The 106,328-nt window shown below is 56.9% G+C and overlaps 8 protein-coding genes and 1 long non-coding RNA gene across 42 annotated transcripts; 4 read left to right on the forward strand and 5 right to left on the reverse strand.

Moving 5' to 3' along the window:
* Positions 1–4,213: 4,213 nt before the first annotated feature.
* LOC125331094 lies at positions 4,214–7,814 on the reverse strand. Of its 2 annotated transcripts, XR_007205858.1 has the most exons (5): positions 7,690–7,814; positions 6,473–6,535; positions 5,776–5,854; positions 5,558–5,692; positions 4,214–5,321 (listed from the first exon to the last, which is right to left on the reverse strand). It is a non-coding gene; the product is annotated as an uncharacterized LOC125331094 (long non-coding RNA). The 2 variants fall into 2 exon arrangements; XR_007205857.1 differs by having other exon boundaries at positions 5,776–6,535.
* MAB21L4 (mab-21 like 4) lies at positions 7,187–12,845 on the forward strand. The gene is made up of 5 exons (XM_048314978.1): positions 7,187–8,211; positions 9,294–9,516; positions 10,350–10,503; positions 11,301–11,657; positions 11,852–12,845. The coding sequence occupies exons 1-5, from the start codon at positions 7,728–7,730 to the stop codon at positions 11,942–11,944; spliced, it is 1,311 nt and encodes a 436-aa protein (XP_048170935.1). The 5' UTR covers positions 7,187–7,727; the 3' UTR covers positions 11,945–12,845.
* AGXT (alanine--glyoxylate and serine--pyruvate aminotransferase) lies at positions 12,013–16,157 on the reverse strand. Its single transcript, XM_048314979.1, has 11 exons — positions 15,863–16,157; positions 15,546–15,738; positions 15,143–15,207; positions 14,970–15,070; positions 14,663–14,733; positions 14,252–14,336; positions 13,877–13,972; positions 13,560–13,629; positions 13,346–13,441; positions 13,018–13,146; positions 12,013–12,678 (listed from the first exon to the last, which is right to left on the reverse strand). The coding sequence occupies exons 1-11, from the start codon at positions 16,100–16,102 to the stop codon at positions 12,571–12,573; spliced, it is 1,254 nt and encodes a 417-aa protein (XP_048170936.1). The 5' UTR covers positions 16,103–16,157; the 3' UTR covers positions 12,013–12,570.
* Positions 16,158–17,764: 1,607 nt separating this feature from the next.
* KIF1A (kinesin family member 1A) lies at positions 17,765–59,055 on the forward strand. 27 transcript variants are annotated; one of them, XM_048313977.1, is made up of 51 exons: positions 17,765–17,924; positions 23,371–23,522; positions 27,571–27,647; positions 27,747–27,926; positions 28,416–28,481; positions 28,618–28,796; positions 29,134–29,245; positions 29,618–29,695; positions 30,011–30,076; positions 30,349–30,366; positions 30,735–30,810; positions 30,921–30,999; positions 31,207–31,349; positions 31,756–31,782; positions 33,118–33,326; positions 33,834–33,913; positions 34,241–34,316; positions 36,359–36,438; positions 36,702–36,808; positions 37,420–37,503; positions 37,612–37,792; positions 37,874–37,946; positions 38,195–38,288; positions 38,400–38,548; positions 38,705–38,883; positions 38,971–39,108; positions 39,933–40,193; positions 43,610–43,728; positions 43,815–43,900; positions 44,198–44,336; positions 44,859–45,027; positions 45,363–45,453; positions 45,832–45,950; positions 46,129–46,184; positions 46,517–46,625; positions 46,771–46,837; positions 46,929–47,013; positions 47,356–47,461; positions 49,422–49,448; positions 50,885–50,908; positions 52,325–52,439; positions 52,676–52,809; positions 52,953–53,014; positions 53,125–53,270; positions 53,523–53,735; positions 53,884–53,961; positions 54,261–54,385; positions 54,519–54,665; positions 54,782–54,974; positions 55,051–55,169; positions 56,259–59,055. In XM_048313977.1, the coding sequence occupies exons 2-51, from the start codon at positions 23,417–23,419 to the stop codon at positions 56,299–56,301; spliced, it is 5,490 nt and encodes a 1,829-aa protein (XP_048169934.1). In that variant the 5' UTR covers positions 17,765–17,924; positions 23,371–23,416; the 3' UTR covers positions 56,302–59,055. The 27 variants fall into 27 exon arrangements, with proteins under 27 accessions (XP_048169934.1, XP_048169936.1, XP_048169942.1 ...); XM_048313979.1 differs by having other exon boundaries at positions 39,957–40,193; XM_048313985.1 differs by having other exon boundaries at positions 33,193–33,326.
* A 281-nt stretch (positions 59,056–59,336) lies between these two features.
* Positions 59,337–71,010, forward strand: LOC125330785 (ILK associated serine/threonine phosphatase). The gene is made up of 12 exons (XM_048314400.1): positions 59,337–59,441; positions 59,998–60,063; positions 60,464–60,520; positions 61,551–61,676; positions 62,552–62,678; positions 63,485–63,591; positions 64,063–64,156; positions 65,887–65,974; positions 67,225–67,346; positions 69,096–69,215; positions 70,488–70,569; positions 70,750–71,010. Exons 1-12 carry the CDS (start codon positions 59,399–59,401, stop codon positions 70,888–70,890), a joined length of 1,173 nt encoding a protein of 390 aa, XP_048170357.1. The 5' UTR covers positions 59,337–59,398; the 3' UTR covers positions 70,891–71,010.
* A 3,039-nt stretch (positions 71,011–74,049) lies between these two features.
* ERFE (erythroferrone) lies at positions 74,050–75,876 on the reverse strand. 2 transcript variants are annotated; one of them, XM_048314401.1, is made up of 6 exons: positions 75,537–75,876; positions 75,231–75,406; positions 75,029–75,137; positions 74,867–74,957; positions 74,678–74,756; positions 74,050–74,297 (listed from the first exon to the last, which is right to left on the reverse strand). In XM_048314401.1, the coding sequence occupies exons 1-6, from the start codon at positions 75,862–75,864 to the stop codon at positions 74,178–74,180; spliced, it is 903 nt and encodes a 300-aa protein (XP_048170358.1). In that variant the 5' UTR covers positions 75,865–75,876; the 3' UTR covers positions 74,050–74,177. The 2 variants fall into 2 exon arrangements, with proteins under 2 accessions (XP_048170358.1, XP_048170359.1); XM_048314402.1 differs by having other exon boundaries at positions 74,050–74,352.
* Positions 75,877–76,258: 382 nt separating this feature from the next.
* KLHL30 (kelch like family member 30) lies at positions 76,259–80,589 on the reverse strand. 6 transcript variants are annotated; one of them, XM_048314396.1, is made up of 8 exons: positions 78,963–79,835; positions 78,712–78,880; positions 78,435–78,521; positions 78,064–78,219; positions 77,781–77,969; positions 77,106–77,251; positions 76,566–76,813; positions 76,259–76,350 (listed from the first exon to the last, which is right to left on the reverse strand). In XM_048314396.1, coding segments are annotated over exons 1-8 (1,770 nt in total). In that variant the 5' UTR covers positions 79,737–79,835; the 3' UTR covers positions 76,259–76,349. The 6 variants fall into 6 exon arrangements, with proteins under 6 accessions (XP_048170353.1, XP_048170354.1, XP_048170352.1 ...); XM_048314395.1 differs by lacking the exon at positions 76,259–76,350 and adding an exon at positions 80,043–80,589 and having other exon boundaries at positions 76,383–76,813; positions 78,963–79,806; XM_048314394.1 differs by lacking the exon at positions 76,259–76,350 and adding an exon at positions 79,947–80,589 and having other exon boundaries at positions 76,383–76,813; positions 78,963–79,803.
* A 24-nt stretch (positions 80,590–80,613) lies between these two features.
* Positions 80,614–84,572, reverse strand: ESPNL (espin like). The gene is made up of 5 exons (XM_048314646.1): positions 84,356–84,572; positions 82,699–82,751; positions 82,215–82,352; positions 81,921–82,128; positions 80,614–81,880 (listed from the first exon to the last, which is right to left on the reverse strand). The coding sequence occupies exons 1-5, from the start codon at positions 84,570–84,572 to the stop codon at positions 80,619–80,621; spliced, it is 1,878 nt and encodes a 625-aa protein (XP_048170603.1). The 3' UTR covers positions 80,614–80,618.
* Positions 84,573–94,508: 9,936 nt separating this feature from the next.
* FBXL12 (F-box and leucine rich repeat protein 12) lies at positions 94,509–97,113 on the forward strand. The gene is made up of 3 exons (XM_048315028.1): positions 94,509–94,672; positions 94,745–94,817; positions 95,051–97,113. The coding sequence occupies exons 1-3, from the start codon at positions 94,587–94,589 to the stop codon at positions 95,822–95,824; spliced, it is 933 nt and encodes a 310-aa protein (XP_048170985.1). The 5' UTR covers positions 94,509–94,586; the 3' UTR covers positions 95,825–97,113.
* Positions 97,114–106,328: the final 9,215 nt, after the last annotated feature.

Raw genomic sequence — 106,328 nt, forward strand, 5'->3', positions numbered from 1 at the left:
ATCACTGATTTTCTGGAAGGCATTAGGCTGCACGCCCTGGTCCCGGCCCCGGCCTCGGGGGACGCCGTGGTGGGATGCAGCGGGGGCACTGCCATCCTCCCCACACAGCCAACCTGTGGCTCTGGGATGCCAGCTGAGACCCATCTCTTTCGGGGAGTGACTGCAGGGCCATCTTCTGGCCGTTGCCCTCTACCACTTTACACCCGCCAGAGTGAGCCCAGCGCTCCCAAAAGTCCCATCCCCTGGCCCTGCCATGCCAAGCTCAGCTTCCAAGGAACACAGGGATATTGTGGCACTAACCTGCCCCTCTGCCAGGACCAACCCCACAGGGCCATCCTGGGCTTCTCCTGGTAGGTTTTACCTTGAGAAAGGGGAAGGGCAGCCATCCCAAGCATGAGGGGAGGATTTTCTTCCAGGCAGGCTTTGCACAGGAAAGCATCACCATATTCCCCCCATGTTGTCCAGCCCAGCTCCCTGGGATGTTAAATTGGAAGCAGTAAATGGAGCAAGGAGAACAGCTGTGGGCCCCAGCTGCAGACATTTCCTCTGGGCCTGGAGCTGGAGCCAGTGCAAAGCTGGGCTCTGTGCTGAGAATGCTGGGGGGAGTGTGGGGGAAAGCAGCCCTTTCTCCACACCATCTGGCCAAGCTCTGTCCTCTGCCACCCACTCCATCTCCAGGAACAGATGCCCCTTTCTGCCACCCCTTTATGGTGTCCAGCTCTTTGATGGCCACCAAAATGGGGCCAGGACCTGCCACAGCCATCCAAGTGGGCAGTTCTGGTGAGGCTGTCGGGCTGTGGAGGGGATGGTGCAGGTCCCAGGGGTGTCCTGGACTCTCATCCCAGCTTCCCTGGCACTCACAGCTGGAGATGCTCCCCAGCAAAGAACCACATCATAGGTCCCAGAGTGCTAAGCCCTGGTGCTTCCTCCTGCACTCCACAGACACCCAGTAAGGGGGTTGTGAAGGCCAGTGGGCACTAGGTGTGCTACGGGACCAGCTCTCCACTGCAAAGCTGTGCCAGAGGGAGTGGTAGATGCCACCTCCAGGAGCGAGAGATGGAGGCAGAGATCCTTCCGCTCACCCCAAGCCTGTATAAACATCCCTGTATAAATGACCCCTTCCACTGAGCCCCAAACCTGGCATCACAGTTTCAGGGCCACCCCAAATCCACAGGCAGTCACCCCCTGGTTCCTCCAGGCTTCCACTCACAGCCCCGTGCTGGAGCCCCCTGCCTCCCACAAAAGGCAGCCCTAGAAAACCATTGGGAAAGAGCACAAAGCCCTACCCACCCCCCACCCCAGTCAGACCCCGTGCTCGGGGAACGGGACATGTGGAAGGGGCCTGGGGAGCTATTAATGATCCAGAGCGCATTCAGCACGGATGCTTTCAGGCAGAGGGGACTGCAGGTCAGCACATGGTTTGGATTTGGCTCTCTCCTCCCTTCCAGCTAATTGGGCCAAGCCCAGAGAGCGTTCCCTGCGGGTGCCAAACACGTGTGTGGCACAAGCATCACCTCCTGTGGGGGAGAGCTAGTCCTGGAAGCTCCCTCCCCAGGGTGGGAGAGGCAGCCAGGTAGCCCAGGGAGGTGTGCGGGTGTTTGAGGGGACCTGAGGTTTGAACTCGTTATCTGGCCCAGGCTCAAAGAATGCAGCAACAGAGATCATGCGCATAGATGTGGGTGGTGGGAAGGGGCTGGAGAGCAGCCAGGAGGATGGAGGTTACTGCAACACCCAGCTCCCGCTCCCCCAAACCCCCAGCAATGCCTGCCTCCACTCTACAGGGCCAGGGGAACAGGGGGGACCTCTTCCCCTCTCCCATCCTTTCACCTCCTCCTGCCGCCCTGAGACCCTTCTGAATCACATGGCCTGGGTATCTGGTGGCCACGTGTCATCTGAGCTGTGGTGGCAGGGACGTTGCTGGGTTGCAGTTGTGTCCCCTCCCCCCTGCCAGGGGAGTCCCAAATGAGCAGAAGGACATGGGCCTGTGGGGTTCCAGGTGCTGTTGCCCTGGGAAGCTCAGGGTTGTTTGGTGATGCTGGGTGAACACGGTGCCGCTGGGACACAGAAGAGGAGCTGTGGCTCTGCCAGTGACTGCTGACACCAGCACAAATGGGGATGTGCAACCACTGAGGTGGACACAAATCCTCTTCCTTGGGGGAAGCCCTGGCCCAAGGCTCTTGCCCACCACTGCAAAGCCAAGGTTTTGAAATGCTGAGGGTGCTGCTGGCTCTGGAGGGATGGGGATGCTTTCAGGGAGTGCCCCAGCAACCCTGTAGCACCAGGGGTCAGTCACCCTGCCAGCTCAGCTGCCACCCTGTCACTCCCCACACATCTCAGGGGAGGACAGGGACACAGCACTTCACCCAAGGATATCCCTGGCTTCTGGGGCACTCCCAGTGCTGGGAACTGTGCCAAAACCAGGATGTGAGGCTGAAACCAGAGCCTGGTGAGATCCTATCCCCAGTTGAGGCTCCTGCAGCAGGCAGCTGGGTTAACGCAAGTGAAAGCCAACCCGCCACCAGTTTTAATGAAGACTTCAAACCTGCTGTGAAGCCACATCGGCAAGTCAGGCATCACACATGGCTGGGGCTGGCCATGAGCACCTCCAGCATTGCAGCGGAGCATCAGAAAGCAACACCGGCTTTCCCAATCCAGCTGAAAGCTCCTCGGATGTTCTGCTGCTTTGATTATTTGACAGACCATGTTTTTTAAATTATTCTTGTATAAATATTTACGCATTTTTACAAGAACCATGCTTTGAGCAACAGGCCATGGCAGATGAAGGGCCAGAGGGGAGGGGGCTGGATGCTGGGTTGCTCCATCCCGGTTCCGCAGGTCAGCTGGGGGTTGAGCAGGACCGGCAGGGATGCAGGGCAGTGCTCCTGCCGGGGGCCCCGGGGCAGTGCGTGCTGGGTGCTGACAGCACACACCCCCCCACTCCCGCCTCCCCCCAGCCAAAGGTGGCTGTGATGCTGCCTTCTCCCCTCACTCCCCCAGCAGTCCCCTCCCCAGGGAACAGAACCCAGCCAAACAGGGGACGGGCCAGAGGCCAAGCCGCCTGCTACGGGAATACATCACCGGCTGCTGCTGGGAGCCCCATGCAGCCCCACATGCCTTCCTGGCCTCATTCCTGATCAGGTCCGAAAACCACTTCCCGCAGACACCCTGAGCAAGGAAAGCCCCACTGGGCAGCAAGGGCTGTTGGCAGGGTGGAGATCACTTCTCCATTCCCTGCTCCCACCTCAGCACTGCACCCCAGCCCAGCCCTTGCACCTTGGACCAGGCCGAGGAGAAGGCAGTGGGTGCTGGGAACCCCTTAGGGTGTTCTGGAAGAGAAGGGGAAGGGGTGGGAGGGCTCTGGGGCTCCCATATCTGCCCCCAAAGCCCCCAGTCTGTAGGGATAGTGCCTGCAGCAAAGTCTGCTGCTGGATTTCCTGGTGGGGACCCTCTCTGCCAGCCCCATCCTGCTCCCCAGGATTGTTGCTGTGGATTTTGGGAAGGATAAGGGTGAGCTCCCCCCCTCCCCCATCCACAGATGGGATCCACAACCCAGCCTCGAGTTTTCCACCGAGCTCAGCAGAAATTCACCCAGAAGGTCAGTGACCAGAGAAAGGGATGATCCATCATTAAATAAATTGTTTTCATTTCCCAGGATAAAGGGGAGGAAAAAGGGGAGGAGGGGAGGTGTTGTTGGATCAGGACTGGAAAATAAAAGAGCACAAGGCAGGAAAACTGCCCCCTGTACTCCCTGCAGAGAGCAGCCCCAGCTCCTTCCCTGCGCCCTCACAAGGGTTTTACAGCCAAAGCTCTTAATGTGATTATAATAATTATTTCTTTCCTAGCAATTTCACCCCCCCTTTGGTTTTTTTGTTTTTTGTTTTTTTTTAATAAACAGCCTATTTTGAAATGTCACTAGGGGAAGCCAAGACTCCAGCTGAGCCCTGGCCTGGAGGAAGGAGCAGGGGCAAGGGGAGCGTGCGAATGTGTGCGGATTCATGTAGGCAAGCATGTGTGTGCAGGAGTGTGGGCACCCATGGGGACACCCCGCTGCAGCGTGCAAGCACACCCAGGGCTTTGAAAACCTGGCCATGCCCCAGGGATGAACAGACAGGGGATTCTTCTCCCTCCCTCTCAGTCTGGGTGCCCCATTGAACCCCCCCTGTCTCGCACCCCTCATCTCCCACCCCTCTGTGTGGTCCCCCCAAGCCCCAGGGCCGAGCTTTGAAATCTGTTGAAAAGAAACCCTTTTTGCCAAAATAAACAGCCTGTCATGTTAAATTACTCTCTCTTCCTCTCTACCTTCCCTGCTTTTGTCCCCCCTCCCCATCCCAGCTGTTTTGTTGGGGGCCATGCCACTCAGGGGGCTTGTGGGGTGCAGAAGTGTGGGACTTGCAGTGCTGGGGCAGAGCATAACCTACCCCCTGCATCCCAGTGCCCCTGTGCCCCTTTATCTCCTCAACCCACCAGCTCAGCACCCCAGTACCTTTCTGCTGGGTGATGACGGCATCTTGCAGGGCCTGGGGTGCAGCAGTCACACTGCACAACCCTACAGAGAGGCAAGCTGGGTGAGGGACACTGGGGGCTCATTGCAGCTCCTCGCCCACCTCTGCTGTGCCAAGTGCTCCCATGCCGCCAGGATTTTTCCTCTCTCTTGCTTGTACTTGCCCTTTATTTTTGGGGTTGTTTTCTCTCTCCTGTTTCTAACAGAGCAAAAATTCATGGAACCATAAAATGCTGAGATGGAAACAGTGATTAGCTCATTCAGGCCAGACCGTCTGCCAGTACCAGGGCACTTGCCACCAGCCTCCAGTGACTTGTCCAGACAGGACACTGTGCACTCCAGCCATGTCTTCCACAGTCTAACTATGGACCTTCTCGCTAGGAATTTTTTCCCGCTGTCTTTGGGCCAGTAGAAGTGTGCTCAGCTTGGGCTGGTTGTGGGGTTGAGTGTCCAGGTGCTGCCCCAAATGTCCAGCCATGCAGTGTGCCTGCCCTACGGCTCATCCCATGTAGCACAGCCCCAGCCAGGGCTCAGCCACCCACCCATGTGGGATGGAGCTTCTGTCCCCCACTACCTGATCTACAGCATTCCCTCCCCTCGCCAGCTGTGCTCCCTCCTGCTCAGAGCATTGCTCAGCATCTGGCAGCATCTCCAGCTGCTCCCACCTCTTCTGGCTGGCCAGCTTTGTCACCAAACATGCCACTACCCAGCATCACTCTTCCTTCTCACACTGTGCCTGCAGCAGGGTCACTCTCTGTGCTGCCTGTGCCTGGCAGCAGCCAGGAAGATGCTCCTCCAGGGTCTGCGCCTGGCCCCTTGCCTATGGGGGAGAGGAGAGAATGAGGAGGGGAGAGAAAGTGGTAGAGGAAGGGGGAAGGGGAATAGGAAAGGAGAAAAACAGGGTGAAGAACAGGAGGGAGGAAAAGGAAGAAAGAAGCAGGAAGGGAAAGGCAGAAGGGGGAAGGAGGAAAGAGGAAAAGGGGAAAAGGGGAAAAGGGGAAAAGGGGAGGTCCCAGCCTGCAGGAAGGGGCAGAAGGCAGCATTTGCAGCACCAACCTCTTGATTGTGGCACCCAGAGGTCCAAAAAGTGCAGATGTCAAAGGCAGAGATGAGCCGAGGTCACACTCGCTCCTCCTGGCATCAGCACTCTGGCAGCAGGATGTCAGGGCCACGCTGTGGGCTCAGCCAGCACTGTGACAAGAGGGCACGGTTACCCCACTAGCACCAAGACATCTGGGGGGACAGCCATGCTTCCCTGCCCTGCCCAGCCTTACCTTCCCATAGTACCACTCCTGGCTCTCAGTTCAGCTTCTGCATGATGCCCACAGCCCCCTCCAGCATTCCTGCCAGGCACTGACAGAAGGAATGCCCTGGCTGCTGCTGCAGCAGCAGGGACTCCATCCATGACAAAGTGATGCTCCATGGGGACACAGCAACCCTGCCAGCAGTGAGCCATGCCCCACCACCCCCAGAAAAGTGGTGGGCTGCATCTCTCTGCCCTCTTTTTCCCTCATCAAGGCATGAAGCAGTAATCTGTCTTGCCTGGCTTGGGTTCAGCATTCTTCAGGATGAGCCCAAGCCACTCTGATGGGGGTCTGTTGCTTTTGGTCCCTCACTGGGACTCCAGCCAGTTTGTCTTCACATGATGGAGGAGGGTAAGACCTGCACCCTCAGCCCTGGTTGAGACAGCCATTGGTGTGGGGGCCCCCTGCTCAGATGGGGTGAAACCCGAAGCACAGGGCTCAGGTAAGGAGAGCCCATCACCCACTGTCAGGGGTTTAAAAGCTGGCTGAGACTCCCCAGCCCAGAGCACCCACAGCCTCCTGGTAGTAAGAAGCCCGGTGCAGGCTTAATGACTCGAACTGCAGGCGCTCAAGGATGCTCTGTAGGCGGAATCTCTGACCCTTGGAAAGCAGAGCTCCTCCAGTCGGCTGGCAGAAGGGCAGACGACCGTGAGGGACAGACTCCTACCTGCAGGGCAGCTCTTCAGCCACGGGGAACTGAAGGAGGCACAAGGACGAACTGGAAATAACCCTGGGGAGATGCAGAATCTGGGCTGTTTAAAAGGGTAAGCCTGAGCCGAAGGAGGTCTCCCTCCCTTCCTCTGAAGCAGTCCCCACGCTCCTCTCGGGCCCCCTTGCCACACGGACCCCTGCTGCGACAGAGCCTCCCCATTCCCTTGCCTGCTATGACCAAGGGCAGAATCAGGTCGCAGGAAAGCCTGGGAGGGCTGAACCACGCTGTCCTGCTGGGAGAGCCCAGCTTTCCGGCCATAACCACTGAGCTCCGGCTCCAGGCCTGCGAAGCTCGGGAACTGTACCTCTGGAAGGTGACGGCATTCAAAAAGATAACGTGCCCGGAAACCCCCATGCCGGGATTTGTGGGAGACGGGGAGAAGCGAGGGCAGGTCTGAGGGTACGGCCGCAGGCAGCTCGGGATGCCCCGGACCCCGAACCGCGGCCGGGGGCCGGCAGCTCCTGCGCCCCCTGGCAGCTGAGGGACCGCACGGACCGGCCCCGCCGCTCCCAGACCCCTTCCCCCGGCGGGTTTGGGGTAGAAAGCCCCGCTTTGTGCATCCTCCCGGGTCGATCCTCCCGCAGCCCGGCAGGAAACCGCGCCCCGGGCGGGGCCCATCTGCGCAGCGGGGCGGGCTCGCTCGTACAGAGAGGCGCCGGGGGCTGCCGCACCTGGAACGCTGGAGCCTGATGTTCTCCGGGCCAGACAGAGTTGCGCTGGGCCTGCAGGGCTGCTCTGGGCACCGGCAAGGCAGGCTCAGGGTCGTGCAGCCCTTCCACAGCCCCGCAATACGGCCCAGCTCCCGTGGGTGCCGCACGGGTTGGGAGCAGCCGGGCAGGAAGAGCTGAGCTGGGCCGGGGCGGGAGGACAGTGGGTCGCCTTCACGTGGCACTGGCTCTCAGAGGGTGCTGCCGGCACCCTCTGCAGTCCCTGTGCCGAGAGAGGTGTGGGAGAGCACAGCGTGACCCTGGCGTGACCCACCAACTGAGCACTCGCTGTCACCCTTCTGGAGTGCCGGAAGAGGGGCCACGGTGTGACTCAAGCCCCCGCCCTGGGTTCGCCCTGGACTTCTCCCTGAGAGTCACCCAGCACTGGTGCTTGTCACCGCCTGGCTGTGCTTCCCTCCGCCCGCCCCACGCCGGCACCCAGCCCTGCCCTCCCTGCCCACGCACCTTTTTACTCCTGCTCGTAAGATAGCAGCAGAGCTGCCATGGAAGCCAACACTTCCCTCTGGCACAGCTACCTTGGGGTGATCGTGTCCCGCGAGAGGCAGCGGATGGAGCATTTCCAGCGGGCTGAGGACATCCTGCTCACCCTGTTGGAGAGCGTCCATGCCAAGGAACCCCGCTTCCTTGTGGACTACGCCAGGAACCTGGAAGCCTTCGAGTTCGCTCTCTGTGCCTCTGAGGATGCTGTCACTCTCGAGATGCCCCTGCGTATTGACGGCGACACCCTGCACGTGCTGGCGTGCCAGACCTGGGACACCCCAGCCAGGCATCCTTCAGAGCCGAACACCTGCTATCTGGAAGTGTGCTCTCCAGGGACTGGTTTGGAGGACTGGACTGACGTTGTGGATGTGATGGAGCACGGAGGTGGTGTGGGGTGCCTGGTTCCAGGCAAAATCCTGCAGCACCTGAAAGAGCTCCTTGTTTCAGCCATCGTGCACTGCCAACGCCTCTTCCTGCTTCAGCCAGGTGCGTACGCTGGCAGGGCGCTTCCCAGCCAGGCGCTGCCTCCAGTACTGCCGGGAAGCCCAGCTTCCCAGCTTGGCAGTGATCCCCGTGCAAACATGCTGGGACGTATGTTCCTGGGCGTGTGGCCCACCCAAAACCTGCAGGAGCAGGTGAGCGAGCACCTTGCTGTGTGCTGGGATAGGCTTTGCCCTCAGCTGAGGAAGGGGAGATGCAAACTATTCCCTGCCATCCCATGGCATCAGAGTCATCCTCAGGCATCTTCACCTGGGGCAGGTGGCACCCTTCTTGGTGGGTGCAGGGTTCTGCTGTTAGTCCCCAGCTAGGGTTTGCTCAAGGACTTGGTGTGCTTGGTTTACCCTAACCACATTCTCCCCTTCCTCTCTTGGCCTCCAAGTGCCCACTGCTCCCTGGAGGAGGCTGTTTGGAGAGTGAGCTGGGAGTGCATCATAGCTGGACCAGGACCCCGGAGCATGGGTCTGACTCTGTGAGCACATGGGCCCCAGCTGGCAGCAGTGTCTTCGGAAAAGACATGGTGGGAAGGGACCTTGGGAAATGCCCATAGCAATTCCATAAGCTTCTTCCTGCATTTTCATCTCCCAGTGTGCTTCTTGATGTAAAGCTCAACCAGGGTGAAAGGGTGATGTGAGAGGACCCTCAGTGGGTCTGAAGGTCTCTTAACCCAGTCCCAGCAGGTCCACCATTCCCTCTTTCCTCCGTGGCCAAGCCAGTGACCTTCATCTTCCTCCACCCCCACAAAGCAGTGGACCTTTCCTGATCCATTTTTCTTGGACTGCACTGCTTTTCTTGGCACTGTTCAGCCACCCAGAAGCACAGCTCAGTTTGATTGCTTGAGACTTCCTGCTGTGCCTGACCTTGAGCCCCGCGATGCTTCTTGCTTTAAAACCACCCCGGCATAGTTGGGAGAGGGGTTTTAGCCGGGGAACTGCAACCAAACAGCAGCACTGGAAAGGGATGAGTCGAGTGGGGTGGGACGTGGCCACGGCGCTGCAGCGCATACCTGGTTCAGCCTGCGGGACCGGCTGTGCTAACCTCCTCACTGCTGCCAAACCCTCTCCATCTAGGTGACATCAGTGCTGAAAACCTGCGGGAAGAGGCCATGGAGCTCTCCCTGCTGATCCGTGGCAGCTGGAAGACCATTCGCTTTGACATTGTTCCCGTGGTGAGGAGACAGCAAGAGCCGCTCCGGCTCCAGGGGCGGCAGAGCGACAGGGGCTTCCCTGAAGGCAGCCTCAGGAAGGCCACAGAAGAGGCCCACTTTGTCCCTGCCTCTCCCCACTGCTGGAGGTGAGAGGCTTGGCTGCACAGCAGGGTGGTCCTGCGCCAGTGATCCCCCCCTGGCTGGCAGCACTGCTGGGTGTAAGCAAAAAGAGGTTGGGAAAGGGCGGGGACGTGTCAGCACGGGTTGAAGTCACCCCCTCATGATGCCCAAACCCTCTTTCCTATGTTGGAGAAAAAAACCTCAGCCAAGTTTCAGACAGCTCAGGTAAAGAGGGGGAAGGCAACTGAAGAAGCCCCCTGAAATTATTCACAGGAGCTGAACCCTGACTGTGCAGAGGGTGGCAGCTCTCAGATCCCTGCTTGGGCTTCAGAGACAAGCCTGGGCACCTGGCAGCAGCAGGGTGATGAGGTGCCTCCCAGGGTGGGCTGCAGGGTGGAATGGGGCTGCACTGACATGTATCTTGCCTGCCAGCACAACTGCCCGGCCCCATCGAGGGGTTGAATAGCTAGCTGGACCAGTCCATATTTATTTTGGGAACAAGGTGGTCCAGCTGGATGCTCGGCCCCTCGTTGGGAACCAACCCAGCCTCCCCTCTGGGGCAGCCTGCAGCCCTCTCCACTACACCTAGGGGAGCACAACCTCACTTCGCCCCACTCTTGCTCCTCCTGGGAAGGCAGGAGCTGCTCAGCAGTGTTCCCATCTCACTCCACACCTCTCAAGTTCTGCTCTGCCAGAGGCAAGTGCAGGGGGTAAATCCAAGATGCTGCACGACTGGAACCATGTGTGTGGCATGGGGAGATCCCCCTCACCACATGAAGTCACTGCAGGCGTCCTCTCCCCATCCTGGGAGGATGCAGGTCTTCATCTCCCTTCCCACCAGACTCCTCTCTTCCTCCAGATCCTCCACTCACCTTCCCATCCTGAAGCTGCTCCGAGCAGTGGACACCCTGAAGGGACCCCGTCTGGACAGCCTTCGCCTGCTCGACCAGCTCCGTGACCAGGACTGGGGAGGGGAGGCTGGGAAGGGCAGTCTCACTTTCAACCACCTGAAGGTAGGTTAGTTCTGCTGCCTGGGGCCGTGGCTCTCTGGGGAAGCAGAGCCAAGACTGCTCCCCTGCAGAAGAGCTCCAGCAACAAGGGCTGGTGCCTGCAGTGCTTTGGGGTGTACCAGCTCGTGGCTGTGTCTGGAAGGGATGCGTGCTGCTGCTGGCCATGGTTAGAGGGCTTTGGTCCTTATTCCTTGGATTGAACCAGCAACCCCCAGCCAGAGACACTTTGTGCATTCAGAGGTGGGGCTCTGCACTGATGTGCAGGGCATCATCCCCTGGCCCAGGCTGCCTGTGTCTGCTGGGGATGGCATCCCTGTGCTGCCATGGACGTGCCTGTACAGGCTGAGGGTGGCATTGCTGCTGACAAAAAGCCTCCTCTCCCCACCCAACCTGTTTTCAACATTCTGGAGCCATGCCAACTGGCCAGGCTGGGGACAGCTCGTGGTGACACAATCCAGGTGTGCCCTGCCTTTTGATGGCTCTCCAAGCCATCAAGGGTCAAGAAGGGTGCAAGGATGTTTTCTGCTTACAGAATGGCTCCAGCTCCAAGTAACCCAAATCCTGCGTACTTTGCTTTGTGTTGCACTCTTTGATGTTTTGGGGGTGGTGGTTGTGGGTTTTTTTTTTTGAAGAAAAAGGGCACATGTATGCACCTGACCTTCAGAAAAGTATCATCTGCTCTGGCCCTCATGGATTCAGCCCCACAGGTCATTACATGGTGACCTGCAGGGTGTGAAGGGTGGGCCTTCCTGGGATCAGGCCTTGTGCCTGATCCTGTGCTCTTTTCTCCCTCCTCACAGATGGTGTTGCTGTGGAGCACAGAGCTCTTCCCCTCCCCGGAGGACTGGCAGGACATAGAAGGCTCTGTCTACCGGCTCTTGGTGATCCTTCTCCGCTGCCTGGCCACCCAGCACTTGCCCCACTTCCTGAACCCAGAGGAAAACCTCTTCCAAGGAGCAGCCCCAGACCTTGCCTCCCTCTACCATATGGTCGAGAGCTTTGCCTGGGACCCCCAACGCTTCCTTCACTTCCATTTTGGCCTCCATGCGTGCAGTGGCAGCTGGCAGGCAGACCCTGACACCCGAGCCCTCCTGCAGCTCCCCGCAGAGGATGGGTCCTACTGGGACACAGCCTACTTTGACATGCTGCTCAGCCAGGTAACCCCAGCCCTTCAGCTGATCTCGTGAGGCAGCACCAGAAGCCACCTGGGCTAGGAAGTTTGGGATGCGCTGGAATTGGCCCCACCGAGCCCTCTGGCATGCTGTGGAGGCTGTGGGAGGCTGGCAGTGCTGGAGCATGGAGCTCAAGCAGAGTGGGAAGCCCTCTCCCCTCACTTCCCACCTGCCTTTAGTTTCAGGTGTACCGGATCCAGGACAGTGCACGCCGCTCAGCAGTGTCCCAGCTCCTCTCCAAGATCCGTCAAGAAATCCCTCAGCAGAGATGAGTGGGACCCTGCTGCTGCCCCGTTGGGGTGTCTCGAAATTCGGGGGGGTGCAAGGAGAGCTACAGGGCCAGGGAGCAGCATGCTGCTGTGTCACTTTATTGGGGAAAGGTGGTGTGGGGGAGTGAGCACATCTGCTGCAGCTGGGGGGCATACACAGCCTCTTGACTGCCCTGGTGGACCTGGGCACTGGGTGCTTCGTCCCATGGTACAGAATCTGGAGGGGGATGGCTGGCATTCTGCACTGCAGGGTAGGGAAGGCTGAGGTTGTTGGTGATGGGAGGGGAAGGGACCTATGGTCAGATCCTGCATCCAGCCCTCTGTCAGCTTGCTGAGGGTCAGCATGCCCTGGGGTCAGAGGAAGGGAAAGAACTGAGGGGCCAGGCTGTTGGGGTGATGAGAGAAGGGGTTTTGAGCCATGTTTCACATCTGCTGAGCACAGCCCTCTCCTCCATGCCCCGTGCTATCCCAGCTTCTTTCACTGTGGCCTGGCTTGCTGGGTGTTGCCGTGTCTCCTGCCAGCATCCCAGGGAGGCAGTGGAGTCCCTCTGCTGCCAGCTGTCTGCAGCCAGGCGTGCGGGGCAGTGCCAGGCCGCCTCCCCCAGCCTCCCCCTCCCCGGCAGGGGTGCTCACAGCCTGCTGCGGTGGCAGCGGTTCAGGGCATCTTGCAGGGCTCGAAGCACTCGGTCCACGTTCGCACCGGTTGAGTTGCAGCCCATGAGGCCGATGCGCAGGACCTGGGAGGAGAAGGGTGAGCGTCTCCCTGCAGGACCCACCTTTGTGACTGTGCCTCGGCAGTCCCGTGCGGAGCGGGGGACACGCAGCCGGGCATGAGCGGTTGTGCACCGCTCCTTTGCTCGTGTTTAACTCACACCGTTCCTATAAAGAGGTGTCACCCCGCTAATTACGTGCGTGGTTATTCAATGAGGTGGTGATTGTGTGTGGTTGTGCTGCTATGCGTTGCTCCGGGCAATGGGACACAGCCAGCCGCACTCGCTGTCGGCAGCCAGACAGGGGCAGGGCATGTGGGGTTCGGTGCCCAGCCATGGGCAGCAGGAGGGGAGGACTCTGCCCACCTTGTCCACCGTGGGGCCCAGGCCCCCGGCGATCTCCACGCCGTGGCTGTCCATCAGAAAGGCTGTGATGTCCTTCCAGTTGTAGCCCTCAGGCACCCTGACAGTGGTGATGGTGGGAAGTCTGGCCTTCTGAGGAAGAGAGAAACTGGGTTCAATCCCACGGCCCCTGGTGACCCCAGCACGCTGCCAGGGGAGAGCATCTCTGAGCGGGGAGCTTTTTCTCTGGCATCAAAAGCTGCCCAGACAGGCACATCTCCAGCTGCACAGGGCTGAGTCCTCATGCTGCCCCTACTCTGTGGTGGTGGTGGTGGGCTTGCCCTGCACCCACCTCCTCCTTCACAAACAGCTCAAGTCCCAGGTCAATCAGACCCTGGCACAGCTGGGTGCAGTTGGCCCGGTGTTGCTCCCAAGAGCTCTCCAGACCCTGTGGGCAGAGAGCAGAGAGAAGGTCTCTGCTGCTGACAGGCATCTTCTGGCACCCTCTGCTCCTCCAAGCCCCATGGGCACTGCTGGTGCTCCCCTGCCTGTCTGGTGCCACTAACCAGTTCTGCCAGAATGGCCAGGCCTTCCCGCAGGCTGAAGAAGCTGTTGATGGGTGCCGTGTGGTGGTACCTGCAAAACTCAAGGGGCACCCAGAGGAGTTCAGCTTGGCTGCAGCACAGCAGCCCCTTGCTCGTGGTCGGGGAAACCGAGGTACAGCATCCTTCCTCCTCATCACCCAGTGCTGAGAGCTGTGACCAGCAGCCAGGGTGATGGGGAGGCAGGGCCTGAGCCCTGAAGGGCAGGCAGCCCCCGGGACAGGACAAAGGCTGGGTGGGGAGTGGTTGCAGCCGTCTGTAACAAGAGAGCCTGCCCTCACCTCCGCGGCTCCCCGTCACAGCCCCAGTAGTTTGCCAACCAGCCCATGTCCAGATAGAAGGACAGGGGCTTCATTTTCCTCTTCAGCAGCTTCTCCCTGGCAAAACAGAGTACTGGGGAGAGGTCGGACCTTGACCCCACCAGCTCCAAGGTGGGATCGGTCCTGTGGGAGGGAGGACTCCCCTAAAGCAAGTGCAGATTATGGCTCCAGCTCGCCGTCACTGCCCAGGGATGGGATGGGCTCTACCCCCACAGCACTGCTGCTGGGCATACTCGCCACAGAGCGGGACTGAAGCAGGTGGCTGGCAAAGGAGAGAGGCAACAGCCTCCCCCAGCCCCATCGCCTTCCACCCTGGTGAGGCTGGGCTGCTCTTACCTGGCTCGCTCACTGAATGAGATGGGGGCAGTGCCGGGGGGTGCATTGAGGACTTTCTGGGAGCCCGAGTACAGGACATCGATCTCTGCCCGAGAGGGAAGACAACTCCTTAGGAATCAGAGGCTCCCAGCAGGGAAACACTGAGCCCTCCAAGCTAGCTGCAGGTGGTAGGTGGGAAGCACAAGGATGGCACACACTGCAGGTCTTACTTGTGTTCAGGCTGCTTTGGGAGGCCCCCTGTACTGCTGATGGTCCCCCAGGGGGAACAGGCTCTCTGGCTGCAGCTGGACCAGTTTCTAGTGCTGCTAGCCAAAATGCAGGCAGAGGGGCTGATCCCACTGCTCTCTCTCCCTGTCCCAGGCACGAGCCCCTTTGTCCCCTGGTTGCCCATGATGGCACTGTGGCTCTTACCCTGCTGGTCCATGAAGATGGGGGCTCCCCCAAGCGATGCCACTGCGTCCACAAGCAGCAGGCAGCCATGCCTGTGGGAAGACAGAGCTCAGCCTGGTGCTCCTGCCACCTCTTCTTGCCACGCCTCTGCCTACAGCCCTGGCACCCTGGTCCCCACAGGGGCTGTGTGTCTCACTGGCACCAACCACTTCCAGCACAGCACAGCAGAGCCAGAGAAAAGCCCAGCACATATAAATCCCCGGGCCCAAATCCCCAGTGGTGACCTTGGGGTGCCCTCAGTTGCTGCGGGTGCCCACCAAGCACTGACCGGTGGCACAGCTCGCCCAGCCCCTCCAGTGGCTGCAGCACCCCTGTGGAGGACTCGCCGTGGGTGATGAAGAGCACCAACGGTTTGTGTTGCACCAGGCCCTGCACGACACAAAGGAAAGGTGACCACACTGGAGGTCACCTTGTGCCCTCGGCATAGTGGCCAGCACTCACCTGCTCAATGTCTTGTGGAGTGAAGTACTTGCCTGGGGGCTTCAGCAGCTCATAGACATTGGCTCCTGGGGGGAATTTGGGCAGAGGAGAGTGAGGTTTGGGCATGCTTCCCAGTGGGCAGGCACCTGCTCCATGGGGCAATTGGTCATGCATGAACCAGGAGCAGAGCTGCCTGCCAGAGTCTGGCCTCCTGCAGATTTGCCCAGTGGAAAAGCCATAAAGCACCATACACAGAGGGACATGACTCTTGGAAAAATCCTGGAGTGCTCTCTAGGAGAGTGCTCTCTGGCTTTGTAAGCCATGTCACTGAGCATTGCCAGGATTGCGACAGCAAACTGGGGCATCCTGCCTTCAAGCCCAGTCCCCTCAGCCCGGCCATGCCATCTGGCTGTTCCCAGCATACCCAGCCTCCTGGCAATATCGGCGGCACGTTGTCCCCAGATGCCGTTGATGGCCACCAGCACAGTGTCACCAGGCTCAAGCAGGTTGAAGAGGGCGGCCTCCATGGCACAGTGGCCGCTGCCGCTGATGGCCAGGGTCAGCCGGTTCTGCGTCTGGAAGGCGTACTGGATGCCTGCCTTGATCTCATCCATCACCTGCGGCAGCGGAACACTGGCCAGCACTGCTATTGCTCCTCTTGCCCCAGCAGAACTGTTCCAGTTCCTTCTGGGGGTGAGGAAGAGGAGGGCAGGGAAGGAAAGCTGGGCTGGGGCAGCTCACCTGCAGCACTTCAGGGTGCATGTGGCCCAGGAGCTGCCGACCACCCGCAGCCTGGATGCGGGGGGGCACATTGCTGGGCCCTGGCCCGAGCAGCAGCCTCTCTGGCACGGCCAGGGGCCGGAGCAGTCCCTGGGGTGGGGGAACGTGGAGCAGGCTGGTGGCCATGCCACGACGTGCTGTCCCTAGGAGCTGAGCCCAGAGAAGAGGAGCAGTGGAGGCTGCCTGAGCAGCAGCCAGCATTGCAGCAATGTATCCTATGTCGGCAGTGTCCAGTGTCCCCACGGACCTTGACCCGGAATTCAGTGCTCCCCGCTACCAGTCTGGACTCTACCCCTGGTTGCCTCCTCTGTCTGGTTAATGTGTCACCAGTGCTATCCCTGCTGTTTTGGGCCCCCTATTTTGGGGGTGCCCCCTTGCTAGTGCTCAGGGCATTGCTCCCCAAGTATGCCAGCCTCGGGGACTCCCAAGCACCCAGGCAGTCCCTGTTCCCATGGCCCCCACAACACCAGGGCTAATGATTCCCAACAGTGTCCCAGCAGGTGGGATCCCTGCTCTGAGCACCCAGATCCTGTGCCAGGATGGTTGTGCTGGTCTGACACAGCTGCCAATGGTCATAGCTCCTCCTGCAGCACGAAGATCCTGTTGACCAGGGCTCCCTGTCCAGGGACCTGCCTTGCAGAGGGACATCTGGCTGGGTGACAGCCTGAAGGAGGCTGGCCAGTGGGCTGATGTGCTCCAGGGCAGAGCTATGGACTGGGACACGGACACAGTCCCTGCCACAGCGAGCTGTGCTCTGCAGGCTCAGCCTGGATCATGAGCATCCCAGTGTATCCTGATGATGCCACAGGCCCTTGTGGCAGTTGGATACGCTGTTACCTGCTATGGGTACCCACAGCACATTGCATCGTGCCCATCCTCTGGCACATTCTCTGCCATCCATGCCCTGAAATGAAAACAAGCTGCCCGCTGCGAGCTTCAGCAGATCCATGAGTGGGTCCTGTCCAGAGGAGCCCCTCAGTGAGCAAAGCTTTGGCTAGGGATGACAGAATAAGTGTGAGAATTCCCACCCAGCAGAGCTGGCACCAGTGGCCGCTGCTGAAGACAGATGGGACAGAGGCATGGGGCCGGCAACAGTGCCAGGTGAGAGCACATCTGCCCAGCAGCTGGATGGCTGTCACTGAGAGGAGCTGGGGGCAGATGTGTTTGCTCCCGCATGGATGATGGAAGCCACAGTCAGCCTGGGGACTGCTGCCCAGCCATCATCCCACCAAAGCGATGGCGCCATATCGGGTGAAGATCTCCCCGCTGCCTGTCCTCTAGGGAGAGATTTGGGGCATGGCTGGGGCGGGGACCCGACGCGTGGCCTCGGGGCTGCCGTGGGGCGAGGGTGGCCGTGCTGCTGGAAACAGCTGGCAGCGAAGGAATAATCCGCTTTCTGCGCTGGCTCTGAATCCCGGGCGCAGATGGGAAGGAGCGGCCGTGCCCCGGACGGCGGGCGGGGGCTCGGCGGACGGAGGAGCGAATTGACGGCGCCGGGGCCGGGGGCACAGGAAAGCCCTGGCGGGGGCCGCACCTCGGAATATTGCGCCGGGGAACAGGGGTAGCGGTGTACGGTCCGGGGTACTGGGGTATCGGGGTACCGGGTACCGGGTACCGGGTACCGGGCCGGTGCCGGTTGCCAGGCGACGGCAGCAGAGAGCGGCCCCGCCCCGCCCCGCCCCGCCCCGCCCCGCCCCGCCCCGCCCCTGCGGCGGTTCCGCAGCGCTCCCGGGGCCGGGGGATGCGCTGACGTCACCGCTCCATCCCCGAGCGCGCCCTCCCGGTCCCCGCGTCCCCCTCCGGACGGCGGCGGCGGCGGCGGCCGCCAACCAGCGCGTGGGGCGGGGACCGCAGGGGCGGGGCCGCCGCTGCCACCCGCACCGGCACCGGCACCGACACCAGCACCGCATCGCATCGCATCTCACCGCGACGCTCGGCCTCATGCCGGCGCACCCCGCCCACGGCTGAGCGCTGCGCCCCTCCGAACCGGGCGCGGCCACGGGCACGGCCAGGGGCATCACAGGTAGGGGCGGGCGGCATCGCGCAGGACGGGGCAGCCCCGCCGCGCCCCCCGGGCGCTGGCCGAGGGGGGAACCGGGGCTTCTCCGGGGTGGCGGTGCCGCCCCTCGTGGCCCCGGCGGGGGCGAGGCGTGGCGGGGGGGAGCGGGATGCGCATCCCCGAGGGTCCGGCGGGGCGGAGGGGCTGCGGCCGGTGGCCATTTTGCGGGGCCCCCCATGCTCAAAGTTGAGGGGGGGGAGAACTGTCCTCGGGTCCCCAGCGCGGTGACCGCCGGGTGCCGCCCCGTCTTCCAGAAGGATCCAGCTGGGGAGGGGGGGCCCTGCCCGCGGATGAGGAGACGCCTCTGTCGCCCCGGCCCCAGCCAGGGTGCGAAGGGGGAGGATGCCATCCCCGCAGCCCATGGCGGGGGGCATAGTAACCCCTTGTTACCCCAGAGCCAACCCTGCTCTTCCCTCCGGGGCGGATGGCTCTGGTTATGCAGCTGAGCCATCTTGCGTCATCATCATAATGCTTCAGAGTTAGCGGCAGCAGCGCTGGAGGGAGTGGTGGATGCCCCACCTGGGGCTCTCGCCGCGGGTAGCTGGCAAAGGTACGGCGATGCTGGGACTCTTCTTGGCCCCCAAGGACGAGCAGCTGCCGGTGACCTTGCGCTGTGGAGTGGCTGGACAAGGGCCGCCATGTCACTGCGGGCCAGTGCAGTGGCTGCTGGCTGTTGAAGGGGCAGGTCCCGGGGTGCAGGGCTAGTGCAGAGCTCCACGCTTGGTCATCCAGGTTCCCAGGGAGCAGCCCTGCACCTGCCCTATTGTCTCACTCCTCTGCTTCTTTCTCCTCCTCTTCCTCCTCCTCCTCCCCCTCTTCCCTCATGGGGCAGTGACCCCTCCCCTAGATCCTGCAGACCCCGTGTGAGCTGGTCCGCTGCCTGCTCAGGTCCCATGCGACAGCATCAGGGCTCGGGGAGGACAAGGAACGAGCCGAGCATCTCCCCTACCACCCCACAGCCAGGCATCCTTCCATGCCCCAGCACCCAGAGCAGCCCCATGCAGGTGGCCTCTGTGGCACTGGGGGGGCAGGGAGGCAGCAGACCCTCCTCCTCCCCTGGGTATGGCCAGGGGTGTGGTGGCTCTGCCATCTCGGCATGCTGCTGCTGACCTCCATTTTGTCTGGGAGGTGGCAGCTGGCGCTGGCAAAGATGCTGCCACCACCCTCCGCCTCCCTGCGTGTGGCAAGAGCTGCAGCCCCTCAAGCCCTGGGTTGTATGGGAATCTGTTGTCCACCCCCTTCCTGGCTACCCTTCTCTGTGCCCAGCAATGCTGGGCACCCACTGGCGCTCACAGCCTTTTCTATGCAGCTTTTCCCTGCTTGGGGTTTGAGTGTCTGGAAGAGAGGATGGAGGGAGCAAGGATGGCAGGTGGGGTTACTTTGCAGCAGAGACGGGGAGCAGAACCCCTCATCCACATCCTTACATTTGCTGCCTGCAAACTGAATCTGCATGGGAATTCTCAGGCAGCTGCAAACTCTGCCCTGAAGCTGTGTCCCGCACTGGGGTGGGCAGGAGGTGAGGAGGGACAGGGCAGCATGCCTGTGGCAGCACTGGGGAAGCAGGGGCTGGATTTCATCTGAGCATGGGGAGCACTTGCCCTTGTCCTGGGCTGTCCTCTGAGCTGCTTCCCTGCCTGCAGGTGCTGCTCTGGAGAAAACTGCACTGTCATGGTCCCTTGTCCTGTGTGGGGCGGGAGGTGGGTGAGGAGCTTGGCTGGCAGGCGTTGATGGTGCCATGTCATCCGGCAGCATGTTCCCTGCTGCCCTAGAGGCAGGACAGAGTCCCGTGGTCCCAGTCAGAGCTGGGGGGCCCCAACAAAGGGTGCAGGGGAAGGACTCACCACAACAAAGCCTGGCAGCTGCTGAGAATACACTGGTGCAGCTAGACAGGGCATCCACCCTCGCCACTGAGGTGTCATGGGGTTGGATGCGTGCAGACAAAGGGAAACTCACCTTGGATTTCCCTGCGTGCAGGCAGCTCATCATCTGCTGTAGCTGGGGGACTGGCAGCATAGCACACTCCTTAGCATCCTTTGGGGAAGAGCTTGCTTGTTGGTGGCACCTGGGGACAATGCTCCCTGTCCCATTGGTCACCTCTCAGCAAGGGATGCTGCCAGCTGGTAGCCCTCGGACTTAAGAGAGGTTTCATTAGCTAATCTCTGCCCAATTAATCTTAGCTGATCCAGTTAATCATGGCTCTCTAGGCCTTTTGCTCCTCACTAGGGGTGACCGGTGTGTCACAGGGATGGGCAGAGCGAGCAGGGTGCATGAGAAGTGGGGGAAGAGATGCCCTGCAGAATTGGGAGACAGGTCCAGATGTTCACCCTGGCTCCCTGGCCCCAGGGACCCCCTTGGCCATTCCTCTCTGCAACCTCCCTTGTGTGTGGGGTAGCCCTGGGAGGCAGCAGGGAGGGAACAGGGAGCGGGGTTCCAGTGCTGGCCCGCTCCCAGCACAAGGCTGGTCACGGCTTATTGAATTTCTCTCGATGGCAGCGGATTAAGTAGGCGGTGGCTGCTCTCACTGTCCCCAGGCAGGGCGAGCTGGCTGGGCTCGAGCCACCCACAGGCTGGGGGGGCTGCCTGGCCCTGCCCCTGGCCCTGCTCCTGCAGCCTGGCCCCTCTCTTTATGGGATGCTGAGTGCCCATGACCAGTGATGCCGTGGCTCACGATGCTCCTGTGTTAAGTGGGTGCAGGCTGAATTCCTCCCTGCAGCTGAGCCAGGGAAGTGAGTCAGAGGAAGGGAAGGAGGGTGAGAAGCAGCTGGGTCAGTGTCTGCTGGTGGTCCCCAAGGGCACACAATGTTGCCTGGGGTCCTTGTGCTGCCATGGCAGGGATGGAACTGGAGAGCTGCAGAGGAGCAGAGGGAAGCAGTGCATTGCCAACCAAGGAAGCTGGAGGAAATGGATGGAGCAGAAAATGGAGCTGGGGCTCTGCAGCAGGGAATACTGGCTGGGAGAGGAGCTCACACTGCTGGGCAAGGAGAGCCGGATGGGAATACACTGGGAAATGGCCTGTGGATTGCAGGGAGAGAGAAAAGGTCCTGCTGGTGAGGAGGGGGTTTCTCATGGCCAGCAACAGTGGGGGTACGGGGTGTGGGGCTGACCAGGCAGAAGAAGGTGAAGAAAGGAAAGCAGCATCAATGGAAGGTACACAGCAGGATGAGGCACATGGAAAAGTGGTTCAAAGGAGAAACCAGAGTTTCTTCATGGGAAAGGATAGAGCTGGAGTGACTGGGAATGGCACAGGGCTGGGAGGGAATAAGGGCAGGGGCTGAGGTGGCCCGTGGCAGGCAGCAGGCGGTCCTGGGGTTGGTGGGCTCACTGATGGGGGTGCTGTTCTGGTGGCTGTGCAGGAGGCAGGAGCCTAGGGACCTGACCCACCTCTTCAGAGCCCTGGTACCTGGAGAGGCTGCAGAGCTGGGGGAAGGAAGCTGTCTTGCCTTGGGAGGAGAGGGAAATGTTTGACATCGGCAGTCAGGTGTGGATGGGATTTAGCCTGCGGATGAATCCATTGTCCTTGAGTGGTGCCACAGGGTGAAGCAGCTCGAGCTGATGGCCTCGTGAAGATGCAGCCCTTCCATATGGGAATATATCCAATGGTTTCATGGGAAAAACAGCTTTTTCATTCCCCCCTGGCAAACACTTCTGTTTAATTTTTCCTTTCCCCCATGTGAGTGGGGAGGCAGAAGCCACTGGCAGGCAGCAGCCCACTCGCTGGCTTAGGGACTCAAGGGTGGTGTTAAACACCTGCTTAAAATAATCCAAGCTCAAGAAAGCCTGAGACCAAATGCTTGAACTCTGGAATTTATGGGTGTGATCACTGGCTGAGCACAGTGGGAGCTCCGGAGCCGTCGCAGCGGGAAGATAAGAGGAGGGTTTGGGAACTCCAACAGAAGAAGCTTTGTCCTCTGTGTGCTGTTGGACATGCCAGCACACTTTTAAAATAGGCAAAAGGTTTCTGAAAGGCAGTGCCAAGCTTGTAACACTTTCTTGCTGCAAATTTTTCCACTGTGCCTATGGTTTCCTCTCACCCCCTTGGAAATCAAACCACAGCTGTCAAACCTCAGGTAGTTTTAAAGCCATCCCCTTCTCTTGGGATACTTTCTATTCTGTGGATTTGCTTTTTCTTCCCTATCCCCCCCTTTTTTCCACCAATTCTCCTGAATTTTTCATTTCCACTATGGGAAAACACATCTCATGTTCGAGATCCATCCTTACTGCTCCACTTCCTTCTGGTCATGGCCCATGTAACCAGAGCTGTGCCGGTGCTCACTAACGATCTCATTCCTCCCTGATCTCCTTCCTCCCAGAGCAAGTATCCTGCTGGCAAAACCCAGGCTTGAAAAACACTCGGGAATTCACAGACACCCCCGCAGGTGGGATGCCAGAGGAGCAGCTCCTGCCCATTTTCTGAGGGGCCTTGTGCTCCATTTTCACCAGCAGGCTCAGCATGGGGGAGCCAGGGAGCAGGGAAAGGCAGGAAAAGGGATAGGCGTTAGAAGGCAGGAATGGATTTTGTCAGGTTCAAAAGCATCCCGAAAGGTGCAGAGGAAGGATCCCAGTCTAATTTTCTGGCCAATACTCATGAGGCTCAACTGCAGCTCAGGGAAGGTGAGAATGGGCTGCAGAGCACCTGGGCACCAGTGCTGGGATGGGCAACTACTCTGGGAGATGTTGGTGAGCAGTTTGTTTCGTCTTGTGAGGTTTGTGATCAATAATTTTTTAGCAAAAGGACTGGAAAAATGATGGTAAACTGGGAGCTTCAGCTGAGTGCAATGGCCACTGGCTTCCCAGGAAGGGCTGCTGGTGCTGATACTGCACGTCTGCTTTGTGGGAGCTGAATGGGAGGGAGGCACATGCCAGCGACTGTGTTCAACAGCCGCCTCCTTTCTCAATGGAATGCCAGCGCTTTCCTCCCCGCTCTGCTCTATCCTGCTGCCCAGTCCCTGCTTTGCTGGGCTTGGAGTGGAGGCAGGAGGCCTGGGTAATGGGCAGGGGCCTGTGGGCTTGCTTGCAGATTAGGGGGTACCTGCTCAGTGCCGCCCTGGGATGGAAAAGCTGCTCCTTGGGGCTTATGCTGATGCTGACAGCGCCTACAAGGCTCTGTCCACTGCTGTGGGTGGCCACCAAGTGATGCTGCAGGGTGATGGAGGCTCCAGTGCTGCCCTGGGGTAAGGGCAGGGATGGTCCCTGGGACTGAGCTGGGGGTCCTGACCTGAGATACGACACGGAGAAGGGAGAGGTAAAATGAGGGCAGATCAAGGTATGAAACAAGATGTCATCTTTCAGGCAGAGGCAAAGCAGTGTTCCCAGGAGGTTTCCTTGCACAGGCTTTCCATTCACCCTGCACAGCTGCAAGACATGGATTGGAATGCAAGCTTTCCTAACCCCCTTTTCTTCCCTTTTGCAGGACAGCCACTGCTCCTTGCTAGCAGGACCCACCTCTGGCCAGCGCGATGGCGGGAGCGTCAGTGAAGGTGGCAGTGCGCGTCCGGCCCTTCAACTCCCGGGAGATGAGCCGGGAATCAAAATGCATTATCCAGATGTCGGGAAGCACCACTAGTGAGTGCCTCAGGGGCAGGGGGGCTTTGGGGGCTGCCTGGGAAGGAGCACGTGCAGTGTGGCCACAGCAGCAAGCACTGGCCTGTGGGTATCCTTGGTGAGGATGCCTGTAGCACCCTGAGTCATTTGGAGGAAATGTGGGAAGGATGTCAGCTTTCTCACAGAGAAATGCAGTCCTGCTGTTGAAATGGCAGGGGTGGGATCCACATGGCACTGAGCCCTTGGATTTTGGTGACAGTGAAAGGGGCAGTATTCCCCAGTAGGCAGTGAGGGAGGAATCATAGAATCAAGGGATGGTTTGGTTTGGAAGGGACGTTAGAGATGATCTTGTTCCAACCTTCCGCTATAGATCAGGCTCTTCCACATCCAACCTGGCCTTGAAGCTGTGCATGGGCCAGCAAGTGGGTTTTGATGGCACTGCCTGGCCAGGTACTACTCACTGTAGCGTGCCAGGACCCGTCCCTGCTTCTTGGGGGCTCTTGGAGATGCAACAGCAGCAGGATGCAGGGCTGGGAGGAGGATTTGCCAAGGGAATGGTGTGCTCGGGGTGGGGGATGTAGCATGGGGGCTTGGGGCTGTCCTGTCAGGAGCGTGTCTGGCCTTTGCCCCTCTTTAAATAACAGCTGCTGGCAGTACAGTGTGGGAATGGCAGTCAAACCCCTCCTCTTTGGCTCTGGAAGCGTCCAGATGGGACAGTGTCTAAAATAACTCCCTGCCTGCCCGCCCGCCCGCCTGGGGCTGCCTGCGTCACTGGTGGTGGGTGAGACACCGGTGCCAGCCACCCCCACCCTGCAGGCTGCTATGACAACCCTGGCGGTGGGGAGAGGAGGGCACCCAAGGGTGCAGGGTGACTCTGGGACCCCACCAGGCCCCCTGGTCACCCCAGGCCTAGGGAGCAGGAATGGGAGGTCTGTGGGGCAGCATCTGCTGGTCTCTGACATCCAGTGGGGGCTCTCCCTTCGTGGTTGGACAGGGATTCTCCGTCTGCCTGGGGTGCAGAGCTTCTGCCCTCATGCTGAGGAAGCCTCCTGGCCATTCAGGAGCTCCCCACCTACCCAGGGCCAGGGAATAGGCAGGGTAGATGTTCCCCATTCTGGTTCAGAAGGGTGGGGGGCACACCTGCCATGCCCCAGTCCCAGTCAAGAGCATCAGGCATCCCCCACCTCCACCGTGGCCATGTTTGTTCAGAGACGTCTGCCCCTGCTCATCCTGCACACCCTGGCTGTGCCCCTGCCTCCAGCCTGTGCCTCTGCCTGCACCAGGGACGGCAGCAGGGCTGCGGGCAGGAGCCCTTTGCTGACAGTGAGGATTTTCTCCATGAATGGACAAACTACTGGCTAATCCTCTTGGCCAGGGGGCTGGGGAGCAAGTGTGGGGGCTCAGAAGCCTGCTTCTGCTATGGCTGGTGGAGGCAGGAGGATGCCAGTAGTGCCAGCAGAGCAGGACTGTCTCAATCCCCCTGGCTCCTTGCAGAGAAGCCAAAGATGAACATGTCTGAGGGGAGTGAGAGCAAGCTTTCCCCTTCCCAGGGTTATTTGTGGAGACCTTTGCATGTGCTGGGGCGGGGGCAGGTTGTTCTTCTGCCTAAAGCATTGTGTCCCGTGGGAGGCAGTGGGGCCCAGGGGGGGAAGGGATCAGCCTTTCTCTGCTGTCCTTTTGCCTGCACACTTCCAGCTGCCACAACCACCCACCTGCTCACCAACACTGCTGCTCTGTTGCTGTGCTGTCCCGTGCTCTCTGGGCACCAACACCCCCGACCCCTCTCCTGATGGCTCCCACCAGGATGGTGTGGAGGAGACCCCTGGCTTTGATCCCACAAGGCCATTCATGTTCTCCATCTGGAGCTGTGCCTCTGCTGGCTTTAAAATCTGGTGATTATTTACTCTGATGTGGGTTCTGGGCTTTCTCCTGCTTTGTGCCTGCCCACTCACTGGACTCTGCCATGCTGCTGGCTCTTCAGGGCAAGGCGAGGGGCATCTCCAGAAGTTTTCCTCCTTCCTGCTCCCTTGTCTCTATGCTTGTCTTTGCCTCCACACCCCTCCTTGCCTTTTGAATCCCATGGGCTCAGAGCATGAATCTTTTGCAGCAGCTTTGCAAAAGCCCTATATGCCTGGTCACAGGAAAGGAAGAATTCCACCAGCAGCATCCATCTGCCTGCAGGCAAATAAATGGGAATGACAGGGCCATGGGAAGAGTGTTTCAGCTCAGGACAGGAGATGCCTGCTCTTGGGATGCTCCCTTCTCCCCTGTGTCCCAGTCTCTGGTTTCCCATGCCAGCTGGGCAGCTGCAGCTGGGATGCCTGGAGCCGCTTGGTGCCAGCCCCGGCTGCTTCTCTGCCCTGTGCCCAGCATGGGCTGGCACTGGGATGCAGAACAGGCGCCTTGTGCAGCTCCATCCCGCCTGCTCCACCACTCATTTGAGCTCCTGTTCGCTGTGGTCAGTGTCACCTCCACAGGGCGGAGACAGGGTGGAGCCGAGCATAGGTGACCGGATGGCACGGTGGACCTGCCAGGCTGAACATCAGGAGCCATCAGAGATGCTCCATCCTACTTCTTGCGTGACCTCTACGCCTGCTTCTCTTCACAATGCCCTCAGCACAAGAGCCAGGCGTTGGCAGGGATCAGGAATGGGCAGCCACCATGGCTGCCCATGCTGCCCATGAAGACCTGCTTTTCCAGGGACCTCCACATCCCTGTTTGCTGCTGCAGGATTGCCAGTTGTTACTTCCCAGCCCTTTCTCCTGGTAGTTAGTCTGCCTGGAATGCAGCAGGTGTCCAGAGCATTGGAGTCAGGCTGCCTGCAGTGGGTAGGCAGGCAAGGAAGTCGTGCCAGCCCCTCTTTGATGCCAGAGCTGGACTTCTGTCCATGGTAAGGAGCATCTCAGCAGCACCATGCTGCGGTTTTATGGTCAGGGCTGGATCCTGACCCCACTTCCCACCCTTCCCCAGCCTGCCTCGCTGCTGTTGCCGGCAGGGCTGGGTTGTTCTCAGGTCAGAAGTGGTGGACCCTTTCCAGGGGAGCAGAAGGCATATCCATTGTGGCAATGGAGGAGGAATTCAGAGCAGAAAGCATCTATATGCATAACACTACACATCTGGGCATCAGACGCCACAGTAGCGAGCTGCACCATGGCTGGGGCTGCTCGGGAAGGCCCAGCTGGAATCTGGAGTGGGTTCGAGCCCTGGCTGACTGCTGGGCAGAGGAGGCTGGGATGGAGAGAGCTCAGGGCTTATGGCTTCCTCATCCTTGGTGGTGGCAGGGAGCAGCTGGGACAGTGGGCATAGGAACTGTGCTGCACAGGCCTCAATGTCACCTCAATGTCACCCAACATGGCTGGTGGCTGAATCTCGTGATTACCCGCTGGTTTGGGTTTCTCCTGATGCATCTGTCGTTTCAGAAAAAAAAGCATCGTAAATGCTCTGCAGGAGGAAAAAAACATCGCATGAGGAAGAGCAGTGATGCAGTCTCCAATTTCCATAGCAACGTCCTTTTCATCAGGGGATGACAAAAGCAGACTCTTGTTTCCGCTGGTGGTGTGACACGAGGCATTAATCACCCTGCTGGGGCTGGGGACCTGCCGAGGCAGGAGCCAGAGGGGCTCTAGGGCAGCCCTGACAGGGTTGCAGCTGCTCCCACCCCACAGGTGCCAGCATGGGAGCTTTGGACATGCTTCCCCAGCTGTGGGGAGAGGAAGGCTGTGACCTTCCTGTGCTGGTGCTGGGCTCCCATGGGCAGGTGTCACAGCAGGAAGGAACCTGAGGGAAGGAGTTGTGTCCCCCTCACAGTGTCCAGCAAGATGTTTGGGCAAGGCTCTGCCCTGTTCCCTGGGCTATGCTAGCCGTGGCACCCACCTCCTGTGCTTTCACTTTTGGGGTCTGGGGATTCTGGACCCATCTGCAGAGCTGGAAGAGTCCCAGTCCACCTTCCCGGACCATTTTTGGACTGAACCCCATCACACTTCACCCCTCCCACATGGCGAGGGGAAGAGGTGGGGCAGGGGTACCATGGGTGGCTGGTGGCCTCATGTTCCCATCTCTTTGTCCCTAGCTATCCTGAACCCAAAACAGCCCAAAGAGACACCAAAAAGCTTCAGCTTTGACTATTCCTACTGGTCCCACACTACGGTAAGCATTGGGATGCCTGAGCTCACCTAGAGGGCTTGGCTGGGGAGAGGCAGGAGGGTCTCCTTGCCAAATTTCTCCATGTCCCCCTCCTCTGTGCAGCCTGCAGACATCAACTATGCATCCCAGAAGCAAGTGTACCGGGACATTGGCGAGGAGATGCTGCAGCACGCCTTCGAAGGCTACAACGTGTGCATCTTTGCCTACGGGCAGACGGGAGCTGGGAAATCCTACACCATGATGGGCAAGCAGGAGAAGGACCAGCAAGGCATCATCCCACAGGTATGCCTGGGGAGAGCTACCTGTCCCCTCATCCCAGAGGGATGCCCAAAGGAAAAGCAGAGCTGGGAGGAAAGAGGGCAGCAGGGTAGGAGTGAGGGTGGGTTTTGCCAAGGTCTAATATAGCACTACCATGACAGTGAGCTGGCATGGCTCCACTGTGGAGTGGGGGGCCAAGGAGGGTCATCCAGACTGTCCAAGACTGGATGGACTGTGATCTGGCCACACAAGGCCTGTGTACATGAGCAACAGTTGTCCAAGTGCTGAGCTGCTTACCGAGAGCTGCCGCATGCTGGCCCAGCAGGACACGGAGGGGCTCTGGGGGTGCTGATTCTCCATATCAGCATGGGAGGCTCTGCCAGCTCCCCAGGAGCCATCCCAGCACTCATTGGCTGGTTTTTGGGGTGAAAAGGTAGAAATCCCTGTGGCCTGGGCACCCCAGGCAGGAGCATCGTGCTTGCAGGGGGCTGAGCCTCACTCTTCTGTCCGCAGCTGTGCGAGGACCTCTTCTCCCGCATCAACGACACCACGAATGACAACATGTCCTATTCTGTGGAGGTAGGCACCCCTCTGCCTGCCCAGCCCACTTCCAGACACCCACCTGGCTCCACAGGTTGCGCCAGTGTGCAGACCCCTCTTTGGGGGGTGCCTGGGTGGCTCATTCTGCTAGCTCTGCCCGTGCCCTCTACTCTAGGTGAGCTACATGGAGATCTACTGCGAACGTGTGAGGGACCTCCTGAACCCCAAGAACAAGGGGAACCTGCGGGTGAGGGAGCATCCCCTTATGGGTCCATATGTTGAGGACCTTTCCAAGCTGGCTGTGACCTCCTACAATGACATCCAGGACCTTATGGACTCTGGAAACAAAGCCCGGTGAGTTGGAGAAGAAGGAGATGGACAGGGTTTGGAAAGCTTGCAGACACTTCTAGAAGGTCCCGCTTCACTTCCTTACTTTGCCAGTCCAGCTGCTCTGGAGGTGGCAGTCCGCTTCTCTCTTGCTCTCACCTTACCTTCTTCCTGCTTTCCAAGTGCACTGGAGACAGCAGGAAAAGGCCTGAACTTGTGCACATCTTCTCCCAGAGTCCTCCCTTGTCCTCCAGACTTGCCTTCCCACCATGTACCCTGTCCTGGCATGAGCCCTGGCCCCGTCCCCACCCACTCCAGTGTCCCTTGCAGAGTGTCACACCTCCCTGTCCTACTCTCCCTGCAGCACAGTGGCTGCTACCAACATGAATGAGACCAGCAGCCGCTCCCACGCCGTGTTCAACATCATCTTCACGCAGAAGCGGCATGACGCCGAGACAGACATCACCACTGAGAAGGTGAGAGCAGGGCCTGAAGGACTCGGGGAAACCCGCATGGATCCAGAAAGGGCTTTCGTGTTCTTTCATCAGCACTTGGGACGAGGTGGTGCAGCCTGATGGAGGGTTGGAGCAGGAGGGAGATAAGTCCCAGGCACATTCTAGGCTCATGGTCCCTCCAGGGACTGGGCCCTGGACAGGATATTTAGCAGCTGGTGCCCTTCAGCCCCGCCTGCAAGGATATTCTCCCAGCTCCTGACCAAATCCTTCAAGGATGACCCTGCAGAGCCCACTGCTGCCCTCAGAGCAGTGTCATCCTGCAAGAGGTTTTGGCTTCATGCTGGGCAAGGTTTGCTGTGCCCACAGGGCTGACAGCCTCTCCTCTGCCCACAGGTCAGCAAAATCAGCTTAGTGGACCTGGCTGGGAGTGAACGAGCTGATTCCACAGGAGCCAAGGGCACGAGGCTAAAGGTGAGAGCTGACCTGAGGTCCCCTTCTGCTGGTGGGGGCACCATGTCCTCCTCCCTCATCCCCAGCCAAAACATCTCCTTTCCTTGCCTGGTTCCTTGCCCATTGCACTGCCAAAATCCTTGATAGGATTGTGTTTGGAAGCTGCCTAGTGCCAGTTTCACCAGGGTCCATGAGTCCCAGCTGGGAGGTGCTGGTTACCCAGCAAGACCAGCTGCTCTTTGCCCACACCATGCTGGATATTCCTTTTTTTGTTCTGGGCTTTAATGTGGCTCTAAAATGGGGCCTGAGCATCTGGGCTTTTCCTCTTCTAACCAGGAAGGAGCAAACATCAACAAGTCCTTGACCACTCTGGGAAAAGTCATCTCTGCCCTGGCTGAAATGGTAGGTAGCCAAAATACAGACAAACAGTGGCACGGGGGGGAAATGGGCTTGGGCCAGCAGGGATGGGCTGGGCTCTGAGGGATGGAGCATCCCAGCTCCAAGGGATGGGCAGACACATCCCAAGCTGTCTCTGTGGCTGGGACGAGCTGGGGTGGTGAAGGTGCCATCTGCATGGGGACCCATGCCACTCTCTACTTGAGGGCCAGGGATCTGTGGTGGGTGCCAAGGAAAGAAGCAGCTCCCTTAAACAAGTCTCTCCTTTTCCTTTGCAGGATTCAGGGCCAAACAAGGTAGGTGCCCAGGCCAGGTGGGGAAGGGGGTGTTGGTTTTTAGCACAGTGAGAGTGGGTGGGAGTGGGTTGCACGGTGGTTTGGGAGTGAGGCTGTGCCTGGACTCAAGCCTTTCTTCTCCTGGGGGGCTGGCAGAATCTTCAGCTTCCTCCTCACTCTGGGGCTTTCAGTACCCAGCCTTAAACAACCCTTCCACATCAGGGTATTTCACAGGCAGGACCTGTGGACCCTGGCAAAGGTGCCCAAGGTTGCAGTGGCTGGGCAGAGCCATCCTCCTCCAGGTCCCCTTGGCTGGGGACCAGCTGTCACCTTCCCTTTGAGGAGAGCAGGCAGCTTGACAGCCCTTCCCTTTGCTCTCCATTCCCCAGAACAAAAAGAAGAAAAAGACGGATTTCATCCCATACCGAGACTCGGTGCTGACCTGGCTGCTGCGGGAGAACCTGGGTGAGGACAGGGTGGGGGCTGTGGTCTGGTGATGGGCATGGCTGCCAAGCAGAGTGTGACAGGGGGCACAAGGACCAGCATCTCTCTCATGGGTGTGTCTTACCGGGTAGGAGGCAACTCCAGAACTGCCATGGTCGCTGCTCTCAGTCCTGCTGACATCAACTACGATGAGACCCTCAGCACCCTCAGGTAGGAAGAAGTGTCCTTGTTCTCCCTGCACTGAGCAAGAACAGGGGAGGCTGTCTGGGGCGCAGGCACTGCCACAGGCAGATTGTCTCGGCACTGGGATCCTCGAAAGGATCACTTGCTGGAGGGGCCCTGCAACACTCTTGCTTGCCCAGCAGCTGGGGTTTTGCCCCTGTTCTCACTGCTGTTCAAGACCCTGCCCTTCCCTAGGTACGCTGACCGTGCCAAGCAGATCCGCTGCAATGCTGTCATCAATGAGGACCCCAACAACAAGCTCATCCGGGAGCTGAAGGACGAGGTGGCACGTCTACGTGACCTTCTCTATGCCCAGGGCCTTGGGGACATCATTGACAGTAGGTACCACGGTTGCTCTCTGCCAGTGGCTCCAGGCAGTGATGGGCTGAGGTTCCACCAGTCTGCAGGGCTGATGTCCCCACAGCCACCCTGCATCCTGCTCCACCGGCCCCATGGCAGCATCATGCTGCCTCTGGTGAGCCCCTGCACGCATGTTCACAGCCCTCAATCCCTTCCTGTCTCAGGGGGAGCTGCTTTCTGCCCAGGAAACTTTCCCTTCTTCCCTTCCACCCACCATCTTCAGCATCCAGCACCCAGCAGAGGTGCCAGGAAGGTGTTACTGGGACTGCACATGCCCATGGGCTCCTCCCCTCCCTGTGCTGTCGGATATCCTATTGAGATGAACCCCCTCTTGTTCTGTTCTCTCTGTCTTACCCCCCTCCCTGCCCTCTCTTTCTCTCTTAGCCCATCCTGCTGCAGGAGGATCCAAATGTGTGTATTCCCCATCACTGGTACTCTCTATTGCTTCCCGGCTTTTTGGAGATACAGGCTGTGCCCAGGGGCACCCGAGCAGCATGGGGAAGGGCTCCCGCAGCCAGCCCCTGCTGATGGAGCCTGCAGGCTGCCCATCCTCAGGGAGCTGGCACAGGGGATGGTGGCAGAGTCGTAGTTAGCACCTGCGCTTGGGATAGTGCTGAAGGCACCAGTGTCCTCCCACTTGGCCGTGCCAAGGGCCCAGTCTGAACGGGGACCTCCTCCTTCATGCTGTCGTGATGTTTCCTGTCGCTGCTGCCGCTGCTGCTGCTGCTGCTGCTGCTGCTTCTGCTGGTGCTGTGTCTCACTGGGACTGGAGCCTGGCACGGCACTCGGGGGGGCTGGAATGGTGCTCTACTGATGAGGTGGTGGGTAGTGGCGGCCAGGAGGCTTTTGCCCGTGGATAAGCACCATGGCCCTGTCCCATCCCAGGTCAGGTAGTGCAGCCAGGCTATGGTGAGCCTGCTGAGGAGACAGGGGCCTGGTTGTCATCTCCTGGCTCAGCTTCCCTGGGTGTGGGCTAATGGAGATGGGTGACTAATCCTACACCTGCTAACCTGTGCCCTGCCTGCCTCTGGCACAGTGCTCTGAGACCCAGTGACTCCTCAGGGCTGGAGGAGCCTCTCTGATACCTGAGTCCTAAGCCACCACAGCTGATGCTTGGGTGCCAGCTGGCAAGCACCACTGCCTGTAGTCCTGGGTTCACTCTCTGGCTGCCTGGCCAAGGTGCTGCTCCAGCAGGCCATGGGCTTCCTTTGAGCAGATCCTGTGAGGAAATCCTGCCACTTCTCCTGCCCTGTCTACCTGACCCCTTTGTAGGGCAGAGAGCCACCCCCTCCCATCCTCTTCCCTTATCATTCTCTGCTCCCAGATCTGGCTAATCTGGGGCATCTGGACAGGGAAAACCACCCAGGCTGTATGAGATGGAGAGGGTGACAGATGCAGTTGCACATACTTGGGGAGGACATTTGGTCCCAGACCTGATGGATGCAGGACCCCGTGTTGAAAAAGAGTGTCCCTGGGAGCCCAGGAAGGCTGCTTCCAGCATCTGCTTCACCAAACAGCCCTGTTCTCTGAGGGGCTGCCCAGGCTGGGGAAGAGAGTGCCTGCCCTTGCCCTGTTGCTTTCTGTGCCGCTGTGCTGTTGCCTGTGCCTTTTCCTGTAACTCCTGGCTTTTTTCTCGATGCACCGGCCACTCTTTGTTTTTTCCCAACAGCTTTTCTTGTCTCTATCTTTCTCTGTCATCCTGTCTGTGTGTCTTTCCCCGGCCCATCCCTCTTTCCCCGCCCATAGATGTGTCCGACTTTGAGAACAATAATGATGCTAGAGGGGCAGAGCTGAGTCACCGCCATGACAATCTCTCCACAGTGACCAACGCCATTGCTGGGATCAGCCCCTCTTCCTCCCTCTCTGCCCTGTCCAGCCGCGCTGCCTCGGTTGCCAGCCTCCACGAGCGCATCATGTTTGCTCCAGGCAGCGAAGAGGCAATCGAAAGACTCAAGGTTAGAGGCTGGTGCCCTGCAGAGTGAAGGGCTCAGCTCAGTGTCCTGTGGCTTCCAGAGGGGCCTCGGTGTTTTCTGGACACCCATGAAGGGTGATCCTCAAGGGAAGCAATACTTGGATGTGCTCTTGCAGAGTGGACAGACTTAGAGCTTGCCCAGACTGAGGGGTTGGGTGTTGTAGGGTCTTCCTGCTGCTTTGTTGTGGAAGATGGCTGCCTTTGACCTGTGGGACAGGTGCTCTGGGCTTGGGATGGGATGAGTGCTCCTGGTCCAGCATGGTGCAGGAGTGGGCCGGCAGCAAGGCAATGGAGAGGCTGGTCTTCGTGCCTCAGTCTTTGAAGATGGGACTGAGGGAAAGATGTGGGTGAAATGCTGCTGCAGCATGTATAAACAAGCCTGAAACTGGGACCAGTATCCCACTGAAGCACGCTGGGCAGAACTGGGCGGAGTGGTCAGGTGTGCTGCCCACGGGATACACTAACCCCCTGCTTAACCCACACTTGCCAGGAAACAGAGAAGATCATTGCAGAGCTCAATGAGACGTGGGAGGAGAAGCTGCGTAGGACAGAAGCAATACGGATGGAGAGGTGGGTGGGCTGGGGGGGAATGGGACAGGATGGGATGTGACAAGATGGTGTTCCTTGGGCATTTCCCACCCTCTGCACTTTGCTACAGCAGCTGAGTTCCTGGGGCAGCCAAACATTTTGAATGTCCAGCCCAACCCTGGGTTGTCCCCTGGGCACCCCAGTACCTACCTAGAGGTGGGCTGCTCTGAAAAACCCACCTGAATTATGACGAGAGCTGTAGCAAGCCCTGCATTGCAATCCATGGGACAAACCATGGGCTTCCATCCTAGTGCTGGCCCCAGGGGTGCATGGAGTTTTGACAGGCTCTTCTTTCCCTTGCTCCTTCAGGGAAGCGTTGCTGGCTGAAATGGGGGTGGCCATGAGGGAGGATGGAGGCACCTTGGGTGTTTTTTCGCCTAAAAAGGTAGGATCATCCTATTCTCTTGTTCCTGGGGACTGCTTTTTACCCCCACAGCTCCCTTCTGATCCACTCTGTCACAGCTTGCCAGCCCCACACGCTTCACTAGCCTTTTCTTGGCTCTGAACACTATGGGGGAAATCCCAGCATTGAGCGTGCTGGGTACAAACATGGGTAGAAACATATGGCTGAAAGTCCAGCCCCCATTGCTGGGGTGCTGTCCCCTTTCATGAGGGTATTTGCTGATGATCACTCTCTTGGACTTCAGTGTTAACTTATAAAAATTCATACTTTCAGATACTTAAAATTGCTGCCCCTGAAACCAGCAAGTGCTTGCTAAGAAATGTGGGTGGGCAAATATTCCATCTCTTTATTGCTTGTAGCATTTGGCTTGGCCAAACCTCTTAAGTGTGTGTGTCCCCAGCTCAGGTGGTGCTAAAGACTTCTCAACCTTCCCCTTGTGTGGCCCAGTTGACTTTTAGGATAAACGTGTACACTGTTGTCTTTGTTTCTTGTCCCAGCTGCTGCCTGTTAGGACTCCAGACCTTTGGGTAGGAAGCGTGGGGGTTTATTCCCCAAAGCAGGTTGGTCTTGGAGGTGGGGCATTGCTGTGGTGGTCTTGGTGCCTCCTTGCTCTTCAGCTATCTGGCAGGTGGAAACTCTTCTGACTTCTCCAGTGGCTGATGAGGAAAGTTAGTGTTGATAGTGTGCAAACTCCATTTCGTTATGGGCATTGCACTTTACTGTCCTGCTGTGTGCCATGGCTGGGGTGGTGGTTATGGCTCCAGGAGCTTAGTGGAAGTTCACCACCAGCTTTACAAATCTGGACAAAAAACTGCAAGTGGAGGAGTCTCAGCCCCCAGGGCCATAAGTCTGTCCAGAGGGGCAAAGGTTAAATGTTACAGCCAACTTCTGCCAGCCACCATGGAGAAGAGCCCACCTTTCCCTTGACCTCCAGCTCTGCTGCCCTGTTTGGAGTGAGTCTCTGCTGTCAGCCAAGGCTTGTGGCACCATGATGAGGGGACCCCTCTGCATGCTGGGTCTCAGCAGGCTGATATGGTGTTCCTTACAGCCACTGTGATTCTGTCTGGGAAACTCAGAACTTCTCCCACTGATACTCCTGGGACTGCCCCTGTTCCCTGAAGGTGTGATCCCAGCAGCTCAGCTGGCTGTGGCTAGAGAGGCCTGTGGCTGGGGGAGAAATTTTCCTCTCATCAAGAACAAAGTGGTTTGTGACCTAGGGGAAGAAAGGGATGTGAGGGACCTGTTAAGAAGAAGACCAGAAAGTGAAATTCCTCCTGCAGATAGGGCTCCAGGTCTGCGCCGCTTTCGGATGAGCCTCTGGGACGTGCTCTTTTGGATGCATCATCTGATGCACAATCAGTGGAGGAAAATGGGCACTTTTACTCCCTTTTTGACCTGGCAGAGGGCAGGGTTCCATTAGGTATTGGGAAGAAATTCTTCCCTGTGATGGTGATGAGGCCCTGGCACAGGTTGCCCAGAGAGGCTGTGGCTGCCCCATTCCTGGAATTGTTCGAGGCCAGGTTAGATGAGGTTTGGAGCAACCTGGTCTGATGGAAGATGTCCCTACCCATGGCAGGAGGGTGAAACACGATGCATTTTTATGTCCCTTCCAACCCAAACCGTTCCATGATTCTATAATACACAGCACAGGTGAGAAGGATCCTGCCCCGGGAGACTCTGAGCCTTATCAGGGATTCCCCATGGGAAGGCTTCAGCTCTGTGTTGGGCCTGTTTGGAACATGAATTTTGAAAGGTGGCCAGAGGAAGGGTAACTAGGACTCAGCCTGGGAGGAGGAAAGCAAGGAAGCTTGTGGAAGCAGGGCATCCTCATGCCAGCCTCTCATTTCTCTGCAGTCCCCTGGAAAAGGACCCATCTGGACATGTCGCCTTGAAGATACAGAGGGCAGGAGAGCCTGTGCAGAGGCAGTCTGCAGTGCTGCTGAGCTCCCACCCTCCTCCAGAGCATCCCTCAGTGCCTGGGCAGGCAGGGCACACAGGGACGACTCCTTTTTGGTTTCTTCCAGACACCGCACTTGGTCAACCTGAATGAGGACCCGCTCATGTCCGAGTGTCTTCTCTACTACATCAAGGACGGGATAACAAGGTGAGGGCCAGGTCCCATGGAGCGGTGGGAGCATTGTCCATATCTCAGTGCCTGACTTCCCAGGTGGGCAGTGGGGTGACAGCTGTCCCCAGGCTGGGCACTGTTCCCAGGGCATCCCCAAAGTGCATCCCCAAAGTGCAAATCCCCAAGGTTTTGGTCTTGCAGTGCACCAAGGGTTGCTCCTGTCAGCTCCAAGGATGGGGCTGGGGGGAGACTCAGGAGGAGCTGCTTTGAGGAAGGATTGAGCTAGGTTTCCCCTGCAGGGTTGGCCGGGAAGATGCTGAGAAGAGGCAGGACATCGTTCTCAGTGGGCACTTCATTAAAGAAGAGCACTGCCTGTTCCGCAGTGACACCAAAACCAGTGGTGAAGGTATTTCTTGTCTGGAGGGGCTTCAGTGCCCTGGGGACCCACCCCTCTGCATGTCCTCAGCACCTGCCCCCAGCTGAATATCCTGCCCTCCTCAAACTAGTGGGGCTTTACTGCATGGCTATGGCCTCTCCATGCTTCCAGATGAGCTATATCCTTCATGGCTGGGAGGGAAGCTCATGCAAGGCATGTGGGAACAAAGCAAGGTGAGGAGATCAGGGCAGGATGGCTGAGCAGACTGTAGATGATTGCCCTGCTCAAGATGTGGAGCAGAGTCCACCCCCCAAAATGGCAGGAACCTGGGTGTGAGGTGGCTGTGGGCGATGAGCCTGGGGAGGATGGAGATGCCTTCTGGAGGCTCTGGTCTCCTCTCACATGCAGTCTCCAGCTGCCCTTAGTCCTTGGGACTGCTCTGATTAATGTCAGGTTGGCTGAGTCCTGTTAGCTGCCCACGGTGTGGGTGCTGCTGGTGGGTACCACTCACACCTGGGGTGCTGGCTGGGGCAGCTCTCCCTTTCTGAGGCTGCTGGAGCGGCGGAGCAGGAGATGCAGGATTTATCCCTCTGCTTCCACCTTACCTTCACTCCCCTCTCCCCTTCCCACCATCTCCACAGTGATAGTGACCCTGGAGCCCTGTGAAGGTGCTGACACCTACGTGAATGGCAAAAAGGTGACGGAGCCCAGCATCCTGCGCTCAGGTGGGTCCCTGGGGCTGCTCCAGCCCACCTTCCTCCCTCCCATGGGGGCCCTGCACTTGTCCCACGTTAAACCCACACCTTTCCCCCACCCCGTGCACATCACTGCAGGAAACCGCATCATCATGGGAAAGAGCCACGTCTTCCGCTTCAACCACCCCGAGCAGGCTCGGCAGGAGCGGGAGCGGACCCCGTGCGCCGAGACCCCTGCAGAGCCTGTGGACTGGGCATTTGCCCAGAGAGAGCTGCTGGAGAAGCAAGGCATCGACATGAAACAGGAGATGGAGCAGCGGTGAGAGCATGGGCTGGGGTGCTGGGGAGTTGCGCGTTCACTTCCAGGTTGGTCATCCTCTCCTTCTCCCTTTCCACCTAGGCTCCAGGAACTGGAGGACCAGTACCGGAGGGAGCGGGAAGAGGCGAATTACCTTCTGGAGCAGCAGAGGCTGGTAGGTGGCCGGGACATGGCTCCTTCTCAGGCTGTCCAGGCGTGACTGAAGTCCTGGCAGATGTTTGTGTGGGGTGGATCTGTGTTCTAAAAACAAGGGCAAATCTGTTGTTCCTGGAGCTGTCAGCACAAACACTGATCCAGAGGAGGGAGGGGGCTGTGCTCCTGCAGGGAAGAGGAGTGCAATGTGGCAGCATCAAGGAAGGTCACACCAGTGGGATGCATCACCTCTCTTCCTCTTTCCCCCAGGACTATGAGAGCAAACTGGAGGCTTTGCAGAAGCAGATGGATTCTAGGTATTATCCTGAGGCAAATGAGGAGGAGGAAGAACCTGAGGATGAAGGTGAGGGCTGGGAGCCACCACAAGGTTTTGATACTCTCTGTGGGGGCATGAAGAGTGAACTGTGGGTTGATGTCCTGGTAGTGTGGTGACTCTCCCTCCATGTCCCCACAGTGCAATGGACAGAGAGGGAATTCGAGCTCGCCCTCTGGGCCTTTAGGAAGTGGAAGTGGTACCAGTTCACCTCCCTCCGTGACCTGCTCTGGGGCAATGCTATCTTCCTCAAGGAAGCCAATGCCATCAGCGTGGAGCTGAAAAAGAAGGTGGGTTGGCTGGGCTTCTTTCTGGCTCACTGCAGCACCCACAGCAGAGGCCACGAGAACAGGCAGCCAGGAAATGCTGAGGAGGGGTCGCCAGAGGCAACACATGAAGCCCTCCACCCTCCCAGGTGTCTCACCACCCCCTCTGCCCCTCTCCAGGTCCAGTTCCAGTTTGTGCTCCTCACGGACACGCTGTACTCGCCTCTCCCTCCTGACCTGCTGCCTCCCGATGCTGCCAAGGACCGGGAGAAGAGGCCATTCCCCCGGACCATTGTGGCTGTAGAGGTGCAGGACCAGAAGAATGGGGCAACACATTACTGGACCCTGGAGAAGCTGAGGTGGGTGAGACATGGCTGTGCCAGGAGGGTTTGGGTGCCCACAGCCCTGTGTCTCACTGCCACCATTGGCGTCCCCTCTCCCTGCAGGCAGCGCCTGGACCTGATGCGTGAGATGTATGACCGAGCAGCAGAAGTGCCTTCCAGTGTCATTGAGGACTGTGACAATGTGGTGACTGGCGGAGATCCTTTCTACGACCGCTTTCCCTGGTTCAGGCTGGTCGGCAGGTGAGCGCTTTGGCTCCTTCGAAGCGTGGCTGGGACCCATAGATAGTCCTGCAGGAGGGTACGCTGCCAGCGCTGCCCGCCACGTGCGGGGCGTTCATCCCCCTGTGGGACTGCGGTGTGATGCCTCTCCTCCGTGTTGGCTGCCAGCACCCCGAGGGACCCACGAGCTGCTGGCAGTGCTGCCGCTGCCTGCCATAACCCAGTGCTGAGAGCCACGGGCTCCAGGCTCGGGGGATGCGGGGGCTGTGGCTGTGCAGCAGGCAGAGAGCCTGTGCCGTTGTGACCTCCACCGCGGTGGGCATGTGTCCCTGTGCACGCGCTGGTGTCTGAGCATCTGTCTGTACAGTATGTGCCGCGTGTTTCCGTGCGCTTCCTGCACACTGGTTGGAAGGGTGCAGTGCCAGCAATGAAGATGGGCCACCCTGGAGAAGGCTGGGGCAGGGGCAGGGCAGGGGGAGCAGGGGGCTGAGCTGCGTGGCCTGGAGGCATTCCCCCGTGCTGTAGCACGTGGAGGGATTCTCTCCAGCAGCAGGGGTAGTGGCGAGCCTTGTGCCACCTGCTCTGTCCCTGCATTCCCTGCAAAGCCAGGAAAGGGAGTCCCCAGCATTCACACTGGTTTCTTGGGTTGCTCTTTTGTCTGGCTGTTGGTAGCTTTAGAGATGCACCAGATGGGCAGGTCTTTGTTCCCAATGTCCCTTGATTTAAGCAGACAAAAAACCCATCCCAAAACCTAACCAAGAAAAAACAAAAAAGCAAAATTCCTGTTCTTTCTGTTTGGAACAGCTGGTGTTAACATGTCTTCTATCTTGTTGTACTAACCTTAGTTCAGATATCTCTGGCTGCAACAGCTCTCCTCTTTTCAACACATGCATGAGCGAGCGCATGGCTGATCTCACCCCCTCCCCTACCTTCTCGAACCCCGACTCCGACATCACCGAGCCTGCTGACGAGCAGCACCAGGGGCAGGAGGAGGAGGAGGAGGAGGAGGAGGAGGACCTGGAGGAAGACATCTTTCCGGAGTGCCCGCTGTGTGATGGCCGGGATCCATTTTACGACCGCTTCCCCCTGTTCAGTTTAGTAGGAAGGTTGGTGAGGTTTTAGGAGAGCATGCCGGGAAGGACCTAGCTCTTTCGCATGAGGGAACTGCTTTTGGACACGACTCCCACCTCCGGGGCATCCCGGAGGTGCAGGGGGTGGCCGGCTGGGATTGCCGCCAAGCCCGGGTGCCTGGCAGGGTGATGAGGTAGGGCTGTGAGAAGCATAGTGGTGGCAAGGGATGGCAGGGGAAGGCAGATGGTGCCTTCCTTTATATGGGTACCTTTTTGGGGGGAGCCCCTGAGAAGGGGAGCTCTGGTGTGTCTCCATCACTGAAGGAATTGGGGGAGCCACCTGGGGGTCTTGGTCCTGGGCATTTCTGTCCCAGGAAGGACCACCTGCCACCTGGCTTGGGATGACCCTATGGTGCCGCTGGCTGGGGGCACACAGGCACTTCAAAACCCTGTGTGCCTCTGGCATTGGCTTGGCTATCCTGGCTGCGTTGGTCAGTGTGAGCCCCCCTGAATTTGGAGGCTTAGATGTCCCCAGGTGGTTGGGGGGATGAAGCTGAGGGGAGTGAATGGAGAGGCAGGTGCAGGACAGAGTGCCAAAAGCAGTGTTTGCTCTTCCCAGCCCTAGCCAGTGCTTGGCTTGGGGCCATACCTGCCAGCTTGGCATAGGAGATGTCCAGGGAGGTTGTGGGGACCTGGGTGTAGGCTCCAGCTCCTCTGTAGCTGGAGCCAAGGACAAGAATTTTGATTACTCATACCTGTTGACTGGAGACCCCCTTGGGCTCCATCAGTCTTGGCCTGGAGTAGCCCACCAGCTGCCCCAAACCTGGCTGTGCCACCAAACCTGGCTGTGCCACCAAACCTGGAGCCATCTGCCCATCCCTAGAACAGTATGCAGAGCTGCCAGCTTCCTCTGGGCTTTTCCCAAGGGGGTGTGCACCAGGAGATGTTCTGAGAGCCTTTGCCTCAGGCAGGACCTCCCTGGCTGGGGTGAGCTGGGGCTCCTCTTTCTTGGTGTGCCAGAGCCAGGCAGCGTGGTGGGAAGGAGGGACCAGAGCAGGCAGAGAGGGTGGAGGTGGGGTAAGAGTCCTGCAGCCTCAGACCGAAAGAGCTGGGTTCTTCCCCTTTTATTTTCTTTTTTCCTTTTTCCTTATTTAAAAGAAAAAAAATATCAAAACAACCCCAAAACTCTCAAGGGCACCTCAAAAAACCAAATAAGGCCCTGTGGCAGCGGCCCCACTCCATGCCGGGGGCATGTTCCCCAGAGCTCGGTGCCTCCTGACTTCTTTTGAGTCTGCCCTGGGTTTGGCTCCCCGCGCAGCAGCTCCGCCGGCCACATTTCTTGTGAAGTGTGCTTGGATTGGTTTATGATTGGATCCTTGTCTTTGATTTTTTTTCTTTTTCTTTCTTTCGTTCTTTCTTTCTTTCTTTTCTTTCTTTCTTTTTCTCTCTTTCTCTCTTTCTCTCTTCTTTCCTTCTTTCCTTCTTTCTCTTTCTTTCTCTCTCTCTCTCTTTCTCCCTCTCTCTCTTTCTCTCCCTCTCTCTCCCTCTCTCTCTCTCTTTCTTTCACTCTCTCTTTCTCTCGCTTTCTCTTTTTCTTTCTCTCTTTCTTTCTTTCTTCAATTTTTTTTTTAATTTTGGTTATTTTAGGTTTTTTTTTTTTTTTTTTTTTAGCTGCTGGCTCTATCTCTTCAAAGCTTAAGCAAAAATTGGGGTTATTTCACTTTTGTCTTCCTTTGGAAAGGCTTTTCTTTGATCTGAGCATGCCATCTTTGCACCTCACCAATCTTGTGGTTAGTGTCCCTGCCCTCCTTCCTCTAGTGACACACTCGTCCCCCTCCTCCCTGCCTGCCCCACCTCCTTCCCACTCTTCCCTGCCCTCTCCAGTCCTCCGCTTCCACACCAGCTGCCCTGTGATTTTGGGTGGGTGGGCGAACACCCTGTGCTTCTGAGGGTTCCCTGTGGTCACAGGGCTCTGCCCCAAGCGTGAGGTCCTGCTGGGAAGCCCTGGCATGCTCCGACCATTTGTTCCCAGTGGCATCTGAGAAGAGATGGGTTGAGACGGGCCCATCAGGAGATAATGATTTGGCATCACCTGCTTCCACAACTTGAGTCCTTTGAGATGCTTTGAGTGGAAAAAGCCTCCAGGAGCAGTTGAAGGTCAATAGGAGTCACCAGAGCAGGGGGAATCTCCAGACTTGGGGCTTGGGGTGCAAGTGCAGGGCTGCAAGAGCCCCCTGGGCACTTTGGGGTGCCGTTGAATATGAAGATTTCTGTGAGGCTGGGATGCCCTGAGCAGCACAGCGGCCACCTGGACATGCAACCCTCATGGGAGCCTCCTGAAGTAGAGGTGTCCTGGCCAGCCCCCAGCACCATCCCACCCCACAACAGCCAATGACACGGCACGTCAGGATGCTGATGGGTGCCACAGGGAGAGGTGCCGGGCACCCCGCCGCTGCCAGCTTGCACCTCTTGGCAGGGAGCTCAGCGCCAAAGGTGATTTGTCACTGCGGAGGGTACAGCATGCCACCATGGCCAGAGCTGGATGACCATTGGAAGCTGGCAGTGAGGTGGAGGGAGGCAGCAAGAGGACCCAAAACACTTGAGAAACAGAGAGCAGTGACCTGACAAGAAGTGCTGACAGAGACATGGTGCAGCCATCGTGTTGGACTCTGGCCATGGTAGCGTCGGTGACCCAGATGCTGCAGAGGAGAGCAGGGAGGCTCAGACTTGCCTGGCGTGCCGTCCATCCCTGTGATGTGCTGGCAGGTGGCCCGGCACCCCGAAGCCATATGTGTGAAGGGATGGGGAGGGGGGATGCACAACCTGATGCCGCCAGCCACACCATGCAGCCGCCCTCCCAGCGGCCTGCAACACTGCGGGCAGAGACAGGGCCAGGAACCCCAAGCAGGTTCACCTCTGGAGGTCCAGGACCTTGTCCTCTCACCTCCTTCACTCCTGACAGCCTCCATCTCCCTTGTCACCCTTCCTTCCCCCTGTCTTGCCCCTGTCCTCCCTGTGGTGACTCCGCAGCTGGCCCCTAGTCATGTTGCAGTACCTTCTGCCCAAGTTCTCCAGCTCTCTACCACAGAGAAGGTCCTCTTGCCCTACGGCTTCACGGTGGCACCAGCGCAGCCCTCTCCCCTCCTGCCTGCCATGGAGGTGACAGTCGGAGAGGTCTGCAAGTCTGGTGTGTTCTGTGGTGTTTTCCATGGCGTGTGCCACCCTCCTGCCCACCCTCCTGCCCGCGGCACGCTGCCTGCCCGCTGCCCCCAGCCCCTTCGCCTGGCCCTGGCTGCCTTCTCTTTAGTTTTGCTTTGCAGCGCTGCGGTCGCGCCCTGAGCAGTGACCTGGGATCCCGGCCGCTGCCGGCCACGCCAGCCGTGCCTGGGGACTCATGGGTGGGAGCAGTGACCGCTCTCCCCCCTGTTGTGTGTCCCCCCCTTCTCTGGCAGGGCCTTTGTCTACCTGAGCAACCTCCTCTACCCCGTGCCCCTGGTCCACCGCGTGGCCATCGTCAGCGAGAAGGGCGAGGTGAAGGGCTTCCTGCGTGTGGCTGTCCAGGCCATCTCAGGTAGGAGGGAAACCCCCCCCCCCAACAAAATGTGCCCTTGCATCCCCTGCACCCTTTGCGCTGGCTCACCCCCATTCCTCCTTCAGCGGATGAAGAAGCCCCTGACTATGGCTCTGGTGTGCGGCAATCAGGGACAGCCAAGATCTCCTTTGATGACCAACACTTTGAGAAGGTAAGGTGGGGCTGGCTCTTGGTGGATGCCCATGGACCCCCGACCCCTGCCTGCCACCTCAGTGCTTCCCCACGGAGACCCCCAGGCTCCTAGAGGTGGAGGGAAGGGAATGTGCTCTTGGTCCCCCAGGCAGACCAAGGCCTCAGGCACCCACTGGTGCATCCTGCTCTCGCCCATGTCCCAACGGGGCTGCCATGGGGTGAGAGAGAAGTGCCTGGGTGTTTAGGATGCTGGCGGTGGCACAAGCGGGACCCCCTTGGGGACCACCAGCATCCCTGAACCCTGCTCCCGGCACAGTTCCAGTCAGAGTCGTGCCCAGCTGTGGGGATGTCTCGCTCGGGGACCTCTCAGGAGGAGCTGCGCATAGTCGAAGGTCAGGGGCAGGTCAGCGACGTGGGTCCGTCCGCCGATGAAGTCAACAACAACACGTGCGCAGGTGAGGAGGGGTGACAGGCAGTTTGGGAGTGGCCCCTGAACCCAAGTCTCTTGCACCCTCATTGACAGCCCACTGCTCCAGTGGCAGACAGAATCACAGAGTCAACTAGGCTGGAAAAAGCCTTTGAGTTCATTGGGTTCAACCTATGACCTGAAAGCACCTTGTCAACTACCATGGCACTGAGTGCCACATCCAGGCTTTTCTTGAACACTTGCAGGGACGGTGACTCCACCACCTCCCTGGACAGCCCATTCCAGTGCTCAATCAGACCAACTTCCCCCTGTCCACACCTTCCTTTCAGGGAGTTGCAGAGAGTGATCAGGTGTCCCCTCAGCCTCCTCTTCTCCAGGCTAAACAATCCCAGCTCCCTCAGCTGCTCCTCACAGGACTTGTGCTCCAGGCCCTTCACCAGCCTTGTTGCCCTTTTCTGGACACGCTCCAGCATCTCAACATTATTCCTAAATGTTCCTAACACTGAGGGGATGACACCCTACCTTGCTAAGGGTCTCCCTCTCCCTGCAGTGACCCCAGAGGACCTTCTTCTGGACAGCCCAGAGAAGCCTGCACCGGATGGGCCACTGGAGGTGGCTTTGGATCACCTGAAGTTGGGCAGCATCTTCACTTTCCGTGTGACAGTCCTGCAAGCCTCCAGCATCTCCGCAGAATATGCAGACATCTTCTGCCAGTTCAAGTGAGCCCCCAGTGCCCCCCAGCCCTGCTTGTTCCACCATGCTCCAGCCATCACCTGGGGGCTCGTGGTGAATTTGGGAACTTTCCTTCACCTCTGAGCCCTTTGTGGATGGGGAGGCAAAACCAAGGGCTGTGGAATCTGCCCAAGCACTTGTTTAGTCACTGGCAAAAGGCAGGGAGAGACTGCCATTAGCTTCAGGGAGTCCTGTGCCAGCCAAAGGTACAGGCAGCAGCCCCAGGGGGAATAGGCTCTTGTGGTCCCTCGCTTTCACTCCCCTCCCTGCTCCAGCACGTCCCCATCCCACAGCCCCTGAACAACCTTCCTTCCCCCCACAGCTTCATCCATCGCCATGACGAGGCCTTTTCAACAGAACCCTTGAAGAACACAGGACGAGGGCCACCCCTGGGCTTCTATCATGTCCAAAATGTGCGTACCCCTCTTCCAACACCCATTTGCCCCTGCAGCTTCTGGGGTCTCTGCAGGACCATTGGCCGGATCCTCTCCCAGGGAAGCAGCTTCCTCCTGGCTTTCCCAGCCCCTCACAGCTACCCGGCTTAGCCAGCCTTAGCCATGGTGGACGTGCAGGGGAAACACCAAAAGCCACTGTCGTCCACCTGGAAAGGCTGGGATTTCACAGCAGTGGTCTTGGTGGGAAGAGCATCCCTGAATAGGGGGAGGAGTGGGTGAGGGATGCAGGGGACTGGCAGTCTTACACCCTTCCACATGCCAGGTGCTGTTGCTGGCTCTATCCCCTTTCCCAGCTAAACTGCACTGTCAGTGGCTCAGCAGCTCTTTCGCTTCTAGATTGCTGTGGAGGTGACAAAATCTTTCATCGAATACATCAAGAGCCAGCCAATTGTGTTTGAGGTGTTTGGCCATTACCAGCAGCACCCCTTCCCGCCTCTCTGCAAGGACGTCCTGAGGTGGGCACATCTGGGCCACCCCCAGCTCCTGGCTGTGCCAGGGGCTTCTGGTGCGGTGGGCTGCCTGGGGACTCAGAGAAAGGGCGCAGGTGGTGGGGGGTGGCCCCAAGGCATCGGTGGGCCTGGCTGGGTTTGGGGGTCCCTGGGGATGCTGTAACCAAGCTGGTTCTGTCTGCAGCCCTCTGAGGCCATCCCGACGCCACTTCCCCCGTGTGATGCCACTCTCCAAACCAGGTAGGGAACCCGGCCTCCTATTCCTGTGCCCACCTGTAGTTCCCATGTTGGGTGGGTGTCCCCTTCTCCAGAGGGACCAGTTAGGACCCCAGGGGGACCACAAAATGTACTATGGGCCAGAGCACTTGAAAGCTCTAGACACCCATTTCCACAATACTCAACAGACAGGAAGCCCCCATCTCACCTCCTGCAGAACAGCAGGGAGGAGGTTCCTTGCTCTGTGTGTGCTCTGAGGTCCTCGCCTGCTCTGCCCTTTCCCTGCCAGCATATGCCTCACTCCAAGTGCCAGCAGCAGACTCAACCTCTTACCTGTCTTTTCTGACCCACTGCAGTGCCTGCAACAAAGCTGAGCACCATGACTCGGCCCAGTGCTGGCCCCTGCCAGTGCAAGTACGACCTGATGGTCTTCTTTGAGATCTGTGAGCTGGAGGCCAATGGCGAGTAAGCCCTGCTGGGAAAGGGAGAGGGAGAGGGAGAGGGAGCGGGAGAGGGAGAGGGGAGGAAGGCAGCGGAGGATTTGCCCAGTGCTCAGCACCTCTGGGCAGGCTGGCAGGATTCTGTGTCATGCTGCAATCCTCTCTTCCAGCTACATCCCTGCTGTTGTGGACCACCGTGGAGGCATGCCATGCCATGGGACCTTCCTCCTTCATCAGGTACTCTCTGCCCAAGATGCTGTCCTAGCTCTGACTCCTCCTGGGACCTGTGTTAACTACTGTCCCTTCTCTCTGGCCTCGTGGGTCTCAGGGCATCCAGAGGAGAATCAGTGTCACCTTGGTGCATGAAACAGGCAGCCTCATCCGCTGGAAGGAAGTACGGGAGCTGGTTGTGGGTAAGCCAAGCCAGCCTCCTCCTCTCAGGCTGTTTCTTGCCCACATTCCCATGTTCCCACATGGAGCTTTAAGCCTTGTCTCCCCTCCTGCCCTGCAATAGTAAAGCAGCAGCTGCCTGGCAGGTGACACTGGGACACTGTGTGGGCAGCCCCTGCCACCATATCCAGGAGCTGGACCAGGATCTCTGGTGCTGAATGGCCAGCAGTGGGCTGAATGGCCAGCGCTGGGCAACTGCTGCCTGTCGGGGGGGCTGCAGGCAGGCAGTCTGCCCCTGCCTTCATGGAGACCCTCACAGGGCCACTGCCTGTCACCTCAGAGGCAACTCTGTGCTGCTTTTGCAGGTCGAATCCGGAATACCCCAGAAGCAGACGAGTCACTCATTGACCCCAACATTCTGTCCCTGAACATCCTCTCCTCCGGGTACATCCACCCCTCCCAGGATGACCGGTGCGTGATGCTTTTTTTCTTGCCCTTCCCCTGCTGCGGTGTGGGATGGAGGGGGCGAATAGCAGCCCCTTTCTCCCTTGGAAGGCTCTCGGCCCTTCTGCTGCCTTGAGGCAGGGTTTTTCTGAAGCTGCACAGGGTCTTGGGGTACAGGGCTGCCAACCCCCTTCCTCCTCCTCCCCAAGGCCTTGCTGTGCTGGGGAGGGTACTACGGGGAATTTATGTGTGGGTCCTGCTCTCTGGTGCTGGCTGTGACAGGCTGGCACAGGGAGGCAGTTGGTGCCGGTGCCTGGAGGATGTCCCAACTCCATGGCTAGAGGGGAGGGGCTAGTTGCCCTGTGTCTCAGCAAAATTGCTGGAAAGGCCACTTGGCACCCATGGCAGATCCCTATCTGTGTGTGAGTAATGCAGGAAAGCCATTCCCACCCCGTGTGGGTGACTTCAGGGATGCTCATCCCTTCCTGCCTATCCCAGAGGGCTGTCATAGAACCACAGAATGGTTTGGGCTGAAAGGGAGATTAAAGATAATCTCATTCCAAACCCCCTGCTACGGGCAGGGACACCTTCCACTAGACCAGGTTGCTTAAAGGTGTCCCCACTGTAGGTTTGGCAGGGTGTGAAAGAAGTGGGACCAGAAGATTTTTATCTCCAAGATCTCCCTGTGTGAGTCCTGCAGTGGCACGGGGAGTCGTGGGCATGGAGGGCAGGGCTCTCCTCTGCACCAGGGCTACTGGTGGAACTTGGGGGACTGATGGGGGTCTCTGGCCAGAATGTGTGCATGCAGGCAGCTGCAACAAGACAGGGATGGTCGATGCCAGCACTGGGAGCAGCAGGACTGGTCCTTGGCTGGGTGCATTGTGGTCATTGGTGTAGGAACATGGTGGTGAGGACTGGGGACCACTTTTTCCTTCATTTGCTTTGTGGTCACCACTGCCCCAAGGAGGCCTGTCCCAAGGTAGGGTGTTTCTGCGGGAATGATTGGGGTCTGGATAGGATTTGCTACCCTGAGCACTCTCAGGGCAGCAGCTCCTGGACATGGCAGAGCAACCCGCTCAGAGTATCTGGGCAGCAGAGGCGAGTCCTGGGGTCAGCACGCGTGCAAGTGTCAGACCAGGAGACTTTTGTTACAGCCTTGGGGACAGAGAAAGAGTCCAGGTGGGGATGGTCAGACAAGGAGGGCCCAGTCCACTGGAGTGGTGGTGGTCTTTTTGCTGGGAGCTGGGTGTCTGTGGCACCTGCAGACTCTTGGGGCTGCTCAGCTGTTTGTCAGCTCCTGATCTGGTTGATTTCTGGTTGGTCCCAGATGCAGCCATATGGGATCTTCGGCATGCCTAAGGTAGTGTGGCAGGAGGGATGCGCTCTGCCTTCTGCCCTGTGGGTCCTGCAGGACAAGGGGACACAGCTCAGGCTGGAGGGATACCTGGGGTGTGGAGAGAAGCGTGGAGACCAGGGGCCTATCTGGGGGCACTGACTGGTGCACGTGTCATATCTGTCCCATATCTATTCCATGGAGCCTGCCCATGGTGAGGCAGGGGAGGAGAGGGTGGCCAGCTGCCCGCAGGGCACTAGCCGCAATGCCCCCCACTTCCACTCCACATGCAGATGTGCATGCTTCACCCTGCAGCTGTGAGGATAGGCAGAAGGAAGGCAGAGAGCAGAACCAGTGCCCACTTCACCCTCCTCCCAGCCGCTTGCGCTCCCCGCTTTGCTGCCTTGTGCCATGCAGCCTCCATTGCCTGGAGCAGCCCTGGCTTCCCCTCTGCAGCCTCCCCAGCGCCCCGGAGCCACTCAGGAGGAGGCTGGGAGAGTGGTTCAGCTCTCTCTTCAGCACGTGTCCATCCCTGCATCAAGCGCCCAGGGCGGAGGCACAGGGGGCAGTGCCTGGTGTCCCCCCTCGCTTCCCTCAGCTGCTACTGCCCATCTAAGCCCACACTAACCATGTGATTGTTTTGTGTTTTCGCAGGCAGTTTCTTGATTCGGATATGCCTAGGTATTATTTGTTTCCATTGGTTTTTTTTCCACCCCTCCTTCTCTCCTTTCTTTCTTTCTACCCCCTTGCCTCGGCACGCTCACTCCCGCCAGAGGCAGCACTTGGACATCCGGCCCCTCATCCCTTCACATGCCCCATCCCTCCTCCCTCCTGCGCTGGCACCTCTTGCTCACTCGACCCCTTTTGCTGTTCGTTTGGGCCACGCTCTGGCTGGCTGCCGCTCCCCCTCGCACGCCTGCGTCTCCATTGCCTGATTTGGGTTTTATTCTTGCTTTTTGACTTTGCTACTCTCCCATCTTTTCTGGCATCTGGCACCGAGTGTGCCAGACCCTCCATTGTCTCCCGCTCCAGTCCCAGCTCAGCCCCTGGTGCTGCTTGGAGTAGCTGCAGGGCTGGTGAGGACAGTGGAAGTTTTGCCCTCTCCTGGGCACCTGGTAACGATGGCAGGACTGCAGTTGGTGTGGCAGCGGCTGTCCACCCCGTGCACGGTTGTCCCGTGGGTGTAGGTGCGGCATATGGGCAGCGTGTGTCTGTATGCAGGTGTGACAGTGGGTGCACACATGCATACGTGGCACACATGCAGACTGTTGTACCCCTCTGTAAACGGGCAGTGGCTGTCTGGGGACTGCAGGCTTCAGCTGGAACCACTGGGTGAGCCTGGCATATGCGTGACAGGTGCCAGATCTGTGGATGTGCCACCAGCCTCTGGATGGGAGCATTGTCGAGGCCCCAGGGAAGGGGCCCACCACTGTGCCCCATGGCAGAAGAAGAGGGGCATGTGTCTGGGAGACAAGGGATGGAGTGCCCTGAGTCCTGGCACATAACTTTGTGCCTGAAGGTTGTCTTCCCTACAGCAACTCAAAGCTGGTCCTGCTCAGAGATGTCTGAGGGCAGAGCTGTCCCTGCAGCAGTATTCTGTCCCCTCCCAGGGTGCAGGAAAGTGGATACAGCACTGATCCAGCCCCCCCACTGCAAGAGAGATGGGTTCACACTGGTGCTGCCCATGGTCTCGCAGCACAGTGATGCTTTCCTTGTGGACCAGGGGATGGGCCAAGAAGTCACCTGCTGTGTGAGTGGTGGTGGGACATCTCATCCCCCCAGCTGGCACTGTCCCAGGGGACTGCGCTGGGTGGGAGCTCCTTGCCCTGGGATGGCACAAGGGCAGAGTTAAGGGGATAAGAGAGCACATGTGCTTCCTTCCCAGCTGCTGGACCATGAGGAAGATGGGAGGCAGAGGGTTTTCACCCAGGCTGGTAAGCCTTTGTCTGCCCTCGCTGAGCTCCTTTTGGTTCCCAGTTTGGGTTCAGCTAGGCTGGAGCTCCCTTGGCCAGTGGTGCTAATATGTGCGAGTCCCTTCAAGAGGGGCTCTTCTGACCTGTCATTTTTCTGTGTGTGTACATGTGTGTGTTTGTCCTTGGGTCACCTTCCACTTATAGCATTTCGCTGGGAAATGACACTAGGTATTTCACGCGCACCTGCTCGGTCTGGTCCCTCCTGCTTTTCTCTTTTTCCCCTTTGCCTCCTCCCTTTGCTTTTTGCTCTTTCTCCCCTCCCTTGAGGCTTCTCTTCTCCTCCTTCTCCTTGGGGAGTGCTCTTTTCTTAGGCAACCTGTGTCTGCAAAGCAATCCTTTGCCTTGGCTGTGTCTCACGCCGGGGGGTTTATGTATTTTATACACCTTTTGAAAGCGTCACTCTCCCTCTTCTTCCAACATGTGGGAAATTGCAGTTGAGAACCTCTCCCTACTCCCGCTGGCTGCCCTGGCTCTTGTTAAAATTGCTCCTCAACCACCTGGATGCTGCTTCAGGGATGTGCTGAGGTGTTCTCACTGAGATATGGCTGAACCACAGCTTCCTGAGGATGCTCAGGCAGGAGCCGGGGCCGCAGCAGCTCTGGGCGGTTTTGGGGAGTGGGTGTGCTGTAAAGCCAAGGCTGACCCGGGAGGGAGCCCAGGAGTGGTGCAGGGGGTGAAACGGGGATCCCCCATGCTCTCTCACCGGAGCCGCCTCCTGCTTCCTCACCCTCGGTTGCTCAACCCAAGGAGAGCAGCTGCCACTCTTGATCTGGGTGAGCTGTGCTGTCCTCTCTGGGATCCTGTAGGCCTGGGTGAGTGGGACCAGGTGTCCCCTGCTCCTTCTCCCAGCCTGGGAGCCGTGGAAAACACAGCAAAGGGGCCTGAGGCAGCAGAGTGGGAATGGGGCTGGCAATGAGGGTAGCGCAAGAGCCAGGGGAGACAGCCTGACAGGGGCCAGCCACCAAATCATGGTCCCCAGCTTCTCACTGGGGCCCAGGGCTGGCAGACAGGGGCAGCCCTGGGGAAGGGGACCTGGCTGGTGGGGGGGCTGTGCTCCCAGAGGTGGGCTGGCAGCACACCCCCAGTGCTGAACATCATCCTTCCTTTCCCTTCTGGCCATCATCACCCAAATGGCAACAGCCGCTCCTGGCAGGGACTGGGAGGTGCTGTGCCCCAGGCTGGATGGTGGGGACTGGCCCCGGTGCACTGGGGGTGGCAACCCCCGCTCTGAACACAGGGGTGGGGCATGAACCCTCCTTCGCCCTCCTTTGCCTTCCTAGCCTGCTCTGCCTTGCCTGCACCCCATCTGAGCCCCCCACTCCTCCCGCGGACCCTCCTCCCCAAAACCCTGGTCCATTGGCCATTTCAAGGGTGCCGTGTCCTCCTCCCACCATGCCTTGTGCCCTTTGCCTTGAGCCTGTGTCCTCTGGAGTGGCTGTCCCCATCTGTCCCCACTGCGCATGCATGTCTGTGTGTCCTTGCAGGCCTGCTGCAGCGCTGTGGGGGGGACAATGGCACCTCCTTGCTCGCCTGCCAGGGGTTCCAGGGAGGTTGTTTTACTGGCCCTGCTGGTTTTTTTGGCAGGACTTTCTACCAGTTTGAGGCGGCGTGGGATAGCTCCATGCACAACTCACTGCTGCTCAACCGTGTTACCCCTTACCGGGAGAAGATCTACATCACCCTGTCAGCTTACATCGAGGCAAGGACCTTGGCTGGGGTCACTATACATCAACAAAGTCGGGTATTTCCCCAGCTGTTGGGGTGCAGCCAGCGTGAGCCCTTCCTTAGCTAGTGCTTATGGGGTGCAGGGTTCAACTTTGTGCTTGGGGGCCATGTGGGACCCTGGAACTGAAACCTGCTGGGCACGGGGGTGGGAGAGATCTGCTGGGCTGCCACTGTGCAGCACCCCTGATGCCTCCCTCTGCCCGACTGCAGATGGAGAACTGCACTCAGCCTGCCGTCATCACCAAAGACTTCTGCATGGTTTTCTACTCCCGGGATGCCAAGCTTCCTGCCTCACGCTCCATCCGCAATCTTTTTGGCAGCGGCAGCCTGCGGGCTTCTGAGAGGTACCAGGATGCCCCTGTTGGGGAGAGGAGAGCCATCACCTAGGGAGTGGGGCTTTTCCAGGGCATCCCAGCAGCCTGGGTGAAAAAACTGGGGTGTGGGGATGGGGCAAAGCCAATAATGCCTCATCTCTCTTTGCTCACAGCAACCGTGTGACAGGAGTCTATGAGCTCAGCCTCTGCCGTGTGGCTGATGCCGGCAGCCCAGGTGGGTGCCATGCCTCTGCCCGGGTATTCAGCTGGGGCAGGGAGGCACAGCCGGGCCTTTGGGTTAGGGGCCGTGCGTCTGTCCCCCCAGCTGTGTGTCTGTGCCCACAGGCATGCAGAGAAGGCGCCGGCGTGTGCTGGACACCTCTGTAGCCTACGTCCGGGGAGAGGAGAACCTGGCTGGCTGGCGGCCCCGCAGTGACAGCCTCATCCTTGACCATCAGTGGGAGCTGGAGAAACTGAGCCTCCTGCAAGAAGTGAGAGTCTGGGCTAGAAACGGGCTGAAATAGTGCAATTCACAGCTCTGCTGGTGCTGGGGAGATTCCCCACCCTGCACGTCACAGCTGTCTTGGTTGTGGGAGGAGGCAGGAATGGGGCTGTACTGCCAATACTCCTGTGCATCGCTGCTAGCCAGGTCCCAGCAGATCCAAAGCTAATGAGTAAATAGAGTTAAGGGGGCCAGGGGATGGGGGAAAGGGCCACCCCTGAGCCTGGGTGCCTGTGCCCAGGTGGAGAAGACAAGACACTACCTGTTACTGCGAGAGAAGCTGGAGACGACCCAGCGTCTGGGCATGGAGACCCTGTCGCCTTGCTCCAGTGAGGATTCTGAGTCCCGAAGCACCTCCTGCATCTCCTCCCCACTCTCTGCCGACGGGGCACCTGAAGGCCGCACCTCTCCCCCTGAGACCCCCAGCGAGAGGCAGAAGGAGCTGGCTGTGAAGGTAGCATCCTGCAGCATCCCCAGCTTGCGGGGATGAAGCCAGGAAGTGGCTTCCACAGGGTGGCTAGGGGTTGTGGCACGAGAAAGCCCAAGAAGAGTGGGAGGTGGAATGTGCCCCATGCCCCACTGTCCTCCTCCTCTCTCTGCAGTGCTTGCGCCTGCTCACGCACACCTTCAACAGGGAGTACAGCCACAGCCACGTCTGCATTAGCGCCAGCGAGAGCAAGGTACTACTGCTGCCCCAGGCTCTGCTGGGCTGGTGGGGCCAAGGAGGGATGTGTGGCTGGCAAGGGAATGGCTGGGTGGAGGCCAGATGGGCACTATGGCATAAGTCATGCCTCCTCTGGGGTGTCTGCTCCCTCTGCTTGCTCAGGTTTTTCCCAGAACTGGTGGCTCTCAGGACTGTGACAGGAGAGGACCCTGCCAGCCCAGGGTCTTGCCTCTCCCTGTATGAGCAGGAGCCTGGTCCTTTGCATGTGCCTGGCTTTGTGCAGAAACTCTAGTCCACACCTCCATTCCTCCACAGCTGTCTGAAATGTCCGTGACCTTGATGAGAGACCCCTCCATGCCAGCTCTTGGGGTCACCACTCTCACCCCCTCCTCAACCTGCCCATCACTGGTGGAAGGATGTTACAATGCCATGGAGGTCAGGTAAAGAAGCTGGTTGGGAGGTTCTGGTGACATATCCCAAGCAGAGCAGCTGTATCACTGGTACATGGTCCTTGTCTGTGGATGTTCCCTAGCCATCACTCTTCCTACATTCCATCCTCTCCTCCTTCCCCAGACCTCCCCAGGTCTCCTCCAGGGCAGAGAGCCCTGACCTGGAGCCTGTGGTAGAAGGAGAGCAGAAGAAGTCCCCAGCCCGCCGGCCTGAGGAGGAGAAGGAGCCCCAGCGTTTGCTGGTGCCCGACATCCAGGAGATTCGAGTCAGGTAGGAGCAACTGGGGCAGCCAGCGAGGGGAGCACCTACGGGCAGGGCGTCCATCCCCTACCATTGCCACCTCCTCATGGTCTGTATCCCACCCCTTACCTTGGTCCCTTCTGCAGTCCCATCGTCTCCAAAAAGGGCTACCTGCACTTCCTGGAGCCTCACACCAACGGATGGGTGAAACGCTTCGTGGTGGTCCGGCGTCCATATGTCTACATCTACAACTCAGACAAGGATGCGGTCGAGAGGGCCATACTCAACCTCTCCAAGGCCCAAGTGGAGTACAGTGAGGACCAGCAGGCCATGCTCAAGGTAGGGTACTGGGAGCCAGCCCCACTCCACACACCCCCACTGAGTGAAGGACTAAGCTCTGGCTCTCCCCTAGCAGACCCCGAACACATTTGCGGTGTGCACAGAGCACCGGGGCATCCTGCTGCAGGCAAGCAGTGACAAAGACATGCACGACTGGCTCTACGCTTTCAACCCTCTCCTGGCTGGATCCATAAGGTACCAGGGGCAGCTGGGGGAAGGGGGATGCAGAGAAGCCATTGCTGGGGGGGCTGCAGGATCCCAGTGCTTTCCCTGCTGCAGCCCCCAGCCAGGTGTGGGGAGCATCTCCTGTGCAGAGCTGTGCCTGGACAGGCTCTCAGCTGGCAAAACTTGGACCACACTAATTTTGAAATCAGCTCATCCACATTTAAATGCTTCAGTCTACGGCCAGATTCCAAGTGGTACAGAGGTGTTGTTGTGCTGAGCTCAAAGCAACATCCATGCCTGGTGGCAGGGACACTGGCCTGTCACTGTTCTTGAGACCATCTCACAGAGTTTTTGAGAATGTTAAGGAAACGTTCCTGTCTGACCATCCGGGAGCCACTCTGGAAGTCACACATGCCCCACCTGAGCTGGGACTGAGGCCCCTTCACAGCAGGTGGTTCCAGTGAGCCGACAGGGGCCTTGCTTGATTTCCTACACTCACCACACTCACAGAGTCAGACGAGGTTTCCTAACTGGCTCAGTCACGGGTTTCCCACAGCAGAGTCTCAGATGTCTCTATCCTTAAAAAAATTCAGTCGCGGTGCAGTAACAAAATAACAGCTGCAGCTGGGTGCCTCGGAGAAGGGGCCCCGAACAAAGGAAGCCCTGGGCTTTTATACCCTCGTAGTCTAAGGGCACCAAGGTCTGGGTTCCTCTGGATTCCTCGGCTCCTGCTGTGTCTCCTGCTGTTCCTCACCTGGCTGTCCCGCAGGTCCCTGTGTCTTTTGTTATGCAAACGATCGGCAGTTCACGGACTCTTGCCTCAGGCTCCCGCCCCTGCAGCTCAAATTGCAGCTGCACACCAAGCTACCTGCACTGAACGTATTAATTCCTCAACAAGACCATCTCATGGAGTTCTTGAGATCATCTCAAGTGGCAGGACTAGGGGAATAGGAGTAAATGCACAGAAATGTGTGTGCTCTGGCTAAAGAGACTTTAATTCTGTCCTTCCAGCTGTCTGGATTCAAGTGTCAGCGTGGAGGTAGGACATTGAACCTGGGAGTTCAAACCTCTCATTGTCCACATCTCTTAACACTTTTTGTCCCTTGTTTTCCAAACCAGATCCAAGCTGTCCAGAAGGAGAACAGCCCAGATGAGAATCTAACCTGAAAAACACCCTCCACCTCATCCGTCTGCCAACAGGATCAAGATAGCTGATTCTGTCTGAAGACTCCCCATGTTAATATCTGATCTTTCACACCATCTGCTGCCCCAGCTCTCTGCTCCATGGAAGGATCTGTCTTGATTCACAGCTTCACAGGGGAAACTCACTTCTCTTTGTAGCTGCAAAAGCCTGGACCCGCCTGGGCAGGATTCCTTGTACACGTGCCATCTTCTGCCTGTCCCCCCATGGGTGACCTTCATATCACACCATCTAATGCTCAAAAAAAGGTCCCTATCAGAGGGGAGGGAGTGAGAAGGGTGGTTTTGGCTAAAAGCTGGTCTTTGATCTAGAGAGATGGGAATGCAGCAAAGCTCAGAGCTGGGAGAGCAGGAGGAATTGCCCTCAGGCGAAGGGAAAGTGGTGATTTAGATGTGGGGTTTCCCTAATTTACTGATGTTTCTGCAAGAGACAGCAGAGTAAGATCAGGTGTCAGTACTTTAAGATTATATTTATAAAGTATTTATTTCTATTTACATCACAAAAATCCCCTAAGTTGAGTCCTGGCCCCCAGCCAATGCCTCCCCCAGGCAGGGGAGAGCCTTGGTGTTGGGCTGGGGTTCCAGAGATGCCTTCCCTGGGACATCACTGGCTTGTGCCTGGCAGCAGCACAGCTCTCACCCTCACTCTCTGCCCTTCCCCAAACATTTGCTTTGCCTTCCCCTACAGCTTACACTACTTTTCCCCTGAGCGGTGGCCAGACAGCCCACCATGTCTTCCCAAAGAAGGCAATTCCTACCTGTCCCATCTACCTCTGGAAGGGAAGAGCCCACAGTCTCAGCTGGCCAGGGCACTCATGTCCCTGCAGATGGGTGACTGCACTTTGGAGCTTGGTCCTACTGGAGGGAAAAGGAAAGCTCTGGGGATGGCTCTGTCTGTCACCCCGTGCTGGGCTACCCTTTCCAACCAAAAGCGCGTGGGCCACCTCTAGTATCCCGGCCTGAGGCCCCCAGGTGTCTCATCCAAAGGGATTTCCCACTCTTAGGGCAGGATGCCAAGGATTCCAACCCTGCAGGGAGTGTGGAGGTTCAGGTGGAATGGGAAAATTCCCTAGAGGCCACGACTAGGAGTGACCATCCCACCCTACAGGATTCTTCTTGCCCTCTTCCAAAAGGGCTTGCACATCCCTTCTCCCAGCAGGATGACAGACTCAAAGCAGATCAAAGGGTGTCAGGGTGGGGATGGGGCTTCTTTTTTCTGTTATAGCTGGTGTTCTCTCACTCTTCCTCTGCTGCAGAAGCAAGCACCCACCTCCCCCCACCCTGCCTCCATCAGCATGTTAATCTGGGGGCTTCCCACATCGGAGGTGTTTTTGCTGAAAAGACCTTCTCCTCCAGCCATCACTGCTTCCCACCTCCTCCAGCAGCAGCTCTCTCTCTTCTCCCATCTCTCACCCATGGTTAGATGTTTTTGTTCAGGGCTTCCCAAGTGGCCAGCAGCGTCTGGCACAGCTCTGCGTTAGAAGCTGAGCATCTTCCTCTGTGCATCTCCCAGGCACCCCCCAGCTCTGCTGTCTCTTGTCCAGCACGGCTGCGCCTTGGCTCTGCCGCACCTCCCTGCACTGTCTGTGGGGTGTGTGTGTGTGTGTGTGTGTGTGTGTGGGACGTGGTGCTGTCTTCTCGTTATACTCGTATTGTGGGGGGCACGGATAGGTAGGGACATGGCAGATGAGTAGAGGCTTGCACTGGCCCCCTTGCTGCATATCAGGCACCCTTTAGCTTGGGTTTCAGGTCACAGAAAGAGTTTGGGGATTCTTCTTGAGCACATGCCGGTTCTGCCTGGCCTCACCACAGCTCCTTGGGCATCTTACTCCATTACTACAGCCCAAAGGTGCAGTGGGGCTGCTCCTCTCAGCCCAGCTCCCCTGCCCAGGACAAGCTCCCCAACAAACTGGGCTATTTTCCTCTCTGTGATCCTTTTTAGACCTGGAGGCAGACTTGTGCCCTTTCTGGATGAAGAGTGCCAGCCTGGAGGCAGAGAGAGGCTGAGCTGGGGCAATGCAGGGGCCCAGGCTGCAACATCCTGGCTCCCATGGTCTTGGCAAGGACTAGTTGGTACCATCCTAAATTTCAATGTAAGAGGCTAAGGGTGGAGAAACAGGGGGTACCTGAGGGGACGCTCTTCCAGAATGGAGGCAGCTTCTGGCAGAGACGGGACCAGTGTCTGTCAGGGACCAGACACAGGTTCACTGGCCAGGGCTGTGTGGTGCTACCTGTGCCACAGACAAGACGCAGCCCGCTGAACGGCATCCTCCAGCCAAAGCCGAGCCATGCCTGAGGCCAGCAAACCTGCAGTGCAGACGGCTCGGCTGGAGGTCGGGGCCGAGGGAGACAGAGCTGCCCACTGGATGTGGCACACGGGCCATCCTTGCCATCTTACCAGCAGCGCTCTGGCCGGCACCGCGCTCCTCGTCATGGCCCTGGCACCCATTCCCTCGGCAAGGAATGCAAATCGGAGGTTTAAGCACGACTATAAGCCCAACCGGAAGGGAAATTCCACAGGGCAGCGGGTGGCACGGAAGGCAGGCGGGCATCGGCGGGCAGGCTGGGGCCAGAGGAGGAGGGAGGCCGCACTCCCCGCTCTCCGGTTCCCGCCGGCGCTCCCTGCCGTGTGCCAGGGGGCAGTACTGCGGGTCCTGGCCGTCCGTGCGTACGTGAGGCTTGTTCGGTTCTGAAATAAATGTCGCATTTAACGCAACTCCCGTGCGCTGAGCGTCCTCTCCGGGGCCGGTGGGGTGGCAGCAGCGAGGCCGGCGGGAGGAGAGCTGAGGGCGGGCAGCGCCCACCCCCACTGAGGGTGCGCCCCCTCGCGGGCCTGCTCACGCCGGCGGGGCAAGGGGCGGGGCGGCGGCGCTGATTGGCAGCGCAGCCCCGCTTGCGATTGGCGGAGGGGGCGTTGCCGCGCCCCTGGGGGCGGGGCCAGCGCGGTCCTTCCGCTGCCGCCGCCGAGCTGCGGGCCCGTTTCCGGCCCTCCGCGGGTGCGGGTTGGCCCGGGCTGGCGTTGGCGGCCCGGCGCCGGGGCGGGAGTGGCGGCGGCGGCGATGGATCTGTTCGGGGATCTGCCCGAGCCCGGCGCCGCCGCGGGTGAGGCTGCGACCCGTTCGGGCCTGTCCTTCGGGCCTGCCCGGCCTCGGCCCGTCGCCTCACCTGGGCTCGGCCTGGCAGGCTGCGGGCCCCGCTGGGCCTGCTGCAGCTCGGCCTGGGCAGCGTGGCTCCGCGCACAGCCAGGCCGCCGCTACAGGGAGCCTGAGGGGCAAGGGGGAGGGTGAGGGGACGGGTTAAAAATCTTTTGGGAAATTGCCGGGCTTGGTGGGGTTCGTGGTTTTCTTTTCCTCCGGGACTCCGTCCGCTGCGGTTTAGACTGTGTTGGAGCCTTTCCCCTCGCTGTGCTGCTGAGGGGTGTTAATGCGAGCTTAGTGGATTGCTAGCAGAAAGCCCCAAAAACCTGTCCTCAAGATAAAAGTTCACCTCAGCCCCAGGCAGGTGGTTATTTTGCTTGTGTAGTAGCTGCTAAAATTAGAGATGGAAGTAAGGCTCTCCTGGTTTACCACACCTGTGCTGGCTTGGGGACAGTCCTTTCAGACCAGCTCTCTCCAGGAGTGCCTGTACTGGTTCCTTACTCTGCCCTGGTGCCTTGCAGGGAAAGATGCCCAGAAAGGGCCTCTGCTGTTTGATGATCTCCCACCATCCAGCAGTGCTGACTCAGGTATGGGTGCTCTGTTCCTGCCATTAGTTTGGTTTTCCATGTTTTCTGCATCAGCATCTCTTTCAGATGAAGTTTGTGTAAATCCTGTTCTTTGTTAGACAGAATAAAGACAGTGGGGTTATCGGTACTGGTGTGCAGACCAGCTGCATGCATCCTGTTTGGTTTTTTATAACCAGGGTGTTACAGATGTTGCACATATATTCTATAAAATGTTCTGTAAAAATGTTCCCTGGAACAAAGTGCAAAGCCTAGATTTGGCCGACGAGTAACAGAAGTAGAAATTTGGCTCTCTTTGATAAACTTTCATAATTTCTTCACCTCAGGAGAGACCTAGGCAAAGCATTATTCCCTGAAAGGAACAAAGGTATTTAGTTATTTTTGTCTTTTTCTTGTGCTCCAGGAAAAGAAGGCTCTTTGCTCTTCGATGGTCTCCCACCAGCCAGCAGCAGTGACCCAGGTAAGGAGCTGTGCCACTCATTAGCCTCTTCTGAGCCACCTCTCTTAGGAAAGCCCAGGATGCAGCCTGTTGTGCTGGACATGTAGCAAGTTAACCTGGTGCTTATCTTTGCAGTCCACATTGGCTGACGCTTCTTGTGGCAATTTGTGCCCCAATTGTTTAAATCAGGATTCTGAATCTTAAAAAGTAAAATTAGGCCTGTTCCCAGAAGTACATTCCTGTCTTTTGGGGAGCCCTGTTCTCTGTCTGAAAGCTTCCTGCTTTGGGAGGGAGAGTATGCATGTGCCCTGGTGCAGCCACTGCCCTGGCTGCTTTTCTGCTGTAGGCAGAGGCTGCCTCCTTGTCCTTGCTGAAAATGGCTTCAAACCCAGACTGCTGCTCTGGCAAGGCTTTCTGCATGCAGCCATGTGTTTGCTGTCACCTGGCAGGAGGTGAGATAATTCACTATACCCACATGAGACTAAATCTCCAGAAGGAAAAAGCCAGAGTTCTGATGTCAGGTTTTGCTTGCTAACTGTAATTTGTAGTCTTCTTCTGAACCCTCTAAAAAAAATGCACATTCAGAGTAATAAAATAAGTTTCTTTGCATTGTTGTAGGCAGAGATCATAGAAGAAAATAATAATAATAATCTAGAAATGTTCCATCCTGTAACATTCAATTCCTGAGCAATTAAACTGGGAGGAAAAAAAAAAAAGCCTGGTAGCTAAGAAATAAAACCTGTGGGTTGTTGGGGAGAATCAGCAGCCTGCCAGCCAAACATAGCTGTCCTGTGCCTGAGGTGGAGTCACACAGCATGAAGTGGTGAAATCAGCACTCGCTGGTTGGGCAGTGATGTGTGCCAGGGGTTGTATGTGCTGAGGGAAGCTGTGTGTGTGCATTTGTGGTTGGTTAGGGTGTCTTTTGCAGTAATAACTCTGGGCACTTAATGCTGTGTAAGTGTGCTTTGCTATAAAAGGACCTGCTGCTGAATTTATGCAAGTAAAACAGTGCTGGAACACTTGAGCCACCTGCATTTTTGCTTTCTTTCAGCCTCCAGTGCTACTAAGCAAATCTCATCAGCAGGAAGCCAAGAGAAAGGGCAGAAGAGAAAATCCTTGGAGGAGGAGGAAGAGAAGAATGGCAGGGAAGAACTTGTGGAAAAGAAAGTTTGTAAAGGTTTTCAGACAGTTTGAAAACAAATGTACTCAATTTGTACTTTTGGCGTTGGGCTGAGTAAGTCCAGAACAAAGCTAAGCTTTGGTTCTTCAGTCTGCTTGCCTTTTCAGCCTCTTGTAGGAAACAAACTGCTGCAGGGGTCTGTGGAAGCCCCTCGAGCTTCCTGCCTCTATCCATCTCCTGGGCCTTCTTACTGTCCCTGCTGAAGTAGCAGAAGCTGAGCAGCAGGCACCTCAGCACTGGCAGGATAAGTGCTTGTGCTGCTGAGAGGGGGATTGGGTGTGGAACCTCTCTAAGGCTAGGTCCACACCACTTTCTTTTGCCACATCCACAGATCTCTCTGCTGGCTGCTGAGGAAGCCAGAGAGGGGGAGAGACGGGCTTGTTACAGGGCCTTTGACTTCAGTGCCTGTGTGCTGTGTTACAGCTTTGGGAGCAAGATGTGTTCAGGGGTACAAAGGAAAGGACATGTCCTGGGAACATCAGACCTGGATTTCCTGTCCTTAGTGCACTCTTTAAAGCTGTGCTTTACTTAATCTGCAGTTTCAGTGCCACATGCTTCCCCTGCCCACCCTGTTCCCCACCCCTGTTCAGAAAGAGTCCTGTCCAATGCCCAGCAGTCCTGCTTGGCTACAGCTGCCTGCAAAAATGAGGCCAGGCTGCTTTTAGAGCTGCTGACCTTGGGGACACATAAAAGCCCATGTTACAAAATAAATATATCCTGTTCACCAGCAGATGCTAGATGTTGTGTTGCAGGATGAGGGCTGCATTGCCAGGACAGGGCTCTGAAAGCTGAGAACTTACTGGTTTTTAGCTTGAGCTGAAGAGATGGAGGAGTTTGATTTGCATGCATGTGTCTGCTTTGTTCTCCTTTAGGATCAGTGGGCGTTCTTGGACTGAAGGGTTATGTGGCAGAGAGAAAAGGTGAGAGGGAAGACATGCAGGATGCACATGTCATCTTAAACGATATCACCGAGGAATGCCGGCCTCTGCCCTCCCAAATGTAAGTGGGCCCCAGCTGCCAGAACAGCCATCATGGGGGTGAGGGAGCTCCAGCTGGCTTCAGCTAAGCCCAGGAGATGACCCTTTTTGCTTTGAACAGCTGATGCTCTTGTCTGCCTGTATTGTGGTGTATGGTTTGGGCTTGTTATTAGGAGACCTGGGGTGAATCATCAGCTAGCTGTGTTTCCAGGCAATTCACAGGGCTTGTGTGTACAAAACCCTCCCTTTGAGGGGTGCTTAGTGGATTCAGTCACTGACTGTACAAGGACCATGAAGGCCCAGTAACTCTGGATGTTGATCCTTTGTTATCCAAATGTAAGTGGGTATGTAAAATTAAAAGAATGTTCTCAAGCATCACCCTGATACTGGATTTAGCTTTAGTACTGTCCCAAGAGGTTTGTGTGCTGAGAGATCCAAGTTTTTTTGCATAGTTGGGACAAGTTTAGGCATGGAAGGTACTGTAGGATTGGCTAGACTGATGCCTGTAATGCTGGAGAGTTGCAGTGTTCTTGAGGTGAAATGATTACCTGCTTTTATCCTAAATTGGGGTCTGTAAACCCTTTAGCCCTTCATTTTCTTGAGGAGGGGAAAATTACAAGAAAGTTCTCAGCTCAGTGCTGGAACATGTAAACTATGTAAATGCTGAATGGATGTGCTCAGAGAGCTGCTACCTTCTGTACCTAGGAGTGCAGGATTTTCAGTCTGGCTGACACTGGGCAGGGTATTAAGGAGAAGAATGTACTCAATCCCATTCCCTGGCTGATGGCCTTTCTTAGCCTCTTTCTGCTACTTTTTGTTCCCTCACAGCACACGTGTCTCATACTTCGCTGTTTTTGATGGCCACGGGGGAGTCCGAGCCTCAAAATTTGCAGCACAGAATCTACACCAAAACCTGATTAAGAAATTTCCTAAAGGTGAGAGGAGTGGAGCAAGGGCTGTAGGACAACCACCACCTTTTCTGTGTTGGCAGTGGATAGGGAAACTGATCTGTTTGGGTGTAGTCCTACAGTACTCATTCCTTATTCCCAGAGGCCTTGCAAGACTGCTCTGTCTTCTGGGGAAGAGGGCTGGAAGCCTTTTTGGCACAAGGGGGCAAGGAGCCAATTGTGACTTGCTAAGCAAGTGTGAGATGTGCTGTTGCCAGTTTTGGCAGTGCCACTTCAAGTGTGAAAATACTCCTGTGGCAGAGAGGTTCATGTCACAAACTCTCCACATACACTGCTGCCCAGGTTTCTGGTAGGGTAAGGCCAGGACGTGCCCCAGCTGCTCTGCAGAGTCCCAAGAGATGCACTGCCTGACTGAATGTTGGATGAGCAAAGGGACAGACGAGGATAGATCGGATATGTTTTACTTGGAGCTTAGTTGCTGTTTTTTCTGTCTGACAGGTGAGGTAGCCAGTGTGGAGAAAACTGTGAAGAGATGCCTTTTGGACACCTTCAAACACACAGATGAAGAGTTTCTAAAGCAGGCATCCAGCCAGTAAGTGCTAATGCTTTCTGTTCATGTATATTTCTTAGCGTGCATCTCTGAGGTCTGAGCAGAGGAAACCTCCCTTGTGTCATGCCTGTGCTTTGGCAAAACTCCACACAGCTCCACTGTGTCAGGCTGTGACTCTGCCAGCTGAGTGCTTGCTAGAACTAGGTCGTGCCATGTTCTGGTGTTACTCTATGGTAAGTGGTCTGTAGGATCCCTTAGACTAAAATTAGTGTTCCTCATGAGGGAAGGAAGCAAAACAGGTCCAAGGGCCACCTGTGTCCTCATCAGGGCCTCTTGTTTGCCTTCCTTTTAAAGACTTGCCATGTTGCTGAAGGGACTTTTCCCATACTGCCTAAGGTGGGATCTCTCTGTTGATGGCATCAGAGTGTGGCAGGAGGGGATCTGTAGGGGCCACTAAGCTTTCTTTAGAGCTGTGCTTGCCAGGCTGGAACACATCCCTGAGGTAGCTTTTAATGCCCTGTGTTGAAAGACCTAACTCTCCCAATGTAAGTTTAAATCTTGCTTTCTTCAACTCTTTAGAAAACAGAGATGTTGATGAAGAGTGTCCCTCTGTGGGGTAAATGCCAGCCTGCCTTGCAGCTGGGTGTGGAGTGCCGAGCACCCTGACCTTGTCTGTCTCTGCTGAGCTGACACACCGACTGTGTGGACTAGGGAAGATGTAGATTGCATTTCAAATACAGTCACTTTGTTACCAATCCTTTACACGTGTTTGACTTGGTTTTTTACTGTTATTATTTCACAGTGACACCTCTATCACAGATGGAGAGACTTTTGATGCATTTGATTCTGCAATTTCCTGAAAATGTTCAATTTTAAGCAAATTGCAAACTGGCTTAGTCTCTTAAGCCTAATCAGAGCAACAAGTTTGACCAGGCAAAAGGAAGATGCTTTCTTGAGTCTGTCACAATAGTGTCTTTCTCAAACCAGCCTCTGGTCAGAAACACGACTTATGACAAAGTCACTACAAAGGATTGCTAGCAATAGCTGTATTGATGCTGAAATGAATCATGTTCATTCAGCCACACCTTCAAAATAAGGAAAAACCGGATGAAATGTGTCTAGAAATTAGTTTCTCGACGCTAGTTTCAGTGAAGAATGGCATCATAGCCAGGCTTTTTTGTGGAGAGGATTAGTCTGGCAGCTGTAATCTAAGAAATGCTTCTCATCTTACATAGGGCTCTAGAGATAAAAGCTTAGCTACAGGAAGTGAAATAGGAGGAGAGTGACTGAGTGAGTGGTGGTGCTGCTGAGGTGGGGAGGGGGCAGGGATACTGTGAAAAAAGGAAGGAAAATGCAGCAGAAATGCCTTCCTTTTGCTGAAAAGAAGAAGCAGGAGTGTGGGGTGCTTGTTTGCCTTGTGATGCTATAGCTGTTGGGCAGCCATTAGGACTGAGCCTGTTCTGCTCACATATGAGGTTTCCGGGGAGCTGAGTGTGAGGAAGAGTTGGTGTGGGAGCTGTGGTTGGCAGTACTTACACCGGCTGGGCATTGGCTGTGCATTCAGAAGTCCGTAGTCTGTAGTTCCTCTGTCCTTGTCCAGTTTGCTGTTTATCACCAACCTGAGCTGCTTGCAGGCAGCTGCTGTGGCCATGTGCTACCTGATTGCTGTGTGTTGGCACATGACTCTTCTTTGAGTCCCCAAGAACACTCTGTAATTAAACTTCTTAAGCGTTGTGTTTCCCCTTTAGTAATGTCATTTTTGTTCCCTTCAGGAAGCCAGCATGGAAGGATGGCTCCACAGCTACTTGTGTATTAGCTGTCGACAATATTCTCTACATAGCCAACCTTGGGGACAGCCGGGTAAGCAGAATGGAGACCACTGATGGCATCTTTATTCTGCCCAGAGCTGTGTGGTTTCTTTGGTTTGTTTGTTTGGGATGTCTGAGTTGTCAGGAGCTACTCAACTGTTCCTACAAAGCATCTTGTTTTGGGTGGGTACAGAGTACTTCTGTGTTGTCTCTCATAGTGTAAAACAGTGGGGTGTGAAAGCTCTCACTTTTGGTGCTAAATATTTCACAGTATCTGGAACAGATATTTCAGTTGGAAGGGACCTCCGACAACCATCTGGTCCAACTGCCTGACCAGTGCAGGGCTGCCCTAAAGTGACACCATTGCCCAAATGACTCTTAGACACTGACAGTCTGGGGCATCAACCACCTCTCCAGGAAAGCCTGGTGCAGTATTTGATTATACAGAAAGAAAGAGTTTCTCTTTAAAGAAACACTTCCTGATGTCTGGCCTGAACTTCCTCTGGCCCTGCTTTGAGATCAGCATTCCCGTGAGATCGGCACTTCCCTCTCCATGCCCCCTCCTCAGGAAGCTGCAGAGGGGGATAAGGCTGTCCCTCAACCTCCTCTCCAAACCAGACAAACCCAGAGCCCTCAGCCTCCTCCCAGGACACGCCTTCCAGCCCCAGCACCAGCGTGGTTCTCCTCTCCTGGACACACTCAAGCACCTTCCCATCATCTTTAACGCTGGAGCGCTGTGGGTGAGGCCGTGCCAGTGCTGGGCACAGCCGGACCATCCCCTCTCCTGACCCGCTGGCCACGCTGTGTCCGGTGCCCCCAGGATGCCATTTGCCCTCCTGGCGATGGTTCCTACTGAGCTGCTGCCAGCCAGCACCCCCAGATCCTTTCAGCAGGGCTGCTCCCAGCCGCTCCTCTCCCAGCTTACACTTGTGCTCGGCATTGCTCCACCCTGGGCGCAGAATCCAGCACTTGGATTTAGTAATTCTGTGCCACTGGCAATTGCCTGATGGGGCATCTGTCCAGGTCCCTCTGCAAGGCCTCTTGTCCCTCCAGAGAGTCCACAGCACTCCCAGTTTGGTATCGTCAGCAAACTTGGTAATGGTGCATTCAACTCTTGCATCCAGATCACTGATAGAAGTACTGAACAGCACCTCCTGCCTAGGGATGAGCCCTGAGAAACACCACTGGCCACCAGTCACTGGCCTGATGTAGGAAGGACCATTCACTACAATTTGGAGCTCTCTCTCAAGAAATGGTTGCTGTGGTGTGGTGTTGTTTGATGATGGTCTTTTGTCAGCACAGGCGATTCTGTGTCGTTACAATGAAGAGAGTCAGAAGCACACAGCCTTAAGCCTCAGTAAGGAGCATAACCCCACCCAGTATGAGGAGCGTATGCGGATACAGAAAGCTGGGGGAAACGTCAGGTAAGTGCCTGAGGGTGTGAATGAGCTAATCTAAACCCTAGCCTAATTTTGGGCCTGAGCACTGAGGTTTTGAAGTTTCCTGAACCCAGTATGCATCCTAGTTGAGAGCTTGGAGAGAATCTGTCGCTGCCTGTGGGAAGCACAGTGGTGCCTGAGGCATGGAAGGGTTCAGTTACTGGAGTTGGTTGATGTGGGCTGGTTTCACAGAGCCTTACAATGGCCAAGGCAGGACCCATGTGAAAGGCTGGCCATGGGACGCCAGCATAGGCATGCTTAAGCTTGACCTACAGATTTTGACCTACAGAGCTGGACTGGATTGTTGAAGAAGTAACTGCCTTCTACACATTGTGATGCTGAACAGAACTCATTTCCTTGCAGCATGACTCCCCTCTCTGTCATGTGAGAGGGAGCATGGTTTGAGGGAGCACAAAAGGCCCTCCAGCTGGTGTTGTTCCCCTGGGGTTAGCTGATGCACTGAGGCTGTCTGCAATAGGAGGGAGTTTTCTGGAGCCAAAATGTGATTATCATAATGTTCCTGTGCAAAAAGGAGTTCATGGTTGTTTGGAGAGCTGGTGCCAAACACAACAGCTGAGTCTTATTTCCCTGGCTATGTTCTCTCTTTTATGAAGGCTGTTTCTTGATCTAGTGGCATCTTCACAAAGAGAGGATTCAGTGCAGGTGAAGTATCTTCATGCCTGTGGAGGCAAAATGCAGCCAGGGTGGAGAGGGGTGGGCTCAGTTCTGTTATGCTGCCGTGTCTGGAGTGCTTTGTTCCCCTTATCTCTGGAGAGCACATGCTGCACTTACGCATAGCACCGATCTCTCTTTGCACATGGCAAAGAGACGGCCCAGTGTCTGTTAGCTCATTTCAGAACTGGTCCCTGACTTCCTGGGAGCCTCTCCCACTGCTTGTAGTTCAATATTTTGGGCCCAAGAGATAAGCCACAAAGTGTGTGAGCATCAGATCTCTTCTCTGTGACATGCCTTGCTTCTTGCTTTTATCTCAAGCGGGGCTGCTTGGACTACAATGAATGAGCTTTGTGTATTCCCAGAGGGCACAGAAGAGCCTTTTTGGGAAGATGATTGTTGGAAAGGTGAAGTGTGGGAAGCTGTTTCTCTAGGGAGCTTGGTTAATTAGAAAAGCTTAACAAACCAGAGCTGTTTCCTAAGGGGTATTGTAACTTAGGTTTCACAGAACTGCTTGCTGCAATCAGTGGTTACAAAAGGCCAAGTGATCAGGAGCTGAACATGCCGTGTTTCTCACTCCAGGGAACTGCCCACAGCTGAGCCACTCTGTAGGGGTTGATGTCCTGATAGACAGGACACAGGAGGGGCTGCTGGCTCAGACCTCTTGCCTCTGCCACTCTGTGCTTCTAGTGAAGAGCAGTTTGCTGGATATCTTGCCAAAACATAATCTCTGTATTCAAACTATGCCACTGGGAGTTCAGCTCACATATAGCTCTTACTTCCCCAGTTTGCTAGGCTAAGCCAGACTTGAGTTAGGGCAAGGTGACAGAAAACAGCCTTGAAGTCTCCTGACTTCTTTTCCTCCTCCCCCTCACCACTTGTTTCCCAGTGCTTCACACAAACGTATAGAAAGGGAAGGAGCCTTTGAAGGGAAGATTTGAACTTGCTGGGGAAGTGGGTCATTATCTGTAGGCAGATGGATGCACGAAGTGTCCCCATCAGGCAGTGCAGTGAGATACACAGGTGTGGGGAGGGCTCTCAGTGCTTTCTTTCCTTGTGCAGGGATGGAAGAGTCCTGGGAGTGCTGGAGGTTTCCCGCTCCATTGGGGATGGCCAGTACAAACGCTGTGGTGTTATCTCTGTGCCAGATATCAAACGCTGCCAACTCACACACAATGACAGGTAAAGTGTGCCCTTGCATGGGGGGTTGTCTGTTCCACCTCTGCTCAGCAGAAACCACACAACCCTGTTTGATCCGCTGCAAGAGCCAAGGCACTTCAGATTGATCTCCCCAGAATCAGAGGATGCTCCTACTACTGATGTCTCTCTGTTTCTGTTCCTTATCAGAACAGTGGGATAATGCTGCTGCTCTGCCAGGATACTGTGAAGGCTCCTCTTGGAAGAACCAGCCTCATAGCAATAGCATACACAAGCCTTAGATGTCCTTTGTGCTCTGATTAAGTTCACACACCAGTGTTCAAGCAGTTAGTTAAGGCTTGAGTTCTTGGGTCTCCATCCTGTCCAAGAGTTGTTTCTAGCAGCTGTAGTGCCCATAAATACTTTTGCATTCGGCTCTGATATTTGAAGATTTGAGGTACTTTTCCATGATATGATTGGCAACGACAAATTGCAGTGAGCCTGCTGACTCTCAGAGGTGAGAGTGTAACCCAGTACTGCTGCTTTTTCTGGGATTAGAGTTCCATATCAAGTGATCCACTAAAATATTTCTAAAGATACTCTTGAGTATCAGGCACTGAAATGATGTCTTCAGAGGCATGTGCAGGCTGACCACTTCTGTAGGTTGGTTGTAGTTTTCCTTGTCCTGGTGACTCTGGTTAGGGCTCCTGGCTAATACAGTTCCCTGTGCAGGCAGGGAGTGCCCAGCAGGCTGTCTCCCCCATCCAAAGGGGGATGCTGTCCTTGCCTTGGGCTTTGTATCTCCTCAACCTTCTGAAGCTTGTGGCAATATTTTGTGTCAGAGTTTTCTGATCACAGTTGTGTCACGTGCTTTTCTTTTGAATTTGTGTATTTAAATTACCACATACCTCAGGAGTGTAGAAATGTTAAGTGATGTACATGAGGGATTCAGCTGTGTTTCTCTATTTCCTTGCATTAGCTGCTTCACAGGGAAAATACATGTATGGAAAGGACTCAAAGGAAAGAAGCAGTTCTTAGAGAAACAATGGAGCATTTGACCAGGATGTTATATATGATCTTGACAGTGTTGTAGGACTGCCAGGATGTCCTGATCTAGGTCTTACATTAGTTGCCTGGCTCTTTGGCCTGTATTTCGAATTGCCATGAATCATAGTTCAAAGGGATTTTCAGACAAGCTTTTGTGGCATCTTCCCTTTGGATCGGAGCATGGATGTTCGTAAAATAGATTGGAGGGATTTTGCTGTAGCTGGGGAGCCAAAAATTCAGCCTTGGAACCTGTCTCCACTTGATTTCCAGGTTCATTCTGATAGCGTGTGATGGCCTCTTTAAAGTGTTTACACCAGAAGAAGCTGTGAACTTCATTGTGTCCTGCCTGGAGGTGAGGAGAAGGCAGCGTGGGGGCTGGGTTTGTCAGTGCAGAGGGCATGAAATGGACTGCTGGAGAATCCTCCCTTATTCCCTAGGTTGCCTGTGTTTGTTTTGCTTCCCAATGCTTGGAAAATACAATGTGCGTGTGCCTGCCTTTGCTGGGAGCAATCAAATTTCTTTGTCCCAACAGGATAAGAATATCCAGATGAGAGAAGGGAAGCTGGAAGCAGATGCTCGATACGAAGCTGCCTGTAACAGACTGGCCAACAAGGCAGTGCAGCGAGGGTCGGCCGACAACGTCACGGTCATGGTGGTCCGGATAGAGCACTGAGGGATGAGGTGTGGTGGATGTAAGGAAAGGGAGAGGTCTGTGTGCATGCACGTGTGGCTGGGGGAGGGTGGGTCCTGCTGGATCCTCTTCAGTGTAAATAAAGATGGTTTTTTTCTAATAGGTTTAGCTCACTTAGCTAGTAGGGTTGAATGTCTTGGCAATCGCAGTAAATTCATTTGGCAGGGGTGCTAGCAAGAGGCATCGGAGGGCATGAGTTCTGCCAGCTGTTTCAAATGGGGCAGTTCTGCTATCCATATCCTTGAGTTTTGTGCAAGACTCTGGGAGAGTCCAGAGTTCCAGGACTCAGTGGGAGCTCCAGGACAAGGCTGTACCATACAGACGGTGAGGTGCTCTAGGCCACCAGCTTGGGATGTGGTATGGGCTGTCCTCTTCACACTGGGTAGGAAATCTTTTGACTCTGAAGCTGGGCTGTGAGGTTACCTGCAGCTGAGGGACACAAACAGTGCTTGCAGAGCAGCAGCATACCTGCCCTGTGCTGGCAGAACATGTTGGAGTTTTACCACAGTGTTAGTATGGAAAAAGTGGCTGGAGTTTGCTCCTGATGTTTTTTGGAAAAAGTGTTTTCACCAAATGGACTTGCCAGGCAGCTGAGCTACAGGCGGGCTCTATGCTTGTCTGTGCTATCTGAGGAGAAGGCATCTCAGGTTTTAGGTACTAATAAGTGTCTGGTATCTCATCCTGTCTGAGTGCCTCTACCAGCTGTTGCTGCAGTCAGTGTGCTGTTTTCCAGAGAAAATTTGGCTTAAGACCAAATGACAGAATGAAAGCTAAATGGATCAGGCTACCTAAGCACTTAAGTTTCCAATTTCCCACCCTGTGTGTGAGCAGGCAGTGAGGGAGGTGAGCTGAGGGGTCTGCACAGTGGTTACCTCCTTGCTCTGATGAGGCACAGCTGTAGTCCCAGGGGAGGTGGACAAGGGTGATGTGGTGGTGCCTGCTGTTTGTGCATAGCCCTGTGCAGGGCTGTGAGGCTTCCCTGGCTCCTGTATCTCTGGAACTTGGGAAGATGGTTCCCAGCTCCTGGGGTGTTTTCTGGAGCACACAATAGCTGTCCTGTTTGGGACAGGTGGCTTGACCATCTTACCTCTCTTTCTGCTCCAACAGTAGTCAGTTACACTTCGTGGGCTTAGGCTAAGAGTTAGGCTAATGCAGCCTGGTGCACACTGACTCTCTGCATCTCCTGCAGAGGGCTGAGGAAGGAAGTGGCCCTCAGGCACAGATTTTGGGTAGTGCTTGTCCTCTGCCAGCTTGTTCTGCTCCCAGCCATTCCTGTGTACTCTGATGTAAGGTTGCACTGCAGGATGAGCTGAGAGGGAATGCCTTTGTTAGCAGCACACTCTTCTGTTTTACTCTTGAAAGGCAAATTTGGAGAGCCCAGACAGAGTAGCTTGGAGTTGCTTCTGTTTGTGGCAAAAGAAATGCTGATGGCAAATTTCAGAAAGGTAACTTGCTTTCCCTTCTCAGCTCCCCCTTTTTTCCCACCTCTTGCACTGTGCCATGCTGCAAGAGCTGAGCCATGCTCCCAGCTTGGGGGCTCCTTCCAGGAGGCCACTCTGAATTCCAATGCAAGAGTTGGTGAGAGGGATGTTAGCTTGTCTTTCTCTGACTGTTTTTCCTCCCCCTCCTTCCTCTTACAACACTGCTTTTCTTCCTTTAGGAAAAGTTCTGAAAGCACAGCTCCACCTAGGATTGGAATATGCAGTGTTATGGTACAGTTACTAACAATTACCATAAAATGTCCATTTTTCATGGCAAAGGGGAAAAGGAAGGAGCAGGTCTCAGCACACTTAGGAGTAGCCAGCCAGGTAGAAAAGCAGGCTCAGTCCCAGCTTTAGTGGAAGTAAAAAAACCTGTTTGCTTTAATTTCCCAGTAAGGCAGAGTCTGCAGGAGGTTTCCTGAAAAAGCACTCCTTGCCCCAGTGCTCAGCAGCATCCTGCTGCTGAGGAGAGCTCCGAGACCACCCCAGGGTGGCTCATGCATGAGTGCTCTGCATGCAGTTCTCTCCCGTGGGGCTGACTGAACTTCTGTCCCCTTCCAACACTTGAATGACGCTTCCAGTACCTCTGACTTAATCAGCTTTTTCAGTTTTGTGATCAAGTGCACTGGGCTCTTGGTATCTCACCTGCACAGGACAGCTCACAGCTGGGCAAGTCCTGCTTCCAGACACTGAGTCTTTCTGTACCTTCTCAAGTGTATGTAGTAGGAAGAGAGGCAGCTGATCAGAGTGAGGCTACCTTGGCTTATCGTGTGTGGGGACTGGGAGGTGCTGCCAGGGCCAAGTTCCTCAGCTGGGCAGGAGCTGCAGTGGCCTCATGCCTGCCAGGAGCCTGCTGCCCACCTGATCAGCTGGGGGAGAAGCACAACGTTGCTCTCAGAAACAAGTTCTCTTTGCTTTGGGAGAAGTCAGCATTGAAACTGCACAGCCAGAGACTGTCCCCTCCTTCCCAGATCCAAACACCCCTACCCATAAATGCTGCATTAACAGCTACTTCACCGGGCTCCTCAAGGAGACGCAGCCTGTGGAGAAGGGCAGGCAGAGCCAGGGACGTCCCTGGGAGAAGGTGGGGCTAGGTACTGCTCAGGCTATCTTGCAGTGTTGCTGGCACAACTTGCCCAGTACTCAGTGCTACTAGGAAATCAAACGCCCAGCCTTCCTGGTCCTTGTCCTGCAGCCCTGGCTTGGTCACGTAGGCCTGTGCCCATCCTCAGCTCAGGCAGCTATCGGAGCCAGAGCAAAGCGTATCTGTGCTGCCCACAGCCTGGGCCCTGTGCCACCGGCAGGGAGTGCCTGGTGTGGGAAGTCACAGGACAGGAATTTGCTTTAATTGAATGGGCGGCATTATTGGGAGTTGGCTTTGATGATTAGTGCAAAGATGTTGGCTCCTGCCAGCAAACCTTCACTGCTCATACACTTCAGGGCAGCCAAAGCAATACATTGTCTGGCTTGGGCTGCTGAGACTGAGTCTGGGCAGGGAAGGGAAGTCCACTAAGGGCAAAAATGGACGTGTGGGGCTTTGTACCAGGTATGGTGGGAGCTGAGCCCTGGGGAGAAGGCAACCATCTGCTGCCACTGTCAGCAGTATTTTCCAAGATAAACTTCTAGGCCTAACCTTTAGATAAAAGTGAATGCCTTTAGGTCCTGGTCAGACTGCTTTATTATTATTATCATCATCATCTTCATGATCTTTTGTCCATCCTCAGCTGGCTCTGTAGCGTGAGCAGTATCGGACCAGACTGCAGTTCCTGCATGAGCAAATGCTCTTCCCTAGGCTTGGTGCTGAGCGGGGGAGATGTGATGGTTGGCAGAGGGAAGAGTCTGGCCACTCCTGGCACGAGTTTCTTCACACTCCCAGCAGAACAGCACTGAAATCGGAGCCACTCTGAACTGTGAGGGGAGAGCCTGCTGTGTTGTCCAGGAAAACAGATGCATACTGCCCAGCCTGGGGGGAGAGAGGGTTTAGCAGGGCTGGGACACCTCCCCTGGGCACCAGGCATGGCCTGGAAGAGCCAAGGAGAGAGCTCTCCCCTGCACACAGCAACCAAGAGCTGGAGGAGCTGCCCCTGCCCTTCCTCCTGGGAAAAGAGGAGCACAAGGCCTTTAGGGCAGCACAGTCTGTGCTCTAGTGCCCCAGCAGAGCTCTGCCCGGACTGTCACTGGGGCTTGGAGGTCATCTGAAACACAGTCCTGGTGCCCAACCCTGGGCTAGGGCCACAAAAGGCACCTTCCTGCGCAGTACTGTCACCAGTGGAGCTGGCACCACTAACCTGCAGGTAAAGGGTGCCCGTGACAGAGATGGTGAAAAGGTCACCGCTGCTCTCCAGCCGGGATACAGTCTCCAAATTGCTGCAGAAGAGGGAGGGTAGTGGTGGGGGGAGCATTCCCTTCCTTTCCCAGGGATGCTGGGCTCCTTCCCCCCTCCCTGGCCCGGGGTTCCTGGCTTTGCCCTGCCATACCTGTTGTGCTGGCAGCGGGACTGCACACAGATCAGCACCCGCAGGCGGCTCCCTCGGCATCCCTGCCCCTTTCTCCGTGGCTCCCTGCACACTGTGACAGAGCAGGGGATGAGAGCCAGCCCAGACCCCCCCGGCAGGGCCACGGGCTGTCTGAGGGCTCACCAATGTGCAGCGTGGTGGCGAAGGCGTAGTATCCTGCAATGGGGGCTGTGTACTGCCCGCTGGTCAGGTTCAGCCCTGGGCCACGGTGGAACATCCCCTCCCTCTCAGGCTGGGACAGGGAATGGCTGGAGTTAGAGAAGGAGTCCCTGTGCCAGGGCGGGTGCCCCAGCAGACAGGGAGAAGGGGCAGGCTGGGCACTTACGATGTAGAACAGCCCCAGCTCCTGCCACATTTTCTGCTCCACAGTGATGTCTTCACGCGTTTGGCAATGGAAGGCTGCTTCCACACGATGCTGGGCCCCGGCCTTGGGGTTGCCTTTGCTGCTTTCCCCCTCTTCCTTACCCCCTTCCCCAGCTGTGCAGGATATCTTTGGCATGCCTGACCCCAAACCCCACCGGAGTTTGACGTTAGGAAGGAACCTTCCCTTTTCCTGGCTCTTTTGCCCAGCCCTGCTCTGCCTTGTCCCGCTATCCCCACAGCTCCCACCCTGGGCCCCCCACCCCGGTACCTCTGAGCAGGATCTGCAGCTCCCTCAGCAGCTCCTCCGGCACCGTGCGGGAAGCCGGGGCAGCCCCTGTCCCTCCGGCCTGCGCAGCACCCGAGGTTGGTTTTCCCGGAGAGCCGCGGACACGATCGCCGCTTCCCCTCCCGGGGCTCCCGGCCAGCAGCATCCACGCCTGCCGGGGGTCGATGCGGGCCGCCCCGGGCCCCCCAAGTCCCGCCGCCCTCCCCGCAGCTGCTCCCGGGGCCAGCGGCCGCTCCCGGGCTGCCCGCGGGGGTTCGGTGCCGGTGCCGGCGGCGCAGAGGAGCGCCAGGCACAGCTCCGGCAGCCGCATCGCGCCGCCGCTACCGGGAGGGCGGCCCCGGGCCCGCCTCGCTGCCGGGCTCTGCCCTCGGGGCGCGGGGCGCCTGCAGCGGGAGGTGCCCACCCCGCCGCCGGGGCTCCTCAGCGCGGCGCGGTTTTAGCGCTTCGAAAACACCGAACAACCGCAGGCGGAGCGGCTGAACCGTCCAGCGGTGCTGGCTCTGGGCCCGGCCGTCGGGGAAGCGTCGTCTTGTGCTCGCCCATCCCTCTGCCACCGGTACCGTCAGAGACGGGGTGGGGCTGGGGCAGGAGTCTGCACCAGCAGGGACTCACCCAGGTGCCGGCTACTTCACCATGCCCTGGGGGGCATGCTGTGTGTCCCAGGAATGAAACCAGGATTATGCACAGGCTGCTGGCCCCAAGTAGCAATGTCGGGCTTTGATGGGATGAACCACACTTTGGGAGGCCTTGTAATAACCTAAAAGCTTTAGAGTTTTGGAAGCGGAAAGAGGCAGTTCTGAAAAAAAGCCACAAACCAAAACAAGAAAGTATTAGCCAAAGCATGTTTATAAGGAAAAGCCTTTTCCCTGCAGTGGTGGGGGAGAACATACTCCTGATGCCCTAGCCAGCCTGGCACAGGGGTTTCCGCTTCCCACTTGCCAACCTGAACAGGCAGCAGCAACAGGGGAGCATGGCTGCATAGGGTGACAGGTATCACTGTGGCTCTCCTACCACCCATGGTCACCCTGGAAAGCTTCTGTCCACTTGGAGGTGTCCATGAAGATGGAGGAGGAGCTATGGAAGAGCCAGAGACAGGGCAGGGAGCCCTCGCACGTCCAGATGTCCTTGGTGCAGTCATACACCTCCATTTCTACCCGGTAGTCCCCGTCCATGCCCTTCCAGTGGCCACCGGTGACAAAGAGCCGGTCACCCAGTGCCACCATCCCACCGTTCTCGTGAAGTGTGTGTAGGAGCTGCACCTGTGTGAGGGACAGGGTGAGATGTGCAAGTACCCCTTGGTGACCTCCTGCTCCCACCACAGAGGACATTGACCCACCAGACATGTCTCCCTACCCCATCCTCTCCGTGGGGTTTGGGGGCCTCTGGTGCCTATTGCATGTGGGATGGGGGAACAGGGGAGGAAAGTGTTAATAGAGCCAAGGGATGAGTGGGTAGGAGGGAAAAGGGGGTGCTGACACTGAGGGGGAGCAGCTGGGAACACCATCCCCATACCCTGGGAGGGTGATCGTGCCTGGTCCCACATCCCACTACCTTCTGCCAGATGTTTGCCTCTGGGTTGTACACATGGACCTTCTTGGTGTTATCCCCGATGAGGTAGATGAGCCCGTGCAGAGTGGCACAGCGTGGGGCTGAGAGGTACTTGGGGATGAAGGGGGATGTGATCACACTCCACAAATCTGCAAGGAGCAGTCATTAGCAGTGCATCCCACCCTTGGCTCTCGATGCAGCTGCCAGTGGCTGAAAAAAGCATTGCTATTTCAGGGGGAATTTGAAAGGGAGGAGGCAGACCAGCCAGGCAGTCCCCATCCCAGTCGAGGGTCTTGCATAAAAAACTGTGGGGTGGGCACATGGTTTGTAGTGGTGCTGTGGGATGGGAGTCTACTTGAGGAGGTTGCATTGTCACAGGGTGTTAGTTTCTTCCTAAGGCAGGCAGCCTCCCCCACCCCTATGGCTCAGAGATCCTGCTCCACCGAAGGTCAGGTCTGGGCTGTGTCAGACATCTGTGGCTCAGGTCCATGCTGCTAACAGCCACACTCCTGGGGCTCCTGAGCCCTGTGCCACAGCCACCACCACACCCTGCTAGCACCTGCTCACATCCCACAGGACCGTGCCTGGCAGCCCAGGGGGGCACCTGCCTGGGGGTGCTCCTCTGTTCATCTCCCAGGGACAACATTGGTGGGGTGTGGCAGCAGGGTCAGCCCTCACCTTGAACAGGGTTGTAGCACTGCAGAGTGAGTGCGTTGTACTTGACGGCGCAGGAGCCCACCAGGTAGAGCTTGCCCAAGCAGCTGGCAGCTGCAAAATTGCTCACGTACTTGAGGGCTGGGCTGATGGCACACCAGCTCTTGTTGTAGGGGTCATAGCGCTCCACCTCCACCACATCCACTGTTGTCCCTGCAGGGTGACAGGACACGGCAGCCACCCTGCTGCTCTGGGGCACCCATGGACTCCCACCCTGGCAGCACCCACAGGGTCTTTGCAGCCTTACCCCCAATCACGTAGATCTCTCCATTGAGGACAGCGCTGGTGTGGTTTGTCCGGGCTCTCAGCATGGAAGCAATGGGCTTCCAGACACCGTCCCTGGGGCAGAAGCACCAGGCCTGCGTTGTTGACCACGTGTCATTCTGGGACCCCCGGGAGCCGCCTAGAGAGAGAGACAGGTCAGGTGGGCCAAGTGCAGCTGTCCCTGGGTATTCCTTGCCAGTGGCCAGATTTGCCCAAGCAGAGAGTAACGAGAGGACTTCACTCAGAGAGGAGCCTCTGGCCCCACACCAGTGCCTCATGCTCATATCATTGTCCCCTGTCCTCCATCCCTGCTCCTCGAAGACCCCACCCTGCACCAGCAGCCCTGGCACTGACCTGTGACGTACACATCGTTGTTCAGAGCCACCAGGGAAAAGCCCCATTTGTTGTAATCAGGGAAGTCGGGCAGAGCCATCCATCGCCCTGAAACCCAGCAGAGCCAAGCAATGACCCCACAGCCAGCAATGGCACTTCTTAAGCCATCCTTGTTTCAAGCCCATCCCAACCCAAGCGGTGTCTCTCTAAACTGACACTAGTTTGGCAAGAGGTGGCTTTGGGGTAGACAGATGGTTAATTAGCATGGAGGGAGGTGGAGGAAGTGCAGGGCACTTACTGCTTTTGGGGTTATAGAAGGCAAAGTTCCTGGTGGCAGCTGGCATTTCCAGCCCCCTCTCCTCATCCTCACTATCCTCCAGCACACGGCCACCAACCACCACCAGCACCTCCTCTAGCTTCTGTGGTGGGGTTGGGGGGTTCTTCAGGGCACCAGTGCCACTCTGCCCCTGATGAAGAGACCAGGGCGGGGCCATCAAGCTCCTCCTTCCTGGCTCAGGGGAGTGGGATTTAGGGGAAGGGGATACCCACCATGGTGCGGGATCGGGCAACAAGGGCCTTGCTGGCATCTGAGTCACGAACAAGAGGCTCAGTGGCAAGGAGGTTCTGCAGGTACTGGTCAGGCAGTGAGACAAGGCGGGTCAGCTCCAGCAGCTCCGGCAGGAACTGGGCTCGGGATCCTGGGTCGTGGCGTACCCAGCGCAGTACAGCCTCAACCAGGCTCCGCTCCTCCTGCACCTGCAGCTGGTCATTGGAGAGGTAGACAGCCAACCTCTCCTTGGAGAGCTGGAGGAACTCCTCCTGAAGGGAGACGGCTTCAAAGTTCTCCTGCAAGAAAGACCAAGCCTTGGAGGAGACCTCAGGGCAGCCGTGGCTCTCACCAAACTCACAGATACCTAGGCAGTTGGTGGCATCCATCTGCTGCCGGAGGTAGCGGCTGCAGACCTTCTGGATAGCAGGGAAGTGGAGCTGGCTGGAGGTCCGCATCAGCCCCTCCACGTTGCCCTGGTTGATGGTGACCTTTCCCGTGTAGGCAAAATCAAGCAGCATCTCCAGCGCAGTGGGATCTACCTCCTTTAGCTCCACCCGTGCTGCAATGCTCTCAGCGAAGTCACCGGAGAACATGGCATAGAAGTAGTGACTGCAGAGGGCCAGGATGCCGCGGTGGCAGGGAAACTCCCGCCCGCCCGCCACCAGCGTCACGTCGGCCAGTTTGGGGTTGGTGCGCAACTGTTGCAGCCCCTCCAGCACGGCCTGGGCGTGCGAAGGCAGGCAGAAGTCAAAGTCGTCCATGTTCCTCACCATGGTGCTGGGGATGGCCGTGGGGCCTGGCAGGCGGGCAGTGCCCGAGCAGCGGGAGACGAGGCTGTCCCTGCTAGGAAAAGGCGACGGTGTCCCCCTCTCCCCCTGCTGCGACACCCTCCCGCCTTCCCAGTGCCCGAGTCACAGACAGCAGTGGCTGCAAAAGTGCTTCCCACAGCCCCCCTCCCACTGATGGCCGTGTTTTCTCCTCACCACGCCGCAGCTGCCCTGCCGGGGCAGCGACCGCCCTTTTGGGGGTGATTTTCGGAGTGATTTGAGCCCTCTCGGCGCGCTCGCTCCCGCTCTCACCAGTGCTCCAGAGCCCGGCCGGCCCGCGGGAGGGAAGGGACCGCGGTCCCGGCGCTGGGCAGGGACACGCCGCATGACACGGGATCAGTCGGACGAGGGGCACACGCTATTTTTAGGCGGCACCTGGACACTGCTCCCTGTTCTTAAAGGCACCGCACGAGCAGAGCTGTCGCCGCGGCCCATCCTCGTCTTTGCCCCATCCCACGGCGCTGGTGCCTTTAGGGAAGCCTCCCCGAAGGGGTCGGCTGGGCACCGAGCCTGGAGGGACGAGCTCCCACAGCACCCTCCCTCCACCCCATCAGTAGCCGGGGGTCCCCGCGATGCCCCTCCTCGCTCCTCCGGCTCGCACTGCCGGTGCCGCTATAAATATAGGCTCTTATCTCACTCCGCGGCAGCCGTAAACACGCGGCGGCAGCCGAGGCCTGGAACACCCGCCCTGGGAGAGGGGGAGATGGGGGTGCTGAGGCGGCCCGCCCAACTTAGCAGCTTTCTTCGCCGCCCCGGAAATCCTCGCTCAGCTGGGACAGAATCGAGAAGGTTTTTATTGCAGCCCGCGGCCTCCGCAGCCCCTCGGCATCACTCCTCCAGGCTGAAGATCTCGGCCTCCTTCTCCTTCCAAAAGGCAAAGCTGCGATCGATGTAGCGGCAAATCTCCTCCCCGTCCTCCCCGGGCTCCCGAGGCCGCTGGGCCGGGCTGTGCAAAGTCCCGAAGTACCGTGCCTTGATGTCGTCGAAGCCGTCGCGCCAGCCGCGCCGCCCGGCCGCGATCTCGTCGATGACGGCGCGGTGGAAGGCCCGCACAGCCCGCCAGCCATGCCGGCCCAGCTGCTCAAACACCTCGAAACAGAGCAGGTGGCGGCCTCGGCGCTCCTCGGGGGGCAGGTCCTGCTCCAAGATGCGGAAATAGCCCAGCATGAATAGCTCCAGCGACAGGCTCTCGTACTCGGCCGGGCCGCCCCCCGCCACCGACACGAACTGCTCCGGGGAGAGCAGGGTGCGAGCGGGGGGCGGCGGCGGGGGGCGGCGGGAGGCGGCGTCCCTCCAGCCGCTCAGGAGCCTCTGGATGGCCGCCCTCTGCCGCGCCAAGCGGGCCGCCGCCCGCGCCCCGCTTCCCGCTGTCTCCCGAGGGTCCCCGGCGGCGGGCCGTAAGGGCGCGTAAGCGGAGCGTCTCCAGTGGCTCAGGAAGAGCATCACGATCCGTTCCTTCCTCAAGCTGCCCCACTCTGGCCCCGGCCCCTGCCCCTTCCCCGAGGAGCCGCCGCCGTCGGAAAACGCCTCCTCGCAGCTGATGCCTGAGTCGCTGGCGGCCTCCGCCTCGCCGCCCCCGGCCGGCGCGCTCCCCGCGGCCCCCCAGGCGGGCTCGAAGGCGCCGCGCAGGCTGCGGACGCAGACTCCGCACTGCCGGATTTCCCGCTGCGCCAGGCTGCCCCCAGGCTCCCGGGGATGCCCGCCGGCGGCGGGGAGAGCCGAGGTAGCGGCGGGGAGAGCGGAGGTGGCGGCGGGCGCCGTGACGGCAGCGCGGGGACCCTGCACCCCCTCGGCGTGGGCCAGCAGCGCTGCCAGGCTGTTGACGGCTCCGGCCAGGCGGCCGCACCAGAGGGGCAGGGGCTGCCCCGGGGCAGGCGGGGGGCTGCGGACGGAAATGCTGAGCAGCGGGGCGGGCAAGAGGGCGCGTAGCTCCCGCACCAGGCGCCGCAGCTCGCCCTGGTACACCTCGCCGCGCCGCCGCAGCCGCAGGCTCTCCACTGCCCTCTCCAACTGATGCAGGTCTGCCTCGGTCAGCAGCTCCCCGAACGGACCCAGCACGGCCTGGTGGGAGCGCGAGAAGCTCCAGGAGCCTGCATCCTGCGGAGAGAGGCGGTCAGCGACTTTCGACACCCCATGCCCCTTCTACTCCCCGTGCCCCTCGTACCTGCCCTCCCGCCGGGTCCTCGTCCGCCAGTCGGGCCCGCAGCCGCCGCACCATCACTTGCCGCTTCCACTCGGGGATGAGCCGGCCCCGCTCATCGTGCGTGGGCACCAGGGAGTCCACGTCTACCTCCGCGGGGTTCGGCCAGGGGGGCCCCACCGGCCCAGCCGTCCCGTCCTGTGTGGATACAGTCATGGGGGGCTCGAAAGGCTACAGCGGCCGAGAGGACGAGCCGGGGGCCGCGGGCCGAGCCAGCGACCTACCGGGTGGGCGAGGAAGGGCGCCGGGATCCTGGCCCGCTGCGAGGGCTTGCGGAGCTTCAGCTCCGCCGGCACCGACCTGCCGGGCTCCATCCCCTGCCGGGCCGGGCGGCTGCTGGGGGCAGAGGCGCGGGCCTCCTCCTGGGGGAGGGCAGCAAGGGGAGGTGGGCCCCAGCGCCTCCAGGGCCCCCCCCAGCTGAGGGGTGAGCCGACACATCACCCCGGTCCTTGGGGAAAACCCTTCTCGGAGGAGAGCCACGGGTGGATCTCGTTCCTTCAGAGGGACGGAGCTGAGGAATCCCTGCTGCCCGCTCTCCCCCAGAGGTGCACTACGACGCCCCTGCAGCCAAGGACCGAGCCCGGGGCCGCCCCATGGCCGCCAGCCCTTCTTGGGGCATCCCATGCCCCCAGCCCGTCCTCCCGCTCCCTGAGGTGACATTCCTCGGGGATGGGGGTGCCCACTGCCCCAGGCCCAGTGGGGTCTTACCTGCACGGGGCTGAGCTGGCTGCCGAAGTTAGGGGGTCGAGTCCTGTCGTGCCCTGCTCAGGGAACACCCAGAGGTGGTGCAGCTGCACCCCCAAAGTCCCTGTGTGGAAAGCAACGAGCAATATGGGGCAGGAGGGGAGGTTGGAGTGCTCGGGCAGCCCTGGAGAGGACAGGGGCCAGGGCTGCAGTGCTGGGGCAGGGCACAGAGGCATTGAGCATTGTATTAATATTTGATGGGGCATCGAGTGGCAGCACCAGGGCTCAGTGGGTGGAACTGGCGCTGTTCCTGGAGATAGTAGCTTGGTGGCTTGGCTCCAAGCCTTGTCCTGCTCTTGGGGCCAATGGAGAATGGCCGAGACTGGTCATGGCCCCAGGCCAGCTGCTGGGGACAGAGGAAGCCTCTTGCACGGGGCACTGAGGGCAGGTTCTGGCAGTGGGGGATCTTCAGCAGAGGGATCTGCTGCACTGCTGCCTGGGCATGTGTTACTGGCATTCAGCCACATTTGTATTCTTTCTCTCCATCACCATCCATTATATATGGCCAGGATGGACTCTTGGGGCTCACTTACATGTGAGAAATTCAATCGAGGAGCTGGAATAAAATTAGGAAGCAGCAGATCTAAGCCTATAAACACCGATTAGCTGGCGAGGATCCATTACAGAGTCAGCCTCTCAATCCCTCCCTGGCTCCAGTGCAGGCTGACACCCAGCTCTCATGGGGGGGATGAGCTTTTGCTGCCCAGCAACAGAGCCACAGTGGGAGCGAAGGTTGTGCTTTGCTGTACTGTAGGAGGGGGGAATTTGCTGAAAGCCCTTTGGTGGATGGTTGTGCCAGGGCTGTCTCCCCCAGCCCTGGAGAGCTTCTCCCAGGATTGCAGCTCTCCATAGTGCAAGGGTGTGCAGGCATGAGAGGAGAGGAGGTTCTGTCCCAAACCTCCATCTTGGCCTCATTTCTCATTCTGTTCCTTAGGAAAGCAGGCACTGGCCACTTTGGGATCTGCTCGGAGTCTCAGGGGACTTTCCCTTTCTCTCTTCTACTTTCTCTCCTTTCCCTTTCCCTCTCCCTCTTCTCCCTTTCCATTTCCCAGCTGCATACCCACAAGGATGAGCAAAGCAGCGCAGAAACAACCAAGGGTGGCCTGTCTCCTTCAGTTTCAACAACCACATTCATCCCTCTCCACCAGTTCTTCAGCTATATCCCACCCTCTACCCAAGATCCCACAATCGTATCCTTCCCTCTCCCACAGCTCCCACTCCCCCAGTGCTGCAGTAATGAGCAAACGGGCAGAAAAACAAGGCAAGGCCCATCTCAGCATCCTGGTTTTCATTTCAGAGGGGCCATGGAGGCTCCACTACAAATGGGACCAACGGGAGGAGGTGCAGGTGGTCCCCTGAGGCCAACTCTTCTGCCCCGCTCCCTCAGCAGCCACAATGGACCGTCCTGGCCTGGCCCGTTTCTGTCCAGCTCCTCCAACACTCTCTGGACACGCTGCTGGGGCACGGGGGGCACAGGGCTCCCTATCCTCATTGGAGAATCTCTGGCGCCAGCGACCTCCAGCAGCTGCCTCCTCCTGCTGCTCCTGCTGCTGCCGCTGCCGCCACCGCGCCACGAAGGGATGGAGGCGGCGGCGGTGGCGACGCGGGGCCGGCCCGGCACGGTTGTCCTGCCCCTGCAGCAGGCGGATGGCCCCAATGGGCTCTTGGCAGATGGGGCAGGTGGCAGCGGCGTCGGGGGCAGCCCGGGGCTGGATGCAGGCGTGGCAGAACACGTGTCCGCAGGGCTCCACGGCAGCGGGGCTGCGGAGGGGATCCACGCAGATGCGGCAGATCCTGACGGCTCGCGGCGCTGCTGGCTCTTGCCTGGCCTCCTCCATTGCTGCTCCCGGACCGGACTCCTCTCAGCTGCTGGCAGGACTCGAAGGCTTGGCTTCCACTGGTGGCACTCAGGTGTTCCTCGGCCTCTCGTGGGACTCACAAGCTCCTCGGTCACTGGCAGCACCCAGAGGCTCCTTGGTCACTGGCAGCACTGAGAAGCTCCTCACACACTGGCAGCGCTCCGGCTCCTCACACACTGGCAGCACTCGGAAGCTCCTCGGCTGCCGGCGTGTCCCAGGCTGAGTGCTGTGGCACTGCCCAGCGCTGGTGTCCATAGTTACCTCCCCACTGCAGGCAGAGTTCACTGCAAGCTGTGCCGAGATGGCGCCGGCCGCACGGTGCCGGCCGCTGGCCGCTCCCGGCCCCGGGAGGGCCCTGGCCCACGCGCCTCCCCACCCCTCCGAAGAAGAAGGACTGCGTGCGTTCTTGTCCTTCTTCAATATGTCATCACAGAGGTGTTACCAACGTCTCTAATTAGGCCAGCAACATGTCCATCGTCAGAGCCTTCAGGGATTGGCTCTGCTGGACAGAGTAGAAGCTTCGAGCAGCTTCTCGCTCAGAAGCTGCCTCTGGGGCTTCCCCCGCCCACCAAAAATAAACCCCAGATTGTTTTAAACTAACACACACCTTAATCATTGTATTGTGTGTACTCGCTTGTATTCAATGTTACGGTTGTTGTAATACTGTGCTGGAAAATGAAGTATGGAGACTTGTCTAAAAGAGAGTCTCAAGAAAAAGGGAGACTTGATAAATAAGACAGAGAACAGAAATTTTCAGGTCCCCTGAAGTTGCTGAATAGAGCTCTAAGACTAACTAGCAAAAAAGATAAAAGGATGTAAAGGTATGCACAAAGGAGGATAAACGTATCTGGAACCAGTGGAGAAACTGATAAAGAGGACTACAGAGAGTTTTTTTAAAGTTAGGTAACAAAAAGCAGCAGTGCATGCCCAAAGAAAAAGTTCAAAGAAAGGTCACCTGCAATATTGAAGCACTCGGTGAATGTGACCACCAGACACCCCTTATGACGACCTCCAGGACCAAAAAAGGACTTCCAGTAGAAGGCAAATGCATGCAAATTAGTTCTAGGAAAGTGGTGTTTGTGTATTAGCTGGGAGGCACATTGTGATGGATAGGTGTGATCGGGACGGAATAACAGCGGACCCTGTTATGAAGTTTCACCACAGACGTCAGATTAAAGGAGATATTATTCCGTGTGTCCGGCGCTAATAAAGAATGCCTGCTTTCTAATGCTTCAAATGAATAAAAATGTTTATTTACAGCTAATTCCACTATCAGTATCCTACTCTCTACCTAAGTTCCTACGACTATATGCTTTCCCTCCCACAGCTCCCACTCTCCTCAGTCTTGCGGTGACAAGCAAGCAGTCAGAAGAAACCAGGCGAAGCCCTCGGTGGCATCCGGGCTTTCAGTTCACACGGGCCATGGAGGCTGCCCATCGGGGGAGCACGGCGGGGCGGCGCCCGTTGTCCCCTCCGCCCAGCGCTTCCCGTTCGCTCCGCGGCCACCTGCTCTCCTCCTGCCCGTTTCTGTCCAGCTCCTCCAGCTCTCTCCGGGCACGCTGGCGGGGCACAGGGCTCGGCGGCCGATCCCCATCAGCCAATCTTCGGCGCCGGCCGCCTCCAGCAGCTGCCTCCTCCTGCTGCTCCTGCTGCTGCCGCTGCCGCCACCGCGCCACGAAGGGATGGAGGCGGCGGCGGTGGCGACGCGGGGCCGGCCCGGCACGGTTGTCCTGCCCCTGCAGCAGGCGGATGGCCCCAATGGGCTCTTGGCAGATGGGGCAGGTGGCAGCGGCGTCGGGGGCAGCCCGGGGCTGGATGCAGGCGTGGCAGAACACGTGTCCGCAGGGCTCCACGGCAGCGGGGCTGCGGAGGGGATCCACGCAGATGCGGCAGATCCTGACGGCTCGCGGCGCTGCTGGCTCTTGCCTGGCCTCCTCCATTGCTGCTCCCGGACCGGACTCCTCTCAGCTGCTGGCAGGACTCGAAGGCTTGGCTTCCACTGGTGGCACTCAGGTGTTCCTCGGCCTCTCGTGGGACTCACAAGCTCCTCGGTCACTGGCAGCACCCAGAGGCTCCTTGGTCGCTGGCAGCACTGAGAAGCTCCTCACACACTGGCAGCGCTCCGGCTCCTCACACACTGGCAGCACTCGGAAGCTCCTCGGCTGCCAGCGTGTCCCAGGCTGAGTGCTGTGGCACTGCCCAGCGCTGGTGTCCATAGTTACCTCCCCACTGCAAGTGATGGCACAGTGATCATGACTGGTGACATCACAGGGCTCTAAGGGGCACACCCAGGAGCTCCCCCATGCCCAGAGACGGACCCTGTGGCACAAAGCCGACCTGGCCGTGGGCTCAGTGCTCACCCAGCTGCCTTCCAGGCGGTCTCTGCTGGGGTGGGGCTGTGCCAGTCACACTCGCCAGGAGCTGCTCTGCAGAGCTGCTTTCCATGGTGTGTCCTGGTGCCTGGGGCTGCACCTCGCCAGGGGCAGGACCCTGCATAGCCCTTGGTTGGACTTCAGGAGGTTCCATCAGCCCATTTCTCCAGCTTGTTGAGGTCCTTGTGGGCGCAGAGTCATCCTCTGGTGTCTCTGCAGCTCCTCCCACTGTAGGAAATTCAGCAAACTTGCTGAGGGTGCCCTGGGCCCCATTATTCAGGCCACTATCAAGAAGAAACTCCCAGTACTGATGCCTGGGCTACACTTGTCAGAGACTGAAATATTATAGTTTATGGCTTAAACATTTGCATGAAGGACTTTAAAAACTGTATTACAAAAGCTGCAGAGAAGACTACCATGCCCTGAATGGGGCTCTGAGAGGCCCATCACCACTCAGGGCTGGGGAGATTCACAAAGTACAGGCTTAACACCTCCAAGGTGGAGAGCACAGCCCCAGGCCTATCAGCTGCCAGGCTGGCCCAGACCCTGCACCAAAGGGTGGAGGGAGAGAGGCTTTGGATGCGTGTTGGAAAAGCCTCTGGGCAGAGGCGCAGTGACTGCCCGTCCTCCACTGCGCAGAGGAGCCCAGCTGAGGGGCCCCTTCAGCCGGGGAAAAGCCGCAGCCGTGGGAAGGACAGCAGGGGGGCTGTCATGGCCCATCCAAGGCCCCCCAAAGTGGCCCTCAGACCCTACACCAGAGATGATGCAACAAATCCACAGTGTTGGGAGGGACAGTGTCAAACTGGCCCCTGCACGGGAGCCACGTGGGCATTCCCACCTGGCCCAAAGTGGGCATTAATCCCTGGGATTCTGTACTCTCCGGCGTGTGGCAGCGTGGTGCAGCGTGGCGCAGTGTGGCGTGGCACGGCGGCAGGGGACCCTCAGCACCGAGGAGACCAGATGGAAGGGAGCAACGAGACGTCACTGGGACTCTCGGAAGAGCGATACGCTTCCTAACCCTGTCACCTCTGTCCCTGTCCCCCTCCCCCTTTTACTATTAAATAAAATACATCCATTGTTTGGCACCAACATCTAGCCTCGTTTGGTTTTAATCTCAGTTTTGGATATATTTTGAACCTTTCAAGTTCTTTCCGGTCTATACGCAGAGACATAATTTTTCTTTGCTCTTCTGGGTCTAAACCGGATCGTAACAACACTGCTGATGATCGGCCTCCACCTCAGCTTCACGCTGCTGATCAACACCCTCTACTTAAAAACCCGGAGTACCAACAGTTAAAATCACTTGCTCACAGGGCAGAGCCTATTTGCAAAGTTCCACCTCCCCCAAGCCTCCTGCTTTCTCTGAGCTCATGAGAAATGGCTGGGTGATCATTTATCAGCCCCAGTGAGCATTTTTCCCTTCAAATACAGCAGCTTTGGAATACAACATAGAATCTGTTCAGTTGTTGGCCTCTTCCTCCACTTTTCCTGAAAATACCATTGTAGCACTCCACACCGAAACCACTGCAAGACACTGAGGTTGTTTGGCAGAGACTCTCCAGCACCAGGCACCTCCAGGGCCCTGCTGCTGCTGCCGCCATCCCTGCCACCACAGCCCCGCTGTGCGGGGAATGGAAGAGGCTGTGATGACAACAGGCCACCCCAGCACAGTTATCCACCTGCAGCTGGGAGGCCTGTGGTCACTGCGCTGCTCCCAAGTACCACTGGCAACAAATTCCACCAGTTCAAGGATTTCTGTAGGATTTTGCAGCGCTGAGAAGTTGATCTCATCTGGATTCTGTGCTGGGGAATTGCTCACCATGTTTTCGTCGCTGGCCACGTTGTCCCCGCCGGCACCGCACGGGCGCCGGCTCCATTCAGCGCCTCTCTGTATGCGGAGCGCCGAGAAAGAGAAACCGCTGCCGCCGCCTCTGCCCTTCTGCTCGCAGCAGCAGCTCAAAGTAATATTGAAGCACTCGGTGAATGTGACCACCAGACACCCCTTATGACGACCTCCAGGACCAAAAAAGGACTTCCAGTAGAAGGCAAATGCATGCAAATTAGTTCTAGGAAAGTGGTGTTTGTGTATTAGCTGGGAGGCACATTGTGATGGATAGGTGTGATCGGGACGGAATAACAACGGGCCCTGTTATGAAGTTTCACCACAGACGTCAGATTAAAGGAGATATTATTCCGTGTGTCCGGCGCTAATAAAGAATGCCTGCTTTCTAATGCTTCAAATGAATAAAAATGTTTATTTACAGCTAATTCCACTATCAGTATCCTACTCTCTACCTAAGTTCCTATGACTATATGCTTTCCCTCCCACAGCTCCCACTCTCCTCAGTCTTGCGGTGACAAGCAAGCAGTCAGAAGAAACCAGGCGAAGCCCTCGGTGGCATCCGGGCTTTCAGTTCAGAGGGGCCATGGAGGCTGCCCATCGGGGGAGCACGGCGGGGCGGCGCCCGTTGTCCCCTCCGCCCAGCGCTTCCCGTTCGCTCCGCGGCCACCTGCTCTCCTCCTGCCCGTTTCTGTCCAGCTCCTCCAGCTCTCTCCGGGCACGCTGGCGGGGCACAGGGCTCGGCGGCCGATCCCCATCAGCCAATCTTCGGCGCCGGCCACCTCCAGCAGCTGCCTCCTCCTGCTGCTCCTGCTGCTGCCGCTGCCGCCACCGCGCCACGAAGGGATGGAGGCGGCGGCGGTGGCGACGCGGGGCCGGCCCGGCACGGTTGTCCTGCCCCTGCAGCAGGCGGATGGCCCCAATGGGCTCTTGGCAGATGGGGCAGGTGGCAGCGGCGTCGGGGGCAGCCCGGGGCTGGATGCAGGCGTGGCAGAACACGTGTCCGCAGGGCTCCACGGCAGCGGGGCTGCGGAGGGGATCCACGCAGATGCGGCAGATCCTGGCGGCTCGCGGCGCTGCTGGCTCTTGCCTGGCCTCCTCCATTGCTGCTCCCGGACCTGACTCCTCTCAGCTGCTGGCAGGACTCGAAGGCTTGGCTTCCACTGGTGGCACTCAGGTGTTCCTCGGCCTCTCGTGGGACTCACAAGCTCCTCGGTCGCTGGCAGCACCCAGAGGCTCCTTGGTCGCTGGCAGCACTGAGAAGCTCCTCACACACTGGCAGCACTCGGAAGCTCCTCGGCTGCCAGCGTGTCCCAGGCTGAGTGCTGTGGCACTGCCCAGCGCTGGTGTCCATAGTTACCTCCCCACTGCAAGTGATGGCACAGTGATCATGACTGGTGACATCACAGGGCTCTAAGGGGCACACCCAGGAGCTCCCCCATGCCCAGAGACGGACCCTGTGGCACAAAGCCGACCTGGCCGTGGGCTCAGTGCTCACCCAGCTGCCTTCCAGGCGGTCTCTGCTGGGGTGGGGCTGTGCCAGTCACACTCGCCAGGAGCTGCTCTGCAGAGCTGCTTTCCATGGTGTGTCCTGGTGCCTGGGGCTGCACCTCGCCAGGGGCAGGACCCTGCATAGCCCTTGGTTGGACTTCAGGAGGTTCCATCAGCCCATTTCTCCAGCTTGTTGAGGTCCTTGTGGGCGCAGAGTCATCCTCTGGTGTCTCAGGCACTATATAGAGAACTGGGACTAATGTTCTCTTTTGGGCTTTTTCCTACACTTTAACCCCACACCCCGATCCCCACAGCTCCTGCCACAGTTTCGGAGTTTTTGCTACACTTTGCCACTCTGGGTGTGCCCGCCTCTGCCATTGCAGCTGCTGCTCTGAGGCTCCTGCTGCAGCCCATTTCGCCATCTGGAGGGGCACCGGTGCCTCTGTGGGTGAAGGAATGTAAAGGAAGCCCCTTTCTTCTCTCTCCCTCCCCTCGCCCCAGCCGCCATTACCCTGTGAGGGGAGAGGCGGCCGAGCTCGCGGCACAGCGCCCCCTGCAGGCGGGGAGTCGCCGCCCCGCCCCGCCCGGCCGGGAGCCACCAGCGCCCCTGGCGGCCGCGAGCGGAACTGCAGCGAGGGGAAGGTGCTGGCGGCCGAGAGCGGCTGGCACCGGGCTCCAGGTTCTGTTTGTTGGTGCTGCCGCTGTGGTTGGTTGTTTGTCTTGTTATATATATATATACTAGTAAAGAACTGTTATTCCTTTTCCTCTATCTCTGCCTGAAGGCCCCATAATTTCAAAGTTGTAATAATTTGGGGGAAGGGGGTCATATTTTCCATCCCAGGAAGGTTCCCACCAGCACTCTTCCCAGCACGGCCATACATGGTGCAGGAAAGGCCTTGGCTCTGTGTAAGCTCTGTTCAGCAATAACAAAAACATTTGTAGATTAGCAACCCCATGTTCAGCACAAATCCAAAACATATTCACACCAGCCATTGGGAAATTAACTCTACCCCAGCCAAAACCAACACACCTACATAACCTGAAATTTTATTCAACTTGGTGATAAAACAGAAATACATTAACATCTTTTTTATCAATTTCAATCCTCTGACATTTATTTGGAAAACAGTACTAGTTACAGATATTCTGCCACATGAAAGGGAATTTTCAATTTTCCATCCATATATTTTAAAGCATCTTTGTAATTTCCCAACATTCACAATGTCCCCCATCTTAATAGAATTAGGTAGGATTTCTCCTTTTCCTCATGCTCCTCCTGTTTATATAAAGGTTTATCGCTTCCTTCATAGCCATTTTCAATTCATATCTTTTAATCCTAAACCAGGATTTTTCAACTCTCAAACTGCTGAAAACCATAATTTGATTAAACAGCCATTTCTTATATGAATAGAACAGAAGCAAAAAGAAGTGCAGACACAAGTTTCCCTGTATCCTGACTCCTCAGTCTGTACCACATGAGTCAGAAACGAGCCCAGGCAGCAGTGACCCTGCTCGTGCCATAAGCACCCCCAAGGCTTTTACAGTGAGCCACAATGAATGAAGGTGTTGATAAAGTGAATTGAGGAAGTGTTTTTCAGCTATTAGGGCACTCCTCTGGGTCTGGGAAACTGCAGATCTGGAACTTGACCTACCACTTCCTGGCAGATGTTCTTCGCAGCAGATGGCCACTTCTCCCACCTGGACCTCTGGTTTACCTACCTGAGACTGGGATCTTCTTCCACTGCTCAGGGAGAGGAGTCCTTCCCCTGATGCACCGTGGGGTCCCTGCCATGGGAGGCAGTTCTCCGTGAACTTCTCCAGCTTGGTTCCACTCTCATGAGCAGCAGTCCTGCCAAACCTGCTGCAAGGTGAGTCTCTCCCACGGGCACACAGTCCTCCCAAAACTGCTGTGGCGTGGGTCACTCTTCCACGGGGTGCAGTCCTCCAAGGACAGGCTGCTCCAGCCTGGAAGCAGGGCCCCCCCTCTTTCCACTGGGTCTCCCACTGGATCACAGCCTCCTCCAGGCATCCACCCCCTCCAGCACGGGCACCTCCCCCAGGAGCTGTGGGTGGATCTCTGCATCCCCCGTGGATCCCCAGGGGCTGTGGGTGGATCTCTGCATCCCCCATGGATCCCCAGGGGCTGTGGGTGGATCTCTGCATCCCCTGTGGATCCCCAGGGGCTGCGGGTGGATCTCTGCATCCCCCGTGGATCCCCAGGGGCTGCGGGTGGATCTCTGCATCCCCCGTGGATGCCCAGGGGCTGTGGGTGGATCTCTGCATCCCCCGTGGATCCCCAGGGGCTGTGGGTGGATCTCTGCATCCCCTGTGGATCCCCAGGGGCTGCGGGTGGATCTCTGCATCCCCTGTGGATCCCCAGGGGCTGCGGGTGGATCTCTGCATCCCCCGTGGATCCCCAGGGGCTGTGGGTGGATCTCTGCATCCCCTGTGGATCCCCAGGGGCTGCGGGTGGATCTCTGCATCCCCCATGGATCCCCAGGGGCTGCAGGGGCCCAGCTGTTTCACCATGGTCATCACCACAGCCTGCAGAGGCATCCTGGCTCTGGTGCCTGGAGCACCTCCTGCCCCTCCTTCCCCGCTGACCTTGGTGTCTCCCTGTTGTTTCTCTCACATGTTCTCAACTCCTCCTCTTCTCTGGCTGGAATTAACAGTGTGCCCCCCTTTGTTTTGATTTTCTTCTTAAATCTGTTATCACAGAGATGTTACCAACATCTCTAATTGGCCCAGGCTTGGCCAGCAGCATGTCCATCTTCAGAGCCATCAGAGATTGGCTCTGTTGGACGTGGTGGAAGCTTCCAGCAGCTTCTCACAGAGCTGTGGCCCCCCTGCTACCAAAAACCAGGCTGTACAAAACCAACACACTGCTGAACTGCAGAAGTAGGTCCACAGCACAGGCAGCCACTTGCAAGTCCCAAGGGGAAGGAGTTCAGTTTGCTTTCTGTCACACCTGAACTTCAGACTCTGAGGCTTCCTGGTGAAAACAGCCTTCAGCTGTACCTGTGCTGAAGCTGTGCTTCAGCAGCACTCTTGGCTCACTTGCCAGAGCTCAGCATCCTGTACTTGACTGACATACATCTTACATGTATGCCAGTCACCCTGATGCCTGTGAAGATTCACCTCCTCAAGGAGACCAGGGTGTTACCAAACCCATTTCATGTACAGAGAGAAGTCTGGTGATTGCTGCTACTGCCAGTACAACTGTATGGCCAGAGCCTCCTCCCACTGAGGAAGATTCTGTTCTCACGTGTATAAAAGCAGGTCATTTGCTGGTCAGACTTTTAGAGAAGTCTCTTCAGGCTTCTCCATTCCTATTCCACCTACACACTGGATGGGAAAAAAGATCACAGACACCTGCCACCAAATGGAGCAAAACAACTTTCTGGATGTCAAGACAAGGAGATCTCCGCCCAGAGACTGTAGTTTGTGGGCAAAAAGCATTCAGTGTGGGCTATGAGAGACAAGTGTGTGTTTGGGGACACTGGGGCAAGGAGGTTGGCATCAGCATGAAGGTGCATTTGTGAAGGCCGTGGGGTGTCAGAATAAAAAGAAAATACAACAGTGTGTGTCCACATGGGTGAAAGGGAGAGGAAAGAAAACAAGCAGACAACTCCAAAGTGCTGTCTGGTGAAATGTGTCATGTTCCAGAGGACAATAAAGCTTTGCAGAGGTAGGGACAGCATGTTTTACCTGCTCAAGCATCCTCCTGAGGTCAGCGTTGAATTTATTACTTTGTATTCTCTTCTTCCAGGGTTGCAACTATGCACTGTAGACATTCCAGGATCGTCTCCGACAGTCATGACAGCTGTTCCCGTCCTGTGATGGCCTGCCGGGTATTCAGAGAGATTATGTGAGCTGGTGCCACGTGAACATTAGAAGGGTGTTAGAAAAAACATGTCAGGGAGAGTGACTGGACCAGGAACGGTCAGTGTTAAGCCACTTCTTCTCCAAGAGACACCAAGGGAAGAAGAGGCACTGGGGCAAGGTGGGGGGTAACGGGACAAGAGGCACGGAGAAGCAGGGACAAGAGGCACTCGTGGGACGAGGCTGGAGGAGACACCGGGGCTTAACGCGGGGGAACGAAGAGGCACGGGGAGGGGGTTGCTGGTAAGGAAGGGGGTTAAAGAGGGAGGTCCCGAGCCCAGCGGAGCTACCGGGGCCTGCCGGTACCTGCCGAGGCCGCGCCCCGGGCTCTGGCAGGGACGCCGGCGCGGCCCCGGAACTGAGGCGTCGCCAGGGCCGCGCCCCGGGTTTGTTGTTAGCAACGCCGCGATGGCGGAGCGGGCGCCCCTGCCCGACTCGGTGCTGGTGCAGGTCCTGGCGCTGCTGCCGCTGCGGGACCGGCTGCGAGCGGCCAGGTAGGGCCTCCCCGGGCGGGACCGCCTGCCGCTTCTCCGGCCCGGCGCTGACGGCTGCTCGCCTCCCCGCAGGGTCTGCCGGCGGTGGCAGCAGCTGGCGCAGGACCGAGCGGTCTGGACACATGTGGATCTGAGCCCTCACCGGGTACGGGCCGCCTGTCCGCACAGCGGGGCGGGGGGCGGACACAGTTCCGCTGTGGGCAGGAGGGATGGAGGGAGGCGAGACCACCCCACTGTGGACAGGGACTGAGACTGGGGGGGCGGTCAGATCACCCCGCTGCAGGCAGAAGCTGAGGGGAATGGGGGGAACCACCCCACTGCGACAGGGGTGCCTTTCCCCACGCCATCCCCTGGAGCTAGGCCCTTTCATCCCCCCAGATCACCCGCCGCACGCTGTGGCACCTGGTGCGCCACCGCCTCCCTGACAGCCTGTGCACCCTGCGGATGCGGGGCATGCCTCGCTCGGGCGGCAAGCAGCGGCTCCTCTCACCGGCACTGCTGGCTGCCCTTCGGAAGCGCTGTCCCCAGCTCCATCGGCTGTGCCTGACCGAGACAGACCTCCGCCATGTCCCGTACGAGAGCATGCCCTCTTCTGTCACCACACTGGAGCTGAGCCTCTGCGACATCCCCGATGCCTGGTTCTGCGTCTCCCCTTCGGTGCCACCACCACAGGTACAACACCTCACTATCCACAGCATTCCCACCTTTTCTGACCATCATCTTCTTGGCATTTCCTCACAGAACCACTTGAAGACACTGAGCCTTTGTGGCACCTACCGCATCACTGATATGGGGATCCAAGCAGCAGCTCCACACCTGGAAGAGCTTGAACGTCTGATTCTGCGGCACTGCATCATTGGTGATGCTGCCATGGTATTCATTGGGCGCCACATGAAGCAGCTCCGCTACCTGGAAATCAGCAATGCCTACTTCCTGACAAACAGGGGGCTGGTTGCTATTGTGACACTGGAGCACCTGGAGACCCTGTGCCTTGACCTCTATGATTTGGTCTCCCTTGGTACTGTTATTGCTTTGTTGCAAGTGCTGCCTCGCCTGAACCACCTCAAATTAGGTGGAACTTGCTTTGAAGATGAACTCCTCGATAAAATTCAGGAGAATTTTCCACATTGCACCATATCTCACACTCCTTGATAGCCTGAAGTGCTATCCTTCCTTACTACACCTGAAGTGCTCCTTTTGTTTTGGTAAAGCCTGTTTTCCTGTACATAGCTGTGGGACAGAATTCCCATTGGCCTTAAAATATTACGGTTTTTCACATAAATATGTTAAAAAGCTGTCATGTAAATAAGTTTGTTAACAAGCTTTTGGTAGGTTTCCCCGCTCCTTGTTTTCCATGGATCAGAGGAATAGGAAAGCTGGGAAGCACACCCAGCCGTTGGGAACCCCACTGACCAAAAACTGGCTGGGGTGATGACAAGTTTAAGCTCTGTCTTCTCCTCTTTCTCCACTGCTGAGGACCAGGCAGCAGTGTAATGAGTGCAGAATTCAAGGAGTGAAGTGAGACACCCTTCTGTCACTGAAAAAACAGACCTGGCAGCCAAAACCTCATGATTTCCAATTCCTTCTCCTTTCCTTCAAATTTGGATCTTCAAGTCACTTGTCAGACTGGTCACGAGGATTCCTGAACACCTGGTCCCAAGAGCCAGACATCCCGTTTGCCCCTGGGCATTGCTGGGGCTGTCGTTACCTCTGGGTTTTGCTGGTAACATCCACGTTTTCTCATCATCTGTTGTCTCCATTCACTTCCTCTTCCTCCCTCATCCCCCAATTTCATAACACCAGATAACCACCCAAATGTTGTTATGTTGTTATTATTAATTTTTATTCTATATTTTAAAGCGAATATTGTATTTATTTTAAAAAACTTGCAAGCTTTTAACTTTAATTTGAACCCCTGTTTTTAGGGCTTGGGGGTTTTTTAACCTGCTTCGGCATCTCTCCTGCCCTTTAGGACACCCTTCCTTTTGACAAGAGCATCCTACAGGAAACGGAGCAGGACAACTAATGCCTCAGTTGAGCTTTTTCTGCCTTGTTTTCATCCCAAGCGCCCCCTGCCCTCCATTCAGCTGCAGCACATGCAATAAACCTTTGGGTTTTAGACAGTCCTGGATGGCAGTGACCCTCCTTGTGGTGAAATCCTCATTGCTCTCGGGTGGCCTTTGTGCCCTGGACTCTTTCTTGTTCCTAAACCCAGTCTCAGGGTAGCTTCAGGGCTAATATCCAAAGGTAAAATGTGCTTTGGAAAGCATCCCAAGGCTGCTGACTTAGTAACTACCGCTCCGTGTTTATCCCAGGCAAGGAGATTAACACTGGTGGAATTAGTCTCATTAAAACCTCCAGCTTTATCTGTTCCAGCACTCTCTGGGATGGGGAGGGACAGTACGACAGGGAAAGGGAAAATTAAAAGCAGTAAAAATCCATCAATCAGTCAAGGCACAGTGAGATGCAGCAAGAACCTCGACGTTCTCCTGATCTTTGCACCAGGATCTTTGCAATCCTGATGGCACAAAAACAGAATTTAACATCCCCACAGTCACAACATGCCAGTTTTCCATTAACTAACTGCTAAACAGGGGACAACAATTACAAGTTGATATGGTGCAAAGTGGAGTGTTTCAGGTTTGGAAGCAGGAGGGGAGCTGTAAATATTGGATGACTATGGGCAAATTAGGGGCATAAAAGACTGAAAGGTCTTTAACCAGAAGTTCTGGTTCTACTCACCGTCCCCACATACCTACTTGAAGCTCTTTGGAGGGCTGTTCTTGATCTTTGTTTCTTCTGATTTCCAAATTCAAGGGGTTTCTACTCAGTTCATCTCCATTTCATCTTTTGCTGACTTGAGCATTTCTTCCCCCAACCCCACCTTCTAGGTATTCATATGCACATCATTACATCAAAGCCCAAATGTTTTTAAAAATACATAATAAATGTCCAACAGAGACAGCTAAACCTTCAGCAAAGCCAGGACATGGAACTGGTCTTAGCATTCTGAAAGGAGTAGCAGTCCACAGCCCTCTAAGTGAATAGAAAACTCAGAGAAGCCATAACATTTGGGGCTATCAGTCATTGCAGGGAACAACCATTGATTACCAAGCTGCTGCTTTGCCTCTTCACGCACCAACTTGCACACATGTACCACGATTTCATACATGTACGTATTTAATATTCAGATCCAGGTCTTTTATCAGACCCAAATCCATTTTATTTTCTCGGCCATGTGTATCTGCTCATGCCTTCTGTGGTAATTTCCAAAGTATTTCCTATCTTCCAGACCCGCTCATTTTCACACTTGGAGTAAACCCCCTCAGAAACCAGAGAATTTGTCCCTTTTTAAATCCAAACAGATGGGGAAGAATCACAATAAAAGCACAAACTGCCTGAGGGATGACGGGGGACGGGACGAGGCGAGACCGGAGATGCAACACCGGGAACACCGGGGAGGAACGAAGAGGCACCGGCAGCCGGGGAGTGATAGGGACAGGGGGCAAGGGGCACCGAGCAGGTGACAGGGACAAGAGGCATAGAGAAGCAGGGACAAAAGGCACCGAGCAGGGAACACGGGGACAAGAGGCACCGTGGGGCGGGCGAGACTGGAGGAGACACCGGGGCTTAACGCGGGGGAACGAAGAGGCACGGGGAGGGGGTTGCTGGTAAGGAAGGGGGTTAAAGAGGGAGGTCCCGAGCCCAGCGGAGCTACCGGGGCCTGCCGGTACCTGCCGAGGCCGCGCCCCGGGCTCTGGCAGGGACGCCGGCGCGGCCCCGGAACTGAGGCGTCGCCAGGGCCGCGCCCCGGGTTTGTTGTTAGCAACGCCGCGATGGCGGAGCGGGCGCCCCTGCCCGACTCGGTGCTGGTGCAGGTCCTGGCGCTGCTGCCGCTGCGGGACCGGCTGCGAGCGGCCAGGTAGGGCTTCCCCGGGCGGGACCGGCTGCGAGCGGCCAGGTAGGGCCTCCCCGGGCGGGACCGGCTGCGAGCGGCCAGGTAGGGCCTCCCCGGGCGGGACCGGCCGCCTGCCGCTTCCCCGGCCCGGCGCTGACGGCTGCTCGCCTCCCCGCAGGGTCTGCCGGCGGTGGCAGCAGCTGGCGCAGGACCGAGCGGTCCGGACACATGTGGATCTGAGCCCTCACCGGGTACGGGCCCAAAGCCCTCTCAGCCCCCTCAGACCCCACACCCCTCTCAGCCCTCACAGCCCCATAGCGCTCTAAGCTCCCATAGCCCTCAATGCTGTCTCATTCCCCATAGCCCCCATAGTCCCCACAGCCCCCTGAACTCTCATAGCCCTCACAGGTCTCACAACCCTCACAGCCCCCACAGCTCTTCATAACCCCCATAACCCTTCACAGCCCTCACTGCACTCTAAGAGTGGCAGAATGTGACAGTACATACAGCTGAAAAGGAAAGTACATGGCACCGGCATGTTTTGACAGAAGCAGTTTTCTGGACTGCTTCTGTCTTGACGCATTTCTCTGTGCGAGAAGTAGATGGACATTTCAGACTCTGAGAGACTGAAAGTGCATGATGCTACGGAATACAGCTGAGAATGAAAGTGCAGTGCACCATGATTGTGTGTGCAGTTTTCAGGCTGCAAGAAAAGTAACTGCCGCTTGACTGTGGTGCGAATACAAGTTTGCAAACGTAAGGAAAGGTCAGAGAAGTCTTTCTATTCTGGCACATTTTCTTTGAGAGCAGCGGACTTTGGATGTCCACAAGGGATGGTTCGGAGATAACCACGGCGGACCCCCGTCTCTGTCAAGCAGCCAGCGCCGCTCAGCAGCTCCAGTAGATGGGGCTGTGTGCCTATAAACCAGCCCAAGGCGCCGCTCCCGGGGTGGACACGGCTGGTCACGGCCCTCACACGAAACGCGTCAGGACACAAAGGCTTTGCTGACCTTCCCGTTCCACGTGCAACCTCTTATCTGCGCCACACTCACACGGCAACACGAACTCCTTCCCAATTATATGTGCTAATATGTTTTTTCACTCTCACAGAGCCCAGCTGCAACACTGAAAACATCCAACAAAAATATAACTCACGAAAAGTGCCAGGTGAGAAAGCTCTTGCTGGCTGCTACTTCAACGGCACCGAAGTATGTGCTTCAAACTGCAGCACAATCCCTGCTGTCTGCACTCTCCTTCTCAGCTCTGTGTACCATCACAATCCTTCAGTCTCACGGAGTCAGAATACAAAACTGAACCCTACCACTGATTGCTCAGACATTAAAGGTACCAGGACAAAAAGATCAACAGCTGGGCTTTTACATTCCCCCTGTAATGGTTCAACAGCTCTAACCAATACCACTGTATACTAGGAAAATCACTTGAATTGACCAAGACCACCCTATGTGTGGATCCAAAATTATTTTCCTTGTCAGAGAAGGAAACTATGACCCCCATCTCAAAAGAAATGTGATCCTGTCTCCAAAACAGAAAACGTCTGGGAAGTGATCCCATACAAAGGTGCTAGGACACTGTTACTGGGCATTACCTCCCCTAGGCTGTACACCAAGACTCAGGATAGCTGCTTACTTTGCCCAAAATAAATGTAGAGCTAAAAATTTCAGAAGACCGCCTCTGAAATGTGGAGATGACATCCCTAATTGCAGACAGTGCAAAGCTGCTTCCACCCAAAGGTGCCAGACAAAAAGAACTGCTGATATCCCTTTCATTCCCAGGGAACCTGATAATTGGCTGCTCAAACACTGGGACTGTGTGCTTTCATTCTTGTCGAAGAGCACTCTCATCACTTTCTGAAGGTTAACTCCAAAATTTGGATACCAATACGGTAATTGCAAGTACTGGGGGATTGCTCCCACACAGAATGTGCTAGGACAGAAAGTTTCTCCTGCCTGCTGCAGCCTATCATCTGCATCTGAAACACTGAGCCTAAGTGTACCCATGTAAAAGCACTGCCACACATATTCAGGAACCCCCAGCCAAAAACTGGACACCAACTCCAATATTACATACATCCAAGATTACTCCTGCACAAAAGGTGCACTGCACTTTCATTCTCAGCTATCTTACATAGCATCATGCCCTTTCAGTCTCTGAGAGTCCAAAATGTCTTGCTGGAGTTTACTTCCCCACAGTACCTTATCATCTGCTCTGCAAAAACTAGGACTACATCCTTTACTTCCCAAGGAAAGGCACTCCACTTCCTGAACCCCATCCTAGAAATATGGAGCCAACAATCACAAATTTTATATGCCTTGGTGTGGGCAAATGACTAGGGACCCTGTGGACAGGTAACTGGGCGCACAGTTAGAGGAAACTGAGTATATTAGCATTTTAACAGGAGTTGCAATGGTATGGAAATTATAGGGTAAATCACAGTTGCTGCTCCCTGGATGGAATGTGGTTGGTGTGACTTGAAACCTAGTTCATGGTGACTCCACATGCACCTGCTAAGGGGATGCAATGGAGGGTGGAGCAGAGTGGAGATAGTCTGGCCAGGCTCTGTGGAAATCCTTACATGATGGTACTTTACAGCTAATAAACCACATACCACCTGCCAGCCAGGGGAGGTAGAGGAACATGTCCTACAGCTGAGCCAGCAACTGTGGCAAAATTCCTCTCCTTAGATCAACATGATTCATTAAAGCCCAATAATAATGTTAACTCACCCCTCCATTCCAAAGTTATCTCTCTCCAAGGTATGACCACCCCTCACTGGGCATGTGCTCTATATTATTTTTGCCTGTATCTTTAAAAGCGAAGAGAATTTTATACCAATCAGTAAGAAAGATATTCATGACTGGAGTCACTCAAGCTCCACCTAAACCCAAAGAAATAGAATATAAATAAGTCGAGAATGGCGTAAAAGTAAGGAAGACTCCATTGTAACTGCTGGGATCAGTGGATGGGCTGAACCTGTCTTCTCCCCCATAGGGACACCTATTGGGTATATATAGGATAAGAATCATACTCCATGCACATTGAATATTTTATTGGGAATTAGAGCATGTCTGTATATTCCTTCAAGTATATTTTTGCACTCAGATACTACCACTGACAATCTTTGAACCTTAACCTGTCACGATTTTATATTAATAAAGAGTGTTATTCCATAAACTGTCAGTGTGAATCCTTCCTGGGCACTGGCAGTCACTGGCAGTGGGTAACACCCTCAAATAAAGGAGAAGACCTGCTGAGGGCTCTCCCTTTTGCTGTTAGTGTGTTTCTCTAAGTCAGAAAACCACCCTCCGATCCAGTAGGACTGCTCAGTGAAGGGTACCCCTAACAGGATGCTGACAGACTGATCGGGAACAAGGGTCTTGGCTTTCCTGGGAAGCTGACAGAGAAATTAAACACTAAGGGTCAAGTAAATCTCCCCACACTAAGAGTCAAGAATGCCTCACCTTTTCACATGACACTTGGATTTTCTACACCAGAGGTGTCAGAACAGAAAGCTGAGGCTAGTCTTTACTCAGCAGCCTGTCATGTGCACCTGAAACACTAGGCCTAGCTGCTTTCCTTCCCTTTCTACGGCTCTCTTGCCTTACTTTACATACCGTGCTGCTGCCATGACTTACCTACCCCTCCCTTGCCTTGTGCTGCCTTTCCTCCCTTCCTTGGGTGAGCTCGGTGAATTTAATTGCTTTTCCTACTCTCCAGTTCTATGAGTTAGAGCTGCTGCAGTGTTACAGTGGGAATGCAAAAGCCAAGCTGTTGAGCTTTTTGTCTTGGTACCTTTAGTGTGTGAGCCATCAGTGGTGCCATTCAGGTTTGGCTCCTGACTCTGTGAGACCGAAGGATTACGATGGTACACAGAGCTGAGAAGGAAAGTGCAGACAGCAGGGTATGTGCTGCAGTTTGGTGGGTGCAGCTGCAGTTCTGGCCAGCAACAACTTTCTCAGCTGGCACTTCTACGAGCTACGCTTTTGCCAGAGGTTTTCAAGTTTGTAGCTGGACTCCATGAGATAGAAAATATTTACGAGCACGGAGGAGTTCGTTTTGAGTGTGATGCAAGTACGAATTTGTACTTGGAAATGGAAGATCAGCGAAATCTTTCTGTCCTGACACAGTTCATTTGAGAGCAGTGACGTTTTGAACTCGGATCCGCACTTCGGGTGGTTTAGAGCTAGGCAAGGTGCATTTCCTTCTTTCGCAAGTACACACCGCCATCGTGCGGCGCACTTTATGAGCGCTGACAGCGCCCAGGTAAAGGTCACGCCCCTTCTGTCCTGGCATAGTTGGTGTAGGGGTTCCGTTGTGGATCCTGGCTCTTCGACACTGAAAAAATGTGATCCAGCATAGAGCTGGGAAGGAAGACGAATTCTCTCGCTGTTGGCTGTGCAGTTTATAGGCTGCAAAAGAAAAGTGAATTCCAGCACGGCCTCTTTCTTCTCTAGAACCAGTTCATTCCCATAGGAAGGAAAGAGCATAGGCCCAGTGTTTCAGGTGCTGATGAGAGGTGGCCCACAGGAGGCCAAGGCCAGCCAGACCCATCTGTCCTGGTAGCTTTCAACTGAGATTAACGCTTTGATATATTGAATTTTAGAGGTGCATTCGAAATTTCCCTCATAGGCTCCCAGATGAGAATGACAGTTCATTTCCATTGTAAGGAAAGCACATAACCCCGGTGTTTCAGGTGCACTTCCAAGGGGAGGCCAAGCCCAGCCAGACCCACCAGACCCTGGCAGCTTTTGTCTAGGAAGCAATCCAAGGACATTTGCAGTTTTAGGTGGTGGAATCCCAACTTTGGACAGGGGCACGAGGCTGAAAAGGATGGCTCTTTTCCACGGAAAGGAAAGCCTGGAGCCCCAGTGTCTCATGAGCAGCTGAGAAGTGGCCCATAGGAGGCCAAGGCCAGCCGCATCCATCAGTCCTGGCAGCTTTTGTCTGGGAGCAATTCTCAGATGTTCATAGTTTTAGCAGGCAGATTCCCACTTCTGTCACCAGGCACCTGGCCTCAAAGGACAGCTCTTTTCCACAGGAAGGAAAGCCCAGTGCTCTGGGGCAGCTGAGAGCAGCCCCCGGGAGGCCAAGGCCAGTGACACCTGTCAGTCTGGCAGCTTTTGTCTGGGAGTAATCCTTGGATGTACACAATTTTGGGAGGCAGAATTCCAATTTCAGCCATGGAGGCCTGGCCACAAGGGACAGATCTTTTCCACAGGAAGGACAGCCCAGTGTCCGAATGTCTCAGGGCAGCTGAGAGGCATTCCCATGGCCCTGCCTGTTGATCCTGGGAGGCTGACCCCCACCCCCATCACTCTTGGCCCTGCCTATCAATCACTCTGAGTGGATGACTCCACATCTCAATTACTCTTAGTACCACCTGTCAATCCATCTCCTGGGCTGATCCCACCTGTCAATCACTTTTATTCCAGCCTGTCAGCCACTGACAGGCTTATTCTACCTGTCGATCATTCCTGTCCGATCAATGCCCTCACAGAGATCCCATACCCCCTCAGAGTCCTCACAGATCCCCCATTAGCCCTCACAGCCCCCATAGCACTCCAAGCCCCTTTAGCCATCACAGCCACCACAGCCCTCACAGCCCCCAGAGCCTTCTCAGTCCTCACAGACCCCACGGCCCTCACAGACCAGATAGCTCTAAAAGGCCCCATAGCCCTCACAGTCACCTCAGACCTCATGGCCCCCATAGCACTTACAGACCACAATGCCCAGAGCACCTCTAGCCCTCCCAGACCCCAGGGCCCCAACACTTATCTCAGCCCTCCCACCCCATCTGTCTGTCAGAGCCCCTGGAAACCTCACAGACCCCATAAACCCTCACTGGCCTCACAGCCCCCAAAGCCCTAAGAGTACTCAAAGACCCCACAGATCCCATAGCCTTTCAGGCCCCTATAGCACTCAGAGCCCACAGAACCCCAACAGCCATCTAGGTCCCACTGCCCCCAAAGCCTCCATAGCCCTCACAGCCCTGAAGGACATGACAGACCCCACAGCCCTCCAAGCCCCTCCAAGCCCCACAGGTGCCCAGATGGCCCTCACAGACCCCACAGCTCTCACAAACTCACGAGCCCTCAGAGCCCATAACTACCACAGAGCTCACACCCCCCACAGCCCTCACTACAGCCCTCAGAGACATCATACATTACAGACCCCTCTCAGCCCCTAGAGTTCTCACAGCCCCCACAGCCAGCTCCACCCTTACAGACACCACTGACCTCACAGACCCCATAGCCCTCATATTGCTCAAAGCCCAATAGCCAACACTGCCACCACAGAACTCATAGCCCCTATAGCACTCAGACCACACAGCCCCATAGGCCTTCAAAAAAGCCCTGAGAGCCCTAAGAGCCCACAGAGATGCTATACCCCTCCAAGACCTCATAGCTGTCACAGCCCTCTCAGCTCTAACATGTTGGTGATGAGATCAAATGAAAAGAAAAAATCTAAATGTAAAGAAAAAATCTGAGTGTCGGTGATGAAAGCACACTGATACAATGTTGTAGTTTCTGAGCTCCACAGGTGTTGTTTTTCTTCTTCCTTTTTTCCCTTTCTCATGTGAGCTCCTTTTTATTAGTCCATTACAGAAAAACAACCGTGCTCTAATTGGACCCCAGAATCTCTGCTAATTTTGTAACACAAAACATGTCTCAAGCATTCCATTCACATGACTGTCTTCAGCCACAGTAAGTTGCACACATGGTGGGTTTCCACTGAAGTAATTTCTCACAGCATCCCCAGCAAACACGCAGACTGGCAGAGCCTGTAGGGTCAACATTCTCTTGTTCTAACCTCGATTAAGATGCCAGGCATTCCACACTAGCAGATCTCACAGCCAGGAGAGCCCTCAGACACCACAGAGCCATCTCAGTCCTCACTGAGGACCCTACAGGCTCCACAACTGCCCTCACAATCCTCAAACCCCCTCACAGCTCTCACAGCCACCAGAGCCCTCATAAGACCTCACAGCTTCCATAGCCCTCGTAGCCCCCTCAGCTCACACAGACCCCATAGCCAGGCGAGCCCTTAGAGATGCCATAGCTCTCACAGACCCAATAACCCTGCACAGACCACAAAGCCCTCAGAGCACTGGAAGATTTCACAGCCCCCATAGCTGTCTAAGCCCCTTTAGCTGTCTAAGCCCTTTTAGCTGTCAAAGACCTCACAAACTCCATTACCCTCCAAGCCCCTGCAGCCCTCACAGCCACCAGAGCCCACACAGCCTTCACAGACCCCACAGCCCTCTGTCACCACAGACCTCATGGCCCTCATAGCACCCACAGCCCCTGTATCCCTCACAGGCCTCTCAGCTCTAACAGACCCCACAGCTATGAAAGCCCTCACAGCCCTTACAGCTCTTCAAGCCCCCAAACACCTCAGAGCCTTCACAGCCCCCACAGACTTCAAAGCCTCTGCAGCTCTCAGAGCCCCCAGCCCTAAGAGCCTTCATAGCCCTCTCAACCATCACAGCACACACAGGCTGCTTAAGCTGCTTTAGCCCCCCGACCTCCTCAGCCCCAGTATCACTCTAAGCCCCCACAGCCCCATAGCCCTCAGAGCCCCCAAAGACCTCAGAGACCCCTCAGGCCAGTCATCCCTCACAGCCTCCATCGACCTCAAAGCCCTCATAGTCCTCTAGCCCTCACAGAGCCCATAGCCCTTCACAGCCGACACAGCCCTCAGGGACCCCGTAGCCCTAGACATCCCACATAGCCCTCACAG

Source organism: Corvus hawaiiensis, chromosome 10, assembly GCF_020740725.1.
Source record: "Corvus hawaiiensis isolate bCorHaw1 chromosome 10, bCorHaw1.pri.cur, whole genome shotgun sequence".
In the NCBI taxonomy this organism is placed as follows: Eukaryota; Metazoa; Chordata; class Aves; order Passeriformes; family Corvidae; genus Corvus; species Corvus hawaiiensis.

Bases quoted from the DNA above. Each gene is read 5' to 3' on its own strand.
- MAB21L4 (XM_048314978.1), top strand. From the start codon at position 7,728: ATGGAAGCCAACACTTCCCTCTGGCACAGCTACCTTGGGGTGATCGTG. The intron at 10,504-11,300 runs GTAGGTTAGTTC...CCCTCCTCACAG, and splicing joins TCACTTTCAACCACCTGAAG to ATGGTGTTGCTGTGGAGCAC. The intron at 11,658-11,851 runs GTAACCCCAGCC...ACCTGCCTTTAG, and splicing joins TTGACATGCTGCTCAGCCAG to TTTCAGGTGTACCGGATCCA.
- AGXT (XM_048314979.1), bottom strand. From the start codon at position 16,102: ATGCTGGCTGCTGCTCAGGCAGCCTCCACTGCTCCTCTTCTCTGGGCT. The intron at 15,739-15,862 runs GTGAGCTGCCCC...CCGCTGCCGCAG, and splicing joins TGCACCCTGAAGTGCTGCAG to GTGATGGATGAGATCAAGGC. The intron at 13,630-13,876 runs GTGAGGGCAGGC...TGAGTTTTGCAG, and splicing joins TGTGACGGGGAGCCGCGGAG to GTACCACCACACGGCACCCA.
- KIF1A (XM_048313977.1), top strand. From the start codon at position 23,417: ATGGCGGGAGCGTCAGTGAAGGTGGCAGTGCGCGTCCGGCCCTTCAAC. The intron at 45,028-45,362 runs GTGAGCCCCCAG...TTCCCCCCACAG, and splicing joins GACATCTTCTGCCAGTTCAA to CTTCATCCATCGCCATGACG. The intron at 52,810-52,952 runs GTACCAGGATGC...CTTTGCTCACAG, and splicing joins AGCCTGCGGGCTTCTGAGAG to CAACCGTGTGACAGGAGTCT.
- LOC125330785 (XM_048314400.1), top strand. From the start codon at position 59,399: ATGGATCTGTTCGGGGATCTGCCCGAGCCCGGCGCCGCCGCGG. The intron at 63,592-64,062 runs GTGAGAGGAGTG...TCTGTCTGACAG, and splicing joins GATTAAGAAATTTCCTAAAG to GTGAGGTAGCCAGTGTGGAG. The intron at 64,157-65,886 runs GTAAGTGCTAAT...TGTTCCCTTCAG, and splicing joins CTAAAGCAGGCATCCAGCCA to GAAGCCAGCATGGAAGGATG.
- ERFE (XM_048314401.1), bottom strand. From the start codon at position 75,864: ATGCGGCTGCCGGAGCTGTGCCTGGCGCTCCTCTGCGCCGCCGGCACC. The intron at 75,138-75,230 runs GTAAGTGCCCAG...TCCCTGTCCCAG, and splicing joins AGCTGGGGCTGTTCTACATC to CCTGAGAGGGAGGGGATGTT. The intron at 74,298-74,677 runs GTTAGTGGTGCC...CTCCCCTCACAG, and splicing joins CGGGCACCCTTTACCTGCAG to TTCAGAGTGGCTCCGATTTC.
- KLHL30 (XM_048314395.1), bottom strand. From the start codon at position 79,736: ATGGTGAGGAACATGGACGACTTTGACTTCTGCCTGCCTTCGCACGCC. The intron at 78,881-78,962 runs GTGGGTATCCCC...TCTCTTCATCAG, and splicing joins TTGCCCGATCCCGCACCATG to GGGCAGAGTGGCACTGGTGC. The intron at 76,814-77,105 runs GTAGTGGGATGT...TCCCTCACACAG, and splicing joins AGGCAAACATCTGGCAGAAG to GTGCAGCTCCTACACACACT.
- ESPNL (XM_048314646.1), bottom strand. From the start codon at position 84,572: ATGGAGGAGGCCAGGCAAGAGCCAGCAGCGCCGCGAGCCGTCAGGATC. The intron at 82,129-82,214 runs GTAGGTCGCTGG...GTATCCACACAG, and splicing joins CGCCCTTCCTCGCCCACCCG to GACGGGACGGCTGGGCCGGT. The intron at 81,881-81,920 runs GTGTCGAAAGTC...CGCAGGATGCAG, and splicing joins GGGAGTAGAAGGGGCATGGG to GCTCCTGGAGCTTCTCGCGC.
- FBXL12 (XM_048315028.1), top strand. From the start codon at position 94,587: ATGGCGGAGCGGGCGCCCCTGCCCGACTCGGTGCTGGTGCAGGTCCTG. The intron at 94,673-94,744 runs GTAGGGCCTCCC...GCCTCCCCGCAG, and splicing joins GACCGGCTGCGAGCGGCCAG to GGTCTGCCGGCGGTGGCAGC. The intron at 94,818-95,050 runs GTACGGGCCGCC...TCATCCCCCCAG, and splicing joins TGGATCTGAGCCCTCACCGG to ATCACCCGCCGCACGCTGTG.